The 144,179-nt window shown below is 42.2% G+C and overlaps 1 protein-coding gene and 1 pseudogene across 1 annotated transcript; one reads left to right on the forward strand and one right to left on the reverse strand.

The window, feature by feature from the left end:
- The first annotated feature begins 280 nt into the window (after positions 1-280).
- EFHB (EF-hand domain family member B) lies at positions 281-74,181 on the forward strand. The gene is made up of 13 exons (XM_075547173.1): positions 281-1,201; positions 19,592-19,654; positions 20,299-20,442; positions 21,214-21,394; positions 23,652-23,762; positions 28,746-28,875; positions 34,987-35,070; positions 35,649-35,716; positions 38,982-39,136; positions 55,386-55,593; positions 60,428-60,640; positions 61,823-62,004; positions 70,819-74,181. The coding sequence occupies exons 1-13, from the start codon at positions 281-283 to the stop codon at positions 70,990-70,992; spliced, it is 2,634 nt and encodes an 877-aa protein (XP_075403288.1). The 3' UTR covers positions 70,993-74,181.
- Positions 65,761-66,368, reverse strand: LOC142447253 (large ribosomal subunit protein eL14 pseudogene; annotated as a pseudogene).
- Positions 74,182-144,179: the final 69,998 nt, after the last annotated feature.

Genomic DNA, 144,179 nt, shown 5'->3' on the forward strand with positions numbered 1-144,179 from the left:
CTGAAAATATAGCATCTGGCCCACGACCCTAAAGAAAATGTTTCCACTCAGTCCCGTTCTGAGGTTGACTGGGTAAATCCCTGGAATGAAGGATGGATCAGACTATTATACTAGGAAGGGGCAGGGTGTGTGAGGATGGGGTGGGGGCGAGAGATCCCGCCAAGCTAGGATTGCGCGTCAAGCCCCGCCCCCGTTTCCTAGGTAACCGGGTAAACAGTCCTCCGCGTCCTTTTCCTGTAATTCCAGGTGTTCAGTAGCCAAGGGCAGGGTCCCGGTGGGGATGTGCTCTTTTCCGAAAGTCGGTTCCCCTACGGGAATGGGGCTTACCGGAGAATCGGGAACTTCCCTGGAGCCAGGAGAAGCTTTCCCGTTAGAAATGAACGCCTGTGCAGGAGAGGTGTCTGCGGGGCAGTCTCTTAGCACCGGGGTCGCACTCACCGATCAAGAAAAAGATGACTCACAAGTGCTAGTGGGGACGAAATCTCCCAAGGAGTTTAGGGCTGGAGTAGAATTTGGAAAACAAGATTCCCGATGGAGAGAGAGCCCCGCGGTTAATAATAAGGATGAGAGGCCGATGGGGCCGCAAGACATCACCTCTCCTTTGAGGAAAGGGCTTGAAATGGGATTAGGAAAACCGAATGTTTGGGGGTCGGAGTTTAAGACTCCCACCGAGTGGGGTAATTTAGAAGTGAACAAGGCTTGCGCCTTTCCGGAAACAAAACCTTCTCTGGGAATGCTGCCAGGAAGAATGGGCTTGGAAAAGGAGCGTCTTCTGGCAAGGTCTTCCCGGGGCTGGGTGAAACAGCAGCCCCTGGGCCTGGAGTGTGGACACCCACAGGCTTTAGAGCACCCGAGAGGGCCTTCGCGCTGGGATCCTGATGGGGTAGAAGCTTCTGTGGGAAAGCAGCCTGCTTTGGGCCCCGAACCTAGACAGGACCTGGAGAAAGACTCCGCCTGTCTTAGGGTTCAACCCAGCCCAGAGATGACAAATCCAGTGGAGATGGACATCGGGCTTCCCCAATTAGAGGAGCCACCTCCCCAAATGTGCTTAGGGACAGAACCCCTTGGATGCCAGTTTTCCCAACAACCTGAAGTGAAAAAGGAAGAGGCCGAAAACATTGAACCTGAAGTGGAACCTGCACATCACATCAGACCCATATACTCTGGAAAATTTTTTGATCGAACACCTCACTGCCTAAGTGTAAGTTTTGTTTTGTTTGTTTGCAGTAGTTTCTTCGGGAACTCTGTGTAGTCCTGTGCTTATTGGGATGCGAAGATGCTTAGACTTGTTTGGACTTGTGGAGTGACATTGCAAAGATGTCACTGGATTCTGACATCCCTTGGCCCAATGGACTCTTCCCTTATTTGATCGCCTGCAGTTCTCTAAATGTCAACTTCATTTTCTGTGCAAACCAGAGATTCTTCTTGATTTCTCCTGACAATCATTTCCTTCCTCAATTTTTATTTTCTTAACTCTTACCAAGATGCACGTTATGTCCTAACATTCTTGTAATGAATGAAAGACATCTTTTTAGTCATTATCCATTCGTGGAGTTATTCATTCCTCCAACCAAGATATGTGGCGGCCAATGGGCTAGGTACAAGGCAACGTGAAATGAATAGCACATGATCCCTCTCTTCTAGGTTTAGATGTTCACTCTAGCGAGGGAGACAGACAACTATACAGATGTCTAAATGAATCCCACGTGACTGTGGTCCTTTCTATGAGTGCACACTAAGCACAGAGCTCTGTGGAAAGGCTGGACAATAATGCCTGGAGGGGATGGGCAGGCTTTCCAGAGGAAGTAGTAGTTGAACTAGTGTTAAGGGTCTCAGGGTGTTTCCGCTGGAAAGAGGAAAGGAGAGTATCTTAGACTGAGAAAGACATAAAGAACACGATGAAAGCTTCTTGTGTTTGGCAGGTAAAAGCAATTCTGTGTAATTAGCGTGGTCTTGAAGACAAGTCACATCCCTCTACCGCAGAATTGATTTGGACTCATAGCAACTTCATAGAACAGACGAGAATGGCCCCATAGTGTTTCTGGCTCTGTAAATCTTTACAGAAACATTCAACCACATCTTTCTGCGATTAAGTTAGAACCACAGACCTTTCATCAGTGCCTTAAGCACTGCACCACCAGGACTTCTTGAAAGAGAAAGGGAGAAAGTACGGGGAAGATATGTAAAGGTTCCTAATGCAGGGATGTGGTAGCTACATAATTTCATGTCAACTTGATAAATAGGTTAGAGGAGTGGAGTCTAGCCTGTCAATCAGGTCACAGCCTGATTGATGCCTCCTTGTGGGCATGGCCTTCTCATAAGGATTCTGGGATTTTTCCTCTCTTCCTCACTGGAGGCAGGACACTCTCTCTGCTCCCACTGGCCTGTGACAAGCCACATGGAGCCAAGGTGATGGCATCCAGGACCTTTGAGCTGGAGGAGCCACGCCAGTGCTGAGATGCGCCTGAAGAGGAATTTATGAGCTAAAATGGGACTTATGGGCTACTATCAGTTTATGGTCTTGATCTGGACTGGACTGGGATCTTTTCTCAATATAAAATTGCTCTTTGATATATAGCTCTCTCTTACACAATATGAGTGTCTCTGACTTTGTTTCTCTAGTCAACCCTTCTAACACAGGGATAAAGCCTTTTAGTTACAGAATTTGTGGTAGGTCTTAATGAAGGTAGAAATAAACCAAATTTGGCTTTTGCAAAGATAATTTTAGTATCAGTAGTAATGATGACTGGTAGAGTATTTCAGCACAAGTGAGAAAGCAGAAGGTTATTTCCAAATGATGACGGCCAGAAAGGAACGTAGAACAAGAAAGAATGGAGGGAAGAGTTCAAGATATTTTGTGGTTGTGTTTACTGTGAGCTGGGTGAAAATTCAGAGAGCAAATTATTGTTTCATTCAACAATTCATAAACGTGTGTGTGTGTGTGTGTATGAGAGAGAGAGAGAGAGAGAGAGAGAGAGACATTGACGGCTAATTCCACAATGTGATTGCATAAGTCTTTCTTATCCCTTTCTGCATCTGAGCTTTATTGCTAGGCAAAGTCTGCTCCCTCTTCTATGTTGATTCTTTGAGAGTCTAGTTTTGAGAACATTTTAGAAGATGAAATTGACAAGAATTATCATCTACATGTGGGTCCATTGGGTGGGTAAAAGGGAAGTTGATGAGTTTCTCAGAGTTTTCCAGGTTGATTTCTTTGTGTTTGGTGGCAAATGATCATGCTGTCATGCAGAGTTTATGATAGTTGTAGGACATCGGTTGAGAAAACCAGAGAGATAGTTGGTGATTTGAGATTGAAGTGTCAGGGGGAAAGGCCAGCCCCTAACACATCATCACTGGTCCTGTAGGTGCAATTGTACAGCGATAATAAGTAAAGATTATAGTAAAGTTACAGAGAGCATGAGAGATAGAAGAGAGATTGAAATAATGGAGTCAGACACATTTCATTGTAGCATGCTCACCTGTGCTTCACTTGGTGGTCCATGTGGAGCGAGAGAGATGTATTGCTAACCAGGGCTTTTATATTATCTGGGGACGTGCAAATCCCCTAATTACAGGTGAAGACATACATCACAGGAAAGGATTATGCTATAGGTAATACAGTAATGGGAGGGGGTGTGTGATTTAGGGGATCCACTTAATAGGAAGGGGAGATAATAGGGGTACACATGGGACAACATGGGGAGATCCTAGATTCAGATTGGCAGCCTAACTTTGGATGTCACTGAGCCAGTTTGACCTGTTCTCTGGCTCACTATAGAAACCCACCCTGCTGGACCAAACTGATGGTCGCAAGCCTTTAGGGAGAAGTAGCCCATTGTCCTTAATAGTAGGGGTGGGTCCTATTTGTGGTGGGACCAGACAGTAGCCTGGTAACTGACTGCCTTTAGGGAGGTAACTTGACAATCATTTACCATTAGTTGCGAGTAGTGCCCTAAGTCCAACATATGTTTGGGGGAGACGACTTGGGAGAAATCTTTGTTTCCCACATTGAAGCACCTTTTATTGGGACTTGGAGTCATGAGTGAGAGTGGGTGAAGAAAGTCTAAGCAAGAATTCAGGGAAACATGGACATTTATTCAGCTTTATCAATTTTTAAATCACTTGTCTTAGAGAAGATAATGAGTTCTTGAGATCGTAGACCATATCTTACTTATTGTGTACATTTATGTCATATCATAATACCCACCGTATAGAAACTATTCAGCAAATCTGTATTTGACAAGTGGAAGGAAGTAGGGATGATTAAATGGGAGAAAGAACAATGAAAGGAGAAAGAGTTGAATCTGAGAGGGTGCTATTAAGGAACAGAAAGGAAGCAACCTTAAGACATGCTGGTGGAGGGGCGCGGGGGTGGGAGGGGAAAAAGAGCTGATAGCAAGGGCTCAAGTAAAATGAAAATGTTTTGGAAATGTTGATGGCAACATATGTACAAGCGTGCTTAAGACACTGAGATTCAAGAATAAAACTCAGCTGCAGCAGCCTTAGGGATCCTGCAGAATTTGGTCTGGGCCTGAAGGATTTTGTTTGCCTGGAGATTCGGGGTGTTCTTTCACCCATTTTATTTTCTGGTTCCCGTATTGGATTTCCCCAGGCATGTGGTCACTGACTTCTCACTTGACCACCCTTGTTTCCTGTTTCTGTATTAGTTCTGTACTCTAGTAGTTCTGGACTCTGACCTGCTTTCACACACTTGCAAAGCCCAGCTTTCGGTTCCCCTCATCAGAGATTCTAAAAACGTGCTGCGTCCTACCACTCACGCCCTCCTTTTAAAATGGAATTGGCCTGGAAAGGGAGCCTCAGAAATGGCCAGCAGTTTTGGACCTTGAGGAAATTAGTCACATTATTTAAATTCCATAGCAGCAGAAGAATTGAGATTATCATATGCTGAAGAATGAATGGGAAATTATTGTTGGAGAGCTATTGCAATTTTTTCCCCTTAGAAGTATGACAATGAAGAGATGAGAGAGAAGATTCTATTTTATTTATGTAGTGTACCATTAAGGAATTTGAGATAACATAAAAAACAATGACTAAAGAAAATTGAGAAAAAAACCAATCTAAAAGAAAACAAATGTTAGAAATTGAAACAATTTTTAAATGGGTCAAAAGCTAGCTCAAATGATAAAGTGTTACATTTTAACCTAACTACATCTGCCATGATCAACTTTACGATGCTCTGGATCTGATAACATCCCTGAACTATATTCAGCGGGAATTCACCAGAGGCTTAATCCATGTGGGGATCTTGCAGTTAGATTTTGGTCTTTCATAGCCTTCTACAAACTGTGTTCACAATTTAATCTCTAATAGGATTTCCTCCTTTGGATTTTTATTACTTACAGTCCTTGGTTCACACAGGCTGGTGTGCTTCTTCCGTGTGGACTTAGCTGACACCTCACTTAGATGGCTGCTTGTTTGAAGAAAAGCCTTTAAGACCCCAGTCACTCTTCTTCCTGATAGTCAGGCACCATCAGATCTCTTTAGCACACTTTTCTATAGCACCTATAGCTTCAATGATCTCTTCAGGAAGGTGAGTATCCTATAGGGCCATATCATACGAACTAACTGTTCTTAGATTGGAACTAGAATTATGTATGTTTGAGTCCCAAATCTTTTCAATTTTCTTCTCTCTCTTTCACACACACGTAACAAAAAATGGAATTTCTTTTTCAAAGCTGTGTATTAAATTTATTTATTTTACAAACCAACCTTATCCCCTTCAAAGTACTCTCCATTACACGTAATATATTTGTCAAATCTGTGATTCCATGCTTGGAAACATTTTCAAACTCATCTGTTTGGATGGTTGACATTACTTCCTTCATTTTTTTCTTCACCTCTTCTACATCTTCAAATCACTGTCCTTTCACATCCCTCTCATTTGTGGAAAAGAAAAGAAGTCTCATGGAGTGAGGTAAGGTGCATGGAGCAAGAGTGGGTGGCATGCTGTTTTTCGCCAAAAACTGGTGCACTGAGGTGGCTGTGGTCGCAGGTGCACTGTCATGGTGGCAAAAATAGTCCCCTTGTCTGCCACAAATCAGACGTTTTTTGTTGCAGACTGTTAATGCAATCTTTTCAGAACCTCTAAATAGGTTTGATTAATAGTCTGACCTGGTGGAATGAACTCCAAATGCACTATGAGTTGACATTTTCATCCATTTGGGAAGTTGACCAATGTCCAGAATGAGGTTTGTCATCAATTGACATTTCACCTTTTTAGAAATGAGAAAACCACTCGTACGAGTTTTTCCCATAGTGCTGTCCTTGTAAACTCTGTTTAACATCACATCAGTTTCTGCGGCATTTTTTTCTGAGCAGGAAACAAAATTTCACTTCTGCACACTGTTCTCTTAAATTGGCCATCACAAAAATGAGGTTTGAGTTAAACTGCTTTTATGAAAAAAAAATACACTGAGACCAGAGAGAACCTTCCCAGGTGACACCACTGGGTGCACTAACTCAGAGCCAGTTGTTGATGCTCACCTAGCAGATAAAATCCATACTACAAAAGCTCTTCTCCACCATCACAATTCTGTTTTTCTTTTTTGGTATCCCTGTGTATAGGATAACACACACACACACACACACACACACACACACACACACACACTCAATCACACATGGTTCACCATTATCATTTTATGATAGAGAACATTATAAATGATCCTCCAGGGCCATAGGATGATTCTACTGGTAATGTCATAAACTTAGCCAAATGATGCAGAATTTATAGTACTGTCAAGAAAAGGAAATTATGCATGTATAGGCCAGTTTTTCAGACTGCAATACAGGAGTTGTTTACTTACACAGATTAAATGCTAACATAACTGGAGGTTATGTACATGAGCAATGGGGGTTAAGCATAGGCCAAAAGTTCCAATGACAATCATGCATAGAGGCAGAACCAGGGCTACCAGACTACTACATGGCAAGACCTCTTTAATGTGTTGAAAACAAGGGTGTCACTTTGTGGACGAAGTTGCACCTGACACAAGCCATGGTATTTTTAATTACCTCATATACATGTGGAAGTTGGACATTGAAGAAGAAAGACTTGATGCATTTTAATTATGCCGTTGGCTAAGACTACTGAATGTCCCAGAGGAACAAACAACTTGGTCTTGGAAGAAGTATAGCCACAATGCTCTTTGGAAGCGAAGATGGCAAGACTTTGTCTCATGTACTTTGGAGATGTTTTCAGGAGAAACTAGTCCCTGGAGAATGATATCATGGCAGTAAAGAAGAGCAAGGTCTTTCATAAGATGAATTGATAGGGGGAAACAATTACAGGGATCTACATGTAGCCCCCTCCCTGGGGGACAGACAACAGAAAAGTGGGTGAAGGGAGATGTTGGACAGTGCAAGATATGACAAAATAATAATTTATAAATTATCAAGGGTTCATGAGGGAGGGGGGAGCAGGGAGGGAGGTGAAAAATGAGGAGCTGATGCCAGGGGCTTACATGAAGAGCAAACGTTTGAGAATGATAAGGGCAATGAATGTACAAATGTGCTTTACACAATTGATGTATGTATGGATTGTGATAAAAGTTGTATGAGCCCTCAATAAAATGATTTTTTAAAAAAGATGAATTGATAGAGTGGCTGCCACAATAAGCTCAAACATAACAATTGTGGAGATGGCTTAGGGCTCTGGAGTGTTGTGTTCTGTTTTACATAGGGTCAGACCAGACTGGACAGTCCCTGACAACAACAATAAATGATTATCAATATCACAATTATTAATAAATAAAACAAAACTATGATTAATGATTAATATCAGTGAACACTTATTAGTATTTGGCAAGTAAAACTGTGCTGAAGATAATTTAAAAATTGCTGCAGCAGCACATAGAGAGCTCTCAGAAATCCCAGTCAGATTCAGAAGAGGACATGGAAGGAAGGTTATCATTGCTGATACTGAGTGGATCTTAGCTGAAAACAGAAAACACCAGACGATGCTTACTTGTGTTTTGTTGAATATGCAAACCCATTTGACTGCATGGATCATAACAAACTATGGAAGACATGGCAAAGAATGGGAAATCTGGAACGCTTCACCGTACTAACAAGGAATGGTACATACCCAAAAGGCAGTTGTTTGAACAGAACAAGAGAATAACGAATGGTTTAAAATTTGAAAATGTGTGTGTCAGAGTTGTATTCTTTCACATACTTATTTAATCTGTGTGTTAGTCAAATAACGTGAGAGGCTGGACTCCAAGAAGAAGAATGTGGGATCAAGATCGGAGGAAGACTCATAAGCAATGTGCAGATGCTACAACCTTGCTTGCTTAAAGCCAGAAGGACTTGAAGCATTTACTGAGGAAGATCAAAGACCACTGTCTTTTTATAAATTACAAACTCCATGTAAAGAAGAACCGAAATTCTCACAATGGACCAATAAACAGCATCATGGTTAAGTGGAGAAAGGATAGACGTTTCCCAGGCTTTCATTGTACTTGGATCCACAGTCAATGTTCATGGAAGCAGCAGTCTAGAAACAAAACAATATATTGGCTTAGACAAATCTGCAAAAGACCTCTTTAAAGTGTTGAAGAAGCAAGTCGTCACTTTGAGGACTAAGGAGCTCCTGACCCAAACCAGTGTGATTTTAATCACCTCATATACACGTAGAAGTGGTCGATGAATAAAGAAGACTGGACAAGAATATATGCATTTGAATTAGGAGTTCGTGAAGAGTATTGATTATACTTGGAAGTGTCAGAAGACCAAATAAATCTGTCTGGGGAAAAAATTCAGCCAGAATGCAACTTAGAAGGAAGGATGGTGAAACGTTGCCTCATGATTTGAAGATGTTATTGAATGGGACAAGTCCCCGGTACTCATAGTGACCCTATAGGACAGATTAGAACGGTCTCTGTGGGTTTCTGAGTCTGTAAGTCTTTTGGGGAGTAGAAAGCTTCGTCTTTTGCTTACTGAGCAACTGGTGGTTTCGAACTGTTGACCTTGTGATTAGCAGCCCATCTCATAACTCATTGCCCTACCAGGGTTCCTATGGCTATCAACTTGATGGCGGCAAGTTTGGAGAACTTTTTGTCCCTGGAAAAGGACATCATGCTTGGTAAAGTAGAGGGTCATCAAAAAGTGGAAGACACTCAATGCGATTTCTTTAAACAGTGACTGTCGTAATGGGTGTAAGCCTAACCACCGTTGTGAAGTTGGTGGAGGATCGAGCATGGTTCTATTCTGATGTACACTTGGCGGCTATGAGTTGAAAGGCACTTGAAGGGACTCACCAACAATTTCATAACCCTACCATAATGCCTATCAGAACCTTTCTGTATCCACAATAATGAATATTTAGTGGCTGCTTCTTATACCAATGGCACTATTCTTGGAACTTTGAAGATCTTAATTAATGTATTCTCATAACTAGCCTTTCAGGCAGATGCTATGAATAAACCTGGTTTTGATGATGAGTAAATTGAGATGAATGAGACAATTTGGCCAAGGCCACACGGCTAGGAGATAGTTGTACCAGGATGTGATGTTACACCTTTTGACGCTCATTTGAGCTCGTATCTATACTGCATTTCAGGTGACACTTTTCTCCAAATGCATTTGTACACAATTGCTGTATCAACCATAACATTCTTTTGCCTTGATTTTTCACTTCTTAAGTAAGCATTGCAGTGTTATTACAATGACATAACAAATTTTTGTTGACAAAAATAACATTCTTTTATCACATATGTGACTGTTAACTAACTCACTCCTATTTGGGGTATTTAAATTGTTTTCTGGTTTTTCAATAACATTAATGTGCCGTTGGCACCTTTATGCTTTTGAATTTTTACATATATTGGAATAGCTCATTAGGCTAGCTTCAGTAGAAGCCAAAGTATGAGTCTTCTTCTGGTTCTTGTGGCCAAATCCCTAGAAATTCTTCTGATAAATTAAGAAAGATTGATAACAATTTGTTAACCATGGTTTTAATTTTCTTCTCTTACTTGAATTATAATGAGATTTGAAATTGCTCCTTATGCTTTTCTTAATTGTTTTCTCTGTATCTGGTTAGTTTGCTGAACTCATCTTAATTATTTATGATTTGTCTCTATTTTAGGAGACAAGTATGTTGACTTTTTCACCCTCTCTTTAATATAGAAGGCTCTTTTCCATTTCCTATCTAACTACATTAACTAGGAAGATTAAGACAGTATTGAAATTACAGTCTCATAGATGACTTTTATGGAAATGATTGTAGTGTTCCACATCAAGTGTGATTTTTGCTGAAGATTTCTGATATATCACGTTAAGGATCATCTCCATCCCGTTACCCATTTACAAGATGTTTTCCAAAAATCAAGATAGATCTTGATTTTCCGGCATTTATTTAGACAGCGCCCTTCCTCAAATTATAATAGTTGATTTCTAATAACCAAGAAAGGTGGGGTTTTCTACTCCCATAAAGCGTTACACTCTTAGGAAAGCCACAGGGCAGTTCTACCCTGTGCTACAGGGTCACTGTGAGCCGGCATCGACTCGATGGCAGTCAGAGTCTTATTTATATCCCTGAGCTAAGTTTTATTTGATTGTCATAAACTATTTATATTTCAAAACGAAAACCCAAACTCACTGCCACCAGTTCCACTCTGACTCATAGCAGAACCACAGAACAGGGTAGAACTGCCCCTGCGGGTTTCAGAGATGGTCACTCTTTACAGAAGTAGAAATCCTAGGTTGTCTTTCTCCTGCATGATGGCTGGTGGTTCAAACTGCTGCCCTTGCCGGGAACAGCCCAACACTAACCTTGCAATACATATACTCCTAGATTTGATTGCCCAGTATTTTATGTGTCTGATGATCCTCTGTTAGACTATAGTTTTCCTTTTTGTGCTTTTTCTGAGTTCATGTAAGGATAATGTTAGTATGCATCATGAGGCCTTCCAACTTAAACCAGTTTAGATATTTTTTTTTCAGTTTAGATATTATATGTACTATTTCTTCATTTTTGTGTGCTCAAACCAGTTTAGCTATTATATGTACTATTTCTTTCTTTCTTTCTTTTTGTTGTAGTTAGTTCAAGGATCGTTTGTTGGCCCTTAGAAGTGTTTTCCAGTCCAGTCTGTTGGGGCACCACGCCCTGGCCCCAAAGTCCACTTTCAGCATTCCCTGGGAACCCTGCCACTCCATTCCCTTGCTGTTCCACTGTACTCCCCCAGTGCTTTGCCTCGGTGTGGTGGGATCAGGTCAGGTGCAATTCCCACACTGTGTCTCCGGTGCTGTCCCCTGTATCGCCCTTAGTCACTGAGGGGCATCATGTCTCATAGTGGGGCAGGTCATGTGGTTCTCTCTGTGGACTGGTCTGTACTATTTCTTGTAGGCTTGGTAGAACTCACAGGCAGCAAGGGGAAGAGGTCCCCCACCCAAAGATGGTATGGTCAAGAAGAAAATGCCCCAGATGCTTCCAGGCTCAGAGGAAGGAAGGAAGTGGATTTCCACACAGTTTCAAGCTTAGTTTTGAGTGTAGATGGAAATCCATAAGGTGAATAGCTTGCAAAGATCAGTCCCTACTGAAGACAAAGTCTTCGTACCAGAGGGCCTGTATGAAAGTGGGCAAGCTTATCCCAACGTGTGCTCAGTAGGCAGGGGAAGGTAGGCGGCAGGAGAGAGGTGGGCAGTGCCACCAGGAAGGGAGGGTGTGCTTGTGTGTGTGGCACTGTCAGATGGGGTAACATCAAAATGACCCCAGGCTGCAGCAGGCTAAAGATGATGTAGTGGGAGGGGCCGCCAAGGCGGTGGGGTCCCTAGGGTTGATGTCACCCATCATCCAGTGTGGAAGTCGTCACGCTCCAGTCAGACTGTAGACTGGGGGCTGTGCTGCCCACTAAGCGGCCGAGGGGAGAGGTGGTTTCTGCTTTGAGAAATGGGAAGAGGTGGAAGGGACACTTCCAAGCTGCTCCACACATTTGGGCCCAAAGCAGGGAGCAGTCCAGGCCCCACCTATGGAAGCGAAGTGAGTTGTGACATCACTGAGTGGCATGCACCCCAGTGAGGGCCTTGAGGGCAGGGAGGAAATATCTCATGTGGTCTGAAGTTGCTGCCCAAAGGTGATGCTGCGTGAATCGTGAAGGTCTGTTCTGATGTGCTGTGAGACCCCACGAGGCGAGTCCTTGCAGTAAAGCTGTCACTGACTAAGCAGAACAGTTACCTTGATTCGTGGAGAATCCTCTAAGAACCAGAAGTATTTGATGACAGGTTTTCTCTGCGTGGGGGCCTCTTAGCCATGGACGTGGCTCTGGGAAGCAATCAGGTAGATAGAAAAAGCTCCACGGTGGCGATTCCCCCAGGTTATCGTCCGGCAATCATTTGATTTGCCTCAATCTCTATGGTGGAAACTGTGGTTAATAGGAAAAACCAATGGAACAATTTAAACTGTACTGGTAAACGGCATTGAGGGCGGGAGAAGAAAGATGAAGGAGAAAGAAAAGTTCAAAGTTAAAAAGTAGCTTGTCTACAAGGACTGGAAATAGTAAAATGAAATGATGGGGCACCTACTTTCAAGATACGTAGAACATTTAGAGCCGCGGTTCTCAACCTGTAGGTCGGGACCCCATTGCCAGTGGTCTTAGGAACCGAGACACGGCTCCTCCGTCTCCAGGCGGGTCTGCCCACATGCAGATCCGCCCACTTACAAGTACCCTGTGGGAAGACTGTGACCATGCTACACCATGCTTCAAGACAAAAGTTCATTTATTTGTAATTAGAAATAAATATTTCACAAGATATAATTACATATTGTTTTTGTGATTAATCACTGTGCTTTAATTATGTTCAATTTGTAACAATGAAAATACATCCTGCTTATCAGATATTTATACTATGATTCATAACAATAGCAAAATTACAGTTATGAAGTAGCAACGAAAATAACTTTATGGTTGGGGGGGGTCGCCACAACATGAGAAACTGTATTAAAGGGTCGTGGCATTAGGAAGGTTCAGAACCACTGGTTTAGAGATTTGAGGCAAATACACATGGGCTTTATAAGGCGCTAAATGCCATGCAAAGTGTGTCTGATAAGAGATTCGTCCCACGCTCTTCGACACTGAGAGGATGGTAGGCATTTGGGGAATGGGCAGATGGAAAGGGGTCACGCATGTGTAGATCCTATGAGACTTTTCTGGTACTGGTACTGGAGAAAAAGGTGCCCAATTCTTAGAAGTGGATTCAATTTTCATGATGAATTCAGGGTCTTTGGGGCAGGAAAGAATTGACAACATCTTGCCTAACACTTTCTTGGAGATAGTCCAAAGTAGTGCTATCTATGGGTGCAATAGGGTAATGGAGATCAAGACCCACTCTGGCCACTAATCCCTGGGACTATTATGATGTGAGCCCTCATGGAATCTGGAGAGTAGAAGGTAACATGGTGAGGACCTGTCCTGGATCTCTATTTGTGTCGTTGGCCGGTGTCATCCTGTCAGTTCTGACTCATGTACAACAGAACACAGTCCTGCTCAATCCTGTACCAGCTTCACAATTGTTCCCAGGCTTGAACACATGGTTGCAGCTCCTGGTCAGTCTGTTTCATCGAAGACCTCCCTTTTTTCATTGCCACGTGGTCTTTGGCTTCTGCTTTTGTGGGCCAGGAAGTCCATCTGCAAATCTGCCTTACAGTCTCATAACCTCGGTGCTGCTGCTTGGCTCTGCCTCATGGTTTCATTGTGTCAGCAGCTTGTGGGGGCATGGTAGGGCCTTGCTGTCTACGCCACTGTGGCTCGTCTTCCTTCATGGTCTCAGGAAGTCTCTCTTCCTGCCTCTGAGATGGCTCTCTTATACACTAAGGAATGGCAATGAAAAGGACCAATCCCCTCTACTAGTGTTTCACAGACCCAATTTGCATAAGTCCACCCCATCATTTGGTAGGAGTTAGAGAGATATGGAGAGAACAATCATATGAAGAAATTTCACGTTACCACACTTACCTATTGTTGGTAAGAATGAAACCTGATGCAGCCAATATGGAAATCAATTTGGCATCGCCTCAAAAGCCTAGACAGACATATGGCCCAGCAATTCCACTCAGAAACCTATACCCCAAAGACTTGAAATCAAGGACTCAAACAATACCAATGTTCATTGTAGCATTATTCCCCCAAACAAACAGGTGGACAAATGCATGTGTACATAGATGAACCAGTCAGTAAATGTAAGGAAATTTTAGCTTTCTTTTTTTTTTTTGCCCTAATCATTTTTTTCTCTTTTCTTCTTTTACATTTTATTAGGGACTCATACAACTCTTACCACAATCCATACATATACATACATCAATTGTATAAAGCACATCCATACATTCCCTGCCCCAATCATTCTCAAGGCATTTGCTCTCCACTTAAGCCCCTTGCATCAGGTCCTCTTTTTTTTCCCCCTCCCTCCCCATTCCCCCCTCCCTCATGTGCCCTTGGTAATTTATACATCGTTATTTTGTCATATCTTGCCCTATCCGGAGTCTCCCTTCCCCCCTTCTCTGCTGTCCCTCTCCCAGGGAAGAGGTCACATGTGGATCCTTGTAATCAGTTCCCCCTTTCCAACCCACTCACCCTCCACTCTCCCAGCATCGTCCCTTCCACCCTTAATTTTAGCTTTCTTATGAAGATGAACAAATGAGGAAAATAAGATTATTCTTATTAGTTGTTTGTTTTTAAATGTTTGCGTGTGTGTGTGTGTGCATGAAATCCAGGATAGGTCAATCTATAGAGACAGTAACTGGATTAATGATTCCTTGAGGGTCTGGTAGGGGAGGTCAGGGGGCATGGGGAGCTAATAACGATGAGTACAAGCTTGAAGAAAATGTTCTAAAATGGGTTGTGGTGATGATTGTACACATCTTCTTGATGTGACTGACCTATTGAATTGTGTGTTATCTGAACTATATACCAATACAACTGTTGAGGAAAAAATTCATGGGAAAAACCTGCTATTTACAAATGACATCTCCTATTATCAATTTGTGATTTGGGGTTTGTTTCTCAAAATTCCTTCAATAAATATTTACTGATTAACTCCCCCTACCCAAAATGTGATATATCCATACAGTGGAATATATTCAACCATGAAGTGAAATGAGGTTCTGCTAATAATTCTCTATCATAATTGAAGACAGGATACTTGTAAGAAAATGTTTACAATGGTACTGTTAACAACAGCCAAGAGATGGAAACAACCTGAGTGTCCATCCACAAATGAATAAACAAAATGTTTACTATACGTACAGTGGGATGTTACTCAGTCACAAAAGGTATCAAGTTCTGATTTATCCTGTGACATGGATGAACCTGGAAAACATTATCCTAATGGAAATAATCAAGACATAAAAGGATCCTATTGCATAACTACATTTACCTGAAATATCTACAGTAAGCCAATTCAAATGAGAGGTTACCTAATGCTGGAGGAAGGGGGGGAACAGGGAATCACTGCTTAACGGTTATGTTTGTGTTTGGTCTCTGTTTGGGTAGTTGAGAAAAGAAATAAGTTATGGTGATGGTTGCACAGTATTTTGGATGTAATTAACACCAGTGAATTGTACATGTTAATACAGTGTATTTATCATTATTTAAGATAAAAGCAATCACCCGAAAATAATGAAACCAGAACAAAGCTCATGTAAAGGCAGTGATTAACGTTAGGAAAAACAATGCACTTGTTGTACAACTATTTGGCTATGCAGTGAAAAATCCCTAATTACAATAATGTAACAAAATTAGCTTTATTAAAAATTGTGATGCAACTCTAGGCAGAGGATGTCGTGTGAGAGCCAGAGCAGTTTCTAGCACAATAGGGAGTTAGTAGGTAATACCTCCACTAATTAATAAAGAACTTCATGAGCGTTGTGTGATAACATGAAGCTAAGTGTTAGAAGAGCTATCTGGAAGAGTAGAAGGCAGTTGCCTGTAGAAAGCAGGAGAGTTGTGGCGGCAGGTGCTGCGGGAGCAGGGAAAGCGGATTTTCATCAAAACCAGCTAGCCTGTAAACCCAAAGCACAGACAACGTGGAGAACAAGTCAACCAATACTTTAAAAAGTAAAAAAAAAAATTGATAAGCAGCATTCTTTCTTTTAAAAATGTTGCATCAGGATCTTGTTGCTCTGTGTCATGTTTGACTTGAACTTGGAGGAACGTAGGCTTGTTCTTCTAGGTGAGGGCTGCTAAAATTAAGACTCTGCTTGTGAACCACAAACCAGGCAGGGAGGAGTCTTGGCTGCAGGAGCCACCAAGAAGTGAATGTGTGGGCCTAGGAGAGCACAGCCTTTTGGTTTCATTTTCCCCTTTCTCTGTTTGAGACTTTCTTTCTCTTTGATCTTGCCTAAGGAGAATTCTTCTTGGTTGATTCCTCATGTCACCGACCCCTGGACAAAAGAAAGTCTCAGGGAAGACCACGCTCCCTTTCCTAGTTTATGGAGATTACGACCATGGCTCAAGGCCAACTTTCACACACTTTCACAAGTCAGGTGAGGTGGGTTCACAAGGTAGAACTCGGAGTGGCCCCTCCTGCTGCTTTTAAACTCTTCAACCTTGTTCTTCGTTTCTGGCACTCGTTATGCTTCCTCCCTTCTATTTGATACTCTTTATAGACCTTTTGATAATGACGTCTTGCTTTCTTTAGAGTACTGAAGCTATACCTAGTCAAACACTATGAAGAAGAACAGTCCCAAGAAGGAAATGAAAGTCACTTATAATCTCATCACTCAAAATGATTAAAAATCAACAATTTCTCTGTGTGGATACTGCATACACATATGAGCCTGTGTGTTTTTATGAGATGAAGTTGTGTCTTTGCTTAAATCATATTAGATCGTGGCAATTTTCTATCCCATTTTAAACAACTTGTGCACATTTAAAAAATGTTTTTAATGTTTTAATATTGTTAAGTGATTTCACAATAGAACATCATTTGAAGATACCGTAATGTATCTATCCATTCCCCTATTGTTACACATTTAGGTTGTGCTAAATTTTCAACAGCTACATACATAAAATGAAATTTAATTTGTTTCTTCTAGGACTACCTGGGGGGGGGGGGGCGGATCTGATGGATTTTGAACAGGCTTGAAGGATATGTTTGGGATAAATGGAGTCAAAGTACAGGTTGTGCAGGATCAGGCATATTCACATTGTGGAGGCTCTCGAGTCTTGATGAACAAACATCGTTGGGAGTCACTGAAATAAAAACGAAGATCCATGAAACTGCCAACAGTGGAGTGTGACAGCGTGGACCACCACATTCAGACACAACAGAAAACACGCACCGTGGTTGCCATTTCTGTGTCCCCAGTGGAAATGGGCAAAAGCAGAGAAACCTCATCACTACTGATGTACAATCCAACCATTTTTTTAATGAGGGTAGTTCTAAGAGGCATCCCAAGGACATTACTGTCTAATAGGATTTTGTAATGATGGAAATTTAGAATTTCCATTGTCAAGCATTAGGGACTAGAAGCAGGCCAGGGATAAGTAAAAGGATTGACTAGGCTATCAATCATTACCTAGATATCGATCCATTCTTTCGTCTAAATCTCTAATCATCCATCACCCTGATGGCAACTACCTGAGTTTCCCCAGGATCGGCAGCCTTTTGAAGTCACTTTTTCATTGAAATATTTAGAAGCATAGTTTGAGTTCTTATACAACAGATAATAAGAGCCTTTCTTTTCTTTGGTTTTATTGGCACATAATCCACATGATACAATTTAATCATTAACAAGTGTCTTAATGTTCTTTTGATATCTCTGAGAACTCTAAAAGTTTCCAAGTGAATTAAAAAAAAAAATCACATGTATCTCCCCTCCCGTCTCTCCAACCTGCTTTCTCCCAAGATGAAAGGCAGCTCTTTCTGTTCACTCACGGCCCTTTGCTAGTGTGTCTAATTGAGTTGACTCAAGGCTTAGCCGTGGGCCCCTTGGACTCCAGGATCTTGCCCTCATCCTGTAGTCTTGAGCTGCAATTTTTAGTCCTCCTTTGCCAGTCTATCCCACCAGAAAGTTCACATTTTCTCCCTCTGTTAGCAGAACAATTCAGTTCTCTTTCTGATCATTGTGCACTCTGGTTATCTATTGTGGGTTGATCTCCCCTGAAAAGTGGAAATTTTCATCCATTTAACAGAATAAACAGTTTACCCACCCATTCAGATCATGCAAATATGATTGGTATAAATGCAGATTATGTATAACATCAGTTTGATTTTTGTTCATCTATTCCCCCCATGTTTCTAATCTATTGACCACCTGGTTCACATTACTCTATCGTCTCTTCTAGGGACTTAGAACCCTATTTATGTGAAGTTTCTTTCTCTCTGTCCCCCAAGTAAAAACTTTCCTAAAAATTACCCAAACAAACTCACTGCCGTTAAGTAGATTCCAACTCATAGTGATCCCATGTGTCAGGTAAAACTACCCCTGTGTGTGTGGGGGGGTGGGCGGGGGGGAATAGAAAACAAAAAAAACGATCCCTGGGAGATTCTGAGATGATGACCCTCTACAGGAGTAGAAAGCCTTATCTTTTCTGCACGGGGCCTGCTGGTTCCAAACTGCTAAAACTGGCAGTTAGCAGCCCAGCACATGAAGCCATCAGAGATCCATGTGAGAGTTGGACGTTGCAAAGAGAAGACTGAAAAGCAATCGGTGCATTTGAGTTATGGTGCTGGAGAAGAACATTGAAAGTACCGTGGGCTGTCAAAAGAACAAACAAACCTATCTTGGAAGTTGGACAGCCAGAATGCTCCTGAGAGGCAAGGGTAGTGAGTCTTCCTCTCCCGGACTGTAGACGAATTCTCACGCGAGACCAGTCCCTGGAGAAGGATATCATGTTTGGGAACGAAGAGGGCAGCACCGTCTTCCCAATCGTTCCTGTGCCTGAGCCCACAGTTGCAGCCACTGTGTCAGTCCATCTCCTCGCGGCCCGCCCTTTTTCATCACCCTCCCACTTTACCAAAAAGTGATGTCTTTTTAGGGAGTGGCCTCTCAGCACTCTGTCCAATGTATCTGAGACAGCCTTGCCATCCTTGCCTCTGAAGCACTCCATCCGTACGACTTTCAATACAGATCCGTCTGTCCTTTGAGCAGCCCACGGGTCTTTCGACATTCTTCCCCACACCTCAATTCAAATTCACCGATTCTTCTTTGGTCTTCCTTATTCAGTGTCCAACTTTCACAGACACGTGAGAGAGGTGAAAATACTCTGGCTTGGGTCAGCAGTCCCTTCATCCTCAAAGTCTCATGCTTGCTCGTCAATCCTCTAAAGAGGTCTTGTGCAGCAGAGTTCCCTAATGCAATTCATCCTCTGATCACTTGACTGCTACTTCCAGGAGTATTGATTGTGAGTCCACCAAGGCAAAGGACTTCAACCTTTTCTCCATTTGTCATGATGTCACCTCTTGGTTCTAGTATGAGGTTTGCGGTCTTCTTTACATTGAGTCATAATTCATACTGAAGGTTCTTTAAATTAGCAAATGTGATTTGTAGGGTTAGAAGGATAGGCCAAGTTTTTAAAAGTATCTATTCTTAAAAATACTCCAACACCATCCTAATAATGATTGCTCTTTATTTTAGGCAGGGAAAGTTTTACCGATTGGAAATAGAGTTGCAAGTTGTTTGACTGAAAAACTTCCCCGGGTAAGCATTTTCAACATGCATTTGTGCTTATTACTATGATTTTTATTCTAGATAAGACAACCCTCAGTTTTTCTTATAAAAGTTGTATAAATATTTAACGTGGTCAATTTTGATTTAGTGTATTTTGAGACCTTCTATTGCTTTTGCTTTTGTTTAAGGGAGTTACAATTCCAACCTTAATATCTCCCAGTTTTATGTAAACTATCCTGTTTTTTAAATACAGCCTTTAAAATATACAGTTAGTTTCCATAAGTACATTTTAGGAAACTGTTTTATTGGGAGCTATAGTAGCCAGGGCACTTTCTACAGACATTGAATTAAGGGTATTGATTGACTGGCATGGATCAGTCTGACTGACAACCACCCTTTAGGAGAGAATAGAACTGCTCCTGTGGGTCTTCGAGGCTGTACAGCTTTCCAGGTACAGAATGCCCGTAACAGACACTGCGTGGCTGTTGGTTTTAAAGTACCAAGCTCATGGTCTCCTGGGCAACACTCTGCCCCCAGAACCAAGGTGGCTATGAGTTGGAGTTGACTTGATGGTAGTGAGTATCCGTAAGCTTTTAAAATATTTTAAGAATTGTACTTTATCTAAATCAGATGGATCGAAATAAGATTCTGACTATTTTCTTGCCTCATTGTAGCTCATGACACCACCCGAAGTAAAAAAGTTTTTGAACTTCAGATACGCACCTGCTGGAGCAGAAAGAGTATTTTATGGCAGAGCCAATGATCCCCAAATTGCTCCTAATTTAACACATGGCATAAAATCAAAACATTCAATGCAGGTAACTGGTTTTCCTTTTACTTACCACCCCTGTACATGAATCTACCGAGGTGAAAAGACCCAAATGAGATATTGGTGAGATTCATCCTTCCTGTCTTTCCTTTTACTAGTCTTTGCTCAGTCTGTCCCCAAAGTATCAATCTTGAGCAGTGCAATGAAAAAACAATACAACAGGGAATGGCACAGACAGTGTAGAGAAGCCAGTGGTGTTAGCTCTAAACTACATATTCTTTCTGTTAGTTAATAAGCACCCAGTTGCATTCCATTTCCATACAGCTTGAGAGATACGGTCAGGCTGTGTTTGACAATAACGATCACACTCTGTGCTGGAGACTCACTCTTGCCTATCAACACACTAGAGTGTGGCTATCGAGACCTAGATGGCAAGGAGGTAGATTCGGCATGTTCCCGATTCGTTTAGTATGTGTGCTGCCGAAGCAAGCCCTACATTCCCCGTTCTAATGGTAGGAAAAAGCCAGGTATTTGGAGTGAACTGGTGTCATTCCCAATCATCTGGAATATTTCGTTCAGTGATCCATGGGTTGCTGCCCCTAAACTATGAATCCTGTTGAAAACACATGTTAAGGTCAGTGGATGTGTGAGCAGCTCAGCACCCATTCTGACAATCCATTTGGAGATGGGAAAAATGAATAATAATGACTAAATGTTTTCCCACAATCATGTATTCTTTCTCCTCCATGAATGACTGAGGTTATGGTTTCCAAATTTATAATTTTTCATGGATATGCTTCTTTCCCCCCGATTTCTTTAGGCAAGGATGTTGATCAATCCACCGCCAATTACCACATTTCAACAGAAATTGAAAGATAAGAAAGAAGCTGTGTACTTAAGCAATCGACGAGCACCATTGGGAAAATCTCATGACCAAGCACCCGGATTACCAAAAGGGATGGATATAATCAACACGACCTTTGGAACCTCAGTCATTAGAGGTAGCCAAAATATAAGTGGTGCTGAGGGGGAGGTAAAAAGAATTTTGGAAAATAGGATAAAATATTCTGCTCATACAATGCTTGGAAAGTTATGTAGACAACTGTAAATAATGATTCTTGAATAAACGTTAGGATCACAGCAAGACAGTCCCTTTTAGATTCAGAATCCTTAGCATTTGCGTGTGTCAAGGAAGTAACACCTCTGACTGTAGAGCAGGGATTAATTACGTACAGGAGAGCTCGTGTAAAGACCGAGAGACTGGGGAAAGTGGCCCCGGGGCAACTGCGAAGACTCCGGCTTCTTTTTGGTCATCCAGTTGTGTGTTGTACTTCTGCTAATGCTTCTTCTGCGTTCCTAACTTTCAATTGCATACAGTATACCACGGACAAATAAACTTGATGAACGCCGCGCAGCATACTCCCTCTACAAAGGTCCATAACACTTGGATGGTATGCAAACAGCAGGGACTCTTATGGCAGCATCCACTGCAATCTGGAAGGACAGTAGAGCCGAAGTTGCAACAAAGGACCGTCTATAACAAGACAGCTTGCAGGCTATTCTTGTTCCCTAAGGGTACAGCCTCCTCCCGTGTTGTTAGCTCCCTTCTCCACATCAACCTGGCATCGCTCTTGTACCATCCTTCCAAGTCTCTCCCCGTCTTCCTCCACGGAGGAAGAACCACAAGCCAAATTTTCTTGACCACAGGAGAACCAAAAGCCATGTTTTCTTGACCTTGAAAAGAAATTAAATCATTGCTTTGCCTTTTCACATATATTAAACTTCTGTACCAGGAAACTTAACTTTTTAAAAAATAAGTAGGTGGACTAGGTTCTTTTCCTTAACATTTACTCTGGGGATAGTGTGCCACTCCCATAAAATGCAGAATCTGCAGTTGTGCCTTATTGCATCTGACCTAAATTGGCATGAATTTAAGACATCTGAGAGATGCTAACATTTGAAACATCAGAAAATGTATTTTACAATAAAGTATCTTTTCCATAGGAAGACTAAGCAATCTTATTTATGTAAATTGTTAGTAGATATGACATGGTAATTACAGCCATCATATTATAATTGTTATCTAGGATCAGTTTGTTTTAAAATGGAAAGTACTTCCTAGGTGTACTTTTAGATATATACTAGAAAGAATGCTTCAGACTCTGTGGGTGTTTATTAGTAAGAGTAGTGGATTAATATTCCAAAAAAGAACGGCTTTTGTAAGCTTACTTTACATAGGATTGTTTTCTGGTATTCTTGACTTTGTTCACAGGCCTCTGCCTTTGGGAGAAAGGCTGAATGGAAGGAAAATGATGTTAATCTATGGTGTTAGGTGCCAATTGTGCTGACAGAAAGAGAAGAATCAAACTGTAAAGGATGGTACATTTAAATATTATGCAAAACAATGAAAACGAAATAATTCACATACTAAAAACTGGGTACCACCAGTTATGGGACAGTTAAGCTGTTGCACAACCATTTGATGATTCTGGGTTAGGAACCAGTAGAATGAAGAATTTCTTCCCGATTCCAAAGATTCCCCTAATATCTTTGACTACATTGAGGATGGAGAAGTTCAGATTAAGACAGTCTCAAGGCATGTGGTCCAATATAGAACTGGCAATGTTTGCCCCATGACTGGTCCTTGGAGCATTTGGGTTTCCCTAACTGATTTGTGATTCAAGCCTGCTTGGGTCATCTTTAGAAATTTGGAGGAAATGAGAACCAAATTTGCTCAGAGAGTCTCAGGATCAAGAGTAAGTGGGCTCACAAAGGTGGCAGAACCTGCCGAGGTGATGTGACACAGATCCCCGTCAGTGTTCAGAATGCTGGAGAGAGAGGGGGTCCGGTGGAAGTCTCTAGCACAGTGTCACAAGGCACTGTCCTAGCTTTTTAGACGAGTTCCATTTATGTTGGCTTCAAGATCTCCTACGGCAGTGGTTCTCAACCTTCCTCATGCCACGACCCTTTAAGACAGTGCCTCATGTTTTGATGACCACCCCCAACCATAAAATTATTTTTGTTGCTACTTCATAACTGTATTTTTGCTACTAGTATGAATCAGGTGACCTCTGTGAAAGGGTTGTTTGACCCCCAAAGGGGTCACGACCCACAGGTTAAGAGCTGCTGTCCTAGGGCATCAGCCTGGTTTGGGCAGTCAGCACACTCTACTCGTCATTTATTCTAGTCCATTTAAATACATTATAAATCAATGGAAGGTACCTGCAACCTGTTAACTTTCATGAATTCTTCCGCCAGAATTATCTGCTAAGGATGTGGTGAATCCACCAAAATCTTATAAAGAAGTATTAAACGAAGGAAAAGAAGGCCACGAGCTGTATGTTGTCTCGCACAACGATTATTATGTGGGTAAGTGTCCTCCAGTGTGAACTACTCACCGCTCACTGCCTTGAGTCCAGGTCGGTTTTAGATCTGGAACACCGTACACGTATTGCATGGTGTGATGTGGCGAGTCCGAGAGACGACATTCACATCCTACCTGGTCTATTGACTAGCTTTCAGACCTCAGGCAATTTCTTTACCTGGTTGTCACCTCTTCTAATTTCTTACCTGGGAAAGATACGGTACTGGGAATCCCTGAGGAGTGCAAATGGTTAAAGCGTCCAGTTGTGAACCAAAAGGATGGATGTTCAAGCCCCACCTAAAGGCACCTCAGAAGACAGAAATGGTGACCCGTTTCCACCCGCAAATCAACCATTGAAGATTGTATAGAGCGGCATTCTACTCTCACACACATAGGTTAGCTAGGAGGTGGAGTTGACTCGACAACCCATAAGACTGTTATGAAGATTAAATGTGTGCATGCAGAATGCTTAGCACGGTGCCTAGAGCTCCGGAAACATCAGCTATTATTACTATTAAATGATCTTGTTTAATAGTAAGATATTACTAGAATTATTCCATACTCCCTAGCATTGAGTTGATTTTGACTCATAGTGGCCTTCTAGCATCACGAACAAACATTAGATGTGTACTGAAAACCACTCTCTGCCCTTGAGTTCATTCTGATCTATAGTGATACCGTAGGGCAGGGCAGAACTGCCCCTGTGGGTCTCAGGGCTTTACATCTGTACTGGAATAGACAGCCTCATTTCCTCCCTCTTGGAATGGCTGGTGGATTTAAACCACTGACCCTGTGATTAGCAGTTCAGTGTGTAGCCCGTGATACCACCAAGGCATAAACCAAGTGCCATCAAGTTGATGCGGACTCAGTGTGTCCCTGTAGGATAGAGTAGATCTGTCCCTGCAGGTTTTCAAGACTCTAAAAATTGTTATGGGAGTAGAAAGCCACATCTTTTCTCCTCAGAGTGGCTGGTGCTTTTGAACTGCTGACTTTGTGGTCAACAGCCCAACTCATAACCCACTATACCACCAGGGCTCCTTTGGACACTCTAGTGCTGTAAAATAAAACTTCATCGCTGATTCGTTGACGATAGTAGAGCCTTGATGATATCATAGACTGCCGACCGTGAGGCTGGTGGATGTCCTGACAATGACTAAGGGAGACCACAGAAGGGAAGACCGCATTTGAATTACGATTTTGGTGAAGGTATGCATGGCACTGTGGGCTACCAGAAGAATGAACAAATCTGTCTTGGAAGAAGTACAGCCAGAATGCTCCTTGGACGCGATGTGGTAAGGGTTAAGCTCGTGTACTTTGGCACATGTTTCTCGGAGAGATGAGTCCCTGCCCAAGAACACCGTGTTTGGTAAGGTAGAGGATGGGTGAAAACAGAGAAAGATTGTCAAGCAGGTGGAAACGGTGGCTGCAGTCGTGAGCTGAAGGACAACTACTGAGAGTAAGCCATAGGACCAGTCCGTGTGTTTTTCTATTGTACACAAGGTTGCTATGAGTTGGAACTGCCTCAATCGCACTTAACAACAAAAGTAGCAGCAGCAGCAGCACCCACCACCGCCAATACCACTAACTACCACAACATGTATACGGATGATTCATGAACTTCGTCTTTATTGTCTGGAAACAAGGCTTACTGCAGTGCAATGCCCCCCCCCTCTCTTTTGCTTTAAACTGTGGTAAAATATGCATAACACAATATTTGCCAATTCAACATTTTTCCTGTGCAATTTAGTGATAACTTTTGGCTACATTAATGTTATCTCCTCTCTGATTTGTTTCTTCTACAGTCCCCTCACAGCACACTCCCTCTTTCTGATCACAGCAAGGGCTCCGCTCTTACCCCCACTGCTTCAGCTCTGGGAATCTGCCAGCAGTCTCTGCTGATGGCAAGTCCTGAGATCCTCTCCACCCTCCCTCACATTCAACTGGCTGCTGCCTGCGCTCACTCCGATGACGCCTTCTGGTTCGCTACCTTGACTTCTTTCCTTAGCTCTACCCCTCCGCAATGCCTTCCTACCCGTTCCCGTCTCTCCCTTAATTTCATCCTCCCTCCCTTCGTTCCTCCCTCTTTTTCTTGCGAAAATATTTCATATGTGTTTTTTTTAAATAGCTGCTGGTGTTCAGCTTATCCAAATACTTAATTATTTTTAAAGACTCTCTATCAATAGATGGTTGATACTTAATATCCACTTTAAGGGAGAAAGATGAGGTTGGCTGCTACCTTAAAAAGCTGCAGTCTCAGCAGCCATTTACAGGGATGCTGTGAATTAGATTTACCTCCATGGCGGTGGGGTTGGCTTTATATGCATTTAACGATCTGAGGAAAACTATTATAGATTTTTTTTTCATTTGCCAGAAGAGCTCTCGTGGGTCGCACATAGCTGACATTACCTTGTAGGGCTGATTTTTAGAGAAGTTTCCACGCTTCTTGGAAAGTCATAGGATCTCCTCTTTTGATTATCGTGCTTATTTTCTTTTCATAATGAAAGTGCTTTTAATATTGTAAAACATATGTCATTGTTAAAACTATAAATACCATCAAACTTTACAGAAAAATCCTTGAAATGTCATGAGTCAAAGAGAACGACAGTTGGTTTATTGGTGACCAACTTTCTAATCCCCATTCATTACACCATGTGTCTCCAAAGAAATGGGATCGTAGTTTCCATGCTTGGGGGGAAATACATGATATACTACATTTTAAATCATTTGACAGCCAAGAGCCTGGTGTACAGTGGCAATGCTGTTAACTGACAGGCTGGCTGCGTCACATGAGTTCTCACCCCTTGGGACTTGGCTAAACTCAATGCCATCAAGTCAGTTATGCCTCACAATGACCCGAGAGGGCAGAGTAGACTTGCCTCCCACGGGTTTCCGAGGCAGTAAACCTTTACTGGAGCAGAAAGCCTCATTTCTTCCCTGTGGAGCAGCTAGTGGTTTTAACTGCTGACCTCAAGGTTAGGGGCTCAGCACACAATCCTATAAGCTAAACGGGCTCTTTACACAGGACAGGATAAAAAGGACCATAGGGTGGCCTATCAAATCTCTCATCTGTGAAGCTGCTGGTGAGCTCAGGCGATTGACGGACCCCCATGAACACCCCTCCCCTCTGCCCCACCTTATGGTGAGCAGCCAAGCATTCACCACGGCAACCCCAACACTCCTCCATGAAGGTTACAGCTTGGAAATCCTATAGGGATTTCTATAGGTCCCGTGAGTGGAAGGGACTTGACAGCAATGGGTGGGATTGCTGAAAACTATATGTCAGCCCTTCATTGAATAGCAATTAACTATAGATTTATAACATCTTGAAAAGCCACATCATTTACATCACGACTGAAGTAATATTTTTATAATGTTTTAGAAAATAGTAATAATAATCATTAAAATGTAATATTTTTATACATTAAAAGCTATATGGAAATCTATGTGAAGGAAATCTGCCATGGTTTCAAATTTAGATGTGCGTGCCTGTCTGTGTTTTGCTCCACATTATATTTATGTCTTTTCCATCGTCAGTGTTTTTAAGGAGTCCTGGTGGCATGAAGGTTAACTACTTGACAGCTAATGAAAAAGTTGGCAGTTCAAACCCACCCACCAACTCTGCAGGAGTAAGACCTGGCAATTTTCATTATTCACATTTTCAACCTGCAGAACCCTATGGGGCAGTTCTACTCTGTCACTTCGGGTTACAGTGAGTTGAAATTGAATCAAAATAGCCTAACACACACACACACACACACACACACACACACACTCTCTCTCTCTCTCTCTCACACACACACACACACACACACACACACTGCCATTTTCATCAGTAATTATATCATGTTTTCCATGGCTATAAGTGGCATCTATCTATCTATCTATCTATCTATCTATCTATCTATCTATCTATCTATCTATCTATCTATCTCTGTGAATGTGATCTGCTATCTCCTTAGGATACATTCCAAGCTTTCTAAATTTCTCAGCTTAAATTCACTCAGTTGGCATTTTCACCTTAAAGTCAAACTGTCGTTTGAACATCCGCTGCCTCCCAGTCGCATTTGACTCACAGGGACCCCCCAGGACAGAACAGGACGGCTGGAGGGTTTGCTCCTCTGTCATTTTTATGACTGTAGGTCTCTCCATGGAGCTGCTGGGGGGTCCAGACTTCCCAGTTAGCCGGGCAGCACCACCATGACTCACAAGGTGAACAATAGTTTTCATTTCCCCACACCCTCGTCATTGCACTTTGCCAATCTTACCGGTCCTTGCAGAGCTGATTGGTAACGTATGATTCATTATTGTTTTGATCTAGCTTTAAATTACTAGTGAGGCTGACTTGCTTTTCTCCATTTATTATTCTCTCAGCTATCTCTAGTCACCATCTTCTCTTTTATCCAGAAATGGGAAACACTACAGCATGACTCCAAAACAAACAAAAATAATCAAACAAGCAAAACAACAACAAACAAACAACCTCAGTCAGAATCAGAGCTTTAATGTAAAGACCTCGCTGTTAGGCCTTCCACCCTAAAGACTCCCTTTGAATGTTTCTGATAGGAATAAGTGATTAGATTAAAATATGAAGGTGGCCGCCTGCTAATGGCATCACCAAATCCCTCATGAGAGCAGTTCAAAGCCCCAGCCTCTCACCTGAGCACAGTGGCAAGGACTGCTCCTCTTCCTATCATCAGGATTTCTGGAGTTGCGGCCCCTGCTTTTTCTCGTTCTCATGCAGTTCTTCGATAGCCTTTCCCTACCTTCTTTCCAAAGTGCATCATGAGGAACTCTTCTGTGAAGGATCCTGGCGATTCCCAGCTCAGCCGGCTTTGCCCTCCCTGGCCAAAGCTGTGGGGATCGTGGCCCTGCGACAATGGCTTTCTTTATCAGACTCAGACTGTCAGCGTCCACAGTTGCACAATGTGCTTCGGGCAAGATACAATTGTTTGTGTTCCTTAACTCAGAAGTCTTCCTTTTATTCACAGGAGAAGCAAAGAACAGAAAATATAATCCATCGAGTTTCCATCGGTTTAATTTGTATGGAGTTCCAACACCACATTTTAATGATGGGCGACACATGGCGAAAACCTTATACTGGCTCCACGAGCTACAAATGTAAGTTTAATTCTAGGGTGGACACGTGTTCGCTATTTCACCGATGGACTACAAGAAAAGCTCATTTAAAAAAAATTCAACTTTAAAAGAGATAGTACATTGACTTGTTCCAAATATAAAATAGATAGAAAGAAACAAGCAGTGAAATGTCATCCCTACCCCTCCATCCTGTTTTTACTCAATCCCCTTGGAGATTATTATGAGTTGTGTGTGTGTGTGTGTGTAATTCTAAACCTACATCGTGTCTTCATACATAAATACAAAGGCAAAGAGAAATGGCTTTATTTTTAAGTCTCTGGCATCAACTCTTCTCATACATGTTAAAGAAAATGGGCTTTCAGATCTCCACAAAGACCATTACATTTACCTAACATTTATTATTGCGTTATATTTAATAGATAATTAAGCATTCTTTAAACTGTGACTACGACCCAACTTCCCTGGAAATTTCCCTGAATATAATTAAATGCAGGAAAATGTCTAGGGTAGCAAGGTAGTGGTCACAGTTTGTAGATGCTCAATTAATTATTAAATGAAATGGATTATTAAATGCTAGGCATGGAAAGCTAGAATTTATGACACATCACACAGGGTATTATGGCTAGAGGGGCATATTAATTGACCGTATCTCAGACTTTTGTGGACTTGTTTGAATTTTCTTAAACTTGACTTGTACGTGAAAAATTGATGGTGTGTTCCTCAGTAGAGCCCTGGCTTATATTGGCTGATGATACTGAGATTCTTCCTCATCTCTTCCCATAGACATGGGCAGTTTGATTCCTGAGTATTTCATCTGGCACAATCAACATGTGGAGTTGTCCTTCATATTGTTTTTAAAAAAAAACAAAAACGTGTTTGCAATGAAGAAGCCATTGGTCTTGCAAAATCTATTGCTCAGTCTTTTTTGTCATAAAGACCATATTTTCCAATTATTGTTCATTGTTAGTCTCAAACTTTTGCATTTCAATTACCCATAATTATTAATGCATCTTGATTGCATGCTTGATCAATTTCAGACAGAAATTGATAGAAATCTTCAATTTCTTCTTGACTAGCTTTAGTGGTTAGTGTGTAAATTTGAATAATAATTTTTATTAACTGGACTTCCTTATAAGTGGATAAATAGTATCTTTCCACTGACAACATTGTATTTCAAGATAGATCTTGAAATGTCTTTCTGATGAGGAATGGGACACCGATTCTCTTGAGTCTGTCATTCCCAGCAGAGTAAACCAGATGCTTGTCTGATGCAAACTGGTCAATATCAGTCCATTTCTACTCATTCTAATATATCAATCTTTATGTGTTCCACTTTATTTTTGAGGGCTTCTAATTTCCCTAGATTCATTTTCATACACTCCACATTCCAGTTATTAATGGATATTTGTAGCTCTTTGTGTTAGTTAGGGTTCTCTAGAGAAACCAAATCAGGACACTTAAGAGAGAGATGCATATATGGAGAGAGATAAATTTATACAACACGCAGGAATATAACAGCACAGAGGGCTCAGTTCAACTCACTTCCATGGAGCAGTTAATAGACAGGAAGTCCTTCAACTGCTGAGTCCAAGGTCAAGGAAGTAGACAGCTGAGTCTGCCCTTGAGCAATGCAGGCAGAGTCCGCCCACAGGCAGTAAACAGCAGGGCGGGTCACCAATAGTTAGCAGCTCAGGAGCTTAGTGAAGCAGGCGGGGATGGGATATCATGTGATATCGAACTCAAGCAATGCAAGATGACCGGAGCCACCAGCCTCAAGCTCAAGCGATGTACACACAAGCAGTGTGGCAAAGCAGGTCTCGAAGGAACCTCAAACTCTAGCGACAGGATCCACAGATTGACTTGTCCCAAAGGTGGTGTAACTCACAAATTGAGATGGAGAACTAGCTAAAGAAGCCCCATACTGGTCCAATCACCAGAGAGCAAGAGAGCGAGAGGTGGGCCTTGTCGAACCATTTATCTCTTTGCCCTCCAATCAAACTGCCACCTGATTAATCCCACATATTCCTATTGGCGCAATAAACCTACATATCACACTCTTTCTTCTCACTTTGCTTCTTGCCCTGTGATCAAACAGAAGCCCTGGAAGCTTTACTGCACATCATACGGTTAAGCCTACTTTGAGGAGGCAAATCTGCGCCAGTTGTATTTTAATTGCCTTCCAACCTTAGAAGCAGCTTTGATGGTGTTGTGCTTATGTATTGGGCTGCTGACTACAAGGTCAGCAGTTTGAAACCATCAGGCACTCCACAGAGAAAGGCTTTCTACTTCACTAGTTTCAGTCTTGGAAACCCACAGGGGCAGTCAGAACTGACTCAAGGGCAGTGTTTGGTTTATCAGGGGAGTTAGCAGCCCCAGCGTCGTGGTTACATGTTGAGCTGTGATCTGCAACAGCAGCAGTTCAGAAACCACCCGCTGCTCTGCAGGAGAAAGACGGGGGTTCTACTCCTGTAAAGAGTTACAGCCTGGGAAACCCACAGGGGCAGCTCTAACCTGTTCTATAGGGTCACTATGAGTCAGCATTGACTGAATGGCAGTGAGTGAGTGAGTGAGTGGTTAGGAGAGTTATTAGATTACCAAAATTCAGGATCAGAAAGCAATAAGGATATAGTCATTGTCCCACAAAAACACCTCTCTTCAACCAGCAGCCAAAACTCTTTCTGGTCCTGTGGTTCTTTGGTCTCTGTCGTCCTGGACCAAGAAGCCTGACTGTCTCACAGTACCATAGTTTCGCTTTCACAGTCCCTATTGCCTCTGGTCTCGGCTTCTGCCGCTTCAGACAGGGGTCTGGAACATGCTCTTCTGATGATCCTGGGCTTTCTATCTCTGCCCCGGCTTCAAAAGGCTCATCCTTAGAGCCAGAGGTGGGTGGGATAGTAACTGGAACTGAACAATCCTCTCTATTCGTGTTATACAAGTTCAATTTGTATTGTCTTGCCCAATCATTTGGTGGGAATGACAGAGACATAGATAGAGGAGTCATATTAAGACATTTCACTCCACCATAGTTAGACATTAGACTGCCAGCCATAATAAGTTAAGTAACTCAGTCCCACCAGCCACTCAGAAAGAGAAAGAAGTTGTCTGCTGAAGTAAAGATTTACAGTTTCAAAAACCCTATTTAGGGTAATGGTGAGTTGGAACAGGAGCCCTGGTGGGACTACTCATTGGGCTTCTCACTGCAAGGTCAACAGTTCGAAACCACCATCTACTCCGCAGGGGATAGATGAGAGTTTTTACTATTATAGAACTTATAGTCTCAGAAATCCAAAGGGCAGTTCTCCTTTGGCCTATAAGGTTGTTATGAATGGAAATCAGTTTGATGAGAGTGAGTTTGCTTTGGATGAATAGGAATTGCCTCAATGGTGGTAGAGTTGGACTTCATTCTTCAGTGATTTGTACTATAAACTTGGCGTCAAACATGTTTCCATTTAGCCAGAGCAATTTTATTCGCATTCATTTAAAGTAAATTTAGGGTTTGCTCAACTTTTAAGAAGTATATTTCCTCTGCAAAACAGTATCATCTTTAGTACCTGCTGGTTGTAATAATCAGTTTGAATTTGCTGACAATGTTTATTCATGTGTGTTCTTGTCTGACTGTGCACGTGCGTGTGCCTGAGTGAGCCTATGTGTATGTACGAGTGAGTAAATGGGCCCACCGGTACATGAGAATTTTATTCTCAGTTGATGTTGCAGTTATCCCTATGTTGACATACATGGCTACCTGCAGACATGCCCTTATTCTCTCAGGAGCATAATCCAGCCTCTTTCAGATGAAAAATGGGCTGCTCTTTGATTCACAGTATTTACCGCTCTCATCCCTGTGTGTTCCTTAATTATGTCTCCTGGGACCGACTGTGGACTCTGTTTGTTCACATGATGGCCAGTGACCTGCCATTACTTTCTTCTAACTTTACTTTTGTTCTTTTCTTTCTTATCTGACACAAGGTGCTGGTGGTGGAATGAAGAAATAAAAGATGAACTACTTTATTCTTAATCTTTTGTCTCTCCACAGAGTGGCACTCTTCTGCTGGAATCTATTCAACTGGATCATATTTTTATACTACGTTTAAATACTTTGAAAAGCAAATGATATTTAAGAATTTAATGCCATTGTTTTTATTCTTAGCCAAATAGTAGATCATTTACTAATTCGAATGTTATTAAATAGTAGTGTGGTGATGTGACTGTTTTAAAAAAGAAGTTTTATTCATTTAATCATAATAGCGGAAGTAACAAAATTATACTACAGAAAATTGATAAAATAAGATCACCCAGAAGCCTGTCATTATAATTCAACCATTAAAATAATTTCTACTGTGATTTTATAGGTATATATTTGTAGAGCTTTAGTAAGAGTGTAATATTATTTGATAGCCTCTCCTCTCCCTTAGCCTAATTGCATATTTTATGTAATCTTCATAAACATAATTAAAATGCAAGTAGAATATAACGAACGTTTGAGCTAATCTAATTCAGCTACCACTTGTAGACCTTTAGCATCGCAGCCTCACCTTTGACTCACTTAGTTCAGTATTCAAAGGTCCCAGGTGGGTCAAAAATATGAACTCACGAAAAAAAAAACCCACAAAGCTTTGTCTTTTGTATCTATCCAGGACCTACTATTTCGATCCCCTCCCGAGTGGTGAGCAGTGGTAACTGGCGCCGTCTAGTTCTTTTGGTCGTAGGGTGTGGAGGCTGTGATTCGTGTGGTTCATTAGTTCTTTGGACTGATTGTTTCCTTGCATTTTTGATTTTCCTCACGCTTCTTTGTTCTGGACAGAGAACAATGGCTGCCTCCTAGTCAGCTGCTCAACAACTCTTAAGACAGCCGTCACCTCTCACCAACGTAGAACGTGGCCTTTCTGCACCACGTGATGCCGGCTACCCTTGGTGTCCCCTGAAGCTGGCGTCCTGAGTCCTCTAAGCAGTAACTCATTTCCTCTGAGTGTTTTGCTAGGGCTACACATGTTTTCACAACATAGATGAATACCCCTGGAGAAATCACCTATGCCAAATTTCTCTCTATATTTGTGGGGATAGTCTCATTATACCCCTATTCAACATGCGTGTTTTATCTATGTATGATAGTTTTAGAGTACTGCTATTACTGTTAATGTGGGATTGTGTATGTAATAATAATATGTTTCTTTTTGCCTTTAACTGGCGTGCTCCTCCAGGGCCTTCCTTTTCCTTGGCCATGAGACCCCCTGCGACTTTTATACATAAACACTCCCGCAGTTTGAATGTGGATTGGCTCCTTATGATTGGTATCCACAAGTGGATAAAAACACTTTTATGCCTTGTGTTTCATACTGCCGAGTTATTTCCAAACTGATGGTGAAAATTTGCACTAGCGACCTACAAGTCTGACCATACTTTTGGCCCATATTCGGTATCTTACTCATGTCTCCGGGAGCCCGGGTGGCATAGTGGTTATGTGTTGGGCTGCTAACCACAGGGCCTGCAGTTCAAAACCACCAGCCATGCCCTGGGAGAAAGGGGAAGCTTTGTACTCCTGTGAAGAGTTATTGTCTCAGCAACATACAGGAGGGGTTTTACCCTGCCTATGGGTCGCTGTGAGTTGGAATCGACTTGATGGTGGTGGGCTGCCTCTGTCTCCATCACCATATGTATGCCTCTCTGTATATATGTCCCAATGGGCTTGTTCAAAATTGGCATTTTATTATTGTATGTTTACTACCAAATAGTATCATACTTCCTTCATGTGTTTGCTTACTTGATGTGAGATATCTGTTTTATATCCTTTGGCTACTTATCTTTTTGGTGTTTAATTTTCTTTTTAACTTTTAGGAGTTCAGGTGTTTAATTTTTAGGAGTTATAATAAATATCAATAGTAACACTTTTTCCTCATTTATTGTAATATTTGAAAATCTGATCCCCTTATTCTTTAATCAAAGTTATTTTTAAAACAGAAGATAAATGATAGAGGCAGGAATACACAGCATTTTCTTTTCAGCATATTCTTTCTGTTGGCATTGGATTTGTTCTTTGGTATCAGTATGTTCTTCGCAAATTCCTCGGTACAGGTAAAGTTGGCAGCCAAAATGCATTAGGCAGTAGACGTGCCTGACAATTTTCTAATTTTGCAGGAAAAAAGGAGCTAGAGTTGTGTCCAAGAGAGTTGACGACTTCAAGGAAAAGTTCCAACATAAAGTAGGAAGCGTTTTAGACCCGTAAGTTGATTGACTTCAAATTCATAGTCTTTGCATTGAAGGTAAAAAAAGTGCTCTTGTGATAAATGTTGGTTGGTCTTCTATTTGTTTCTGTTCGTTAAAAAAAACAAACATCCTTTTGTTTTCAGTCCTACTTGGTTAACCCCAATAGAGATTAGTGTTTCAGGAAAATTCGAGTCCTCCGAGTTGGAGGACATTGGGAGAAAAGGGAAAGTGAATGTTTTTCTGAGCTTTAATTTTATGTTCTCACTGTTAAATCTCTTTCTGGACACACACACACACACCCTATCCATCATTCTTTGGTAGTTCTATTTTGAATGTGTTCTTATAAATAAAATGACAACAACAACAACAACAACAACAACAAAACCCTTTTAAAATCTGGGCGACTCAAAGGCCATGAAAGCATGGAGCCGTTGTGAATGCAAGTGAAAGATCAGACTGATCTGTTGGCGAACTCGTGTTTGAGCTTCATGGTTCGTTTATAGGAAAGAACATAGACTACTGGGGATATATGGCTAACATTGTAACTTCTATGATTGAATATATTTAACTAAAGTGCTTGTTTTACTCGATAGCATTGCAGAAACCATGAATGTCCCCCCAGACCACACATTTGGAGCATGTGTCTGTCCTGAGGAGTACGGTAAATATCCAAGTTTTCTCCTTTGAAAAAACAAGCCTGCAGTTACGTTCACCATCTCCTTCTCCTGAGGCTTCTAATTTTAAAGACTTAAATTTTGCATGAACAATAATGAGAAAAATGAAGCACAAGCAGGAGAGTTCCTATTGTATTTGAAATAGGTAGAGTTTTAAGTCCTTGGACTGAATACCTTAATATGTATTAATAGCTTTTGCATGCTGTATAGAACATAAATATTGTCCATAGTGAGGTGAGGTTGTTTTCGACCGCTTCCAAATAGTAGAAGGCCCTTGGATCTCAAAGTGTGGGTCACAGACTGGCAGTAGAGATGTTCTCCAAAGAGCTTGTTATACACGCTAAAATATCAGGGTCCCCCAGGTCTACTGAGTCAGAAGCTGCAGTTTAACAAGATTCCCAAATGAGTTGAATGCACATGAAATTTGTGAAAGCATTACACTGGGTAATCACATAATTAAGAAGCATCTTCTTTCCACTAGCCACTCACTCACTCACCCACTCACTCACTCACTCACTCACTCACTCACTCACTCAATCAGGGGGCAGAAGGCACAGGAATTTTCTTTTTATGTGTAAGCATTTTAAACAGACGTGCAAATGGGACCTGGAGATGAGGGAGGGGTGAATTATGTTATCAGCGATTTTCAGAAATATGATCTCCAGGCTCCATTCACAGGAAGGGATGGATGGGAACTTATTAAAAATACAATTTCTTGGAACTTATGTCCAGGTGTCTGAGCGCGCAGATTCTTCTCTACACGAATGCATATAAAAACCACTACTGCAATGATTTTAAGTTTAAGTCTACTCCCTGGCAAATGAAATTATAACTAATTGAGTTTAATGTTTTGGACCATTAATCAACCCATCAGAAAATTACATTTGGTTCTATTTTTATCTGGACTGCGTAACTTTAATAAATGCCTTTCGGGGTAAGTGTGTGTGTATGTGTGGGTGGTGGGGTACACTGTCTTGCTAATAATTGGACATTTCTCAGATTTTTTCATAAATATGTATAACATGAATTGGTGAATCCAGGGCACAGTTTGCCACTTGGACAATTTGACAAGATTGGCCAATTTCTTAAACGTTATCAACACTCTCTTCCTATAGTGCATATGAAGTAGTCTTGCAAAATAAAAAGGATGGACAATCATACTTTCAAAAGTATATGAGACCCAGCCTCAGAGCTACTGTGAGCATCCTGGGCACCCACAGTGAAATCTACTTGACTTCCTGTGACTGTTGTGTCCCTAGCAGCATACATTCTGTGCAAAGCTGCAGGGCCTGCCAGCTCCCAGGGCCACACTGCTTTCTCTGCTGGGCCTGGATTTCTTCCTTTCCAAAGGGAGTAGTGAGTGGGCTGTGCGTTGGGCTGCAAACCAAGGTCAGCAGCTCAAACTCAGCGACCACTTCTAAAGAGCAATGGGACGCTTTAAGCTCCTGAAGAGATTGCAGCCTTGGAAACTCAAAGGGGGCAGGTCTATTCTGTCCTGTAAGGTGGTCCCGAGTCAGAATAGACTCAATGGCAGTGGCTGTTGTGCACAGAGATTGCCTCATCATAGGGTCGACCGCAGCTCTTGTCTGTGCTACGGAATGTCTGTGCCCAGCTCCCCAGATGCACCAAGGCAGAGGAGAAGCGAAGGAGAATCTAGGGCCGGGGAGCAGCGATGCTTCAGGGTTGCTGCCGATAGGCAGAGTGTCTGTGAGCAATCTGTTCACCTTTATCACTTGCCATGATGGGGCCTAAATTATAAGCTTCATTCTTAAGGCTACAGCTTGCACTACTGATCTACCTCTTTTGAAATGACTCTTGAGTAATCACAAGTGATAGGAGATCAGCTTCACAAGTATTCTTTCTAGGCCAAGGCAGAAGGCAGCACTGACAGTAAAGCCTAGTGTAGTGGTTCTCAACCTGTGGGTCGAGACCTCTTTGGGGATCAAATGACCCTTCACAGGGGTCGCCTGATTTATAACAGTAGCACAATTACAGTTATGAAGTAGCAATGAAAATAATTGTATGGTTGGTGGGGGGTGGATCACCACAACATGAGGCACTGTCTTAAAGGGTCGCGGCGTGAGGAAGGTTGAGAACCACTGGCCTAGTGGAATGTGGCAAGAAAACTAAAGATAAAAACCATCACCCATTCAAATGGTGGTTTTTGGATATTCAGGGAGATGACAGACCTCTGTGGGTGGTGGGAAAGAATCTCAATCAAAAGCCAAGAATCTCTATTGCCCAGAATAGTGTTTCTCTCCATAGGGTTTATATACTAGGAAGAGGTGTGGAGGAAGGTAGAAGCCACTTATTTTGTTAAAAAAAAAAAATCCTTAGTTGCTAGAATTTCCATTCCCATAGTCTTGTGTCTTCTAACTTCAGGAATGTGTCTTGATCGTTGATCCTGATGCAGCGTGGGTGGTAACAGAGAACGGGGCGGGCCTGGGCAATGTGGTACTGCAGACCGAGTGCTGACCGAAAACTCATGAAAGGAAGGAGTAGGGACACTGAGGGTCATTTTCATAAGGGCTCCCCGTTGTTGTTAGTGCCATAGAGTTGGTTCAGACTCATGGCGACCCCGTGAACCTACAACAAAACGGCATACCGCACAGTGTCCGCCAGCTCACACTTGGTAGGTTTGAGCCCATTGTGGGATACTGAGTCAATGCGTCCCGTGGAGGATCTTGCTCTTTTTGACTGCCCCTCTACTTTGCAGCGCCAGTTATCTCTCTCCAGGGGCTGGTTTCTCCTGAAAACTTGTCCGAAGTCCATGAACTTCACTGTCCTTGCCTCGAAGGAGCATTCTGGGTGCACTTCTTTCTTCCCAGAGCGCTCCCAGAGGGTCAACCAATGCTGAGTCACCCGGAGTGGTCCCATCATGGAATCGGTGTCAGCCTTCAGGTCCTCTGCATTATGGATAAATGTCGCCTGTGAGGCGATCAGACAAAGCCCCCACAAGTGTCGGAACTAACCAGGCAACTGGGGGGGAACTGGGCTCCAGATGGCCCCACAAAACGCTTATTTTCTGATAATTTTTTTTCTTGTCTAGGCAAGTGACCTGAAGTTGAGGTTAATTTCTATTAAAGTGTGTGTGTGTGTTTTATTGTACACAAGGATTTTCTGTTCTGTCTCTACATAGATATGAGTTCTTTCTGCATTCACAGAGATTAACAGGTCTCATTATTTCAGGAAGGAAATAAGACTGACTTTAAATCCTAGTAATAGACTTTTTCCCCCCTCCCTTTTGGATAGGAGCTGGTGATCTCATCCATAATAGACTTCCGGGTGAATATCTTCGAGGCAAGGATAGACAGCGAGCCATGATTGCAGCCGTTCGACATCACCTAAAGAACGTTAACTGCCAACAGTTTGACACCTTGCTGGCAGCCTTCAGGCACTACGACAAGGCTAGTATCAGAGTAGAGCTTTGGGGTATATACTGATGTCATTGTGGATTCCAGAAGTTTAGTATAAATCAGGGCCGGGGAATACCAGCCCCCACTTCCCAGGCTTTGTAAAGAAAGTTTTGGGGCACCCCACCCCACCCATCCATTTTATGGACCACCCACCACTGCAGTTACACTGCAAAGGTAGAGTGGAGGAGCTGCAAAGCACACTGTAATGGCCTGCAAAGTGGGAACCGTGACTGTGTGGCTCTGGATAGAAACAGTTTGCTGACCTTGGGCGTAGTTCAGTCGTTCTTGACGCTGTGCTTCTTGTACCGGCCTCAGCATCTTTGGGGAACTTGGTAGAAATGCTGTTTCTAAGGTCCACCCAAACCCAATCCTGCCCTCCTGATCAATTCTGACTTATCAATTCAAACCAATGTGTGACTGAATCGAATTGCTCTGTAGTGTGTCTTGGCGATAGTCTTTACAGAAGCAAGGCCCAGGCCTTCCTTCCCGGGGGACTTCTGGGCAGTGTTGGATGACTCAGTAAGCAAGGTCAATGTGGGCTTCCTTGTGTTTACTTACTAATCTGTATCGAACAGTTGCACATATTTCTACCACATCAAAGATTCTGCCCCGTGTGACATTGTTCAATGCTGAATTTTAAGCACATGTCTGGGCTTACACAGTTTATTGAGTGACCAGCCCCTTCTTCTGGGTGGGGTCAAACTCCCAATTCTTAGGCAACAGCTGGTTGAAAACTGCGCACAGCGCCCTGACCTACTGAATGTACTGAATTTGGATGACTAGGGTGGGGCCCACCAACAGTGTTTCTCCAGTCTCACCGTGATTCGGATGTATTCTCAAGCTTGAGAACCACTTTTGTAGACTTGCTGAGTGTGCGAGGAACAAGCAGAAAGCACCGCGAAAGCTTGGGGAAGGCGCCGGGTGCTACACCTATCTCTGAACCCGTACACTTGGTACCTTTGACATAGGTCCGGGGAGCAGGATGTGGTCTCAATTTTGAGAGAATGTTTTTATCTGATTTTCAAGCAACTCTAAATTTTATCTTTTGCTGAATTCACTTTGTTCTAGGTCTGTATAATGACCTCCAATTACGGTATTTTGAGTCAGCATAGGGTTATTTTTAACAAAGTTGCACTGCCTTGAGCTTCCATTGAGGAACACTGTAAACAATTGCTCGGTGAAATGTATATTTTTTTGGTCAATGTGCTGTGTTGTGGTGGTGGTGGTTTGTCATGTGAACTCTTTTATTCCAATACCCAGTTTTAAAAAAAATCATTTTACTGGGGGTTCATACAGCTCTTATCACAATCCATATATCCATCCCTTATGTCAATCACATTTGTACATTTGTTGCCATCATCATTCTCAAAACATTTGCTTTCTACTTGAGCCCTTGGTATCAGCTCCTTATTTTCCCCTCCCTCCCTGCTCCCCGCTCCCTCATTAACCCATGATCAATTTATAAATTATTATTATTTTGTCATATCTTACACTGTCCACCAATACTTAGTCTAATTGAAGGAAATAACTTTCATCTTCCCAGTATCTGCAACTCCTGGACAGTACACATTTTGTACCAACTATCCATACAATTTTACTGTGGCGTCAAAGTCAATTCTACAAACACACCCAATTTGTGAACATGACCTTAGAGCGCACACTTTACGTCTTCTTTTTATTCCAGGTTCCATTGCTTCCCTCGCCCCCCACCCTTGTTTTCTTTTTGTCATGATTTCTTCCCTTTTTTTTTTACCGTGTTTAGTTGTACCTACACTTCTAGGCCTCAGAATCCAGTTAGCGTGCGTCTCGTATAAACAAGCACAGTGTGACGGTGCCGTTATGTCGCAATTGCGGTCTGAGGGCAGAAAAGGGAGGGTGACTTCAGTCGCCTTCCAAAAGAAGAGACACAGTATTTCTGCTTCCCTTCCAAGGAGAATGGTTTTAGAAAAGTTACCCTCTCTGCTTTTTATTGAAACAGGACACATTTGATCACGCGTTGGCTAATTCACGTTACGCCCAATCAGTTTGTTTGTTCATTGGTTAGAGAGGCCTGTGCGCTGATGAATCAGAAGCAGTTTAACGATCTCATTAAATTTGTGCTAATTGTATAGGGACAAGTACACAAAAGCTAATATTCAACCACAGTACATTTCTTATGAAGTTATGCTTGAAGAAAGAGTTATGTATCCAATTTGCAAGTTTTTATGTAAAAACTGTGTCTGACTAGTTCTTCAAAGCAACCAGTTGCTGTGTTGATATAGATAATTTCAAAATGTTTTCTTTAAATGAAAAAATATAAGCTAAAATAAGCACACTTAAAATTTAACTCAAATCTAGGTACCTTGAAAAGATAATGGGGGGATTTACCTAGTAATGACGTAAATAAGGGAACCTAACACAATACACTTTACTGTGCTTTTAACACCTCTTCATTTTTAAATGCTATTATGGGCAAAACGATCATCTTAATAGCTGATGATTATCTTAGTAAACCACCAGGCAAATTCTTTATGATAAAATTAAATTAAGCAGGGAGGAAATTACTGAGACTTATTTCATGCTGATATGACTTTTAAATAGCGAACCTTGAATTATAACGCAGGGCTTGATGTCTTTATGAGCTTTTTCCCCCCGAGGGTAGTAAGATGTAGGCCTTCCTGGTATCGCTGTGTGATACTTTTAATCGTTGGATGCCCAGATTCAATGGACAAAACCAGAAGCCCAATATGGTTTTCCCAAATGAATCTCTTGGCTTTTGAGTAAATTAATTATATATGTTTAGGAGACAAATGGCCCCCAAATTTGAAATATAGTTTATGGAGACATATTTATCAAGACAAGACAAAAACAAAGACAGTTCATCCAAATGAGAGAGACAACCAGCAGGAGACCATAATGTCACCCAAGGATTTACAGAGAAGCCACCCTTTGGAGGAATTTCCTTTGGAGGAAATTGCCTCCAAAGCCTGATGGACAGCCGATCAGGACATCACAGATGCAAGTGGGACTAGGGGAGCAGGAGTGTCACCATGATTGGGACAGGTATATTCTGCTAGACCGAAGCGTTAACAAGATTGGTTCAGGGCCCTCTGACCAAGGCGCCCAGGATGTGACTCATGATGATGAGACCCCAGGACCCCATTTTTCCTGAAGGAGACATCCAGGCAAGTCGCTGAGGGCTGAGGTGGCCCTCCCTGGACCGGCTAGGGGAGTGTTAGTAATCCACTTTCTAATGCACACTGCTTGAGGACCAGACTATTCACATTGATGGTTAAGGGTTAGAAATAATTCAGTGGAGGCTTAATCGACATGGAGACTCAAAAATGGATTTTAGGCTTTCACTGTAACCATAGTTTTTTTTTTTTGGCAAAATAGACATTTACTGAGCACTTATTAAACATGAAACACTAAGTCTGATAATGGACAGACCTTCTTCTTAGGGAATTTGTAGTCTAGAGGAGAGTCGACCATAAAGCAGAGCAGCAGAAGCACGCAGCAGCTGATTCAAGAGAGACTTGGCAATTTTTCCAGAACCTTTAAGCCATTTAACATCACAATGGATGTTTAGAAGTGGCCATGGTAGGAGTATTTACAACAGGTAAATGTTTCCCCCCTCATCCAGGAGAATGCCAGTTGTTAAACATTTACAACACACCATTGGACTAGAGTGAGAATCAAGTGATGTGACAGATTCAGCGTTAGCCACCGACTTGGGCTCTTCTCCATCATAGGCTATGTAATTCCTGATGAATGCGCCTAGCAACGCACACAGCTGATGATTGTCTCTTTTAATTAATTTTCTAATTAAACATGTGTAAAACTCAGTAATCCCTACTTGCTAAAGGATTGCTTTTGTTGCCAATATGTACACATTGCTAACTAAAAAACAGGATAATCTCTTAAAATAAATTTTGCATCATTTAAGTCTGTGAGGCTAAGCAAGGCCAAGAACTAGGCAGCCGCCTGAGATTCTTCACCTTGCACGCAAACTAAAGGTTACCCACCAGCAGTTTTATGAACGCTAGCAGTAGGCACAAGACAGTTGTTGAACGAAAAAGGTGTGTGGTAACAGCAGTACCCAGAACATCAGCATTGGCTCCAGTCCCCCCAGTTTCAGTCATCACGGATGACATGATGAGAGCTGCTTGCCGATGTGTATGCAGTCCCTTCTGGTACAGGAATGGAAACCCTGAGTTTAGGGGTCCTGAATCTTTTATAATAGACAGCAAGGTGTGTGAGTTGATCTTTATTATACTTGAATATATAGTAGATAAACCTGTTCATTGCTCACACAGAGACATCATTTCTCTCAAAACTTTTTACTGTATAAACATCCTGGAGGAGAGCATCCAGAATGAAGTGTCTTATTAAAACCCCCAAAAGCCTAAAATAAAAACAACAGCCAAACCCATTGACCTCAAGTTGCTCCTGACTCATCATGACCCTAGCTAGGGTTTTAGAGTCTGTAAATCCTAGTGGGAGTGAGCGACAGGCTCAGCTTTCTCCCAAGGAGAGGCTAGTGGGCTGAGATTACCAGTCTGCAATTAGCAGCCCAGTGCCTAACCCACGGTGCCACCCAGGCACTTTTCTTTGACAGACATAGGAAGTATGAGAGACTGTTAGTCTGGGTGGACTAGAGAAACAAATTCCTAGAGAGCCTCATATGTGTATAAGAAAGAACATTATATACAAGGACAATTGAATATTGAGAAAATGCCCCAGCCCAGTCCAGATCAAGTCCATAATTCTGATATGAGTCCATGTGTCCGATACCAAGCTATAAAGTTTTCTTCAGAGTCATGAAACTCATACAATGACACCAAACTCAGGAAGATCATAGGCCAGTGAGTGGGAAGTCTTGTGGATCCAGTGGTATTGTAAGCTTCTCAGCACTGGCAGGAGTTTCCATGTGGCTCCCTTAACTCCAGGGCTCGAACATAGCTCCATATGTCTTGTCAGCAAGCATGTCTCCCAGGGAGTGAGTATGTGTCCTGCCTCCAGCGAGCTATTTTTCTTAACACCTCCAAATGAGATCATCAAACTGTAACCTGATTGACAGGCTAAACTCCACCCCTTCACTCTTAAAGTCGCAAATTGACAACAGATTATATAACTACCACAGAGATCCTTGAAAAATTGTTTCTGAAAAATATTCACTCCTTGTTTTTATACCATTTTGGCATTTAACAAACTTCTTGCTTTCAAGTATTTTGGGTATATATTTAGGACTGAAATTGTTGGGTCATAAGGTCAGGGTCACCTATGGTGAACAGGTTTTAGTGGCGCTAAGTAGTAAGAACAGACTAGGAAAAAGGAATAGGCAGTTCTTTTCTGGGGGATTAGCCACTGAAAACCTTGTGAGTAACAATTGAGCATCATTGTCTGATATATTGCTGGAAGATGAGCCCCGCAGGCTGGAAGGCACTAAAAATGGTAAGGTTCAGCCTTACAACCAAATGGGTCCTAAGGAGTGGTTGTGTAATTGAAAGGTAAATTAAAGAAATATCAGGCAAGGCATGTAAGAGAGAGAGAGAGAGAGAGAGAGAGAGAGAGAGAGAGAGAGAGAGAGAGAGAGAGACAGGCTTGTATAAGCATTGGGCATGCAACACATACATAACAGGAAAGGCAAGTACTAGAGGCATGCATGTAACAGGAAGGGGAGGTATTAGAAGCATACACGTGATAGGAAGGGGAGGTACTAGAGACATACTTATGACAGGAAGGCACATACTTATCAGATTGGGCAGGTTCTAGATTTAAGATGATGGCTTAACCTTGGTCATCCCCGAGCTGACTTAACCTTAGATGTCCCTAAGCTCTCCTGCAGGGGGACGATCTATGATCCATTTCAGAAGGGAGTTGGCTGCATCTAGGCTGGGACAGACGATAGACCCGTGGAGATTGATAGCCTCTGGCGTAGAGTAAGCGGCAAGTGCCTCCTTGTAAGAAGCATCATTAAGAGTAGCACTATCACGGGGGACATGGTGGGGAATAACTTTTAGTTAGGGGCATGTGACTAGGATTCATTTCCAACACGCGAATGTGAAGGCTTTCCGCCACCTCAGCCTCCTGACTCTTTAATGATGAGCTTAGGGAATTTGTCCACATGCATTATCTTCTTGGATCTCAGTTTCCCACACAAGAGTACTGCAAAGGAAAGCCTACTTTCTCACAGGACAGTAGACCTTATTGACATGCTGATGGGCCATGATTCAAAATGAGAAGATGCAGCTGCAACATTCAGTAATCATTGGAATGCAGACGGTGTAGGGTAGGGATCTAGGAAAATTGGACAAAACGAAATCAACACATCAATCTTGATAATCCCCTGGCCATTTTGAATTGAATGATTATTATGCCAGAATGACCAATTCAAGGAATGGCATTGCATTATTTGTCAAAAGCACAGTTCAAGATCTATTTTGTGAAGTACAATGCTGTCATTGATAGCATAACATCTACATGCCTATGAGGAAGTCCAGTTAATACAACTGTTAGGTAGCTAGTTTAGGGGCAGGGGATTGTCCCTCCCATGCCTGTAGAGACCCCCATAGAGGGGATAGAAAGAAATCAGGTAACTATTAGACACCTATGAAGGCCCCAAACTGAGCATGCTCAAACTCAAGCCCCCAAATCAAGTGGGAGGTACACCTGGGCGGGCCAAACTAGGCCCAGGCTCATGACATCACCAAGGTAGGCCTACCTCAGCCAATGGGGTCAACCAATGCCATCAACTACGTCTTCCCCCAGGCAGCGGGTAGGCTAGAGTGAAGGCAGAGAGCACGCCCTGGGATGCGCTCTTACCCTGCTGGTCAGGAGCACATGCGCTTGCTTGCCCCAGGCCTACTCGGTGCCCACAGCCTTTTGGTCCACATGCTCGCAGCCTCTAGGATTCTTGGGCTTCTGGTCTTGAGGGGGTCACCCCCGACCCTCCAAGATACACATGCATGGGTGCTCTTTTCCATGTGGTTGTTCAGGCCCAGCTGTGAACCCTTTGAGACTGTAAGACCTGAAACGTGTCCTGTCCTTCTTAAAAACCCACTTGGATTACAAAATGGCTTCGGCGTGAATTCTGTCATCGTGTGAAGCCAAGAACTGAGGCGTTACCGACTCCAGAAACCCAACACAACGACTATTAAATTAATGGAGCAGCCAATGAAGCCAGTGATGAAGAAATGTACTAATTCTACTTCAGTCTGAAATTGATCACACATGCAATACCGATCCATTGGTAATAACTTGGAATGCAAAAGTTGGGATCAAAGAAGAGGTATCAGTAGTTGGAAAATATGACTTCAGTGGTGAGACGAAAGCTGGTGATGGCAGGATAGCATTTTGCAAGACCAATGACTTCTTCATGGCAAACACCTTTATTTAGCAGCATACCTAGCTACTATACACAGTTCTGTCGCTAGATGGACTACATAGGAATCAAAATTGACCATATCTGTGGGATGCGATAAAGGAGCCCTGATGGTACAGTGGTTAGAGTTGGTCTGAGAGCCACAAGGTCAAAACCACCCGCACTTCTGAGGGAGCAAGATGGGGCTTTCCATTTTCTGAGAACATAACTGTAAAGAGGTACGGTCTCATAAACTCACAGGGGCAGTTCTACCCACAGGGCTGCTATGAGTTCTATAGGTCATCATCAGTCAGCATCTGCTCACTGGCAGTGAGTGTGTTTGTTTTGGTGGGAAGAGACAGGAGCCCTGACGGTGCTGCTGAGAAAGTCCTGGACTGCTAACTACAAAGTTGGCAGTTCAAACCCATCGATGATTCTTTGAGAGGAAGCCGATGCTATCCTGCGTCCATGAAGACTTATAGACTTAGAAATAGCAATTGACTCAGTGGAAGTGGCGTTTTGCTTGCTTGTTGTCGTGGTGGGTTAATCGTTTAATCATTATACAGTGCTCTTTCTTGTCTTTTATAATGGCTTTTGACTTAAAATCTATTTTATCAGGTAGTATCACTGCCACTCTTGCTCTCTTTTGGCCGCTTGCTTTTGGTTAAGGGTTATGTCTCTTGTAGGTACCATATATATGGGTAATACATTTTAGAAAAAATCATTCTGCCACTCTCTGGTGCGTTGAAATTCTTTGCAATTCATTGTGATTATTACTAAGTAGGAATTTACTGTTGTCGTTTGTTCTGCTTTATGGGTGTGTGGTGTGTAATCATTTATTTGTTCTGCTTCGTTTTCTTTCTGGACGGAGTTCTTTTTTTAATTTTCTTTTCCTTCACTGTTGACTTTGTATTTGCTGAACCTCTTTCTGGTTTTTTCCCACTTTATGAAGCAGATCTGTGAACTTTCTTTGTGGTTATCGTCCTATGTTTTTAAAGTCTGTTCTGTCTTGCTGCTATCTTGACTTCCTTTCCATGTGGAAGTTATATAACTACACACGATTCCTTCTTTTTGTTTTGAAATTGTTGTCTTTTATAGATCGAAGCCTCTGATCCCTGTTTTCAGTCATTTAACTTTGTTTTATTTTTGAGAATTCTTTATCTTGGTTAGTATTCTGATGCAGTCCCATGTCCTAGCCTCTGGTTCCTGTCTGACATTGTTGGTCCAAAGGCTTTCCTTTAATATTTCTTGTCTGGTTGGTTCAATTTTTACAAATTGCTTTCATTTCTCTTTATCTAGGTATTCCCTAGTTTTCTCGTCTTATTTGAAAGACCATTTTGCTGAATGCATAAGCTTGGTAGGCAGTTAATTTAGTTCAGGACTTTGTAGATGCCAAATAATTGCCTGAATGGTTTCTGGTGAAAAATCAGAATTTAGTCTTACTGGTTCTTCTTTGTGTGTGATATTTTGTTTTTCATGAGCTTCTCTCAGAATTTTTCTTTGTCTTTGATTTTGTAAAGTTTGATTAGGATGTGATGGTGACTTTTGTGATTAATTCTCTATGGGGTTCATTGAGTTTTTTGGGTGGTTAACCTTTTTTTTGTGATATTAAGGAAATTTTCTGTCAATAGACCTACAATTCTCTCCATGCTTAAAATTTTTTTCTCCTTCCACTGTATAATTCTAATGATGCATAAACTATTCCTCTTGTTAGGGCCCTACATAACTCCTTGACTGCCTTCATTTTTCTTCTTTTTTATTTCTTTACTGTTCCTCAGACAAATTAGTATGAAGAGATTTGGCCTTTATTTTGCAAAGGATATCTTCTATTAATTCACTTCTACTTGTATGTCCTTCTACTGAATATTTTATTTTTGATATTTTATTGTTAATCTAGATTTCTGGTTTGTTTTTTTTTGCATTGTTTCTGTCTGCTTACGTTGTAATTTTATTCTTTTTTTATTTTTCTGAATTCTAGAGTTTTGTCTGTTGTCCTTAATCTCTTTGAAAATCCTGCATCCTTATATACATCTTCATTTTTTTTCGCATGGGAGGGTCAAGTATTATTTCTTCAAACTTTTCTGACCTTTTGTTTTGCTCACTGTCTGAGCTATGGAATCCTGTGTCTTCAAGTGGTATGTTATGTTTTGCTGTCTGCAGGGACAGTGAATTATTTATTTTGACGCTTCTAGCCAAGATTTCTAACTCCCACCAAACAACTTTTTCTTGCACGGGACTGGTAAGAAGGTGGAGGAAGACACTGATAAGATTCACCTGTGAGTGAGTGTGAGCAGGATTCCCTATTGCGGCATCCTACTGCATAGACAATGAGCCTTCTGTGAAGCATGTGGGGAGATCTTATTATTGGCAAGAGTCCTGAGTGGACTAGAGCCTCTGGACTCAAGATCCTGCAGAGTGAACCTCCTGGATCTAGAAGACAGCTATAACATCAGAGAAGCAGCAGCAGGACCGGAAGCCAGAGCATGAATCAGAGTGATGGACTTACCAACTCATGAAACAAGTCAAGCTGAGTGCTTTTGTGCAGGAGGCTGACTTGCAGAGTGGAGTGCCTCTGGGCACTTACTTGGGGGGATGTTGGGCTGGTTGACCCACAGAAATGGAGCTAAGAACTTGGGGCCTGAGGCTTACTGGAGTGGGGTTCCTTGAGCAGTTAACTCAGGGACCTCCATTTGCTGATGTGCAGAGCTTGAGCGGAATGCTTTTGGGTTGAGGATTATGTCAAAGTAGTATGTCCTTTGAGCACTTACTAGAACTAAAAGAACTTTATAACGTGTTCTGATAAACAACTCAACTCTGAGCATCTCTCACTGGCATTACAATTTGTTAACTTCCTTAATAGGTCCTTTAATCGAACGTGGGGAGAGTGGAACTGAGTGAAGACCCAAAGCCCATCTGTAGACAATTGGACATCCCCTGACAGAAGGGTCACAAGGAAGGGGCGAGCCAGCCAGGAAGCAGTATAGCAACAACGAAGCCCACCACATTGCTCTAGTGCTTTAATGCTCCCCCCTGCCCCCAATCATGATCCCCATTCTACCTTACTAATCCGGCCAGACCAGAGCTTGTATACTGGTACAGATAAGAGTTGGAAACACAGGGAATCCAAGACAGATAAACCTTTCAGGAACAATAATGGGAGTAGTGATACCATGATAGTAAGGGGAAGGTGGTGGGAGAAAGGGGGAACTGATCACAATGATCAACATATAACCTCACTCCCATAGGGGACTGTGGCAGTTACATAATCTCCTTTCAATGTGTGAAGGGGTGGAGTCTAGCCTGTCAATCAAGTTGCAGCTTGATGGCCTCATTCAGAGGTGAAAAGGAGAAAACTTGCTCACTGGAGGCCAGATACAGTCTCTGCTACACCTTCCTGTTGACAAGATACTTGGAGCTGCACTGACAGAACCATAGCCCTGGAGCTGGAGGAGCCACATGGAGACCCATGGCAATGCTGAGATGCTCCCACCCCGACTGGATCCACAGGACTTTCCATCCACTGGCTTATGATCTTCCTCCATTCAGTGTCATTGCATGTGTTCTGCGAGTCTGAAGAGGAATTAACAGCGTGGTATTGGACATAAGGGCTAATATTGGATTTAAGGACTTGAGCTAGACTGGGCTGGGATGTTTTCTTAATATACAATTACTCTTTGATATAAAGCTCTCTCTTACACATATATGAGTGTCACTGGATTTGTTTCTCTAGTCAGCCTGAACTAACACAGGGCGAACAACAGAAATATGGGTGAAGGGAGACAGTGGTTAGCGTAAGATATGAAAATAATAGGAATTTATAAAATATCAAGAGTTTATCAGGGAGGGAGGAGGAGGGAAGAAAAAAAATGAGCTGATCCCAAGGGCTCAAGCAGAAAGAAAAATATTTTGAAAAGGATGATGGAAACATATGCACAAATGTGCTTGATACAAGTGATGTATGGAGTATGATAAGAGGTGCAAAAGCCCCCCAATAAAATGATTTATTATAAGAAAAATAAACCCTTTAATCATGAAATTTGTCTGTGAGTTTGGTGTCACCATTGCAATCAATGGATATTAGAACCCAGAGAGGTAAAATCGAGAACATTAATCGAGACAACATACTGTCTACAAAGCATTAAGATGTTGATTTGTTTAAGTGCAGACAGCCGGCAGGAACTATTTGGGTGTGTGATATGTTGTCCTGCTGTAGCCGAGTGGATGTCAGAGGAGGGCACTAGGCTGTCATGCTCATCTTTGGCAGAGGTATACCTGGCACTTGCCAAGATATAAGTGCCTTTGCAGGTGAGGTGATGTGTCTGTTTGGCTTGCCATCTAGGAGTAGGTGCAGGGAGGGGGTGTCCTCGGGACTGGATGTGCACACTACTAATTACTCAGCAATTGGGTTAAGGGTACATGAATCACTAGTCTCTGACTGGGTGGCACAGGAACCCACACCACTGGTTGTTGGGTGGGCAGGCAGTGCAGGGATGGTCAGCGTGCGTGGGTATGAGCCTCCAGTCTCAGGTCCACCAGTGTCAGGGTGCACCGAGGATCCCTGGTGGGTGTGGCTGGGGTGGGCACGAGCCTCTGCTTACAGGGCTTTGGGTGCAACGATGCACACATTGGGTAATAGGGGTGAGGTCTTGCCTCTAGTCAGAGGAAAGCAGGATGGAGGAGAGAGAAAGCGTGCTCCCCCTCTCTGATGTGGGCTCTGGGGTTCTTTCTGCTGAGTGCCTACGGCAATCAGGACCCTGCGCAAGGAGGAAAGGGCATTGTCTAGAGTCCAAACATGCCCGTCACCCCCCCCCGCCCCAAGATCCTCCACTACATCAGCATCACCCATCCACTACTGGTAAGTGCTCCTGTCCTGCTTTTCCGGCTTTTTCCCTGCTCTACTGTAACCTGGGGCACCTACCTTCTTGCACTCTCACCCCGTCGATCTAGTTCATGTTCTGTTCACTTTACCTCACTCTGGGTTTGTGTGCACAGTATCTCTGTGGTCCATCGGTGATTCTGTGAAGTTCCTTCCTTGACCACCCTGTCTGGGAATGCTTCTTGCTTGTCTCAAAGCGACCACAGCGCACCGGGCAGTCTCGTAGGGCACCTACAGTCCACACGTCGCTTTGTTGGCTGCTTTCATTTGGTTTCTTTTCCTCTTGGATGTTTGGTCAAATTCCCCATTCTTCGGGTTGCTGCTCCAGCTGCCCAGATTATCATCTGTCTCTATTTCACTTGGTTTCCTGCTTCTTTGCTGCAGGGGCATGGCATGATGTGGGATAAGCTGCTATTTTGGGCTGTCCCCCGGGTCAATTTTTGGCAGAAGTGATGCGGCTGTGGAATCTGCATCAGAGATGTAGTATCCTCTGTGGTCTGTCCAGACTCCTGGGTAGGCTGTCTTGTCTGTTATGATGGTGGGTCCCGGTTACAGTGGTAGCAATATAGATGATTTTAGTTCCATTAGCAGCTGCCTTCAGTTTTTCTAGTAAGAACATGGAACCTTACCCTGGGCATATACTGAATAACCTAATGATTCAATCATCAGCCGTGACATGTTTCCATAGTTTGTGAACACTCAGAGGAGTGTTCTTATGCTGCTACTGTCTCGTTTTCAAATGAAAACCAAACAACTAGAGAAGGGACAACAGCTCCAGTCTGTAAAGATATAACAAGGCTCATCAAGGGGAATATTAGCCAGTGGCATGAGAAAGCCCATTGAGTGAAGTGACCATGTCTGTTTTAGGTCTTTCATAGCTTGTGCTGAGGTTTAACAGCTACAGCAACCCAGTGAAGGTCATTAAGTTTCATCAGTGAACCAGGAATTTACAGGAGCCTCTGTGAATTGAGCGGGCACCCCTCAAGCCAGTGACTTTGCCTCTGTGCCACCCCTGCCCATGTAAAGTAAAGCTGAGCTGTCACTGGGGATCAAGCTGCCTGCGTGCTTGAATATTACATTTCCACTTTATAAAGGAAGCTCTTCTGGCTCTTTTCCTCCCATTTGCCTCGGGGTCAAGTTGATCCTCTCCAGGATGGTTATCTGGTTAGGTAGTCACAAGGCATTCATGGGTCAGGCATTCAATTTCAGCAAGAGTTTAGTAACAAGCCAAGAGCATGTTTTACAAAAGGTATGTACTTGGTAACCGTGCAAGGAGTCCAAATTTACAAAGTTCACCTCCAGGTGGAGCTTGTCTCTCACAGAGATTCAAAAGCATGATTCATTCCTAGGTCAAAAAGGTCGTTTAGGCGGTGATGCCCCAAAGGTACTAGCAAATCTCTCCACATGGCTCTTCCAGATGGGACGATTCCTCATTGCACTTATACGCACACCAATTCTAGACATGTCACGTGTCAATACCAATGACCTTTCAGCAGTGTAAGCCCAAATAGCAGTATATTGTTAGCTTTCCTTCCTTCCTTTGAACGTGGTCCAAACCCTAGCTCCATCTATACATGTCCCCATGAAAGGAATGAGCAGACGATGACTTTGGCATCCCCTGTCCAACAAAGCCATGAACGTGAGTCTCTCACCCTTCCTTGGATAGGTGCGTGTGGCTTTGGGGACAAGAGAAATGTCTAGCACATGATTCGGGTTCTTTTAAAGCAGCTGAGGACCAATAGTATAAGCGAGGAATCGAGAGTACAGACGGAAACATGGCTCAGCCCCAGTAAGGAACACTTCCTTCAAGTCTGAGCTGTCTGGTAGCTGAGTGCCAAGCAACCGAACCAGCCAGCAATATTTCCAGCCTACATAAAGACCTGTGATGGGCCAGCAACACTATCATTATTAATGTAATCTATTTAGGGTTGTGGGGGGTGGGTGGGGTGGGGGAGACCTAGATTTAGCAACTCTAGCCCACAGCGATATTCTGCTGAACCAGTGAGGTGTCTGGGTGACCGGGCTGGTCAGCAGAAGCTCTCACTCAGGAACCCACCTTCATCCCGGGCATTTGCTGCTCCGTTGCCAACACACTTGTCCAAATTTTCACCTGGTTTCAAGGGTTAGAGATGTGTTTCAGGGCACAGGTCGACTGCATCTAAAGTCCTTTGGGACCATTTCATTTCTTAGTTTCCAAGGGGGCGCCTTCATTCGCACTGAAAATCCAAATCTTGGCAGCCAGATACCAATATGAACGAGTCAAGGATTTGTACTTGGTTTCCCCCGTGGGTTTATCTATCTCAGAGGAATTCCTGGGAGAGGGCCAGCGCTTCCTTATCGCAACCAGAATCCACTGCAACAAAATAAAGTAGCAGTCAGGTTTCTTTTGCTGTCACTTGCAAATAGATTTGATTCTGGCTTAATAGAGTATACGAGCCCTGGTGGCATAATGGTTCAGTGTTGGACTGCTCACTGCAAGGTCAGCAGTGCAAAACCACCAGCCGCTCTGCAGGAGAAAGACAGTCCTTTCTACTCCCTTAAAGAGTTACAGTCTAGGAAACTCACAGAGGACATTCTACCGTGTCCTCTAGGGTCGCTATGAGTTGGAATGTCTCCACAACAGTGAGTAAAGTAACATGAGGACTACAGAGCCACTGGGGGGCTGCAAATAGGTAATGTGCTCAGCTGATGACCACAAGGTTGGAGTGTTGAGTCCATCGAGAGGTGCCCTGGAAGAAAGGCCCGGTGACCTGCATGTGAAAAACCAGCCATGGAAAACTTTATGGATCAAAAGGGGCGAAATTGCAGAACAGATTTTTAAAATACTCATGCGCTCCTGACTTCCCGGGGCTGTCGGGGCTGGACCAATCCCGGAAGTACTACTGAAGTGATCTTTGAAGTTTACACCGAATTTGCACCAAGAAATCTTCTTTAAAAGCTGAACAACTTTACTAGCTTGACTAGTAACGAGCTTCTATCTTAAGAATTGTGGTCTTTGAGGGTCACACGACCGACAGCAACTTGCAGTATTCTGTAGGAGGCCTGGCGGGTAGTGAGTGTAGGTTACTGGAGGAAGAATAACTGAAGCATAACTTGAGGAGAGGGGGTGGGAATGATGGTACATAGAATTTCCTTAGTTGCAGTTGTAGAAACGGTTGACTTGATGTATGTTCCCCTGCATATATTCTCACCACCACCACCACCACCGTAAAACACATTTAAACAGAAAATTAAACCTTCTGGGGCACAGGTCTACTCTGAGACACAGGGGTGGGGGCAGGGGGTTATCTTGAGTCCACAACAAGTACAGGAGGGCTGACCAGTACCAGGTCCAATCAGGCACTATGTGCCTGGGCTTATGCACCCTGCCTCTTCTTCCATGGCAACCAGCCAACGTTTCTGCCCAGATCGCCTCTCTTTAAGGTCACTATCTGATTGTGGTCTGAAAGGGGGCAGTCCCTTTTTCCCTCCTTCTCAGGATGAACCTGCACCGTAATGGTTAGCGTGGGGCCTGAGCACCTAATAGGAGAGCAAACACGTTTCACCTAAAGGGGGCACGAGCATTCACAACCACAGGGGCAAGTTCCTTCAGGCAGCTAGCTGTCTTTACATTTGGGCTTCGGTACCGTTTTTTTCAGTGCCACCCCTGCTCAGAATTTGCTTGTTCACCCCAGATGTTCTGTAAATGACATGTAATGTCATTTATGTAATGACATGTCTAATGTAATGACATGTCTAAAGGGTGGGGGCGGGGGAACTAATTATGAAGAATGATCAATATGCCTGAGCCACAGCCTATATGAATAGGGATTTGGGATTACTATTCTTGTATTGTCCACACAAGGAAGGCCAATCTCACTTAATATTTCACTTCTCTGATCTGAAAATTGAGGCAAATTCTTTGAATGTATGTAGTTGGGCTTTTAAAATTTTTCTTTCTTCCTTAACTACATGATAGCTGTTGCATACTCTGCTCTTCGAGACGAATGCTCGTTTCATCTGTTTTGCTTCATGTCTAACAGAAGGGCGATGGGATGATCGACAAAGCTGAGCTGCAGGAAGCTTGTGACCAGGCCAACCTGCATTTGGACGACAGGCTCTTGAACCAGCTATTTGACTACTGTGATGTGGACCAAGACGGCATGATTGACTACCTAGAATTTGCAAATTTTCTTAATTGGAAAGACAGAATGCCTCTTATGGAGTATGAAGGGAGAGTCATTATTAAAGGTATGTGAGCTTTGAAGATTTGCTGAATTCTCAAGACTAGCATTGCCATTTTGTTCAGAGTTCAACTTTTTTCATGTAAGCAAGAAAAAAATGTATAAACATACATATGTATGTCTGTATAGTTCTCCTTGATTAATGATACTGGAAAATAATATGCAAAGATAAAGACTATACTGTTTTTACTTTTCTTAGAAAATATGAATGATCAGATTTTCTCATATCAGATTCTATTTTACCATTGACTTTTCCTTGGGACAACAGTTAATAAAATTTGTACATGCTCATATTTTAAACATAGGTAACATAGGAAATAGATCATTTTTATTTGTCTTTCTGAAGTTTAGTTTTCAGGTTTTTATAGAATGAAGAGATAGTTTTATTTATGTATTTTGAATAATATTTATATCAATATATCTTACTCATTCCAATATATCCCTTCCCTTCCCATACAGTTCTGTGGTTCAATCCCTTCAGGTGGGGTCTATACAATCATCAATGCTGTCAATTCCTCCCCATCCCATATCCTTACTCCTATAAGTGTCTTTGAGAAGTCATCGATCTTGACTCTCCAATATACCAAGCAGTCTTAAATGAACAAATGAACATACCCAAGTCTAACATGACCAATGAGGTATATCACGTAAGGACCATAATAGAAAGGGGAGGAATTCTTAAAGAGCTAGAGGACAGTGATGTGGTTCATCAGTGCCACACCCCAGCCTGGATTCATCCTCCATCCCATGAGGTCCTACTAAGAGGGACTGTCCACTTGTCTTGCTGGTGGACTTTGAGTCGCTACTACATCTAGTTCCCTTCCTATCAATTTGGATGCATGTTCTTTGAATGTGTTGATTCCTCTTCCAATTAACATCTCATGATCACACAGGCTGGTGTGTTTCTTCCATGTGTGCTTTCTTGCTTCCCTCCAGATGGCCACTTGTTTAACTCCAAGCCTTTAAGACCCTAGATGCTATAGCTTTTGATAGCCAGGCACCATCAACTTTTAAAGAGATAGTTTTAACATTTTTGTACACATCATTTTCAGTTCCTGTTTGCTGATGTATTAGGATTAACTAAACGGTTTCCACTACTCTTTAAATTTTAGGTTGTTTCCAGATATGTTTAAAGTAATGTGGGTAATGCTGTCATTCTCTAAAAAAAAAGTTTCTATTTTTACCTCATTTCTTATGAATGCTATTTTTGTACAAGACGTGCTTCTTTCTCTTTCATTTTGCTTTTCTATATGGTTATATCAATTTGCTACTTTAGCAGCCCAGACTGTGAAAGGCTTCACTCTAACCCTACCACAAATGACAAGTAAGAAGTTCAAGCATTCTTGCTAATTTAGCTGGATAGCAAGATACCCCACGTTTGTTTTAATTTCCATATCTAGATTTTTATAGAGGATTACCTTTTTCAGAAATTGGCTTACATTTTAAGACTTCCTCTGAGAACATCTGTCTTATAAAAAGTGAGGATACTTCTACTTTGTCTTTTCCCCTGAGTCATGTCTTGCGGTAATGCCAAGTCTGTTGGTGACATCAACCTTATCTACAGTTTGTAGCGTGTCCTTTCTCGTCTACCCACTGGCGACGCAGCGGGCTCTTTATCGAATGTAGCTACTCATACAAAATCACGTTATCCTCACCTCCTCTGACATTAAAAAAAAAAAGAAAGAGCAGGGTATCCCCTTCTTGCACAGGGCACGAGAGAGAGGAGGGACGCATAAGTCCATTTTCAAACCAGATCGTTCTCCATGTTCTTCCTGGCTGTGGGGTCCAGCCTCAGCAACCAGTTCCCTTGGCATCCGGGGATCTTCCTCTTCTCCTAAGACTTTAGAAGCCAGAAACTCTTGGCCAATGGATCAGAATAGGCCCACGGAAGTTTTGCCTGAAGTTATCTTTGATCAAGTTCTATTTAACTCTCTCCTTCGAGAGTTGGGGGTGGGGTGTACAAACGCTGAAATAGTAATTTTATTTGTCAAAAAAATCATTTTACTGGGGGCTCATACAGCTCTTATCACAATACATACATGTATCCATTGTGTCAAGCACATTTGTACATTTGTTGCCATCATTTTCAAAACAGTTTCTCTCCACTTGAGCCCTTGGTATAAACTCCTCCTCCCCCCTCCTCCCCCACAAACCCCTGATAATTTATAAAATCTTATTTTATTCATGTCTTATACTGACTTATGTCTCCCTTCACCCACTTTTCTGCTGTCCACCCCCCAGGGAGGGGTTATATGTAGATCATTGTGATCAGTTCCCCCTTTCTCCCCCCACCTTCCCCCACCCTCCTGGCTTTGCCACTTCCATCATTTGTCCTGAGGGGCCTATCTGTCCTGGATTCCCTGTGTTTCTAGCTCTTATCTGTCCCCATGTACACGCTCTGGCCCAGTGGGACCTGCAAGGTAGAATTAGGATCTTGATAGTGGTGAGGAGGAAGCATTAAAGGACCAGAGGATAATTGTGTGTTTCATCAGTGCTATACTGCACTGACTGGCTCATCATTTCCTCGTGACCCTTCTGTAAGGGGGTGTCCAATTGTCTACAGATGGGCTTTGGGTTTCCACTCTGCACGCCCCCTTATTCACATTAATATGATTTTTTGTTCTGGGTCTTTGATGCCTGATCCCATCGACATCTCATGATCACACAGGCTGATGTGCTTCTTCCATGTGGACTTTGTTGCTTCTCAGTTAGATAGCTGCTTGCTTGTCTTCAAGCCTTTAAACCCAGATGTTATATCTTTTGATAGCCAGGCACCATTAGCTTTTTTCACCACATTTGCTATGCACCCATTTTGTCTTCAGTGATCATATCAGGATCATAAGCTTCATGCAATACCAGGTTATTAAAAAAAAGTGTTCTTGCATTGAGGGTTTACTTGAGTAGAGGTCCAATGTCCATCTGCTACCTTGATACTTAGCATATAAATATATGTACACAGGTCTATTTCCCTATAATTATATATGAATATATTTATATAGGTACATGCCTGTATAAATGCCCTTTGCCTCCTAGATTTTTCCTCTATTTCCTTTGTCCCTCTATCATGTTAGGCTTTCATCCAGTTTCAGTTATTCCTCTTGGTTACATTGCCCTTGATCAAGCCCCACCAGGCATCCTACGCCCTCCTCACCATTGACTTTAGAGTGCTTGTTGTGCTGAGATAGTTATTTTCAAACAATTTTCTGAGGAATGGGTTTTCATATTTTGTATATATATATATTTGTTCTGGGTTTTGGGGAGGAAAATTAGAGGATCTGGATGGCACATTGGGACCGCTCACTTTGGTGGCAGTGATTGATAGGAGCTGACGGGGGTGCGTCCCATAGAGAGACACATCTTTTCTGGTGTGCACTTCTCTGATCCTGGTAAGGAGCCCTGTGGCACCAGCCACTTGGCAGAAAGAGTAGGCTCTCTACTTCCTTAGCAATTTACAGTCTTGGAAACCCACCGAAGCAGTTTCACCCTGTTCTCAAAGGTCCGAATCCACTCAGAGGCAGTGCGCTTGGCTTGGTTTTGACACTAGCACTGCTCGCCGTTGGCAACCCTTTCTTGGAGTTCCTCAGCACCAGGGCTTCCATCTAATTCAAAAGGATCCCATCGAGCTAACGAAAACTAGGGCAGCATATGCGTTGCATAGCCGTCAACTATCTTTCACCCCAAATTCTGACTGTCATAGGAAATAGGCCAGGGGTAGCCAGCTCATAGATGGTGACCAACTGTGCCAGGGCACACATTCAAAGAAAGCACTGCAGTCACCTGCCATCTTTGGGTGGGACACACTGCTTCCTTCTTATTTGGGACGAAATCGAACATGCAAGAGATTTCGTTGCCATGCAACACGGCCTGCCCTGGTTTCCCTTGGCTGCTGCTGAATCTTCTCAAACTGATTCTAAACCAGTCCGAAGTGCCCGAGTTCTTCTAGAGCTTAAAATACCACATCGCCATCTAGCGGTATCGATGGAGTTGCCACTCTCTTGCAGTGTCAGGAAGTTGCTCTTAAATCGAGGGGTTGATTCAACAGAATCAATCTGCCAATAAAGGACAGAATCTTTCCATTTCAGTTCCACCCCATGGTTTTCTTTCAGATGCCGAAGTGTAAGGGGCCAGTGGTAGACTCAATCCCTGTGTTCCCCATGAGTTCTCGTTGCCTCTTGAGGCATGGCAACACCACCTTGGGGTGTGCACCGAATTCAGCCACAACTTCAAATATGCCGTCTCCTATTTCTCCCCCGGGCATCATCCTAGGACCAACTCCAAGTTTCCTATAGTTCACCAGTCTAATTAAAAATAAAGAACGAAGGAAGGAAGGAAACGTCCCTCCTTAGATGCTACATTTTACATTTTGGCTTCATCCTGGAGTCAGGGAAGTAAGAGTGGCAACACACATTCGGTCATGTTCATATTTCCTGGAATGTGAATTTAATTTAAGTTGCTCTTCTACAGAGATGTACTGGCATCAACAACTTGTTTTCCACTAGCAAAAAACCCCAAACTCACTGTCATCGAGTCACTGATGACCGATAGTGATATTTATAGGGACAGGGTAAAAGTGCCCCCGTGAATTTCTGAAACTGTAACTTTACGAAGATACAGACTCACCTTTCTCATGGGGATCAGCTATTGGTTTTGAACCACTGGCCTTGTGGTTATCAGCCCAACATGTAACCACTACACCAAGAGGGCTCCTTTATCCAACAAGTCTAATGGGGATAGAATTTAGGGACAAGAAGAGATGCGATCAGAAAACTGATCTTGTCATAAAGCAGCAAGTATCAACTGGTCATTTCCTTTTTTCTTTCCCCCTACCTACTGGCTTAAAGGCAGAAAACAAGATTGTACAAACCTTACTGAGGCGAATGTTCCAGAATCGGAACCAACTCTCCTGATAAAGCCTGAAGACATTGTATTCAAAGAACCAGGGAGCTCAGAAAAGACATTTCGAACACTTCAGAGACCAAACGATAAGGTTTCTAATGATTATAAGCTGTCTTCTTCTGAGATCAATGCAGTCGTGGGAGCTGCTTCCTCGGCTTGTGAGTATGCCACCTTGCTTGTGACGTTCTAAAGGGAGTAGTGAAAAAAAACCAGAATGCCCTTTCCCTGCCCTTGCATTTGCCCTAAATCTTACCCCCATTAGATGAAGTTCCCAACGTTCTAACCTGGCATTCATTTCCATATTCCAACAACTTAGAGGATCTCAAAAAACACTAGCTGAATGGAGGGACTGTTAACAAAGACCCAAATAAAACGAATTCTCGAAATACTAAGAAAACGGAAACCATCTGTAGATCAGAAAACTGGATGGCGTACTACATTCATTCAGTCTTCACACAGTTGCTTAATAGTATTTGAAGAGCCCTTCCCAAACCATTCTTTACAGCTTTCTTTCCCTTATCTCCATGTCAAGTATGGTGGATCTTGGTGATTTAGAAAGACTTTGTTGTTGCTGTTGATAGAACGCCCACCTTAAAGTAACAGCTTAACGGTCACCTTTCAGCACTGGGCTATTAAAAAAGCAAAACAAACCCCAAACAAAAAAATCCCATCTAAGACCAAAGGATCAACAGCTGTTTAAAGCATACATGAGAAGGTTAGTGGGCTTAGTGGGGGAGCTTGGGGATTAAGTTAATGGAAGTCAAGCAATTACAGCAGAAAAAGCGAGAACATTGACGTGTGAAAAATGTGATTGCAGTGCCTAGAAATTATGCAATGGGAGTAGGCTTTGCTCTATTCCCACTAAGCAACTAATAAGCGATTCCTAGGACCAAGGACGCAATTAAAGATTCACATATTTACATAGATTTTAATAGACATGTTACACATTTGGATGTAGTGAGGCGTTGCTGGTCTCTCTTAGGACCAGTGCTGCCCAATAGAAATGCGATGGAGGTCACAAGTGTTTTTAAGATTTCTAGTAGTCATTCAAGCAGATTACAGTAACACGTGAAATCACTTTTAGTAACATCTATTTATTGCAGTATATGAAAACTATCATTTCGATATGTACACAATATAAAACTGTTAGAGATACATGCTTTACCTTCTTCTTATTTGTTTGAAGTCTTCAAAATCCACTGTACACTTTTCACGCACAGTTCATTGCGACTCAGACGAGTCACTCGTGTAGTACTCAGTAGCCACCGGTACCTGGTGGGGAATTGCATTGTACACTTCCGTTTTAGAAGACTTGTTTTCTTTCCTTATTGATGACAAAGGTTATCCCACCTGTGGTGTTCCAACCATTCGGTCTGATATTCCTGTCCCCCGAATCCGTCGCATCAGTGACAGAGCTAATTATGGGGAAGACGGCAATGCTTATTCATTACTATATCCTACCATCTTCAGCCAGAAAGGAGTGTTTGAAAGAGACTTCTTCAAGAGCCGATCAAGAGAAGAGGTATGGCATGTTATTATTTCAAAAGGGTTGAAAGACATGTTAATGTCTCATAAACATGCAAAGATGGAAATGCTTATGCATCCATGTTGACAATTTTAGGCTTTTCAAAACTTGAATTTTTAGATTACGAAAATGATTTAGACCATTAAAATATAGGATTCTTAGAGGAATACTGTTCAACTTGACTGTGATACTTGGGCACAACTCTTGAAGTAGAATTTGGTCTATGATGAAGTAAATTTCATGTTATATACTAACTGTGCCCTATGCATAGAAAGAAAAATGTGTTCCTATTTTATTAGTTATTTAGAGAAACAGAACCAAGAATCTATATATGAGGAAATGTCAAGAATACCTTTGGTGTTTTTTCTTTGCCTTATACTGTTAGGTAGGACCTCCAGTACAATGTTAAATAGCAGTGGGGACAAGGGACATCCTTGTCTAGACCCCTTTTTTAGAATAATTTATCTCATCTTTTCTCCATTGACTACCACATTGGCGGTTGTTTTGTCATATACAGCTTGTATCATATTGAGGAATTTTCATTCTATTACTATCTTCTTGAGTGTCTTAAATAGGAATTGGTGTTGGATGTTGTCAAATGGTTTTTCTGCATCTATCGATATTATCATGTGATTCTTATAATTTTTCATTTCAATGTAGTGAATAATACTAATGGTCTTTCGTATGTTGAACCATCCCTGCATCCCTGGTATGAATCTCACTCGGTCATGGTGAATTATTTGTTTTATATACTTTTGTATTTTGTTGGCTAGTAATTTGCATTGATGTTCATTATGGAAATTGGTCTGTAGTGCTCAATTCTTATGGGATCCTTGCTCGGTTTATGTATCAGAATTATAGTAGCTTCAAAGAAAGAATTTTGGAGTTTGCCATCTTTTTCTATGTTCTGGAAGAGTTTGTGTAGGATTAGTGTTAGTTCTTCCCTGAATGCTTGATAGAATTCTCCTATAAAGCCATCTGGTCCAGAGGATTTTTTTTGTTGGTAATCCCTTGATTACCTTGTCTATTTCTTCTATTGATATGGGTTTGTTGAGATTCTTGACATCATCAGGGACAGCCTAGGGAGGGATTGTTTTTCCAAGAATTTTTCCATGTATTCCAAGTTTTTGAATTCTTTGGAGTATAGTCTGTTATAGTACTGTGTAATTATCCTTTTGATTTCACTAGGGTGTTGTAATGTCCCCTCTTTCATCCCTCATCCTTGGTATTGATATTTGTTTCTTCCTTTCTTTGGTTAAGTTTGCCAGGTCTGTCGATTCTGTTTATCCTTTTGAAGAACCAACTTTTAGCAGCATTACGTTTTTCCATAGTTTTCTTATTTTCCCTCTCCTGAATCTCAGCCCTAATTTTTATTATTTCTTTTCTTTTGCTATTAGTTGGATTGTCTTGTTCACTCTGCTCTATTGCTGTCAATTTTGTGCCAGAATATCAATCATAAGTGTGCATACATTGCTATGAAACTTCCTCTGATAACTGCCTTTGCCGTGCCCCATACATTTTGGTATATCATGTTCTCATTCTTGTTGGTTTCTAGAAATTTCCTAATTTCATCTCTGATATGGGCCAGTACACACACCTTAAGCAATAGAGAACTATTCATCATCCAATTGTTTGCTCCTGTTTTCTTCATCTTCCTTTTGTTGATTTCCAGTCTTATGACACAGAGGCCAGAGGGCAAAGTCTGTATGATATCAATGTGTTTAAATTTATGCAGATTCGACTTATGCCTTAGCATGTGGTCTATCTTCAAATATGTGCTGTGTGGGCTTGAAAAGAATATGAATTAAATTTTGTATTTGGGTGGAAAGCTCTGTAGCTATCTATCAGGTTAAATAGTCGAACTGCAGTGCTTAGATCTTTAGTCTCCTTGTTGCATTTCTTTCCCAGTGATCTATCTATCTCAGAGAGCAGTGTATTGAAGTAACCTACTATAATTGTTGAGGCTGTGATTTCTTTTTTCACCTTTTGAAGTATTTTATTGACATATTCCACTGAATGCTTGTTTGGTGAGTAAATGTTTAGAATGCTTAGTGGTTCTTGGTCTATGGTTGCCTTGAGCATTATATAGTGTCCCTCCTTATCTCTGTTTATGGTTTGCACTTTTAGATTAAGTTTATCCAAGATTAGGATTTCAACTCCTGCTTTTATGAATTGCTATTTGCTTGGTATGTTTTTCTTTTTACATTTTATTAGGGGCTCATACAACTCTTATCACAATCCATACATATACATACATCAATTGTATAAAGTACATCTGTACATTCTTTGCCCTAATCATTTTCAGAACATTTGCTCTCCACTTAAGCCCTTTGCATCAGGTCCTCTTTTTCCCCCCTCCTCCCCACTCCCCCTTCCCTCATGAACCCTTGTAATTTATAGATTGTTATTTTGTCATATCTTGTCCTATCCGGAGTCTCCCCCACCCCCTCTTCTGTCTGTCTCCCAGGGAGGTCACATGTGGATCCTTGTAATCAGTTCCCCCTTTCCAACCCACTCACCCTCTACTCTCCCAGTATCGCCCCTCACACCCCTGGTCCTGAAGGTATCATCCACCCTGGATTCCCTGTGCCTCCAGCTCCCATATGCACCAGTGTACAACCTCTGTCCTATCCAGTCCTGCAAGGTAGAATTCAGATCATCGTAGTTGGGGGGGAAGGAAGCATCCAGGGTCTGGGGGAAAGCTGTGTTCTTCATCGGTACTACATCATACCCTGACTGACCCATCTCCTCTCCTAAACCCCTCTATGAGGGGATCTCTAGTGGCTGACAAATGGGCTTTGGGTCTCCACTCTGCACTTCCCCCTTCATTCACTATGATATATATATTTGCATGATGCCTTATACCTGATCCCTTTGGCACCTCGTGATCGCACAGGCTGGTGTGCTTCCTCCATGTGGGCTTTATTGCTTCTGAGCTAGATGGCTGCTTGTTCATCTTAAAGCCTTTAAGAACCCAGACACTATTTCTTTTGATAGCCGGGCACCATCAGATTTCTTTGCCACATTTGCTTATGCACCCGTTTGTCCTCGGCAATCGTATGATGGAGGTGTGCAGCCAATTATATGATTTTTTTGTTCTTTGATGCCGGATAACTGATCCCTTCAGGACCACGTGATCACACAGGCTGGTGTTTTCTTCCATGTGGGCTTTGTTGCTTCTGAGCTAGATGGCCGCTTGTTTATCTTCAAGCCTTTAAGACCCCAGACACTATCTCTTTTGATAGCCGGGTACCATCAGCTTTCTTCACATTTACTTGTTCACCCGCTTTGGCTTCAGCGGGAGGGTGAGCATCATAGAGTTCCAATTTAATAGAAGAAAGTATTCATGCATTGAGGGAGTGCTTGAGTAGAGGCCCAAGGTCCTTCCGCCACATTAATACTAAACCTATAAATATAGACACATAGATCTATTTCCCCATCCTCATTATATATATATATATATATATATATATATATATTTGCATGTACATGTCTTTGTCTAGACCTGTATAAATGCCCTTTGACTCCTAGCTCTTTCCTCCATCTTCCTTGACTTTCCTCCTGCCCTATTATGCTTGGTATGTTTTTCTCCAGCCTTTTATTCTCAGCCTATTTTTGTCTGTAATCTTAAAATGTGTCTGCTGTAGGCAGTGGATCAAGGGGTTGTGTTTTCTAAGCCAATCTGTTAGTCTCTCTCTCTCTTTTTTTTCCAGCTTGGTCAATAGAAACTTTATTACTTTCTATAGCAGTGCATTATGCTTTCTTGCCAGTTGCCTTCGGGGCAGGTGTTTTCTGGGCTGGAGCTCTCTGAGCTTTTGGAGGCCCGGCCTTCTGACCTGCAGCTTTCTCTCTCTTGGTGGGAGCCTTTTCCCTGGCGGTGGAGACAATCTCCTTCTTAGCTGGAACCTTCGCAGCAGCTGCTCCCTTCACAGCACTTGATTTTTTGGGGAGAAGCATTCAGGAGAGCCGCCCTTTGAAGCTTCTTAACTTCATATTTTATTAGTCTGTTCTTCATTTTCTTTGCCTTCATGACTTTAAAACAATCAAAATCTGTCATCTTGGCTTTCTTTTCCCTGGCTTCAATCTTTTTGGCTCAGCTTGTGCTGCCCATTTTGTATTGATATCTGCCTTCTGCCAGACTTGTCGGACATACTTCTGTCGAGCACTGTGTGGGAACCTGAGGATGAAGTCAGTGAGCTGTATGCATTTGAAAGGCATGGCCTGCCTCCTTACTTGAGTGCAAGGGCCACCAAAGCCAGGTTCTGGTCACACATCTGTACAATCATGACCATTTTCCTGGCATGAGGTCCAAAGTAATTGTAGGCCACTCGGCCAACCTCCACGAAGCACTTGAACACCATTGTGGCGGCATTTGGCGAGAAGGATATTCAGGGTTATTACATCTATCTGTGGACTGTGATGTCATTTTATCCCTTTTGTGTTGAATGGTTTCCAACATCCATTTCTTTCAGGTGTTTTGTGCATATGTATGTTTGTGGTTCATTCTTGCCTTCTTTTCATCATTAAGCCAGTGTTATCTTGGGGGCTGTTTTCCCTTTAATGGTCTCTGGGTGGAGTTGTTCTGTGTGACAGTCTCTTGTATGTGCTTGGTGAGTGTTGTTGTTCTGCTCATACTGGGTTTGCAAGGATTTTTTGTAGTGCTGGTTGCTTTTTAACATATTCTTTGAGATTTTCCTTGTCCGGGAAGACTTTTACTTCTCCATCAATTTTGATAGATAATTTGTAAATTCCTATTTTTTCCCCTAGTTGCTCTCATAATTTTCTCCTTTTCTCATAGTTGGATAGTTTAACAGCTATATGTCTTGGTGACTTCTTCTTGGGATTCAATCTAGCTGGCCTTCTTTTGGCCTCCTGGATAGTTGCCTGGTTTTCATTCATTAAGCTAGGGAGGGGAAGTTTTCCTCCAAGCATTCCATCACTATTTTGGATGTTGATTTCCTTGATATGCATTCCTCTGTTAATCCAATAATTCTGATGTTGTTCCTTCTCATAGCATCAAACATAGCTCTGAGTTTTTCTTTAGCTTCTCTAATGGACTTGTTAGACTTTTTCTCACGTTTATTAATTTCTGCTTGTGAGTCCTCTAGGTCACTGGTGCAGTTCTCTGTCTTCTCCATTCACTGGGCAAAGTCTGTGAGTTGCAATTAGATTTTGTTATCTCTCCCTTTAGTTCTTATATTTCCCTTTGGTGCATGGCCTTTATCTCCTCTATCACTTCATCTTTTTTTCTGTGATGCTTCCCTCATGACCTGTATGACTCTAAACAGCATTCTGAAGATGGCTTTCTGTGGGAGGTCAACGTCTGTCTTTTCTATTACTGCTGTTAGGTCCAGGTGGTCCTCTGGCATTGGATTTTTGTTTCTGTTTTCTTGTTGAAACTGTGGAAGCAGCTTGCTGGTTTTTGGTCAATTTATTGCAACTAGGTATCATTTTCCCGGGTGTCTTAGAGCCCTGGGCTCTCTCTCTTTGGGAGGTGGGTGTTGGTGCTTCTGTAGGCTGCCTTTAGCCAACTGCCTTGAGGGACTGTGTTTCACCATTGTCCTACTGAGGTTTCCCTCTCGCCTTGGCCTATGGTTTGTGTTCCAGTCACCTTCAGGTCTCCTTAGGGGTTGTTTGCAGCTGTGCACGCTGTGGTCTGATGGAAAGTGTTGGCCCCAGTGCAGGGGAGTGTATTTAGGGGATGGGTTGGGGATTGGGTGATCTGTTTCTGGCTAGGGGCACTTCCCTCAGGTAGGCAGGTAGGAGGGAGGCCGCACCTGGTGTGCAGATGCACTGCTTGGAGACCAAAGGGTGGGACAGAGTGAGCAGGGAGAAGGGAGACTGTAGTGAGCAAGCCCCAAAGGTTTGGGTCCCTATGCCACAGCTGCAGAAACTTCTGCCAGACTTGTGTCCGATGCCTGGCAGGCCCAGAGCTTCGCAGAGGATGGGGATCTCTGTGTGGGAGGGGGGTGGGGGGAGCTGGCTGGCAGGTCTGTGAGGAGTGCCCAGATGGGGCACTAAACTCTGGGGGGCGGGGCTGGCTGGAAGATCTGCGTGGAGCACCGAGGCATGGCAGAAGCCTCCACTGTCCACCTGGCTGCCCTGTGGCACAGGTCAAGGCAGAGCGGGTGCCCTGAGCACCAAAAAGAGACCCTGGGTGTCTGCAGGGAATGTGGGTGATGGGGTGGGAGTTAGCTTCTGGTTCAGAGAAGTGCTCTGAGTTGTCTCGGGAATCAACAGACAGACTTGATACCCTTACTCGGCCCCCAAATATCCCCACTCACCAATCTTCACAGAGCTCCTGGCATGAGCTACCTATCTGGTCACCATCTTAACCAAGCCTCTTTCAGCATATTTTAATGCAGTTTTTGTGGTAAAATTAGGTGCCTTGGCTGATATTCGGGTTGGCTTATACTTGAGTATATTGGTAAATCAGTTTTCCAGTGGATAATTCATACGCATTTTGTGTTGTCACTCTGAACTTAGGCCTTGGGCAACTGCTGTCCTTTTGATCTCCAGTGGCTGATTTGAGAGTCACTCTCTAGTGTGCTGATTCACCAGTCTTTTGTTTGGCTGAAAACCGAGCCACAGAAATGGGTCCACTTCCAGGCTTGAAGAGTGACTGATGGCTGTCATCTCAGGAATTATAACCATCTCTACCTAACCAGCTCTAAACCAAAAAGCTAAACTCACTGCCATTGAGTTGATCCTGACTCATAGCAACTCTGTAGGACAGGGTAGGACAGGGTAGGACAGGGTAGATCTACCCCTGTGGGTCGCCAAATACTGGAGCTCTTTACAGGATGAAAACGCCTTGTCTGAACAGCTGAAGGCTTTGAATAGCTGGCCTTACAGTTAGCAGCCAACACATAACCACTACACCATCAGGGCTCCTCATTTTGCCTAGTCTTTAAAAAAAAAAAATGCTGTTTCTGACTGCAGGCTGCTGACATTTCTCCTGTTCTGAATTTGCCTACACTGCAAACTTCCTGGGAGAAAGACAAAGTCCTCTGCTCCCATAAAAAGTTCATCTCTGAAACCCCCAGGGGAAGTTCTACTCTGTCCAATAGGGGCGCTGTAGTCAGCATCAATTCCATGGATGACTTTCTACAAGGAGACACACTTTCTAAGGGAGCTATTGTGTTGAGGATCTGTTTAATGCCACCACACACACACACACACACACACACAACACACACACACACACACTCTCTCTCTCTCTTTCTTTGTGCCTTTCTTACTGTCTAGCCATTATTTTCCTTTCCCACATTTCTTCTTCTTTTAAAAATAATTTTATTTGGGCTCTTAAAACTCTTATCAAATCCATACATACAGCCATTGCATCAAGCACTTCTATACGCATCATCATTTTCAAAACATGTTCTTTCTACTTGAGCCCTTGATATCAACTATTTCCCCCATCCCACACCTTCCCTCTCTCATGAACCCTTGATAATTTATAAATTATTTATTTATTTTTATGTCTTGCACTGACTGCTGTCTCCTGTCACTCACTTGTCTGTTGTTTGTCCCCCTGGAAGGGGGCTATATATAGATTATTGTGATCGGTTTCCCCTTTCTCCCTCCGCCTTCCCCTTCCCTCCAGGTATTGCTACTCTTAACATTGGTCCTGAGGGGTTTATCTGTCCTGGATTCCCTGTGTTGCCAGCTCTTATCTGTACCAGTGTACATGCTCTGGTCTAGCTGGATTTGTAAGGTAGAATTGGGGTCATGAAATTGGGGGTTGGGGCAGGCGGAGAGGAAGAATTAAAGAACTAGAGGCAAGTTTTATGTTTTGTTGGTGCTATAATGCACCCTAACTGGCTCGTCTCTTCCTTGTGACCCTTCTGTAAGAGGATGTCCAATTTTCTACAGATGGGCTTTGGGTCTCCACTGTACTCCACCCTCATTCACATTGATATGACTCTTTGTTCTGGGTTTTTGATGCCTGATACCTGATCCCATAGACACTTCCTATCACACAGGCCGGTGTATATATTTGCTGTGGGCTTTATTGCTTCTCCCACATTTCTTTGTGTCTGTGTGCTTCACAGTAAATGCTTTCATCCTGTAAATTTAGGGTAATTTTTTGTTGGTTTACTTTATATCATTTATCACTCTTTCTAAATTTTCTTCCTATTATTTGTTTGTACCTTTCTACCAGACCCCCTCCTTGCCAGGGCATAAGAATAGTCACTGCTCCATTGCTATTAATAGTCATGACTGCAGAGAGATGGTTATTAAATCTCACTGGCTTCCCGTGTGCTCTGTTGTTCATACTTTCCTGTGTACATAGTTTGCACCTAGTTAAGTTATGGTGAAGTTTACAACAACTCACTCAGTTCAATCCATTTTGTACACACTCTTCTTTTAAAGAGGAGAAAACCACTATTCAAGGGCCTAAGTGACACCTGTGATCATCATGACAATGAGTGACAGACCTGAAACCTTCAATCATGAATATTTTTACTCCTTCTTTTTGAATTTTGCTGTGTCTCTTAAACTCAAGATTCCTGGATTTGGAAATAATTTTATGTATTGGCTAGGGTAATTGGAAATCCCTCATTCACATTAAAAACACAAATCACCCCTGTTCATATTAGCATATTAGCAGGACATGAACACAGGGGATGGGTAACATGATAATATCTAAAATATTTTTGTATATTTGAGTTTTATCTGCTCATTATCTACACACACACCTTAAACTTTTTGTGTGTGATAAATATACAGGGTTTGAGGTTTTATATTTTTAAATACAAATTAAAAAATATACAAATCTTGGTCTAACCAAAAAAATTTCTCCCCTAGATTGCACAGATATTATGTAACATTGGTGTCAAGCTTTCTAATGAAGAATTTGAAAATGTATGGAATCTTGCATCCCAAAAACACCGCAGTGGAGAAGTTTGTGTAGAGAGCATCAGGAATGTTCTAGATGAACTTCAGCACGCAGACCGGGTCACATGTAAGAGAACCATGTGATGCTTCTGGAGTTCATTCATTTAAACAAAAGAACTGCTACATCTATGTACCTACTATTTATCTAACATATTCAAGCTTATCTTGGTTTTAGGTATTATAATGGTTTAAGCACTGTGGTAGGACCAGTATGCCTGCATGTGCTGCTAATAAATTAGATTATTTTATGTTATTGTCTTCTGTAAAGCATGCAAACACTGAAGCCCTTGGACAGTTAACCACAATCTGACCACAGGCACAGGCAGAGGCAGTATCATTTAGTAGGCCTAAGAATTCTGTGCATTTTAGTTGGCTGCCTGAAACTCAGAGTCTGATTTGTGATCCTCATGCCTTTACCGTCACTGTTTCCTTTTCTCTCTGACATTACATTTAGAAGGTTTTTCAGTTCCTATTAGCATCTGAGGACAACAAATTAATCAGAAGAAGCAGAAGTTAGAGAAGCAAGATCTTGACTTTGATCATTTGAATAAGCATTAATTTTTAATATATTCCTATGCGCAAAAATATGTTGTCCTGGTGTATCTGAAGAGGACAAAGTGGACCCATACCATTAACTGCAGTTTTAGCAGGTTAGTCATAGCAATCATCCTTTCCCTTTAACTTGGGTTATTTGACATACAGAGTTGATGCCCTGTGTAGGATGGGATGGGGATGGTGTTAGGTGGTCTGTGTGATCTGAGGACAGCATATTCTTTCCATAACTAAATCCACTGGGTATTGGTGTAGGTTGGATCCATGACTTTAGTAGTATTACCTGAAAGATCATTAACGTGTGTTCTATTAATATTTCTGTGATAGACTTTGACCAGCTTATTGTCTGTTTGTATGAAAAAAAATGCTGTTGGGTTTACATATTGCAGTTATACCAGCATGCAATACTTAAAGAGAGAGAAAGAGAGAGTCAAAGATTAAAAAAGGTGGATTGACCCAATCGCTGAAAGAAATAATTTTATAATATATATGCTATATAAAGTGACTATGTGGAAATTTTAACTTTTTATTCTAAAATAATTGCTTACAGATTGTTTAACAGTAGTCCAAAAAGTTATACAGTGGTTGGCTGGAGGCCCATGAAAAACCCCAGTGACTCAGTAGTTACCACTTCTCTGCTAACTGAAAAGTTTAAACCCATAAGCTGTTCTCTGGGGAAACAATGTGGAAATTTGCTTCCATAAAGATGTGTACTTATTAGGTGTTAGTTGCTTTTGACTCATAGGAACCCTCTTTGCAACACAACAAAACAGTGTCAGGTCCTACGCCATCTTCACAAATGCTCCTGTATTTGAGCTCATTATTGCAGTCACTGGGTCAATCTACTTCATTGAGGGATATATTGGTTTTTGCTGACCCTCCTCTATGCCAAGCATGATGTCTTTCTCCAGGGATTGGTCCAATCCGACAACTTGTCCAAAATAAGTGAGATTAAACTCTTTCCACCTTCGCATTTCAGAAGCATTCTGGCTGCACTTCATCAAAGACAGATTTGTTTGTTCTTCTGGCAGTCCATAATATAATCAATATTATGATTCGAAGGTATCAATTATTCTTTAGTCTTCCCTCTTTGTTGCTCAGCTTATATATGCATTTGAGGAGCTTGAAAATACCATTGCTCCAGGGAACTAGTGGAGAGGTTTGAGGGGCTAGCCCCAATCCCAACTACATGGACACCTGCCTCTCCCCCCAGAAGAATTTATTTTAGAGGACAGCACTGAAGCTGCAGCTCAGGGCGAGAGACTTGTCTGATCAGAGCACACAGGAGCAAATGAAGGGGGAGAAAAAGACAGTAGAGCACATCCTGGCCCATCAAGTCTTGACAATGATATTCCTACTCAGAGCAGCCAATCCACAGAGCAGACCATATGGCTGGCCCCACCATGAGACACGGCATCCCTCACTGACCCATAGCCCTACAGGGGTCAACACTGGATTTATGCCTGATCTTATCCCACCACACCGAGACAAAACACTAAGGGCATGCAACAGAACAGCAAGGGGAACAGAGAAACAAAGTTCCCAGGGAATAAAAAAAATAGACTTTGGGGCCAGGGCTTGTTACCCCATCAGACTTGACCGGAAAATGCTCCTAAAGGCCAACAAACAGTCCTTGAACTAACTACAGCTTTTCTTTGTTGTTGTTGTTGCTTTTTGTTTTGTTTTGTCATTGGCTTTTTGTTTTCTTTTGCTGCTTGGTTTTTCTCTGTCTTGTTTTTGTGCATGTTCTTATCTCTGCAGGTCTGTCTAAATAAGATAGTCTGGATGAACACTCTGGAGGAGAAAACAACGGGACTGACAGTTCCAGGGGGACATAGGAGAGGGAGAGGAGGGTGGAAGGAAGTGGTGTTAACAAACCCAGGGACAAGGGAACAACAAGTGAGTCAAATCGGTGGTGAGGAGGGTGTAGGAGGCCTGGTGGGGCATGATCAAGAGTAATGTAACCAAGAAGAATTACTGAAACCCAAATGAAGGCTGAGCATGATAGTGGGACAAGAGGAAAGTAAAAGAACATAGAGGAAAGAACTAGGAGGCAAAAGGCATTTATAAAGGTCTAAATAAAGGCATGTACATATGTAAATATATTTCTATATGAGGATGGGGAAATAGATCTCTGTGAATATATGTATAGGTTTAGTATTAAGATAGCAGATGGACATTGGGCATCCACTCAAGTACTTCCTCAATGCAAGAATACTTTGTTCTATTAAACTGGCATTCCATGATGCTCACCTTCCTGACACAATCGCTGAAGACAAAGCAGGTGCATAAGCAAATGTGGTGAAGAAAGCTGATGGAGCCCGGCTATCAAAAGATATAGCATCTGGGGTCTTAAAGACTTGAAGGTAAACAAGCTGCTATATAGCTCAGAAGCAACAAAACCCACATGGAAGAAGCACACCAGCCTGTGTGATCATGAGATGTCGATGGGATCAGTCATGAGGCATCAAAGAACAAAAAATCCTATCATTGTGAATGATGGGGAGTGCAGAGTGGGGACCCAAAGCCCATCTGTAGGTAACTGGACATTACCTTACAGAATGGTCGCTGGGAGAATATGAGCCAGTTATGGTGCAGTGTAGCAATGATGAAACTTACAACTTCCCTCTAGTTCCTAAATACTTCCTCCCCTGGCCCTCCTCCCCCACTATCATGATCCCAATTCTACCTTACAAATCTGGCTAGACCAGAGGTTGTACACTGGACTGGAAACACAGGGATTCCTGGACAGATGATCCCTTCAGGACCAGCAGTGAGAGTGGTGATACCAGGAGGGTGGAGGGAGTGTGGGGTGGAAAGGGGGAACCATTTACAGGGATCTACATATAACCTCCTCCCTGGGGGATGGAGAACAGAAAAGTGGGTGAAGGGAGACATCGGACAGTGTAAGATATGACAAAATGATAATTTATAAATTATCAAGGGTTCATGAGGGAGCGGGGAGAGGGGAGGAGGGAAATGAAGAGCTGATGCAAGTGGCTTACGTGGAGAGCAAATGTTTTGAGAATGATGAGAGTAGCAAATGTACAAAGTCTTTACACAACTGATGTACGTACGGATTGTGTTAAGAGTTGTATCAGCCCCAAATAAAATTATTTTAAAAAAATGATGATGGCAACAAATATACAAATATGCGTGACACAATGGTAGTTGGGTGAATGGATTGTGATAAGAGCTGTATGAGTCCCCAATAAAATGATTTTAAAAACAAAAAAGAAAATACCGTTTCTCTGTTCAGGGTTGCCTTCATTTTCAGTGTGATAGCTTTGATTTTTAACACTTTAAAGAGGTCTTTTGTGGCATATTTGCCCAATGTAATATGTTGCTTGGTTTCTTGACTGTGGCTTCCATGGACATGGTGGAGCCAAGTAAAATGAAATCCTTGACGACTCCAATCTCTTCTCCATTTATGATGCTGCTCCTTACTGACCCACCCACTAGGGCTTTTGTTTTCTGTAAGTTTAGGTGTCGTTCATATTGAAAGCTGTATTTTTCACTCTTTATCAGTAAGTAGCACTTCAAATCCTCTTGGCTTCCTACAAGTAAGTTGCATCATCTGCATATCTTAGGTGGCTAATGAGTATCCCTCAGGTCTTGCCGCTGCATTCTCAAATAGTCCAGGCTCTCAGTTTATTTGCTCAGCATACAGACTGAATACACATGGCAAAAGGACACAACCCTGACACACACCTCTCCTGATTTTATACCAGGCAGAATTCCAACAGTTCCCTCCTGGTCTATGGACAGGTTCTGCATGAACATGATGGAGTGTTCAGGAATTCCTATAATCCAAAGTTTATTATGATCTACATATTTGAATGCCCTTGCATAATCAATAAACACAGATAAACAACTTTCTGGTATTTTCTGCTTTTAGCTAGGATTCATTTGATATCAGTCATCATATCCCTTGTTCCACGCATGAGGGTGCCCCCCCGAAAACCAGGCAGTTTTTCAGAACTATGTATTTAATTTTTATTTTTTTACAAAACAACCTTATCACCTCCAAAGGACTCTCCATTACTCTTAATATATTTGTCAAATCTGCGATTCATTCTTGGAAACATTTTTCAACCTTGTCTCTTTGGATGGCTGACAGCATCTCCCTTGTATTTTTCTTTACCTCTTTTATATAATTAAATCACTGTCCTTTCGTGTCCCTCTTCATTCGCAGAAATGAAAAGAAGTCACATGCAGTGAGGTCAGGTGAGTAAGGTGCATGGAGCAAGAGAGCCATGCTGTTTTTTGTTGTTTTTTTTTTTAAATAAAAAACTGGTGCACCGAGATGACTGTGTGAACAGGTGCATTGTTGTGGTGGTAAAAACAGTTCCCCATCTGCCACAAATCAGGCCTTTTTTATTGCACACTGTTATGCTATCTTTTCAGAACTTCTAAATAGAAGGCTTGATTAACAGTCTGACCTTGTGGAATTAACTCTAAATGCACTACAAGTCGACACTCTCATCCATTCGGGAAGTTGAAGGATGCCCAGACTGGGGTTTGTCATTAATTTATATTTCACCTTTTTTGAAACAAGAAAAATACACTTGAGTTTTCCCCTAGCACTGTCCTTGTTAACTGTGTTCAACATCACAACCATTTCTGCAGCATTTTTACCAAGCAAAATTTCACAGCCACATGCTCTTTTCTTATATTGGCTATCACAAAAAATGAGGGTCTAGCAAAACTCCTTTCACGAAAATTCACTGTGACCAGAGAGAACCTTCCCAGGCTGTGCCGCTGGGTGCACTAACTCAGAGCGAATTACTTGATGTTTCCCTAGCAGGGGGAAATGGGTATTAGGAAAGTTCTGCCCAGCAGAGTTTTTTTTCTTCCTTTTTTTGTGGTTCTTCCTGATATTCTTCAGAAGCCAGCTTGAATTTCTAGCAAGTCCCTATTGAAGCACTCCAACAATTATTGTTAAATGACAGTAGGCAAAATTTTGCCTGCTTTTGATGTTCATGTTTGATAACTTCGTCATGCTGTTGGATCGCCTTTCCCTGGAATGAGAATCAGTATGAAAGTGTTCTAGTCACTGGCCAGGGAGCTCTCTCTTAAACCAGGGATGCCTCTCCCAGCCTCCCTGTGGAGGCAGTTACTAACATTTTACAGCACACAAATGAGTGTATCTATCCACTTACCTACTGATCCACGTGGTTGTTTGCACATTTGATTTCTTGACTGCTGCTTCCACAAGCATTGATTATGGATTAAAGCAAGATGACAACTTCAGTCTTCTCTGTTTATCACAATGCTAGCTCCTGGGCTAGTTGTGAGGATGCTGGTTTTCTTTATATTGAGTAACAATTCAGACTGATGGCTGCAGTCATTGATGTCCATCAGCAAGTGCTTCAAGCCCTTTGTACTTTCAGCAAACAACATGCATCATCTGCATATTGTTAATTAACCATCTTCCATTTTGAAGCCACTTCTATTTTTTTCTCAACAGTTTTTTTGGCACATAATTTACTTATCATGGAATTCAATAGTTCAATCATATCAGGAAGAACTGTACAATCATTACCACATCAATTTTAGAACCCCCACCCCACCTGCATGGTTAAATAGCCTTTAAAATGATTCCTAATCAGTTCTTCCTCCCCTCTCTGACCTTCATTGTTTACTCTTGAGATCACCTCACCCTATCTCCCACGCCACCCCTATATCCCATTCCCCACAAGCCCTTATATAAGGTATTATCACTAGGCATCCACTCCTCCTGTGCTCCACAAACTGGGAAACCCAACAGAAACAATACAACACACAATAGAAATAAGGTGGTAAGGATAAAATCATAAAAGTATAAAGGCAAAAATACAAATCCTGGGTAAGAAGAAAAAACTCCACCAACATTCAAAATGCCAGGGAAGAAATTTCTTCCTCTTCCCTCTTCATATAGCCAGCTTCCCAGGCTATTTGCTCCATAAAGACTGCAGTGTAGAAAGCCCTTTGGGGGAGTTCTCCTTTGTCATGGAGCACCTGTAAGTCGAAAAATAATCTTAAAGGCACCGAACAATAACCGTTTGGTCAAATGTGTTAGGACATTTTAACTTCAATTTTTTCTGTTTGATGAAAGTTACTTTTATTTCTTGTTCCAAGTTCTGTTCAGATATTTTTGTCTAACGTTGTACATAAAGGATTCTTCAGTGGGGACATATGATAGCGTTCAGACACGCCAATAATAAAATGTCAACATGGAGACAATCCAGATTTGAGGATAAAATCCCCGTCGACAAAGGAACCTGGTGACCCATTGGTTAAGTATTCCACTGCAGATCGCAAGGTGAGTGGTTTGAAGCCTACCGATGCTCATGTGGAAGAAACGATTCATCAGTCGGCTCGTGTAAATATTAACCTGCTGCCATCAGGTCAACTCCAGCCCAGAGCCCAGGAATCTGAAGATGCCGTTCTCATCTGAACAACTTGCTTTCCACAAGTTGGAGGGGACTTAATGGCACACAAATTCAAAGGGAGAAGATAATGCCCAATCCGGTCACCTTCCAAGTGGAAAATCTAAGGAATTCAAGACTGAAATCCAATTCTAGTGTGCAGTGAATTAACAACACAAAGTCATCGACTCCCCGTTCTGTTACTGCTTCGTTTCAGCCGAGGGGTTTGAAGACCAGGGGGAACAGATGGTCCCTTTGCTTCCCGGATGACTTCCATTTCAGGAGTTCCTAAGAGAGCTCATGGCATCCACCGGATGTAGGAAAGAAGCCAATGCTCATCTCATCCTCAAGAGCAACTATCCCCGTGAAAACGGTGTTTCTAGAATCAGTACCTACTTTTGCCAAAAGCCATAGCAGAGACTCCGTGGATTTGAGTGAAAGTAGCTGCAAAAAAAAAGTTCAGTTCAACCTTCTCAGGATGACGGTCAGCGCACCAATTTCCAGAGTTCATGACTTATCAACGGCAACTCTTTTGGGGAGAAATGAGGTACATCTTGGCACTTTAGGTTTATATCTGGCGAGAAAAGCCCCCATATACTAACTGTCTTTTAGAGAGTGGCATTTGAGGTATTCATTTCTTTCCTGCAAAGTTTTAAACTCAGGAGCAGCAGCCTCGCCACCACATTTTATTGTGACGCGTCTTTCCTTCCAAGGCAGTCCAGGAAGACGCAGACCCATTTTCCCTTGACATTGCGTAGGCTCTCCCTCACAGCCCAAAGTCAATATGCTCTTCGGGTGCCTTCCTGTGTGTCCCGAGGGGCTGTTCCATTGGACGCTCCTGGGATGATTTAGGCTTCAGATTTTCAACCTCCTGCAACGCTTTCTGTCCCCTCTGAGCACAATCATCTAGGTGGCGCAGCGGTTCCATAGGAGGCTGCTAATGGAAGAAAGGTCACTCGTTGAAACCCCAGCTGCTCTCTGGGAGCAAAGGTGGAGCCATCTGTCGCTAAAGACGAGTTAAGGAAGCCCTGTGGGGCAGTTCTATTGTGCCTGAATCGGTGGGCTGACACACCACAACTGCCGTGTCAGAGTAAGACCTGGGTGACGCCAATAGTAAAGTGCTCAACTGCTGACAGACAGATTGGTGACTCACAGCCACCCAGAGCGGCCACAGCATACAGGGCTGCTTCTGAAAGGGCACTGCATTGAAAATGTTGACGGCAAACTGTTAGAATGCTTAGTCATTAAGCAAGCATGTATGTTGTTGAATATTCACAGCAAGACACACACCGCTTCTGCACGTACCCTTTTGTAATATTGAGAGTATACTTTTCAAATTGTGCAATCGTTCTCAGCCTCCTTTACTGTTATTCTCCCCCTAGCATAAATCCACTGTGCACTAAGGGACCTAGCTCATCTTTTGAGCGCTGCTGTTATCAGTTCGATCCCAGAAAGCTTTTTAAAAAGCCGTGCTCAAGGCGTACGTTTTTAACTAGTTAAGCTGCATCACTGTTTTGCTTAAGAAGAGCTCAGGAGATATTTTCAGTTTAAGGGTTAAAGATGCTTTAAGGGCAATAGTTTCAGGTTTTCATCCAACCTCATGACTTCAGAAAATGTAGAGTCCTTAACATGTGAAATTGTGTCCTGCAGTTTCCCCTTTGATCACGATTTTTCTATAAAAAACCAAACCAAACCATCCCGTGTTTCTGGGCTCAAGCCAAAGGCAGCAGTGGCTCACGGAGACAACGAGCCGTACGTTCTACGTGCTTCCTCCTCCAGTTCCTGACAGCCCTCCCTTCCTTTGCGACTCCAGGCTAATAGAGACCAATTGTGCCACGGATGGTCACTTAGACGTTTTCAAGACCTCAAGCCCATCCAACGTCCTAGGACGTAGACTAGAAACCCTGAACATATCTGCATCAGTTTTTGTGCCAACCTGGCCGATAAACACATGTGCGATCAATTGAAGGGCGGAGGGATAAGTGGTTCAGTGAGCCTCGCCTTTCTAGTTCTAGAGTCTCTAGCTTTCTGATGGCTGCACCAGGGTGGAGCTGCCTTAACAATTCCCTGCTTCAGCTTGCAAGGCTCACTTCCTGCAAGACATCCCCGAGGAGAAGGCACATAGACCTACCCTGATGCAGTCGTAGGTGCTGGAGAAGCCGTGTGGAGGCCCCTGCCAGCACTGAGATGCTTACATGTTCACTGACTCCGCTTTCCTCCTACAGTCACCATCATGGTGTCTGTTTTGTGAGAATGAGGAGGACTTTGTGGATTAGTGTTGGATATATGGGTTAATGGTTTAATGTTGGACTTGTGGGCTTGGGCAGCACTGGGTTGGGATGTTTTCTTGATGCATACTTAACCTTTATATAAAACTCTCTCTTATACATGAGTTTCTGTGGATTTATTTCTCTAAAGTACCCAGCCTAATACAATATCTTTAGGCCAATTAATTGGAAGATGTCCCATGAAATCATAATCCCAAACTTCTAAAACAAGGAACCAAATTCCATGTGGTGCTTGGTTGTACTCATTCAGAAGTAGCCTCAGCAACCACACTTTTTTTCTGTCACTGTACGTATATCTACCACACACATTTGGCCAGGTCAGCTTTTTATAGTTGTACACCGTATTGGCAGCAATTACAGTAACCGGCTGTGCCTTTGCTTAGTGATTTAGATCCATTCTTCAAAGCCCTCTGGTGCTACCTAAGTCTAAGACACGGGCCATTTATCATTCAGGAAATTTGTCATTTGGGGAAAGAAACAAACTTACCAAGTTGTAGCCTTGTTATTTATAAATTGGAATCAAACATGGCTTCCTTAGCAACCTGTAGGATTTTTGATGATTATGGAAACGGTGGCCGTGCGAGGGCCTAGCATAGTAAATGAGAAGGTCTCGTTTGTGTTTATCGTGTTCGTTCATTTGTGAGAACTACTTTGTTTTCCACCTAGTAACACAATCATTATATTGTCATTACTCCCCCCACACCCTTGGAGTTGCTCTCATTGCCAAGGTTCTTCTTGTCACTGGGTGTCCGTGGTGGACTCGGGCAGATCCGACAACTCCCATGGGCTCGCATCGCTTAGGTAGTGGAATACGTATGAATACGTATGAATATCTATCACAGCTTGTCTGCCACTTGTTCTATGCTTTGAGCACAGCTAAGTTTTTCTCCTTTTTCCTTAGCATGCATGCACAAATTGGGGAAAATTGACATTACACCATGTTTGGACTTCCAAATCGATGGGGTACATCCATCCCAGTATTGCTTTTTCGCTCCTCTTAAGAGATTGTGCCTCTTCGATTTATTTTCTTCTAGGGATTATTTTTAGATGTTGTGATAAGTGGTATCACTCTTGAAGCTAGGTTTATTGAAGTATAACTTGCATATGGTAAAAGTCACCCCTTTTTAATATGAAATTCTATGGGCATGGACCAATATAGTAGCCATCACCACAAACAAAATATAGAATTACTCTACCCCTCTCCAAAATTCTCTCATGCCACTTTGCAGTCAGTACCTCTCCTCCTACCACTAACTTAACCCTTGCTACTATTAATCCCATTTTTGATCTGAAAATTCTCCTCTTTCTTAGTGTCCTAAGAGGAGCCCTTGTGACTTAGTGGTTATGCATTGGGCTGCAATCTTCATGATCAGCAGTTCGAAACTACAAGCCACCCCATGGCTTTGTGAAGAGAAAGGTTGCCTTTCAACTCCCAGAAGCAGTTACGGTCTCAGAAACCCCGAGGGGTCACTCCGAGGCGTCATTGGCTTGCTGGCAGTGAGTTTGAGTTTGGAGTGTCATAAAGATGGATTCATGAAATAACTAGTCCTTTGAGACTCTAATTTTTCACTTAGCCTAATACTACTGAGATTCATTCATATTACTATATTTTATTGCTGAGTCGTATTCCGCTACTATTAGTAACCATATAGCAATTAAGAACCGTTCAGCTGTTAATAATTGTTGGCAATTTTGAATAAAGTCACTGTAAGCATTGCTATGTGGGCATTATGTAAACATGCTTAATTTCTCTTCGAAAAATGCCTATGGGGAAATCCTTCAACTTTCGCTGTTTCTGTTCCGACATATATATGTTCTAGATAGCCTTTGAGGTATAGCAATGATGGCAAGACCTCAGCTTACCTACTTTGGGTGTTTCATCAGGACAGACCAGTCCCTGGAAGAGGACACCATGGTTGGGAAAGCAGCAGGCAGCGACAAAGGGCAGGCCCTGAAGGAGGCGGTTGACCCGGTGACTGCACCAGTGGGCTCAGGCACAGGGACAGTTGGCAGGAGGGTGCAGGCCCGGGCAGAGCTTGGTTCTGTGTGCCGAGCGTCGCTGGGGGCCGGAACCCACTGGGCACCTCCTGGCAACAGCCACAGCTCAAGGTTTATTTTTACTTATTTTCCTAAATGAGACCCTAGGTGAAAATAATTTGATTTTCCTCTGAATTCTCTTAGACAGACACTTTGTGTTTTGAATAATTCTACAATCCTATGTTTGCCTCCATTATTTTACTTGCAATGTAATTATCTGATGGACATCATATTTAAAACATCTCTGCTCCTACCTTGCCTGATATAGAGTGGTGACTCAATAAGTATTTACAGAATTGATGAATATTATGCTTTCTGAATTTAACGGTGTATTAAAATGCAACCAATCACACTGTGTTAAATGAAATAAGAATGAAATGAAGATCGAACCATTAATGCCAAATCTGACTACGCTATCTGCTAGCTGCGTAAAACTGTAGCTTAAAAAAACAACAACGTGTCTCCGTTTCCTTTCCTTTTTACATCTCTTCTTTGGAATCGGGGATTAGATCTTGGATCATTCCTAGAAAAGACATGTCTGGAGCACGCAGTCAAGTGAAGAAGGTGTTGTGAGGAAAAGGGGGACAAACATCCACTCTCAATGCCACGGGGTCATCAATGAAACCTGCGAACTGATCATCAAGTTTGACACTGTTAATGCCAGTGGCAGCCTTGGCAAGAGTACGTTTGGTGTCAGCGGTGAAACGAGTTCACCAGTGGAGACAGGAAATACAGAAACCCCCTGAAGAGCTTTTCTATAAAGGGGCCAGAGAAGTGAGACCTTTTAAAAATATGAGAGATATTGCAGAGTGTTTGGTGTTCACGGGGATTACACAGCAGAGATCAGCAGCTCAGTGATCCATGAGCGAAAGAGCAAAGAACCTGAGAAGGGGAAGAGGCCAGCGCAGGTATGCAGGGTTTTCCCTGCCGCAGTTGTTGACTGGAGCAGCAGGAAGGGTGCTTGTGCATAGGAAAAGGGTCACTAGCGGAGAGTGGAGATGGGAAACATACATTGTGGAGGGATCGAATGCTATGATTATAAACTTACAATGTGACTGAGGTTTAGTTTTGCATTTTCTCCAATTATTTGTCTCTGTGTGTATCCGTCTGGCTATGGACCTGGAATAAGTAGAGATTCGGGATTTAGCTAGGCTTGTCCTTTCATCGGATGGCTAGAGGGACAGTGAGTTGAGCCTACGCAGGAAAAACATTTGAGGGCTGTGCTGGGAAAATGAAGCTGGCCAATGAGGAAGTGCCAAGAAGAACATGGCAGTGATAGCTTATTGGGTCCACGCGCTGGGCCCCCATGGTTGGCCATAGAATTGTGGAGATGCTAGAAAAATAGCATTTTAGTGAAATTTTGGAGGTGGCAGAATTGTTGGTAGCAATAAGGTTTAGGAGGTGACTACAGGACTCATTGGCCGAAGCCATCGAGAATGGGGCCATTGAGGAGAGAATCCGAGGAATGGGAAGTCAAGAGTTGAATCATGAGATGATCACCTGTATAGACATGAACATTTGAAAAAAAGATGACATGAAGGTAGCCAGGGACATGACATTGCTGGGGAACTTTCTCAGAATTGGAACTCACCTGCCTTTACAAATGAGCGAGCCATTTTCTTGATGTAGAGTTCTAAAGGTACAGATACAATTTTCAATGGCTCTGCTACTTCTGAGGATGTAGCCAGGGACACTCAAACTACCTATCTCCTTGCAAGGATGATGGAAGCAGCATACCATCATTTTTAGAAAAATGTACACCCACATTTTTTTTGTTTTACAGCTAAGATTTTATTTTGTAGGCTTGCTTGTGCATAGAAGACACGATGCATGTAGAAGTTTGTATCTAATGGCAGCTAGTGTATAATGGGAAAAGGTGGGAAACTCTTATAAGTTCATCAGCAGAGGATAGTTGCAAGTTATAGTGCAGCTACACATGTAACTAGAATCCCTGGCAGGTGCAAACAGCTGATGGATTTGGCTGCTGACCAAGAGTAGACCCCCAGGCAGTGGCACTGTCGTGGAAGGCTTGGAGAGATCCTTGTGAAACCCCCCTGGAGCTCATTTCTTCTCCAACACGCACAGGGGCACCTGAGTTGGAATTCCACCAATGTGGGAATTGACCAGGCAGTAACTGCTTTGCTTATGCAATGGAATTCTATATATGGAGTTTCTTTGTGCAATTTCTTAAAATTACCCAGAGAGTAAATAAAATAAGCTAGGTATAAGCTGGCATTTTATACTCCATGTTTGTGCAAGAAGGAATAGTGCTTTTCATAGACATCGAAAGCCTTTGGCAGAACACGCATAAAAGTCATGGCTTTCAGGAGTCCAATTTGTGAATGAAGGGTGGGTTGGGAAAAAGAAATTTCTATGTAAATTTTGGTTTATTCTTTTTGTTTCTTTGTTTGTTTTAAACCATGTGAAACTATTACCTACTCAAAAGTTAAACTAGAAAAGGGGGGAAAAGGTAGTCATTCAAGCATGCTGTATCATTAGCTATATTTTAATTCATAAAAATATACTTTTGATCCTAAGATACTTCTCAACCCACTTTCCATACACAGATCTCTCTAGATGAAATGAACATTACAGTATTATCTAGCTCCAAATTTCTAAATTAATCCATCATATTGGTTTCTATATATGCTCATCTTTTCATCCATCCATCCATCTATCCATCCATCCATCCATCCATCCATCCATCCATCCATCCATCCATCCATCCATCCATCCATCCACCTACACATGTGTGATTCAACTTTTGTGCTTAACTTAAATATTCTTTGGGAAGAATGCTGAGGCAAAGAACGCATTTTCCTATTTTCAACAGTAGGGGGAACCCTAGCATTTCCAAAGTTTCCAATAATCTGAGAGAACTGCACAGGGTAACTGTAGCTCCCTCAATGAAACTTCTAGTTTTGTGTTGTTTTTAAAGCACGGGGAGCTGGGGACAAGATAGTGTTTACCGTCGTACTTTTCAGAATCGAGGTTGATCAGCGCCATTTTTTTTTAATTTAGAGGTAGTAATTAGGCTGGAAAGGAACATTTAAAATAGTAAGCTAATTTGGATCATGAAGTGTCATCCTTTCAATGAACAAGCACAGCAGTACCATGTGAAATGTTCAGGTGAGATATAAATAAATATCCAAATATATCACCATGTTCTCACCTAAAGCGTGTTTTTATAGGATTCAAGGTAGTCTAATGAATACCAAAATATATTAAACTCTTAACAACTTTTAAAAAGACACCGTTTCTAGTCCAGGCAAATACACTTAATATATTTATTCACAGCCTAGCTAACAGATGTCAAAACTTGTTGGGAATACTCATTATGTGGACCAATAAAGGCTACTTTTATTATATGTGTATGTAGCCATTTAAGAAAATCTCATTGTATTTTGACTTGAAGAGACGAGTTAGTTAGAGGTTAAAACCCTAATCATAAACCAACAACAGGGATAGACTGGAAGGACATTTCTTCTATTATGAAGCACTTACAATAATAACCTTGTAAAAAATAATGGGATCTATTTGAAGCTCATTTATTTCTCAGCTAAGTGGCAATTTCCCATCACTCAAATTACTAATACTTCCTCCTGAAACCCCAGGGATAATACAATTCATGTGTATTCATTAAAAAAAAAATAAACCAACCTGGTTAAAATAAGCAGGTGATTCTGTTTTAATAATATCTGTCCTGCCAGCAATAAGCCTTTCTCAGTTGCAAATAAATTTTATCAACAAACAGATTTTCTTGAAAGCACACGGGGTCTTTTATCATTCCCAAATTAGCCAATTAGCATGATTCTATTGGAAGAGCTAATTAAAAAGTGCATTTAGATTAAGAAATGTTTCCTAGGAGGAATCTGGGGTTTATAGTCCTTATTCCACCTGCAATTACTCTGTCTGTGCTTTCACTCCTAGAGGTGAACACGCCTTACACGTGGGCAAAGGAAAAGCTTTTGCATGCTCACCTAAAGTGAGACGAAGCACACACTGTGAACAAAACATGTATGAGAAATGGGAACTAAAAGATAATGGGATTTCCCCATGAAGTTTTTGAAGCCCCCTTGTTTATCAATACTTTGAAGTGATCATTTATATATTTAAAAACATAGTCCTAATACTGACTGACTCTAAAGTGTAAAACAGAACTTAGCTTAAGACTAGGAATACTGTCTGGGTCCAGAGATCCAGCCTGTAGTTGTGATTGAGAGAGGAAAAAAATTAGTCAAAATACTAGAGCGATTCCATGATGAATAAATCAGTATATTATTAATATATAATAACTAATAAAACATAAATATAACATAAGATTTAGTTTGTAAAAAATCCAAATGTAACAGCCCTCTCACTTGCAGTAAAAATTCCTTAGAAGCGTAATTAGTAGGGATGTTCTAACCCTGGAAGGAGGCAAGCAAGGCCATTCAGATGAAATGGGGCAAGAAACCTCAGAGGATGGTGGTCTGATGGCCCCTGGAAAAGTACAGGTATCAATGGAAAACTCTCCTTTGTAACACTGTTTGGAGCCCTGTAATAATTGCAAAACATGCTAATTATATACCGGCATCATTGCAAAACCTGTTTTTTTGTCACATAGTTTAAGGTAGATAGCTTGCTTAATTTTCACTGAGTTGTGTAGCCGTTTGGAGGTAGCAAATCCTTCTGCTTCACACTTGCAGAAATGAACTTGAGAGTACCTCAACTCAACCTGGTCTGTCTTTGGCTGACTTAGTGACAGGCAATTCCAGACCTTTGTTCTAAGCACCAGTTGGTCCTACTGGAAATATTTTCACAGAACACTTGGTGGATTGCTAATGTCATCAACTATTGTCTAAATATGTCCTATCAAAAGGACTGAATTCTTGAGATAGAAGGACTTTACTACAGGAAGGGATAGATGTAAGGGTTGAAAGGGTAGGAGATAAAGAGACCATTTATACTGGATATATTCTAAGTTAGTGCCTTTTAAATCTAATGTGCATATAAATCTCCTGGGGATCCTGTGAAAATGCAAGTTTGGGTGCAGAGGTCCAGGGGTGGTATTGGAATTCTATGTGCCGAAAGCTTCCCGGCTGCTGCCTAGCTCTCACAGTTTGAGTTTCAAGGCTCTCAGATTTCTGACAATGTGTGACTATTCTCCATGTAAATCCACTCACAATTTCCTACTCTCTTGGTCCATATGGGTCTTTTGCTATTTTAATTCTTTCTCCTTTTTTCTCTCTCATTTCTCTCTTTTTTCCTCAGTAGTACTTCCCTTTAAAAAATCAACATATTTTAGAAGAACTTTGTGTTTACCAAAAAAGAGCAAAGATAGTATCCTACACCCCATTTCTACTTTATTACCAGTAACTTGTGACATTTATGATCCATTACTGCCAGTAACTTGTTACACTTGTCTTAGTTGTCTTGTGCTGCTGTAACAGAAATACCACGAGTGGATCTAACAAGCAGGAATTTATTTGTTCACAGGTTAGAAATCAAGAAGTCCAAGTTCAGGGCACCAGCTACAGAGGAAGACTTTCTCTTTCTGTCAGCTCTGTGGGCAGGTCCTTGTCATCAATCTTGTCCTGGGTCTTGGAATTTCTCAGCACAAGGACCCCTGTGTTTCCTTCTTGGTTGTAGTAGGCTCCTCTGAATGTGCTTGCTGGTTTAATTTCATTCATACCCCAGAAGAGATTGACTCAACATGTAACCTAATTCTGTAGTTTGTATCGTTTCTCCTTATCATAACTGCTGCTAATCCTGCTCCTTTAATAATATAGAGATTAGGATATATAACAATAGGATCATTACATCAGATCACACAATGGAGGATACCTGCACAGCACTGAGAATCATGGCCCAGACCAGCAGACACATATTTTCAGGAAGCATTGTTTATTCCATGGGAACCCTGGTGGTGTAGTGGTTACATGTCAGATTGTTAACCTCAAAGTCAGTAGTTCCAAATCACCAGCTAGGTGCTGTTCTTGTAAAAGAAGGGTATGAGTTACAGTCTCACCTGAACTCTGTCAAATAAACTATCCAAAAGATGAAAAAAGAAATCACAGATTCAGCAATCATAGTAGGGGACTTTAATGCATCACTATGAGAGAAAGGTATATCACTGGGAAAGAAGCTCAGCAAGGAGGCTACAGAGCTAAATGCTATACTTAGGTAACTGGACCTGATATACATTTATAGAACCTTCCACATAAATTTTAAAAAATCACATTCTTTTCATGGAAGAGGAGATCAAGAAGGCAGTACCCTTTACAATAGCTAAGAAGAAAAAGAAATATCTAGGGATATATATTTTAAAAAACCCAAAGGATTTATACAAGTAAAACTACAGGAAACCAAAAGCGACCTTTACAAATGGAAGAATATCCCATGCTCGTGGATTGGAAGACTCAATATAGTAAAAATTTCAATTTTATCCGAGGCACTGTCTAAGTTTAACACTATCCCAATCCAAATACCAACAACCTTCTTCAAAGAATTGGAAAAACTGACCACCAATTTCATATGGAGAAGGAAGAAGCCCAGAATTAGCAGAGAACTCCTCAAGAAGGACAAAGTTGGAGGCCTCATTTTACTTGACTTTAATGCCTACTACACAGCCACAGTGGTCAAAACAGTGTGGTGCTGGTATAATGACATATACTCAGACCAATGGAAAAGAACAGAAAACCTAGAAATGAAACCATCAGCATATAGACAACTGATCTTCAACAAGGGCCCCAAAAGCATCAAGTGGGAGGCAGATGCTCTCTTTAACAAGGGGTGCTGGAAGCAATGGATAAATCCTACAGAAAACATGAAACAAAATGTGTACCTCACCCCATGCAACAGAACAAAGTCAAGGTGGATCACAGACCTAGAGGCAAAACCCCAAACTATCAGGACCATCAATGAAGGAATTGGAACAAACCTAAGAACCTTGGCTCAGGGATTACCATAGGGTAACTGCAACAGGGAAGGGTACATGCACAGGTGAATAAGAAATCAAGTGGGATATACTAAGGATAAAACACCTGTGTGCTTCAAAAGACCACCAAGAAGGTAACAAGAGAACCCACAGACTAGGAGAGGAGTTTTAGTAATGACACAACAAAGGGCTTATTAGTAAAATCTACAATATACGGTCTTGACTGCAAAAAGAGGAACACTGTTAACCCCCTGAGGAAGTGGGCAAAAGACCTGAACAGATGTTTCACTGGGGAGGAGACTCGAATGGTCAATAAACGTAAGAGAAAATGCTCCTGATCATTAGCCATCAGAGAAATGCAAATTAAAACAATCATGAGATACTAACACCCTTGCAGAGAGTCAAAATCAGAAAATCAGAGAACAATAAATATTGGAGGGGATGTGATGAGATAGGAACTCTCCTCCACTGCTGGTGTTCATATAGATACCACAGCTTCTGTGGGAAGTGGTATGGTGATATTTAAAGCAGATGGAAATTGAGTTACCCTATGATCCAGCTATCCCTCTATTGAGCATATACCCAGAAGAGGTAAGAAATAGATCACAACCAGTCATCTGCACTCCAAAGTTTATTGCAGCACAATTGCAAAGAATTGGAAACTACCTAAATGTCCATCGATAGATGAGTAGATTAGTAAACTCTGGCACATACACACAATGGAGTACTACACATCACTAAAAAACACTGATGATCTCACAGTAAGCGCGTCATCTCATGGGCAGAGTTAGAAGAAATTATGCTAAATGAAGTTAGCCAATTACAAAAGGACAAGTACAACATGAATCCCTTCAGGTAAGTATAATCAACACAGTAGGTATAGAAGAAATGACACTTTTCTCACACTGTACAGGTTGAGATACAGGCAGTCAGGAAAAGGTCAGACCAAATCCAAGGAGGTACATGTTATTCCAATGCAAAGAAGGGGAAAGGGGAGAAGAGAGAGGAAGAAAAGGGGGGAATAAAAAGGGAGATGGTGGCACAGGGGGTGTAGGGCACTAAGCCACCCAGGGGAAGTGTACTGTTTATGTTTCCACCGAATTGGGAGTGTGCATGCAGAACCCACCACAGTGCACCAAACCTTGAGAGCAACTTACCCACATGGAGAAATGCCTGAAAAGACTGGGCTAGAGGGCCAGCCCCAATCAGAGCCATACTGACCTCCCTCCCTAGAAACATGTGCTACAGCGAACAACACTAACCGACAGGTTGGGGAGAGGGGCTGGCATGCCACGCCCACACAGAAACAAAGCAAGAAGGATAAAGAGAAAGGAATAGTTTAGACCCTATATTGACACCCCATGCCTGGAGGATAACTTCCCTGCACAGAGCTGCGAAGGCACAGAGAGGACTACAGGGCCAACAGCAGCTTGAGACATGATGTCCCTTCACTGGATCTTATTGAGACCGAGGACAATATTGGGGACACATGGCAGATCAGCAACAGGAGCAAAGCAAGCTCCTAAAGAGTCCCCAAAATTATACTTCAGGCTAGGAGGGACACTCCTGGAATTCCCCTAGGACCAGTGAGAAGACAGCCATAAAGGACAGTGGACCAACCTGGAATTATGTGTTGTTGTTTTTTTTCTTTCTTTGTCCTTTTTTTCCCCTCTCAATCTTTTTTTCTTTTTTTCCTTTTTGTTCAGTTACTGTTAATCTGGGTTGCCTACCTATATAACACATGTATGGGAAACAGGCTTGAGGAAAAAGCAATGGGACCAATGGACCTAGAGGGACTGGGGGGAGAAGGAGGTGGGGGAAGAGAGCTGTGAGCAAACAACACCACATATGGGGTAACAACTAGGGAATTAAAATCAACAAGGATGACGTACAGATCCTGGGGGTATTGGAGCAACAGTCATCTAGCTGAGAGGAATTCCTAAGAGGCAGAAGTAGAGTGAGCATGATGGTGGGACAGCAGGAAGGTAAAAGGAAACAGAGGAAAGATCTAGGAAGCAAAGCTATGGATAGAGGTATAAGCATATATATATATATATATATATATATACACATTAGCTCATAAAAGTAGAAGTATTGGAGACTTCTGGCAAGATGGTGACCGAGTCACATATACCTCAGGGACTCCGCAGCAAACAGCGCAGGAGAGTCACTATGAGGGAAATCCCACACTGCTGGGTTGCAGGAGGAACATCATAAAGATAAGTAGGTACAGATCCACTAGGTTTTGAGGGGCTAGGGGCTTTTGGCTTATCACAGGGGAGGCTAGGTGTGTTGGTCTGGGTATATTAGAGAAACAAATCCACATAAACTCATGTATAAGAGAGAGTTTTATATAAAGGGTAAGTGCACATCAAGAAAACATCCCAACCTAGTGCTACTCAAGCCCACAAGTCCAACATTAACCCATATGTCTGACCCCAATCCACAAAGCCCTCCTCCATATCATGAAACACACACAATGACGCCAACTGCAGGAGGAAAGCCAATCAGTGAGTGTGGCATCTTAGCACTGACAGGGGGCTCCACATGGCTGCTCCAGCACCCAGGACTGCATTGGGGTAGGTTCATGCAGCTTCTCTTCAGGGGATGTCTTGCAGGAAGTGAGCTTTGCCAGCTGAAGCAGGGAACTGGCTAAGGCAGCTGCACCCTGGTCCGACCATCAGAAAGCAAGTGACCCGCGAACTAGAAAGGTAAGGCTCACTGAGGCGTTTATCTTTCTGCCTTTCAATTAACCCCACATGAGTTTATGGGCCAGGTTGGCACAATAAACTTTAACTACCTCACTAGGGTTTAACCTCATCCCAATCATTGTCTTGGCCAGAGCCTGGATCCTTTGGAGCTGGCCCGAGAGATTTATCTCAACAAAGCCACAGCTTGCTGCTGCGTCGGGGCAGGGTTTAAACCCTTCCAGTGCCACGGTCAGGGAGCAGGGCTCTGCTATATTGTTACTTTTGTTTCTCTCTGTTCTCTCTTTTCCCCACAGTCGCAGTGGACTCAGTTTTCTTCTTCATTTTTTGGGTCTTTTTCTCTTCCCCTTTCATGCCACTGCTGACCTCCAGACCATTCCCCTTAGCTAGGACATGTACACCTGCCCTTAACCACCTGGGGGAGTGCCACCCTATGCAGCATAACATGAAGTTGGGGAAAGCCCACCCACCTTCCTCCAGGGAAATCCCACCCACCCACTTGCCCTCTGCAGTGCCTATATCTCGCCCACCTTCCTCCTGATGAAATCCCATCCATCTTCCTCTGGGGGAAATTCTGCCCACCCACCCGCTGCAGTGTTTAGTATGCACTTGGGAAAACCCCACCTGCCTTCTTCTGCGGGAAGTCCCGCCAGTGTGGCTTGGGGAGCTCTTACCTATCCTCTGTGGTCCCAAGTAACTGAGAAAACTTCCTCCCACCTGCTGTAGTGCCTCCCACGGCCTAAAGCAGCTCAGCCAACACTCTCCAGCACTCCACACTGCTGCGGGAACCTCTTCCCAACCTCTGTGGTGATATAACTGACCAGGGCAATTCTGCCCACCTTTTTCAGTGCTCTACACCAAAGCGGGCATAGCCACCTGCTTTCTGTGGCACTCCCGTTGCAGCAGGTACCGCCGAACACCCTCTGCGGCACCCCAAGCTAACATGGGCCATACCATCATGGCTTCTTGTGAGATCACCCGGTGCAGCACCAACCTCAGGGGTCCACAACCACCCAACCAGCATCCCCTGAGAGAATCATTCAACTTCCCCTCCAAATAACAGAATACTGGTTGACAAGGGAAAGAATGAAGGCACAGGAGGATAAAGCAGTAGACCAATCACATAATGCAATTAGCTGTGGGGAGTTTGAAGAAGCATTCCTATGAGTCTCCCAGAGTGAGCCCCATGCTCTTTGACTCTCTGGAAAATGGCACCAGGATCCTCTAAAACAACACAACACAAACAGCAATCAGCCCCAATGACCTCAATGAAAAAACAAGATAAATAAAAGGTAATGTCAGAAGATGTCCTGAACCTAACAACATGCATAGACAAAGCAGACATTGATCTGCCACAGAAAGAATTTTTCAGAATGCTGTTGGAGTCATATAGGATATGAGGGAAACAATACAGAGAAAGGATCAAATTATAAAGGAGTTAAAGACCATACACCAAAGGGAAATACAAGAGCTTAGGGACAAGATAACAAAAACCAGTAGCATATTAAGAGACCTTGCCAACTAACTGGAGGAGGCAGAGAACCGCATCAGCGATCTACAGGACAGCCAAGCAGACTTTAACAAACGTGAACAAAAGTTTAATAAGATCATCAGAGAAGCTTAAGAAAACCTAATAGCTACGTCTGATGCTATGAATAGGAACAACATCAGAATAATTGGATTACCAGAGGAAGATACAACAAAGAAGTCAAAGGCAAAAATGGTGAGAGAATTCTTGGAGGAAAACTTCCCCAGCTTAATGTATGGAAACCAGGCAACCATTCAGGCACCAGAAAGAACACCAGCTAGACTGAATCCCAAGAAGTCACCAAGGCACAAAATAGTTAAACTATCCAACTTTGAGGAAAAGGAGAAAATCATGAGAGCAGCTAGGGGAAAAACAAGCAATCACTTATAAAGGTTCCCAAATAAGAATATGCTCTGTATCATTGGACACTATGAAGAAGAGGAGAAAGTGGAGTAACATATTCCAAAACTTGAAGGAAAACAATTCAAACCCAAGAATACTCTATCCAGCCAAAGTATCTACCAAAAGAGATCAAGTAAGAGTCTTCCTGGACAAGGAAAACCTCAAAGAATACGTTAAAAGAAACCCAGCCCTACAAAAGAGCCTTGCCGCCTCAGTATGGGCAGAAAAACTGCACTCACTGAGCACAAATAAGAGAGCACCACATAGACCAACCCCACTAAGAAGGCAACAAAGAGAAAACAGCACCCAAGATAGCATTGTGTGTATGTGTGTGTAAAGAGTTACCGTCTCAGAAATCTGAAGGGGCAGTTCTACCCTGTCCTATATGGTCGCTGTGAGTCTGCACACTCTTGAGGGCAGCGAGATTTTGCATGCCTCAGTGATTCTGTGGTTTCAGTTACAGACCGTCACAATAAAAACAAATATCACAGTAAAGTGAGCCATGTTAACTTTTTGGCATCCCTGTGTACTTAAAGTTATTTACACCAGTCTATCCAGTGTGTGACATCATTATGGAAAAGCTCGAAATGCTGTGAGAAATATCACTGTGTGACACGAAGTGAGCAGGTGCTGTTGTGCCAGCGGTGAATCAACTTGCTCGATGCACAGTCCCCCGTTGGTGAAAAAAGCAAAGTGTGAAAGCGCAGTAAAGTCCACGAAAGCAGCTGTGCCTGTCACCCACGGATGTCCCCCAGAGAGCGCAGGGTGAATGGGACATGGCAGTGATTGTACGGTGCCGAAGCCCGACAAACCTGCCACCAGCAACCATTCCCTCCGGGTCATGGGTCCACTGGGAGAAAATGACAGGGAATTGATTTTCCACTCTCAAGATCCCCGTGCTGCCCCCTAGACACTCCCCCTTTTGCTTGAAGCCCTGAAAGCCACGGATACTTTTACTGTCTCTATAGCTTTGGCTCTTCTAGAATGTCATATAAGGGATGATAGAAAGTAGGTAGCCTTTTCAGACAGATTTATTTAGCAATTTCAGACTCATCCCTGGCTTTTTTGGTGTGGCTTGCTAGCTCATTTCCCTTTATCATGGGACAGCATTCCAGTTTATGGATCTACCACAGCGTATCTATTCACTCATGGAAGGGCATGTTGATTGCTCCCAGTTTGGGGTGACCATGAATAAAACCACCATAAACATTCACGTGCAGGTTTTGGTGTGGATGTAAGTTTTCAAATCCATTGGAGAAATGTTTAGAAATCTGCCTGCTGATTATAAAGTAACTCTAGGATGTTTAGTACTATTTGCAGTCAAATTGCCTCCCAAAGTGGCTGGACCATTTCCTTTCCCACTATCAATAAACAATAGTTTTACTGATGCACAGTCTCATCCATGATTGATATGGTCAGTTTTTTGTTTGTTTGTATGGTTTTTATTCATTATAATAGGTAGCGTAGTTTTGTAGGCATTGGATTAACTGTAAGGTCAGTAGTTCAAACCCTGCTCCTTTGGGAGAAAGATAAGGCTCTCTCATAAAGAGTTACATCTTCAGAAACCCAATAACCACTTTGAAGCTCTCCTACAGGGTCACTAGAATTTGGAAGGGATTCGTTGGCAATGGCTTTGGTTTTTGGTTTAATAGGTGTTAGGTTGTGTTACTTATAATTACCTGATGACACATGATGTTGACTATTCTTTCATATACTTATTTTCTATCTGTATATCTTCTTAGGTAGGGTGCATGGTCAGATCTTTTGTCCCTTTAAAAATTGGATTGGAACAGCTGTTTCCTTAATGGAGGAGGGACTAAAGGACCCATTGATGTGGCAAGTAACCTTCTCTCTGTCTGTAGACTCTGAGTAAACAATCTCTTTTGATATATCAAAGCCACAAGAGGGCTCTCTCTCTCTGAGATTGTGATCTATAAAGACTATTTAAGTTTGTGTTGTTGGTGTTCATTCATTTATTTTTATCACATGGTGATTGCCTTTCAGAAAGTAAAACTAACACAGAGCTTAGCAGATCCGAGAGATGAGAGTGAGAGGGAGGGAGTGGGGGAGATAAGTAGATAGATAGATAGACAGACAGATAGATGGATATTTAGTGATAATATTTGAGCACCTGGATCTAACTATGTCTACATTTACAATTTCATGAATCAGTTCATTTTATTTCTGGTTTAGTTTGTTTGAATTGGTTTTTTGGTACTTCTAACTAAAAGGACTTTTGTCTATTTCAAACTTTTCAGACCAAAAAGCACTCAAAGAGATAAAAGTGGAAATAAGTTGGCCAAATGAAGCAGATGGTTATACCCGGGGCCTCAAAGGAACCATGCCTTTTGTGATCATGCTATGAATAAACACACCAAAAACCTAATCTAGGGCCAGCCAGTTGACCTTCACTTATCGAGACTCCACTTAAGACTTCTAAGTCTAAAAATTTTATAGGAACGGAGAACTCCATTTCCCCTCTTTGGAGTAGCTAGGCAGTTTGAACTGCCAGACTACTGGTTAGCAGCCAAACACTTACTCCACTGCTCTACCAGAGATGAATTCTAGGTTTGGCCTTATAACTGCCTGAAAAGTGTCTGTATTTTGGGACTTATGTACCCTCTTGGGAAGCTCTCTGCTAGCACTGAGCTGCTGAATGAAAGTCCAGGCTACTCTGCTGGAGAGTGAGGCCATGCAGTAAGTGCTTAGAGAATAGGATATGACATGGAGACAGAAACACCAGCTACTCCATGGAAACCCCTAGCAAAGAGATCTAGTACATACATTGGGAGCTGAAACATTACTCTGTGGAGCTCAGTCAACTCATGGAATCATGGGAAATAATAAGTTGCAGTTGTTTCCACCAACTAAGTTTGGGGTAAAATTTAGGTAGCAAAAGAGAAATGAAATAAGTATTAGTATACCCAGTCAGAGTAGCTTTTAAACAGTTGCCCAAGACAGAATGTCAATGATATTCATATATTTATTCATTCATTAATCCATTCAATATAGCAATTAATGAATGTCTACTTTGTGCTGGTCAATAAAAAACTGTAAAGGACTTAGGAAATAAGCTGTAAATAGCAGAAATATGTGCATAATCACTAGGTAAATAAAGAGCTTCACTTTAGAATGTGCTGTTTATCTCTTTCAGGAGATTTAAAAATGGTTTGACCTGTGAACGAAATAGCTTCTGACTAATCAAAACTGACAACTAAATTTTTCTAGTATATAAAGGAAACTAGAAGCTATGATTCAAAGCCATATACTCTCCGGGTATATAATTAACTACATTTATGGCCAGATAAGGCATTTGAAGGCACAAATGAAATATATTTTCATGACAGTGAGAAACCCAGTCATCATTTTCTGTTTTAAACCCATTCCTTCACTGGAGATAATGTGCTTTTTCTTTTGCTTCATATTTTACGTCCATCACCTTATTGATATAGAAATCCCGAGGGCAAGTATAAACCACCTCAAGCTTTGGTTCTCCCATTTATTAAAGGGGGAAATTGTGGCACACATATATCTCAGGTTCCACGCCATAAGTAAATAATAAAGAATCATTACTAACTTACATGATTTCTGGATCGTCTCCTTTGTGTTCCGAGCGCTGTAACTCTGCCTTCGTGCGTTCTTTTGATGCCTTTCTGAATATTCACCTTAAAAGTGAAAAAACAAACAAACAACCCAGCGAATCAGACTCTTCACGCTCTGCTTTACCAAATTAAAGATTTTGAGGCATAATGCTGAGCTTGAGAAAAATGTTAAATCGTTTTTATACCCTTAAGCATGAACTTATTTCACGATAACTTTAGGAGCCGGTGCAGCATCTGAATAGGCTTAGTTTTGTGATGGAATGAGAGAGACAGGGAAAAGAACTGGCTCATCATTTCCTTTTGGGAAGAAATGTTTGAACATATAGGACTGACGAAGAAGAGAACGCTGTTCTTTACTGACGCTCAGGCCCTGGCCCTGCTTCGACACTGAACGAAGGAAAGTGCAGTCCCAGGGATTGCCTCGGTGGGTCTTCTTGCAGATGTGTCCTTCTCTAGTTTTTATGACTTAGTAGGACATGCTGGCGTTAACCTTTACAGTGTACAAAAGAACCATTTCTCCCACCTATGAGAAATTAAAATTTCTCTTCCTCACTGAAGTTATATAAATTTTAATATTAAGGGACTCAAATCATACCTCCTGGGGTCTTAATGAATAACATTCTTTTTATTGATCATTTTCTTTTCACTTCCTTGCCTTGTCACCTCTCCTCTCCAGTCCTCGCCTCCTCTTCCAATAACCAATTTATTTAAAAACAAAGTTTTGACTGAAATTTTACAGCATTTGTAGAAGCAAGGCCTGTTTTAGGTCCTTGACAAATATAAACTCCTCATTTAATTCTCATCTCTGCCTTTTGAAGTAGATACTTAGATCATCTTTGTGACAGACATGGAAACAAAGGCACATAGCAATTTATCCATTTATTGGAGATGAGATAGGTAGGACCTGGCAGAGCTATCTGCAAACCCAGGCAGTGGACAGGGGTGTCTGTGAAGTTAACTATTGGACCATGCTTTTTCTCCTTTGTCTTTTCAGAATAAAAACCAGTACTTCCATCCTTGTTTTCCTCATACTCAACAGAAAACTACATTTCATACTGAGCTCCAGAACAGACACACACTCATATAAATGATGCTAAGGTTTCATGAAACAGTGTTGCCCCTTGCTTTGTGTAATGCAGAGAGTCCTGGTGGCATAAGGGGTTACTGGTTGGGCTGCTAACTGGAAAGCCAGCAGAGAGAAAGTACCAGCAGCGAAAGAAAGACTACGCTTTCTACTCCCACAGTGTAGGAAACCCCTGGGGTGGATGGAATCCACAATTCATACACATTTTGTTTCATATCATTGACTGCAATCCCGACAATGTAATATCACTTCCTCCCTGTGTTTCCCATTTCCACATCTCCTCCTATCTTGCTCACGGGAACTCGGGTTGCAGAGTGGCTATGAATTGCAATGCTAATTGCAAGGTCAGCAGTTTGAAATCACCAGCTGCTCTGTAGAAGAAAGGTGAGGTTTGCTACTCCCTAACAGTTATAGTCTCGGAAGACCCACCGGGGACAGTTCTACCCTGTCCTGAAGGGTCACTGTAAGTCGGCATGACCTCCATGGTAGTGAATGGGATCTATTTTACTCAGTAGTGCTTTCTGAAGTTCGCATTGTTCACCTTATAAACCTGCCTATTGTTTGGTTGAAAGCTGAAACATGGGGGTGACTTCAGTTCCAGACTTGGTGGGTGACTAAGGACCATCGTTGCAGGGGTTCCACCAGTCTCTGTCAGACCAGTAAGTCTTGTCTTTTTTTTTTTTAATGATTTTGAGCTTTGTTCCATACTTTCTACCCACTCTATGCAGGACCCTCTATTGTGATTCCTTTTCAGAACTCTCAGAAGTGAACTTGGGCACCATCTAGTTCTTCTGGTCTCAGAGTGTTGGGGAGTGAGATTTATGTGGTCCATGAGTCCAAAGGAACTGTCTTTAATTCTCTTCACTCTTTTTTGATCTGACAGGAGATGGTTGCTCAAAACCTTTTAAGACTCCAGTAGCAGGGAATAACAAGTGATCCAAATTGGTGGTGAGGTGGGTGTGGGAGGCCTGGTAGGGCATGATCAAGGGTAATGTAACAAAGAGGAATTACTGAAACCCAGGTGGGGACTGAGCATGATAGTGGGACAGGAGGAAAGTCAAGGGAAATAGGGGAAAGAGCTGGGAGGCAAAGGGCATCTATAGAGGTCTAGATAAAGACATGTACATTTGCAAATATATTCATGTATGAGGATGGGGAAATAGATCTATGTGCCTATATTTATAGGTTTAGTATTAAGGTAGCAGAAGCACACTGGGCCTCCACTCAAGTACTCCCTCAACGCAAGAATACTTTTTTCTATTAAATTGACATTCTATGATGCTCACCTTCCCGATACAACTGCTGAAGACAAAGCAGGTGAATAAGCAAATGTGGCGAAGAAAGCAGATGGTGCCCGGCTATCAAAAGATATAGCGTCTGGGGTCTTAAAGGCTTGAAGGTAAACAAGTGGCCATCTAGCTCAGAAGCAACAAAGCCCACATGAAGAAGCACACCAGCCCGTGTGATCACCAGGTGTCAAAGGGATCAGGTATCAGGCATCATCAGAGCAAAAACCTTTATCATAGTGAATGTGGGGAGGGGGAGTGCAGAGTGGAGACCCAAAACCCATTTGTCGGCCACTGGAGATCCCCTTGTAGAGGGGTCTAGGGGAGGAGACGTGTGAGTCAAGGTGTAATGTAGCAATGATGAAAAATACAACTTTCCTCTAGTTCCTAAATGCTTCTCGGTCGCCTTCCCCCCCCCCCCCCCCATCATGATCCGAATTCTACCTTGCAAGTCTGGCTAGATCAGAGGATGTACCCTGGTACAGATAGTAACTGGAAACCCAGGGAATTCAGGGCAGATGATCCCTCCAGGACCAGTGGTGTGAGTGGCGATACTGGGAGGTTAGAGGGAGAGTGGGTTGGAAAGAGGGAACTGATTACAAGGATCTACATGTGCCCTTCTCCCTGGGGGACAGACAGCAGAAAAGTGGGTGAAGGGAGACGTTGGACAGGGCAAGCTATGACAAAATAATTTATAAATTACCAAGGGCTCATGAAGGAGGGGGAATGGGGGAGGGAGAGGAAAAAATGAGGAGCTGATGCCAGGGGCTTAAGTGGAGAGCAAATATTTTGAGAATGATGAGGGCAGTGAATGTACAGATGTGCGTTGCACAATGGATGTATGTATGGATTGTGATAAGAGTTGTATGAGTTCCTAATAAAGCGATTTTTAAAAAAAGACTCCAGTAGCTATCAGCAGAAGTAAAATGTGGAACATGGTCTTTGCAGACCACATTATGCCAGTTGGCCTGGACAACCCTTTTGACTATGGTCCTAAGCCTCCCTGCCCAGTAACTCATTCCCTCCAGGGGTTTGTCGTTGTTAGTTGCCATCAGGTTGATTCCAATCCCTAGTTATCGTATGGATAATAGAAGTGAACACTGCCCAGTCCCATACCGCCCTCACAATTGTTCCTATGCTTGATCCCATTATTGCAGATATGTGTCCATCCCAACATGGTGTCCTTCTCCTGGTCTCTCCTGACAACATCTCATCATCTTGGCTTCTAAGGGCCACTCTGGCCATACTTCTTCCAAGACAGATTTGTTTGCCAATTTAGCGGTCCTTGATACTCTCGATAATCTTCTCCAGCACCACAATTCAAATTCATCGATTCTTCTTTGGTCTTTTTTATCCAATGCCCAACTTTTACATGAATACAAGACAATGGAAAAATATCGTGGCTTGGGTCAGGTGCACCTTAGACCTCAAAATGACAGCCGTGCTTTTCAACACTCTAAAGAGGCCTTGTGCAGCAGATTGACTTAATGCAATATGTCTCTTGATCTCCTCACTGCTACTTCAGGAGCATTGATTATCAATCCAAGCAAGATGAAATCTTTGGTAACTCCATTCTTTTCTCCATTTTTCATGATATTACTATTGGTGCAGTTGTGAGAATTGTGGTCTTTACATTAAATCATAATCTATACTGAAGGCTGCACTCCTTGATGTGCATCAGCAAGTACTTCAAGTCCTTCTCACGTTCAGCAAGTGAGGTTGCTTCATCTGCATATCACAGGTTGTTAATACGCCTTCCTCTAATTTGATGTCACCTCCTTCATATAAGCCAGCTTCTCTGATTATTTGCTGAGCGCATCTACATTATGAGGTGCTTTTTGAATTCTTTGTTATTTTTAAATTAGTACCAGGGGCTATTCAATGACAACATTAAAAGAAGGTGGCTATACCCTAGGGGGATGATTGATAAGATTCTCTATCATAAATTAACAAATAGGTTTTGAAAGGGAGTCAAAGGCAGATAAACAAGCAAACAAACAAAAAACCCCCATAGATCCAGGAATGGGTTTTGGGCTCACACTAAATTCTAGCTCGTACTTAAGAACAATTAGTTCTTACATCATGGCCCTGCTTGATACTCGCTCTCAGAAAGGTGACACAGAAGATATGGGTGATAAAACCAAAATATGGTGAAGGAATTAGATGGTGCCCGACTCCCAGATAAAACAGCATTTGGGGTGTTAAAGGCTTGTTTTCAAACAAGGAGCCATGTAAGTGAGATGTCACCTAAATCTATATGAAAGTAGCACACCAATATCAGTCACTGAAGGTTTGCAAATCACACAATCTGAAGTCCAAGGAGGAAAGAAATAGTGTCAAAGCTTAAACTGTCAGACTCCGGAAGGCTATGGATGACAGTGGAAGCCCGAGATACATTTTGCGGAACTATGTAAAGAAGCCTTTGGTTATTTCCCTCTATCCATAAAAGAGGGGTGGCAGGAAAGTGGTTCCTAAACAGAGTGCATTGGAAGATGACTATAGAAAAGGATAAACCTGACTTGAACAGTTAAAACCTTGTCAGTTGTATGCCCCTCTGATGCATGTTAGACCTGGCCTGGTTTTCAATATTTTCTGTATTTTTGTTCGTTTGTTCATATTAGGCTTCATCTCAGATATGTTATGTCATATGGGGTCAGTCTCTTGAATTAATGTTATGTTTTTCTGTTTTTTAGTATCTTAAACCCAGGATTGATGAATCTATAGGGACAGCAAGTAGAACAAGGGTTTCTGGGGTACAGTAGTGATGATGGTGGTGGTGGGGTAATGGATGTAAAACGGAGTCTATGTCAAGGAGTCCAGGAAGGAAATAATGTCTTAAGCCTGTCGTAGCAACTGTACAATCCTGCTTGATGGGAATGAAATATGTATGTTATTTTTTTAAACTCCAGAACCAGTAACAGAGTAATTATTCCCAGAGGGTATGGGAAGAGAAGTGGGGGGGAGAGGAGGGGGGAGGGGTGCTGGTAGCAATGATGAATACTCATTATAGCAATGACTTGAGGGGAGCAAACAACAGAACTGTAAGTGAACTGTTATGTGGGTGATGTAAGGCACGGAAACCAATAGTAATTACAATATATAATACAAACATATAAAACATAACAACAAGGTTTCCTGGGGTGTAGGGCAGGGGAGGGAGGGGAGAAAGGGGAGCTGATATCAAAGAGTTCAAGAAGAAAGAAAATGTTTTGAAACTGATGGCAGCAGCAATTGTACAATTATGCTGGATCTAATTGAATTAGGAATAGTTACGTTTGTAAGAGCTCCCAATAAAATTGTAAAAAATTAACACCTTATCATGTGATTGAATTATGGAATGAAACAACATATGTATTAACTCCCAGTTTTAAAAAAAGAAAGAAAAGCAAAAAAGAGAAGATGGAAGGTCAATATAGAGTCTCTGTTCCAAAAATATTTGTTCTATATTCACCCATTTCTAGAGGAAGCATGTGAAGGAGAACCAATGGTGTTAAAGGAAAAGTCCAAGCGGTGCTGAAGGCATTAGCAAAAACAAACACACACACAAACAAACAAACAAACAAACAAACAAGGGTCAAGGCCCTGGTGGAATACCAACAGAAATATTTCAACAAAGCGATGCAGCCCTGGAAGTACTCACTCATATGTAACTAGAAAGTTGGAAAACATATTCCTGGCCAACTGACTGGAATGGATCCATATATTATGCCTATTTCAAAGAAAGACTACCCAACAAAAAGTGGAAGTCATCAAAAAATCAATATCATATACAAGCAAATTTGTTGCTGAAAGCAATTTAAAACCAGTTGTAGCAGTACACTGACAGAAAGCCTCCAGGAATGCAAGCCAGATTCAGGAGCCATTCCCTGTAGATTATCATTGCTGACATCTGATGGATCTTGGCTAAAAGCAGAACAAATCAGAGGATTTTACTTGTGTTTTATTGACTGTGCAAAGCATTTAACTGTGTGGATCATAAACAGCGATGGCTCCAATTGTGCAGAACGGGAATGTCAGAACACTTCATTGTGCTCACGTGGAGCCTGTACATAAACCAAGAGACAATTGTCCAATAGAACAAGGGGAAAGACACTGCATGGTTTCAAATGAAGAGTGGGGCATCAGAGTTGTATCATTTTACCAAACTTATTTAATCTGCATGCTGAGCAAATAATGTAAATGGCCTCATTAGCAACCTGATGCAGGTGACTCAACCTGCTGTTGAAAGGCAAGAGGACTTGGAGCACTTCCTGATGATGATCAAGGACAACTCCACAGTTGTAATCCATAATGAAAACCAAAGTCCTACCAACTGGACTAACAGAGACCATCATGATAAACTCATAAAATATTACAATTGTCAAGTGTTTTATTGTACTTGGATTCACCATCAATACTCCTGGAAGCAATAATCAAGGAACCCAATGATGTATGGAATGGGCAAACCTGCTGCCTGAGACCTATTTAAAGAGTTAAAAAGCAAAGGAGTCATATTTAGACAGGTCTAAAGTATGGTATTTTTCATCACCACTTATACATGTGAAAACTGGACAATGAATTTGGAAGACTGATGCATTTGAATTAGGGTGATGGTAAGGATCATTGAAAGCATTGTTGCCTACCAGAAGAACACACAACTCTGTCTTAGACGAAGTACAGTCAGAATGACTCTCAAAAGAGAGGATGACAAGACTTCTTATGTACTTTGGGCATGTTAGCAGAAGAGTCCAGTCTTTGAAGAAGGCTATCCTGCTTGATGCAGGGGAACGAGGCAGACTCCTGATGAGATGGATGGACACAATAGCTACATCGATGGGCTCAAAGAACCACTGTGAGGACGGCACAGGCCCAGGGCTAGGTTTTGTTCTGTTGCACACAGGGTTGCTACGAGTTGGAAGTAACTGATGGCAAATAACAACAATCCAACTATATCACATGCTTTATAATGGAATTAATACTAAATCTCCTTAATGGTTCTAGATGGTCAGGCTCAGAAAGAAGTCTAATAGTGGTGGTGACAGCATGAGTGTCAGCAGGTAACAGGAACCTTCGTGACCGTGTAGTCAAACATTGAAACATTGCCTTAATACATTGTATGTAGTGTACCTTTCTATGCATAAGACTTAAAAAAAAACACTTTCAAATACACAAAAAAACAATAAGAGTACTGCTACTGATGCTTTGATACACATTGCTAAGTAGCATGTGTTTATGAGAAGTTATTGTGTGCACATCATGCTGGTAGGAGTCAGGTGACTATGGCTGGCTCTTGCCACAGTGAGCTGGACAAGATCAATGAGCTAATGGTGCTGGCAGCACAGTATGGCTCAGGGCTCGTGGTGCTGCTGCATGCTGTGGCTATTGCCAGGTGGTGAACAAAGGGTCTGACCTGCATTGCATGACGGTGCACCCAAGTATCCCCACATGCCGACCTTCGACAGGGAAGAGGTACATCTGTCCTCAACACTGCCAATGGAGGTGTGACTCTAATTGGGTTGGAATTCTATTCTGCTGTGCCTGACTAGTTGCCTCCCCAGTTCTTGTCTTTTGGTTCATGTGGTGTCTGCAAGGTCTGGTGCTCAGTCAATGTGACTTTCCTTTCTCTTGCCTTATCAGTGTCACTCGAGAGTTCAGCCTGAGGGCAGTGAGTGAGAATTTGGAGGTCGAAACTGACAGATTCAGATCTCTACATTGTTCTTAATAGAAGCCTGGCACTCCTTCATTTAATGATCCAGGGACTATTATTGGGTGCTCTATGGGGCTTGCTTTGTAACTCCAGGTTACATAGCATAAATTGCACCTTTATAAATTGTACCTGCATAAATCGGACTTTTATAACCTGAGGACTTCCTGCAGGTTCCTATTGCATAACAGATGCCACAAACCTGGCTGTTTGAAAAAATCCCTAATCCTGTGTAGTCAAAGTTAAATTCAATGTTCTTGAGAAAAGTCTGGCCGGATCCCAAACTTTGCTGGAGAATTTTTCTAATCTTTCTTTGCTTTCTCGTTTAACTATCTATCTGTTGCCTCATGTGGGACTACATTGAAGGCTCTGCAGGGCCTGCTGGGGGGGAAGGGGCACCTCCTTTTCTGTCTCAAAGACGACGACGATGGGGACAATGGGGAGCAATTTGGCAGACCTTCAGTTTTCTAGGATTTGGTATCTCCCCTAGGCAGACTTTTTAAGGTCTGGTAAGGATGAAACAATTTTTTTTTAATGTTTGAATTTTTTTCCTTGTCTCTCTGTCTTGTTCTTAGAAACTAGGTTTCTGTTTCCTTGAGCTTGTTCTGAAGGTCACTGGTTTTCTAGTTCTTTTGCTGTATATTGAGAATACTGTGAGTCTGAAGTGGAGAAGGGAACATTGCATTTTTAAATGTTTTTAAAGGGATTTCGTGTTTTAAAAGGGTGTTAGCGGACTGTATCCTTAGGTGTAGGGAAAAGCACGCAGTGAGTGGGGTTTGTTTAATTTCTGAGACACGTGGGCCTGCCGCTTTTACCTAACATGGAAACCACCGCATTGCCACCCTTGGATCTGCCGTTACAAAAGGATCACGCTCACGACAGACTGCATGTGTGTCCTAATGTTGGGAACAAGGGCCCAAGATTGCCTGTTGTTGTTTCCAAGACAGAGACCAGATGGATTAGAGTAACTTCCACTTTTATTCCTAAGTATGAGACAGAAGGAAACAGTGGCAGGTGCACTGTTCCAAACTGCTTCAAAAATCCAGTGAAAACCAAGCAAGTGATGCCTTAAACCACGCCCCCACCCCAAGCCCCCAAGCCCAAACAGGCTTCACAGGAAGTAATCAGCAGGTTTTGCAATGAACAGGGGACCCTAAACAAGGTGACAGAAGAGGCAGATTCACAGGAAACCATTGATATCTTCATTTTCTCCAGCTAATCATCTCAGACCACCAACCCCTAAAATCCCAAGTTCCATTATTTAGCTAAATGATTTTGCTTCTTTCTGGAGTCAGAACATTCCTACTGATTAAGCTTCAATAGAATTGTTACTCTAACGGAGGGAACAAGTTACATTTTGGATTTTTAACAAAGTCAATCTTACATTATGTTGTATTTCTAGTATTTTTAATAGCAGTGTACTAACTTTTCACTCCCTCTACCATTGCCCCATTTTAGAAATTCCTTTTGATTTTAGAAACATTTTATTCAGGTTTTCTTTTTTTGTTTAAAAAAAAACTACATGATTTGAATAGGGCAGCCCTTCAAAAGAGTAAATGTTTTAATTGGTATAACAAGAACATTTAAAGCAAAAATGTTGGTAAAAATATAATTTTTGCCTACGGTTAATTAGATGAACCACATATGGATATGTTTTGTTTAGGAACTCAAATTAGATTTTTTAACATACGGATGCTTATGAATCAGCTATTCTAATATTATAAGAAATCAATGAAATTATACACATCTGTATATCAGCTTCTGGATCATGATCTCTAAATTATTTGCTGCTGTTAAATTGTTTACCATGGAAATTGTTGTTATTTACAATTTAATGTTTACAACAAAGGTTTGTTGCGATTGCATGTTCACATACCTCTAATTAAAGGGAAAATGGTATGTTCTGGTCTGCTCACCAGTATGCTCATTTTAAATTTGTTGAGTGTTATTATAAGGGTTATTCAACTAGAACCAATGATATGTTTGAAAACTTTTATGACATTAAAATGGTTTTGGTGGATTTCTTCAGAAGATGGAAAAGGAATAGTGAAGTTTTCCCAAATTGTTACCTTAGGTTCCTTGGGTTGATGATGCTTACCTCGGTTCTTTGCTTCGCGGAGCTGAAGGAATTCACGCAGCAGAAGCACTTTTGTCTCAAGTGAGTTTGTATGGAGGAAAGGGAAAGTTGCAGGTATTACAGTCTCAGAAAAGTACAAGCTAATTTCTGGAAAGCTGCCAGGCCGCGGGGGCGTTCATGGCTGAACGTGAAAAACCACGTGAAAAGAATACAGGATGGGAGCCCCAAACCCATGCTTGAGGAACCCTGAAATCCCAAGGGGGGGGGGAGTGGAGAGAGAGAGAGCGAGCGAGCGAGCTGAGCAGACGCTGGGTGGGCTTGCAGGCAGGCGCTGTGTGCACCTCCCTCCCATAACAGCAGGCACCTGAGCAAGAGCAGAGACCTTGCCTGTGTCCTCCGCCCTCTGTATTTAACCCCTCTGGCTGGGAGGCGTGGTTGAAGGTCTTGGCTGATCTTATTGGCTGCGTTTAAGTGCACCTGGATGACGTCATGCGCCGGTCGCTAAGGTGGGTGTGCCCAGGTGAACTTCCCACCTGGGCCCAAGGGCTTGTGTCTGAGCAAGCTCAGTATGGATTTTTCCATAGGTGTCTAATTCGTGTGCCTGATCTCTTTCCAAGCCCATTATTGTGGCACGGACCGCTAATTTTCATTTAGCGCAAGCATTAGGGAAGATAACCCTCTTTGTGCCTAATCTAGCTACCTAATATTACATATTTTTCTACAAAAATAGCAGTGAGCTGAAACTTTTTAGCACTGTGTTGTAAGATCTTTCCTTTTGTTTGACATTCCTTCCAACTTAAAAAAAGCATTTTATTGGGGGCTCTTACAGTTATTATAACAATCCATAAATTAATTATATCAAGCGAACTTGAACAGATGTTGCCCTCATTATTTTCAAAACATTATCTTTCTACGTGAGCCCTTGGAGCTCCTCTTTTCCCTCAGTCTCCCCTGTGGGATACAGGATTTCTCCCAAGCTGTCTCCCCCAAATATATGCCAGACAGCTGCTTGGGAATGACTGTCTTTGGGAGGTCATCAGAAATAGGTCAGGGGTTATTCTCCCTGAGAGCTATCAGCCATTTAGAGCAAGTAGTCACCACTGTTTATCCCACAACAAATAGGGCCCACTCCCTTCTGATAAGGATAATGGTTGGCTGTTTCCTTGTAGGAGACCCCAGAGAGGTCAAACCCGCCCAAGGATGATCAAGGTTAGGTCGCCATCTTGAATCTAGGGTCCACCCATCTTGTCACATGTATAACCCCAATCCCTCCCCTTCCTATTGCATGTATTTCCCTAGACCACCCCTTCCCATTACTGTATTGCCTATAGTACAGCCCCTTCCTGTGATGTATGTCCTCACGTGTAATTAGGGGGCTTGCACATCCCCAGAGAATATAAAAGGGACCGGAGCTACCATTAAACTCTCTCTCCCTCCACGTGGACCATCGAGTGGGGCTGAGGTGAGCATGCTACCATGAAACTTGTCTGACTGCCATTTATTTCAATACTTCTCTTATATCTCTCATGCTCTCTATAACTTTACTATGATCTTTACTTATTATCGCTGTACAATTGTGCCTACCGGACCCGTAATGATGTGTTAGGGGCTGGCTTCCCCTGACACTCCCCCATACTCATGAATCCTTAGTAAATTATGTATTATTATTTTTTCATATCTTATATCGTCTGCTATGTCCCATCACCCATATTTCTGTTATTCAGCCCCCCTTGGGGGTATGCATCCATTATAGCTATTAGTTTCCCCTTCCTCCCCTTCCCCACCAACCTTCCCTGTACCCTCATGGTATCACTACTCCCATTACTGTTTCTGAGGGGTTTGTTAATATGTCTTGGATTCTGTGTATCAAAAGCTCTTATCTGTATCATTGTACATATTCCATTCCAGCCAGATTTGTGAGGTAGAACTTGGGTCATGATAGTGGGGGAGGGAGCATCAAAGAGCTAGAGGATGGTTGTGTTTCATTGGTACTATATGGTACCTTTGGTGGATCGTCCCTCCCAGGTGACCCTTCTGTGAGGGAATGCCCAATTGTCTACAGATGGACTTTGGGTCACCACTCTGACTCTCTCTTTCATATTGATGTAATTGTGTTTTTGATCTTCTTATACTTGATCCCATCAACACCTCATGATCGCACAGGCTGGTGTGCTTCTTCCATGTGGACTTGGTTGCTTTCCTGCTAGATGGCTGCTTGTTTAACTTCAAGCCTTTAAGACCCCAGATGCTACATACATATATGTTAAATACATATATCAATGCCCCTATCATTATATGTTAGTATGTTTACATATGTACATGCCTGTATTTATACCTCTCTATATAGATTTTACCTCCTAGTTCTTTCCTCTGTTTCCTTTTACTATCCTCCTACCCTACTACCATGTTCACCCTTCATTCAGCCCTCAGAAGTTACTCTTGGCTACATTATAATTGATCAACCCCCACCAGCCATTCTATACTCTCCTCGCAGTTGATTTTAGCTTTCTAAAATCATTTTATTGGGGTCTCTTACAACTCTTTTTTTTCTTACAACTCTTACAACAACCCATACATCAATTGTACCTATTATATTTGTACATATGTTGCCATCATCATTTTCTAAATATTTACTTTCTTTTTGAGCCCTTAATATCAGCTCCTCTTCTCCCCCCACCCCATGGCCCCTTGATAAATTATAAATCATTATTGTCTTCATATCTTACTTACACCAACCTTTGTATTCACCCAAGCTTCTGATGTTCATCCCCCTTGGGGTGTGTGTGTTATGCATTGATCACTGTGATCGGTCCCCCCTTGTTCCCCTCCTCCCTACTACGTGCCCCTACATTCCTGATATTGCTACATCCATTTCTGTTCTGGAGGGGTTTGTCTGACCTAGATTGTGTGTGTCGTGAGCTCTTATCTGTACCAGTGTACATTCTCGCTCCAGCCAGAACTGAAAGGAAGGACTGGGTTCATGATAGTGGGGGGTGCGGAAGCCTCAAAGAACCATAGGAATATTGTGTATTTCATCGGTGCTCTTCTGTGCCCTGGGTGACTCACCCCTTCCTTGTGACTCTTCTGTCAGGGAATGTCCCATTGTCTATAGATAGGTTTGGGTCTCTGCTCTGACCCAATTTGTCCCAACAATACGTTTTTTGTTTTGGGTATTCTGGCGTCAGTTACCTGATTTCATTGACACCTTGTGATCGCTCAATCTGGTATGCATCTTCCCTGTCAGCCTGTTGCTTTCCTGCTAGATGGCCATGTGTTTAACTTCAAGCCTTTAAGACCCCAGACACTATTGCTTTTGGTAGCCAGGCACCATCAGCTTTCTTCACCACCTTTGCTTATGCACCCATTTTGTCTTCAGTGATCATGTCAGGAGGGTGAGCATCACAGAATGCCCGGTTGTTAGAACAAAATGTTCTTGAGTTGAGGGAGTCTCCATTGATTTTAGATCCCTTGTTGTTCCCTTGTCCCTTAGTTTGGTGGTTCCCTGCTTTCTTTCCCGCCTCCTCCTCTCCCTTGTCTCTCTGGAACCATTGGTCCCATTGTTTTCTCCTGGGGATTTTTTATACTGCTTATCTTGTACAGATAGACATAATAAATAAACAAACAAACAATGGAAGACTGGCCTATAAATAGTTCCAGGTCTATCTGCTGACTTTTAGAAATGACTTCCAACCAGGTCTGATGATAAGCCAAGTGCTGATGATAAGCCAATAGTCAGAAGTCTATTCTCAGGATTCCACAGGGAATTCATGACTTTGCTCGCCTTGCTTCTCAGTTGTGCTCCTTCATGATTTGCCCCATTGTGTGTGTATCTTCAGGTTTGTCCCTTGTAGCACTTTGGGGGCAGTGAGAGGATGTCGTGTCTCGTGTTGGGCCCTATGGTCCTCTTTCTGCATTGGCTTCTCTGAGCAGGAATGTCATCCTTCAGGCCTGGTGGGCTAGAATGAAGTTCTCTCTCTCCCTCTTTCCTTCTTAGATTGCTCCCATAGGGTGAGGACAGGCCAGTCACTTTCCCCAGCCTCTATCTTCAGTGCTGCCCTCTGTAATACATTCTTCTAGGGAGATGCTAAGATAGTTTGGCTTGGGGCTGGCCCTGCAGTCCTCTCTGTTAATGTACTGCTCCTTGCCAGAATGCTGTCCTCAAGGCTTGGTGCCCCACAATGGTGTCTGGTCTCTCTCTCCCTTTCCTGTGGAGATATAAACAATACCCTTCCCTGGTAGATTAATGCCATGCTCCCTCACTACCATGGTCTATTTAAATTTTTATTTTATTTTATCCCTCCTTTTTTTGGTAGGTTCACCTTTTATTTAACTTTGTTTTTAAATTGGATTGTGACTTTTTCACTTAAGACTTTAAAATATATATTTATGTAGACATTTTACTATGGCTTAGCCATGTCCATATCACACGTTGTCACCTACAGATGTGTTTTTGCTTGTGGACATGCTAAGACATTTGACTAAATATTTTTATCATAATGGACTTATAAGAAAGACTGAAGTTGGAGCCCACCAGACTAAATCAAGATTTCTAGAACTCTGAAAGATTACAGGGTTCAAAAATCAACAAAAATGGGCATTAGTCACTAACTACATGGGATGCCTATTTAAGTTGCTTATATGGGAAGATTGTCAATATTGGAATTTTAAGAGTATTCTCTGTGTATAAGTAACTACTGAAAAAAGATTTAATATCATTTGATCTATATTGAGGTCCGGTGAAAAGCTATTACATTAGAATATTGTGGAAATCTATCCATTGGGGTACCGGTCTCTTTAAACATTGGAAAGGGGCCCTGGTGCCTTAGGGAGTTAGTCAATGGACAGCTAACTGCCAGGTTAGCAATTCCGGACAACTAGCTGTTCTGTGGGAGAAAGATGAAACTTCCTGTCCCCTTGAAGATTTCCAGGTCTACTTTGCCTTATGTGGTTGCTGTGAGTCAGAATCAACTGGATGGCAGTGGCCAGAGGCCATTATGAATGAGATATGGGGTCAGTTTTCTCAGGCCATTAGCTTGGGGGCATATGGAGCCAAGGAAGTTTTATTTGGGGGGTTTTATATGAATTTACTAACCCTCACATGATCATCTGTGTTGCCACTTTTCCCAAATCCAGAAGTCATGCAGGAAGCGCAAGACATTAAGAAAATTATGAGAGGTCTGGCAACCCCATGATTGCTCTCTTTCATGGTTTGAGAAAGCAGTGTTCTGCCCACAAGAAAGATGTTTCATTGAATTATACCTTTTCATGATTAAACTCGTTCCTTATAGAGTAAGGGAGCTGAACCATTTCTTTAAATTTAAACCTGAAACACCTATTCTAGGCAGAAACAAGAATATTCCCAAATCGTCTAAAGTCTTTGGACTCTGGATTTTTATTACTTCCGAGGTTGCCTAATAATTGGCAACGTAGGTCTCTACCATACCTTTGCTACCTGTTGTTACTGTCCTTGCTTTTTTCTCCCTTGGATTTTATTTAATTAATTTTTTTAGCAATTAAAAAATTTTTATTGGGGGCTCATACAACTCTTATCACAATGCATATATACATCCATTGTCTCAAGCACATTTGTACATATGTTGCCGTCATCATTTTCTTTTTTAAAAACGTTTTATTAGGGACCACCATCTTTGCTTTTTGTGCCCTATCCTATCCTGCAGATTACTGTATAGACTCAAGTGTAAGCCAAGTTTTCAGCACAATTTTTAATGCAGTTTTTGTGGTAAAATCACGTGCCTTGGTGGATATTCAGGTCAGCTTATACTTGAGGATATGCAGTATGTTTGCTTTCAGTGAATATGTGCAAAAGTTTACAATGAGGCGAAATTGCAAGGCATAAACTCCTAGCTCTATCTTTCTCAGCTAAAGACCAACTCCCTGACTAAATGACCAGACTGGCTAACGTATTGAACGTGGAATTTGGACGCCTCCTGAATCACCCACCAATCAATTGCCTCTCTAAAGGTGACCCACCTGCGAGTGCTACCCCTGCTTGCGCTACTTCTTCCATATTGTAATCTACCAGTGTGTTAACTACCCATCTAGTTGCTTTTGCCTTTGAGTGGGACAGATGTTGAATCAAGAATGTTTCTGTTGGTCTGTCTTACTCCACGGAAAGTTCTGGTAATCTATGCAGTGTTGGATTTGGCCCAAGAATACCTGCTTTAAATTATTATTTAATCCTCCTTCCACTTCAAACTTTTGCAAGCTTTAACTTTATGCAATTAAGGTTAAATTACAGACCTTCCTTCAGTCACCCAACTACTTGTAGTATCCTGTTTTACTCTCACGTGGAGTCTCGTTGAATGGTTACTTAGGTGATACCCAGTTATTAAAACAATCTACTCACTTACTTCTCAGGGAAAATAGATGTTTTGTAGCAATGTCCCAAGCCTTCCCTTGAGATTTAGATGTGTGGGATTAAGAAAATGATGACAAATTAGTTGAAGCTGCAGCACAACACAATGTAAAACAAGTGTAAGAAGGAAATCCCTTAGTTCAACATTCAGGTTGGTGTTGGTCACGTTTGAGAGCTTTAATCCCTGTTTATGGTATGGCTGAATTGGGACAACCTTTGAAAAATGTATCAATCACCATGGGAGAAATAGCCAACGAGGCTACTGAAGCGAGGGGAACACAGCACAATTCTTAAAAACCTTTGGCCAAAGTGTCCCTAAAAGACAGTGTCTTTGGACTCTATTTTTACTAGTGCAGCAAAGGAGTCTGCTGCAGTCCACATGGCTTGCAGCACATGGATAAATCATGCAGGAAAGGTAGGCCAGGACGTACCCAGAACGAGGCAAGCAGTCACACAACTACACACCTACAGGCACTAGATTTATTTGAGTAGCTACCAGAGGAACAAGAGTAGGTTGGCTTTACAAGGGAGAGAGATGCTTTTGATCTGCATTCTACTCACAGGGTTCTCGGTCCCTGCTGCTTCACATGCAGGAGAGGACAGAGGATGGCGTGGACCAAGGCAATGAACATACGAGGTTCTGATCAGCACTACGAAATCTCCTGGTAAAGTGAGATGACATGGAATCTGGTGGAGAAGTAGCACCATGAATTCTAAGAGTTGGTTACGACCCCCGTCTTGAGTGCAGAGAAAGCCCAGGTAAATGATCTGTGTGCTAACTTCAACCTCTGATCGAGAGGCGGAAATGGATCAGTGCAAAAACCAGAAGACATTTGCTCCGCAGAAAGCTGCAGTCCCGTCTCTCTCCTATACCCAGAGTCCATCGGAAAGCCACCTGCAGTACGCTACACATCCATTTCTAACCACTGAACTACAAAGGTGACCAGGAAAGATAGAAATTAACACACACATCCACATGAATTCGAAAGCGTGCCTAAAAAGTGTCCTAAGAACTAGACCATGTAGGAAAAAGGACCTATCTTTCTGTGTCCTTTCATTTTAACCCGTTAGACAAACCAACCCCTCCTGACTTATTGAAATACAATCTACATGAAGAATTTTCAAGTGTGAACTAGGGGAGGGAGGAGAATGTTAAGTGATATAGGCGATTCATCTTGTATTGTTCTTGGCCACACATAACGTCGATGCAGTTTAAATCCATTCCTTATTCCTGTTTCGTCTCCTTGTTATGACTGAGAGTTTCCTGCTGGGCCACCTTTGATGTGACGGACACAGAATTCTATGAAACAACAGATCTAGTCGATCTTGAGGAAACCTAGATGGCTGATCATGAACAAGCTTATGCCTGTGAATGACTCCCAGCCTCAAGTTAAGCATCTCTTCACTGGAAAGGGCTGGTTCCCCTTAATGTACAGCAGTTTAGGAGAGATTTCCACTCATATAGGGAGGGTGATACGCTACACCCCATTGAAGCAGGAAGCAGCGACAGATTTAAAGAGCTTCTGATCCCATGATAAGTTTTGTGTATGAAGTCTCTCCGGGTGGAGGTGAGATGGGGTGAGGGAGTGAAGGTGGAGGTTTGGACATAGCATGTAAGTAACCTATGGCAACCTCTTACCTTAGAGACTACACTTCTCAGAGCCCCTTGTTACTCTAATGAGTGCTCCTAAGAATTTCAGGACATGCGGGGGTCTTTAAAAAAAGTTTGAACTTCCTGGTGGAGGCAGGGAAAACTGACCCTGGCCATTCTGGCTGGGTCACGATCCCCTCTTCCTTGGGGTTTCTTCATCGTGCATGGCTTTTGATGTGCATGGGTTAGAATCAGGAAAGGTGTGCGTCAAGGTCACGTCCTCTCACAATACTTGTTCAATATGCATGCTGAGCAAAGAATCAGAGAAGGCGACTTATATGAAGCAAAATGTGGCATCAGGATCGGAGGAAGGCTTAATAACAACCTGTGATGTGCAGATGACACAACGTTGCTTGCTGAAAGTGAGGAATGCTTGAAGCAGTTGCTGATGAAGATCAAGGATTGCATCCTTCAGTGTGGTTTACAACTCAATGTAAAGAAGCCCAAAATCCTCACAACTGGACCTATAGGTAACATCACAATATATGGAGAAATGGTTGAAGTTGTCAAGGACTTTGTCCTGCTTGGATCCACAATTAAGGGTCCTGGAAGCAGCAGTCAAGAGATAAAAAGACGAGTTGCCTTAGGTCAGTCTGCTGCACCAGGATTCCTTAAGGTATTGAAGAGCAAGGATGTTACTCTGAAGATGAAGGTGCTTCTGGCCCAAGCCATGATATTTTCCATTGCCTCCCCTGCATGTACAAGTTGGACGTTGAATAAGGAAGACTAAAGAAGAATCTGTGCATTTGAATTATAGTGCTGGAGAAGAATATTGACGGTGCCATGGACTGCTGAAAAGATAAACCCACGTGTTTTGGCAAAATGGCCACAGTGCTCCTTAAAGGTAAGGATGGTAAGACTTCCAACTTTCTTACTTTGGACATGCTGTCAGGAAAGACTGGTTCCTGGAGAAGGGCATTATACTGGGTTGAGCAGAAGCAAGCAAGAAGCAGCCCCCAAAGGATCAACCCCATGGTGGCAAGGATGGGCTTAGGCGTCGGAAGAATTGAGGATGGTTCAGGAACGTGCATGGTTTCATTCTATTGTGTGTGAGTCGCTAGGGGTTGAAAGAGATTTTCCAGCACCCAACAGCAGCAGCAACAAGAACTTCTAAATAAAATTCTCCGGTGATGCCTTACGCTTTTCAAAAGTAAATCTTTCTCTTGGTGATTCCAGTAACGCTGGTAGGCCGATCCAGCTTTTGCCACAATGCTTTTGACGTATGTTATAGGCTCTCATGCATAGTTCTTGAATGAATGCAAGTGTGACACAGTTGCCAAGAAAATAAAGAGTAATAGCTATTGTGGTAGACTATAGAAGACTCAAAGATATTTATGTCCTAATCCCTGGAATTTGGGAACGTTACCTTATATGGCAAAAGAGACTTTACAGAAAGGTCCTAAGTGTCATCAAACACATCCTCAAGGAGGGAAATCAGATTCCAAAATAGGAGAAGGCAATATGATGATTGAAATAGAGATGGGAATGATGTGTTTTAGAGGTGAAGAAAAAGGAGAGAAGCCCAGAAACAGGTAGCTGTTAGGAGCTAAAAAAGTAAGGAAATATATTCCTCTCTCAGAGCCTTCAGATAGAACTAGCTCTCTTGACACCTTGGCTTGAGCCCAAAGGAGCCGGGTGGTGAAGTGGATTAAGTGTTGGGCTGCCAATTGCAAGACTAGCAGTTGGAAATCCGCAGCTTCCCCACGGGGGAAAGCGGAAGCCTTTTATTCATATAAATATTTACAGTGTGGAACTCCACAGTGGGCAGTTCGAACTCTATTCTATGGGACTGCTATGAGTTGGAATAGACTAGATGTCAGTAAGTTTGGTTTTGAGTTTGGAAGTCTCAAAATGTAAGGCAAGCCATTTGTGTTGCTTCAGCCCCTAAACTGGTGGTGTATGAGAGTCTACCATTTGAGGCACTTGTCAAAATCAATGGTCCAGCTTGGAAATGGAGCTGTACTCTCATCCAAGTCTAGCTTTTAATTTGCAATCCATGTTGAATTTCAAAGTTGCCTTTTCTAATAGCAGTTTTTCTTCTTCTTCTCTGCTCAGCCATGTAGCCTAAAGGAAACAGGATTCTTTGTGATGCGGGACATTTGCAGCCTGTCCCCAGAAGGAGACACCTTTGTGGTCCAACAGATGTGGGATGTGGATAGTCTTTACCTGCAGGGTTTGAAGGGTCTGGAATCCCAGTTTCATTTTAAAAACTCCTTTACAACGGACTTCTAGGAAAAGACACGCTTGAGAAAGCAGTTTTAATAGCCTGTGATTGTCTTTCAAACCTTTTGTAGTCATCTGAAAAGCACATATGTCTGCAATTCTGTACCCTTAACCAGGCAAGTAAACCCACAAATGTTGTGTCCACTAATTACTATAGACCCCTTGCTTTGGCCATCCTGCCTTTGAATTTTTCAAAGTAAGCCGATCAGAATATTCTGTTGCTAGTTTATGATCTAACAATATGAATATTGCCTGGGTCCCTGTAACTCCAAGGAGAGCCCCTCTGCTTTTATTTTAATAACGTACATGGTTTTACCTCCTTGACAGTGGTAATTTGTTACAGTGGCAATAGGCAAATAATACACCCATAAATTTAAAAATATATATCAACACCTGAAAATCAAAGTGCAAAGTTACCCTCACAATGCCAACAATTCAGCAAACAATGTAAGAAGAGAAAATAAATCGTAAGAGAAAAACCCAAGTATTTATAAATATAGATGAATGAATATTGTAAAAACACAGTTGAGTGAACGACGGCTCACTCAGAACATTGTTGAGGATGAGGATGCTCACAAAGCATTTCTTTGAAAAATCAGGCATGCCAAGGCCTGCGTAGCCACTTGGCAAGAGGAGCTTTACACACACACACCACAAGGAGAGCAGAAGAGGCCTTTAAGAAATTCACACTGGAGAGCAAATGCTTTGAGAATGATTGGGGCAGGGAATGTGCGGATGTGCTTTATACAATTGATGTATGTATATGTATGGATTGTGATAAGAGTTGTATGAGCTCCTAATAAAATGTAAAAAAAAGAAAAGGGAAAAAAAAGAAAATGATTAGGGCAAAGAATGTACAGATGTGCTTTATACAATTGATGTATGTATATGTATGGATTGTGATAAGAGTTGTATGAGCCCCTAATAAAATGTTTAAAAAAAGAAAGAAATTCACACTGGATTTGGAGACCTCAGTATGTCCTATCAATGTGAGGATTTTCTAATTTGTCAATATCATTGGGTAAACGCTCAGTAACTAGTAATTTATCAAGCTGCACAGGAATGAAAGCGAATAAGATTGCACATGACTTTCCAAGAAAACATAAGAAAGAACTAAAATGTTTTGAACCATTTTAGGCTCTAAGCAGACCTAATAGTGGATCATATAGGGTTTCATACAGTGTATGAGAAATCCTGGGAAGGAGGATAGCTATGATTACTTTAAGTGTTAGAGGAGTCATGTGGAGGGCTCAATTTCTTCCTTGGAAAGTTTTGGTCAATTACTATCTGGGTGAGGGGGTCGCTAACACTTGAACGTGTCCTGAGGAGTGACTTTGGGATTGTGGAAAATATTAAAGACAGACAGACAGGCGGTGGGGCACAGGCGTCCCCAACTCATGTCAGGACTGAGAGAGAGAATGTATTTTCCAATGGGTTTATATAATGGGTCTTATAGATCTTTTATAAGGCATGCACAGCATACAGTTGACATGTTACAAAGTTGATGATCTCACAAACGAATAATATAATAGACAAGCAATGAAGTGAGTTGTCATCTTGACCCGGTGCTAGTTGACCTTGAACCCCCCTAAGCCCTCCCCAGGGGTTTGCAACATTGATGATGGGTTGACTATAGAGTCTGATTACTCTTATCTACAGACAACCTCCAGCCACAGATGCTTAATGATTCATTTTATATGGTAGCTCCTTTATGGAATTTCCTTTATGGGGGATTTTTGGAGGAACTGCGTTCAGTCATGAAAATTTATATTAAGTTTTATCATGAGAATTTATATTAAGTTTTATTTATATCTCATGAACGTCAGAGTCTTCCCCCACCAGAGTCAGTTTTCTGGACCCGTAATTATAAGCACAGAGGATTGAGCTGCATTACATTCTCATCCAGTCCCCATAGTTTACCACAAATTAATTTTTGTTGCTCTTTCATTTCTCTGAGGTGGTTTGCTGTATGGAACAAAAATCTCGAAATAAAATCAAGGTGCAGAGGAATGGGTGTTGAAAACTATTTTCACAGCCAGGAGGCTCAGCATTCCTTTTTCTTTCCCGACTATTCTATGAAGTTGGACCATGGACTATGAAATCCTTATAGAGGTTTTCATTCACCCTACCTGTGTTGATTAAATCTTCGTGTCCATGGGAATAATTGTGGATGAAAATGAATTAGATTCTTCTTTTTAATTTATTTTAAGGAATTATATTCTTGATTGATCTGTTCTGGGAGAGTAGTTTGCATCAAAGCTGGGGAACACCATTTATCTTCATTAGTGAGATAAATTGTAAACGTGGGAGAGGATGACAAGACAGACTGAAGGGGGGCTGTTTCCAACTCTTTCAGCGGCTTTGAAGGTGGACTAACCACTCCAAGTTGACTTGGGTGGTTAAAAATCACTGGGTGAAAACGCCCAAAGGGCATCACACCTGTGTTTAGTCTTATGCATTTCTGGTGTAGTGACATCTGCACTTGGATACTTAATGGAATCTGTGGTAATTAGATTTCATGTCAACTTGAATTTTTATGAAAGAGAGGGGGTGAAATTTAACTTGTCAATCAGGTTATAGCCAGATGATATCTCCTGGGAGGTACAGCCCTTTTATAAAAGAGGCACTGGATCAAGGTGTGAATGCAACATTCCGGCATGGAGTAGGGGACCAGTGGAGAGGTCTGGGAGACTGGCCCCAGTACCAAATATTAAGTGGATACCTGACCCTGCCCCCAGAAGAATTTGTTTCAAAGGACAACATTGAATCTGCAGCTTTGGGAGAGGGTCATATCTGATCAGAGTACACGGGAGGAGATGAAGGGGGAGTAGGAGAGAGTGGAGCACATCCTGGCCCACCAGGCCTTGAGGACGATGACCCAATTAGAGCAGCCAGTCCACAGAGAGGACCACATGGCCAGCCCCACTATGAGATATGACATCCCTCACTGACCCATGTCCCTGCAGGGGACAGCACTGGAGACACAGTGTGGGAATTGCACCTGACCTGACCCCACCACACCAAGGCAAAGCACTTGGGGAGTGCAGCAGAAGAGCAAGGGAATGGAGCGGCAAGGTCCCCAGGGAATGATGAACGTGGGCTTTGGGGCCAGGGCGTGGTACCCCAACATAATGGACTGGAAAACACTCCTAAAGGCCAACAAATGATCCTTGAACTAACCACAAGCTTTTCTTTCTTGATGTGTTTTGTTCTTTGTCAGTGTTTTGTTGTATATTGTTGCTTGGTTTTGCTCTATCTTGTTTTTGTGCATGTTATTACCTCTGCAGGTCTGTTTAAATAAGATAGGCTGGTTGAACACTCTGGAGGAAAAATAATGGGACTGACAGTTCCAGGGGGACATGGGATAGGGGGAGGTGGGGGTAAGGAAGGGGTGTTAACAAACCCAGGGCCAAGGGAACAACAAGGGATCCAAATTGGTGGTGAGGTGGGTGTGGCAGGCCTGGTAGGGGATGATCAAGGGTAAGGCAACGAAAAGGTATAGCTGAAGCCCAGGTGGGGACGGAGCATGATAGTGGGACAGGAGGAAAGTCAAGGGAAATAGAGGAAAGAGCTAGGAGGCAAAGAGCATTTATAGAGGTCTAGACAAAGACATGTCCATATGCAAATATATATATGAGGATGGGAAAATAGATCTATGTGCCTATAACTTATCAAGGGTTCATGAGGGAGGAAGGGTGGGGGAGGGAGGGGGAAAATGAGTTGATACCAAGGGCTCAAGTAGAAAGAAAATACTTTGAAAATGATGATGGCAATATATATACAAATGTGCTTGCCACAATTGATGAATGTGTGGATTGTGAGAAGAAATGAAAGAGCCTCCAATAAAAGTTTTAATAATAATTTAAAGAGTTGGTTCTTCAAAAAGATTAACAGAATTAACAAACCGTTGGCAAACCTAACAAAATATAGGAAATAGCAGATGTTAATATCCAGGTTGAGTGATGAAACAGGCAATTGCAACTGATCCCAATTAAATTAAAAGATTAATTACACAGTAATGTGAAGGACTATACTCCAAGGAATACAACTTGAAGACATGGAAAATATCTTGGAAGACAAACTCTCCTTAGTCTATGTCATATAGACATCAAGAACTTGAACAGACCCATAACAAAAGAAGAAATAGAGAAGGTTATCAAGGAACTGCCAACTAAGAGAAGCCCGGGCCCAGATGGCTTCACAGGAGAATTCTACCAAGCATTCGGGGAAGAGCTGACTCCCAATTCTGCACAAGCTCTTCCAGAACATAGAAAATGATGGTAAACTCCCAAACACATTCTATGAAGCTAGTGTAACACTGATACTAAAATGGGTCAAGGATCCAACAAGAATAGAAAATTACAGCCTGATACCTCTAATGACTATAGATGCAAATATCTTTAACAAAATCTTGGCCAATAGAATACAAAAGTACATACAAAGAATAACTCATCATGACCAAGTGGATTTCATACCAGGGATGCAGAGATGGTTCAACATTTGAAAATCTGTCAACATTATCGACTGCATTGAAAAGAAAAAGGACAAGAACCACATGATAATATCAATAGATTCAGAAAAAGCATTTAACGACATTCAATACCCATTCCCAATTAAAACAGTCAACAAGATAGGACTGTAAGGAAATTACCTCAATATAATTAAAGCTATATATGAAAATCCAACAGCCAGTGTTACAATCAATAGAGACACATGAAAATATTCCCACTGAAAAAGGGAATCAGACAAGGATACCCTTGTCCTCACACTTATTCAATATCATCCTGGAGGTCTTAGCTAATAATATATGGCAACAGAAGGATATCAAAGGTATTTGTCTGGGGAAAGAAGAAATGAAATTGTTATTTGTAGAGGGTATGATTTTATATAGTGAGAACCCCCAAAGGCTCCGCAATAGCAGTGCTGTGTGCAATAGAGGAATATGGTCGTGTGGCAGGTTACAAGATCAACAAGCAGAAGTGGATTGCTATACACAACTGATGGAATTAGAGAAAAAGAGACCAAGATCCAAAATAGCCAAGCATAAATTGAAATATATAGGGATATACCTAAACAGAAAACCTAAAAGAGCTGTACGAGGAAAACTACAAAACATTATTACAAGAAACCAAAAGGGATCTTCACAAATGGAAAAAACATCCATGCTCATGAATTGGTAGACTCAATATTGTAAAGATGTCAATCCTATCTAAGGCACTATATAGGTTCAATGCAATCCCGATACAAATACCAGCATCATTCTTCAAAGAAACTGAAAAACTGACCATCAACTTCACATGGAAAGGTAAGAACCCAGAATTGGCAAAGAACTCCTCAAGAATAAACACAGTGATGCATATGTCATTAAAAAAAAGAGAGATGCAAATAGCACCTGTGTGGAAAGACATCGCCCCCAACCCCCATATGCCTTTAGGGCCTACAGAGGGTTGGGAGAAACTAAAAGATGGCAATGGTGGAATAGGGCACAAATCCACCCAAGGGAAGGATATTGTTTATGTCTCCGCAGGAAAGGGAGAGAAAGAATAGATCTCACTTCAGTGCGCCATGCCTTGAGAGCAATGTTCCTGCTTGGAGCAGCTTGATCATGGAAAGGACTGGAGGGCTGGCCTCAGCTCAAGACATGACATCCCTTCCCTAGATGACAGTGCTACAGAGGGCAGTGCTGAAGATACAGTGTGGCTGGCTTGACCTGTCCATTTTGGGGCAAACTAAGAGGGGAGTGCAACAGATCAGCAAAGGGAGCAAAGCCACAAAGTGCCTGAGGAAGCTCATTTGTAGACTTCTGACTCGGCACCTCATCTGAACTGGTTGAAGGATATTCACAGGGGGCCACACGGAAAGTCAAAAGGTGTAACAGGGTGGGGAGTGGAGCACTAAACCATTCCATCCTTGACTGCAAGAAGAGCAATGGGGTCTTGTAGAAGGCATACCCCTTGGAGATGAATGTTGAAGATTAAAAGATGGAAGGGATAATAGGTAAGGAGGTCTTGGGAATGGGGTCCCTGAAAGAAAAGGGGATTGGACCAATGAATTATAACCAGGATTGCTCGCTATTAACAGAGGGATACTCATCAATTCTGGGCCAGGGCAACAGGTAGACTTGGAACTACTTACATGGTCTCTCTTTTTTCTCTTTGGTGTCTGTCTATATAAGATAGACAGGGTAAGCAATCCCAAGGAGATAGGGAAGGTAGGTAAGGGGGATTGAAAGGGGAGGGGGCAAAGGGAATCGGAAGAGTAGGAGGCACGGGGAGGGGAGTGAGGAGCCAATCAAGACAGGGGCAAGGGAATAACAAGGGATATAAAATTGACAGAGGGAAGGGTATTGCATTCCAGATCGTGTTTGATCAATTGAAATGTACTTGAGAGGAATGACTGACAGGTGAGCAATAGGTAAACATAATAGTGGGGCAAGAGGAAAGAAAAAAGGAAAAGAGGAAAGAAGTAGAAAGTAATAATCATACACATACATGAGGAAACAAATCACTTTGAATACAATTATTCTTTTTTTTTAAGGTTGTACCACTTAAAATTTTTTTTGATATGTCCTGAATTCCAAAGAGCCCTGGTGTGTAGTGGTTATGTGTAGGGTTGTGATTAGTATGGTTGGCAGTCTGAAACCACCAGAAGCAACATGGGAGAAATACTGGGCTTTCTACTCCCATAAACAGTTATAGTCTCAGAAACCCCAATTCTTGCTCCACCCTCCCACCTGTTGTATATAGCAAAGGCTATAGAGTCTCCAAGAGTCCAAATCTAGGCAGTGGAAATGATTTGGTTTGGGGGTTGGCTATATATTCAGTTGCATTGGGTAAATCTGCACAAGACCTCTTTAGAGTATTGAAACCAAAGATGTTACTTTGAGGACTAATGTGCCGTGACTCAAACCATGGTATTTTTCCATTGCCTCATATGCATGTGAAATTTGGACACTGGATAAGAAGACCAAAGAAGAATCGATACAGTTGAATGGTGGTGCTGGAGAAGAATATTGAAAGCGCCACGGACTGCAAAAGGACCAACCAATCTGTTTTCGAAGAAGTATGGCCAGAGTGCTCCTTAGAGGCAAAGATGGTGAGACATTTTCTTATATACCTTGGACATGTCTGGAAATGCCAAATTCCTCGTGTTGGAGATGGACCACATGCTTGGCAAAGCTGAGGGGCAGCAAAAGAAAGAAGATGCTCCAGGAGATGGACTGACACACGGATCAGGAACAGGAGCAGTTGTGAGGATGGTGCAAGACCTGGACCTGGCAGGGTTTCCTCTGTTGTGTCTAAGGCCAGCATGGTTGCAGTGGACTGGACGGCACCTAACAACGACAACACAATCAGGAGTCCTGGGGTGGTGCAAATAGTGAATACACTGGGCTGTAAAAGGTTGGAGGTTCAAGTCTACTTAGCAAGCTCGAGCGTGTGTGTCATTCCCATCCTCCACCTCCTCCTATGGACATTTTAAAATGGCACGTCTGACATTTACCCTGTGCAACTTTCATGCATGACTCTCCCTACATTTAACAAATATCAGCTGTCTTTTACCGGCTGAATTGTGGACCCCCAAATAATATGGATGCTAACCCTCCAGGATGTGATCCCATTTGTGGGCAGGTTTTTTTTTTTTTTGCAGTATTAATGTGGTCAGCTCATTGTAGAGTGCGTCTTAAGTGTCACCAATTCGGAGGCATTAAGGGCAGAGTAGACACGAAGAGGAGAAGCAGGCATACACCAAGGAGGACAGAAGCACATGAGGACTGCTGAGGAAGGCAAGGTGTTCAGAAACTGAGCCCAGGATGTTCCCCAGAGCCCACAGGGAGCCTTCAAACTCTGTCTTTCTTAACAGTGGTAAAGACATTTCTATTTGTTAAAGCCATGCATTTGTGGTGTTTCTGTTACAGCAGCATTAGGAGATGGAGATACTGCCTAAAATACGTTCAGGAAGTCAGCAGGGCATAAGGAAATAATCTCACTATTTCAAGTCACCTTCTATGGAATAAGGAAATAATTTCATTATTTCAAGTCACCTCCTAGGGATTAAGGTGTGGTGTGTACTGCATGAACCAGGGACATTTATGTCATCTTTGTGCTGTCAGATGTCAAGGCTGACAACATCTGATGTGAGATGGAGAGGTCCAGGAGAAGGGAGGGTCAGATAAATTGATAGGAGCTTTGACAGCTTGGCATATTCTTCAAACCAATTTACAAGGCTGTTTTAATTACTTTGGCATCTCTGCTTGGGACCCTCTCCAAGTTCCTCACATTAAAAAGTCTTCTCACCAGCACAATAAAAAATTATCAATGATTAAAATGTCATAAGCCTCCCAGCACTCTGCGGCACTCATAATATGGATGGACTTAATGGTTTTTATAACTGAGATGACAAGCTGATTCTCTGGTTGTCACAGTTCACATCTCTTAAAAACACTGGATACGTCTTTCAGGTCAATGTAGCAAGTTCATATTACGACTACTGAATGAATTAAATTAGATTAAAGACTTATGGAGAACTAAAAGAGGCGTTGTGTCAGAATTTGGTACACTATTAGTTGGCACTGGGAAGCATATATAAAAAAGAGTAGACATCCATGCATGTAGAAGTTTGCAACCACATCTAGAGTTAAACAAGATTATCGAGATCCAAGGAGTGTAAGTGAATATAAATACATGCACACAGACATTCAAGTTCACACACATTTACAGATCTTCCTGTAATACAACATAGCTGTATTAGAACTGCCGCTTGAAGGGAGTCTGAGGACAGATACAAATGGGATATGTAGTGCCCTTGAAGAAGTAGAGATAAAATATAGCAGAAATGGAGAGATTTCCAGAATTGGGGGGCACAGCTAAGTGAAAACACGGCTAGGCTAACTCATGGGCGATGGAGACAGCAGGAGGAAGCCAGCCTGCTGCTCTTTGTTTTAGCTTCGGGGAACTCTTTCCACTTGGGCATGAAACTGCGCTCCTAAACGACTCGTTTTACTTAGTTATTGTTGTTAGCTTTCCCTCCCCTTTAAAAATGTTTTTCTGTACATGAAGTCCAGGATAGGCAAATCTATAGCGACAGTAACTGGATTAATGGGTCCTTGGGAGTATAAAAGGGGAGGTTGAGGGGAAACGGGGAGTGAATAATGGTGAGTACAAGAATGCAGAAAATGTTCTAAAATTGACTGTGGTGATGATTGTACAACTCTGATTGATATGACTAGACTAATGTATAGTTTGTGAATTATCCGCCAATAAAACTGTTAAAAAGGGGGAAAATACCACGGGGGTCAGGGGTGACACACTTGTATTAACTGAAAGATTGGTATTCAGATCTCTCTAGAGGTATTCAGAAGACCTGGAAATCTACTTCAAAAAATTGAGCCATGGAAACCCTGATGGACCCCGGCTCTACTCTGGTAAACACAGGCCCACCATGAGTTGGAATAGACTCCATGACAACTGTTTCAAGACTCAGACAGATAAGATCTGGGCAGGGGATGAGCGATAGAGATAAGGGGATGAGGAAGGACCTGGAGCATCAGCCATGTGTGACTGTATTGTAAATCTAAACCAAGTGTCTTCAGATAATGCCTCCTTTATTACTTACAACTCCCTGGGCCAGGAGGCTCAGTAGCGGTGGCCCCACCTGCAGCTGACCGAGCTGTGTCAATCTGGGGGTGTAGGGAGGTTGTCAGGTGTAAAATGGTCTTGTTCACGTATTGTGGGTTCTGGTCCTGCCCATGGACCCAGAGGTTTCAGTTCTCCACTTGGCCTCCCTCCTCACAGTCTCTTCCCATAAGGACATCCTAGACTCCTTGGCGGCTCAGTGTAGCAAGAAAACAAAAGTGAACGGTCAGGGCCTAAACCTGAACTGGAACAGAATTTTGCTGCTTTCCATTGGCCAAGGCAAGTCTCGAGGCCCACCCAGATTTAAGGAGAACAGCAGACTCTACTTCTTTTGAGAAGAAATGGCATGGGGTGTGAGAAAGTGCAGATACCGATCTTTGCAGGCAATCTCCCATAGTGGGCTGCTCAAATTAGTACTACAATGTGTAACGAATGCCTGGTGTCTTTGCCATTTGTTAGGGATCTCTTATGGATTGAATCATGTTCCCCCCCCCCCAAATACATGTGAGTATTCTCATTCTGATTTTAAATCATGCAGTAATGACCTTGCACTGTTTGTACAACTGCCTCTTGTCCATGTACAGGTTCTGAATGAGCACAATGTAGTGTTCTGGGATTCCCATTTATCTCAAGGCTATCCATAATTTGTCATGGTCCACAAAGTTGAATGCCTTAGCATAATCAATAAAACACAAGAAAACTTCTTTCTGATATTCTCTGTTTTCAGCCAAGATCCATCTGATATCAGCAATAATATCTGGTATTCTTTATTCTCTTCTGAATCTGGGCTGAGTCTCTGACCATTACCTGTCAATGTACTCCTGCAATCCTTGTTGGAGGATCTTCAGCAAAATTTGACTGCACAAATGTTAATGATATTGCTCTATAATTTGAGCATTCTTTTAGGTCTAACTTCTACATGGAAATGGCAAAGGTTTGTTAATTTATCAAGAAGTCCATCAGAATTACAAGGTTAAGTATAAAAGTGGGTCAAGTATATGTTGCCCCAGGAATTCACTGACTCCTGATGTGACCTCAGAATCTAACAGTAGCAACTGTCTTTATGGGAGCAGATAATCAAGTCTTTCTTTTGAAGAGTTGGTGAGTGTGTTCAAACCATCAACCTTTTACTTAGCAGCTGAGAGTTTAATGGTTCTACCAACCAGGGCTCCTCTTGTGAGAAAATAATGAGACGTTATTAATAATTGTGTCAGGATAACAGAGGTAAGCCAGGTATCTCCCAGGCAACTTTGTCACAGAAACTGCTCATTGAGGTAAAGACGTAGCAGTAGCAAACACTTTCAATGAGAATTTTGTAGACTTTATTATATTAAATATGCTATACATGAAGTTCCTCACAAAATAGGCGAGGTAGCTCACAAAAGGAAATTATAATTCAGAATAATTGGTAGATAACGAGGCCACTTCAAAAGTTCATGAAAACATAAAATGAAAAGATAATGGATTTTTTTACATGACTGTTTTGAAGTGCTCTATATTTTCTGTCGGCTACACCCTGCCTCTCTGCTATTCTGACATGTTTTGTGGCAAATTTTCCCAATGAGATTTTTATTTTTTTAAAACTTACAAGGGAATGATTCAAATCTACTTGAAAGGACCTTGCCTCCAACTGCTTCTCTAGCTCCCCTTTCAAATTCAGTACTACTAAACCTGCAATTCCAGGAAAGAATAATTGTGAGCAAGACTGGAGGTATTATTAATGTTATCAGTCTAGTCCAGTGACAATAGCATTTTTATACATTTTTATGGTAATGAAGTAACAATGCTACACAATTTGAACCCATTCAGAACCACTTAAAATTTGGTTGCTTAAAAAAAAAAGTCAAGAATAAGGGGTCATGGGGTTGTATGGTGGTGGAGGGAGGGGATAACGGGGAGCTGATATTAAGGAATTCAGGAAGAAAGAAAATGCTTTGAAACAGATTGTGGTGGCAATTGTACAATACTGCTCGATGTGATTGAACTATGGAATGGTAGGCTATCTGTAAGAGCTCCCAATAAAATGGTTTTGGAAAAAAAAATTAGGGCCCTTATATTAATTGAGAATGGTTTTTCTCTGAGAAGTCTGTTGGGAGTGATAGGATCCTGTAAGTCTGTACCAGAGATGCAGATATGGCAAAGAAATAGAAGATGTTGAAATTGAATATAAACATCAAAGGATTGATATTTCATGTTTATGATAATTGATCATAATGTTTATGATATTAAATGTTAGTCTGTATCTCTCTTGACTATCATATGAGTATACCATATATACTCGTGTATAAGGTGAGTTTTATATACTCGTGTATAAGGTGAGTTTTTCAGCTTATAAATGCATCATATAAATACAAGTACCTCCGCCATATGTCACATCTTTTCCTTGAAGTTTTCTACTTTGTTAAGTTAACAATGCTGTGTTGGATGTTATTGTAAGCATAAAGACATGCACAGGTTTTACATGTATAAACTCATTTAGTTTATTGCAGCACAGTGCAAGGTACACAAGGAAGATCGCCTGACAGTCATTGAGAACTGGCGAGACAGCAGAATTAAACAATTCCAATTCTAGGTCAATTGATAGCGTTCCAATATTTAGACTTCAGGTTTTTACCTCTTACGGGTAATCTCCAGAGAAAGGCTTGACCCCAGCTGGAACTTAGCAGAGGACTCTCATGGCCCATGTCGAAGGTTGGCAGGGTTATATGGCATTTCCCTTCAGTATCTCAATCTCCAGAGAGATTTATACTCTAGAAGGAGGCTCTGTGTCTTCCTTCTCTTAATGAAAAAGCAGAAATTTAGGGTTTATAGATGAAATTCTCCCCTTGGCTTCGCACCATAAGGGTCACCGTGACATCAGAGATTAGTATATTATGTTTCCTCATGAGACATTTTTTCTTAATATATTTATTAAAATAAGAAAGACTGTTGGTCCTGTGTTCAAATATCATTGTGCTTATGTGTTCACTTCCTGTGGTAGTCTGGGTTGATGAGAGAAACAAATCCAGTGACCCTCATATAAAAGAGAGCTTTAGATCATGAAGTAATTATATATCAAGAAAGTGTACCTGTCCAGTCCAATTCAAGTGCATAAGTCTGATATCAGTCCATATTCCCTCTTCCGACTCAGGCCGCCAAAGGCAATGATGCAGAGTGCAGGGAGCTCACAGGCCAGGGTGTGCAGCCACATGGGTCTGAGTCAGTGGGAACGGGGCAGGGCTCTGGCAGCTCTCCAGGTCAGCAAGCAGGAAGAGCTAGGCCAGTGATTCTCAACCTTCTTCATGCCGCGACCCTCTCCTACAGTTCCTCATGCTGTGGTGACCCCCAACAATAAAATTATTTTCATGGCTACTTCATCACTGTCATTTTGCTACTGTGATTAATTGGGCGACCCCTGGGAAGAGTCATTCGACCCCCCAAAGGGTCGCAACCCACAGGTTGAGAACCGCTGGTCTGGGCAGAAAGAGAAGGGGAGGTTCCCTTCTGGGCCTCCCAATGAGAAGGCCAGGCCCACAAGGGGGCACCATTAGGCTGTGACCTGACTGACAGGTTGAATCCCACCCCTACATTTTTATAGTTGATGTGAAATTATGGAACTACCACACTTCCACAAAATATAACTGTTGTAAGGAATGCTTCGCAAACACAAAGCCTATGCTGTTCTTTGTAATCCAGCGGGCTGTGGAAAAACCAATGTGCTTGCAGAAGCTGCCTCATGAAATATGCCAATGATAGTTGTATGAACCCCCAATAAAATGATTTAAAAAAAAAGAAATATGCCAATGACATATTTTTCAGTGTGTGAACTGTGTATCAGCAGGGATGGGATGTATCATTTTTTACTTGGATTTTGGAGATAATTGGATTTGATAATTTATACTAAGATTTTTTCACCCTTTATAATCACATATCATTTTTATGAAAAATAGAAAATAAAAACTGATTATTAGTGATGGGCATCTTCTCTAACTCCTTTTAAATCGTGGTGCCTTTAAATATTTTGTTCATATTATCTAAAGCACAATGATGTAACAGCGATAAAATGGCTCATGTCTCCAATCCCCTTAAATAGTTTGGCCTATAAACATATGTATTTAATTATTAAATCCACAGTAAATTCTTTTTTTCCTTTTATGTTTTTTAATCATTTTATTGGAGGCTCATACAACTCTTATCACAATCCATATATATATCAATTGTGTAAAGCACATTCATTGCCCTCATCATTCTCAAAACATTTGCTCTCCATTCAAGCCCTTGGCATCAGCTCATTTCCCCCTCTCCCTGCCTATTCTCCCCTCCCTCATAAAACCTTGATAATTTATAAATTATTATTTTGTCATATCTTACACTGTTCAACATCTCCCTTCACCCACTTTTCTGCTGTCCATACCCCCAGGGAGGAGGTTATATGTAGATCCCTGTAATTGGTTCCCCCTTTCCATCCCACCCTCCCGCCATAGCCACAGTAAATTCTAATGGATATTTGGTCTAGTTTTCTCATGGAGGTTTGGAATTACGTTATCAGAGTTGCTTTAGGTAACTCCCTTAGAAAATGATTGTATTAATTAGTATACAGTCAAAACTCTTAAAGAAGCCCCAAAATATAATGGCTTAAAGAAGGATCCAGTTTATTTTCATCTCACACAAAGTCTTGACGTAAAATGGCATCCAGGTAGAATCACCTGCCCGGTGCTCCTGTTGCTGTATCAGAAAATTAAGATGTAAGGAGGCCAATATTGGGAGGCTGGGTGCTAAAAATAGATTTAGTGTACTAAGTTCTAGTTCAGACCTCCCCCTGCGATTTTTATATAGGGAATGTTTTGAGAACTCCCGAAACACTCGAAATTTACTGGCTCTTCCGGTGGCTCCACTAATCCCTCACCAGGTCTGCCACCCCTTCCTATGCCCAAGATCTGAGACCTGCAGTGTGCAGTAATTTCCCCAGGCTGCTGTCTAAAGGTGGTCTGATCCTAGGCTCGTGGAGAGCCTCTGAGAACTATCCACAGACCTCACACCGGAGTTCCCCTCTGCTATCCACCCTGCTCCTGCATTCTCAGGCTTTGCATCCTCCCTCCCCAGTCAGGAATGGAGTGACTACATTGGACACCCCCTTTTCCTCTCTCCCCAGCTCCACACGCACCAACATGGGGAATGATAGATAATTAGACACCAATTTGCAGCAATTGAATAGCGCCTGGGATATTTACCTGTGACAGCCAGCAGAGCTGTGCAGGAGAGAGCTGGGAGTGACACAGGAGTGCAGCCAGGGGAGAATTCAGATTCAGTTGGCCCCAAACCCGCTTGGCTAATCTTGTCCTCCTTCCCTGGGGGATAGTGAGACACAGCCAGGATACCAGGGCACCCCATAAACCCATTATAACAAGAAAAAAATTAAATGCTTACAATTCCAGCCTGTGTTATTTGTGTAACTTTGAATGTAAGCCGCCAGAGACCTGATCCTGGTCCATTAGCATAATATTAACATAACAAGACAAGAAGAACTCTAATCCCCAGAGCACAGCCCCCAATAAAATGATTTTTTAAAAAAGTCTTGAGGTGAGCCAATCAGGCTTGATGGCAGCTCAGCTGCACACAATCTTTTTTTTATAAAAACATTTTATTAGGGGCTCATACAACTCTTATCACAATCCATACATATACATACATCAATTGTATAAAGCACATCTGTACATTCTTTGCCCTAATCCTTTTCTTTTTTTACATTTTATTAGGGGTTCATACAACTCTTGTCACAATGCATACATATACATACATCAATTGTATAAAGCACATCCGCACATTCCCTGCCCCAATCATTCTCAAAGCATTTGCTCTCTACTTAAGCCCTTTGCATCAGGTCCTCTTTTTTTCCCCCTCCCTCCCCGCTCCCCCCTCCCTCATGTGCCCTTGGTAATTTACAGATTGTTATTTTGTCATATCTTGCCCTATCCGGAGTCTCCCTTCCCCTCCTTCTCTGCCGTCCATCTCCCAGGGAGGAGGTCACATGTGGATCCTTGTAATCAGTTCCCCCTTTCCAACCCACTCACCCTCCACTCTCCCAGCATCGCCCCTCACACCCTTGGTCCTGAAGGTATCATCCACCCTGGATTCCCTGTGCCTCTGTTAGGTTTCTCTCTCCGGCCTAAATCTCAGCCTCGGTCCTTGGCTCCGCGCGAGAAAGATTTCACGCCGAAGCCGGGCAAGTGATCCAAGTGAACTTAATGAGAGTTCAAAGAAGCATCAGGTTTTACGCGGCACCCATAGGATTCCTTTGACCATGCGGCCTGGCAGAGACTGCCCCAGGTCACGCAAGGATCTCTCCCCTCCCACGAAGCCGACCAGACCACCCAAGCAAGCCAAGACCAAGAGAGCCTCTCCCTTCCGGTCCCTGCCTTTTCAAGGGCTCCCGGGGGAGGTGTGGTGAACGACCCCAGGTCGATCCCATTGGCTGAATTGCAGTAACCTGGCCCAGGTGGACTGCTCCAGGTGTAACGCCCATCTCCACCCACTGGCGGGGAAAATCCAGCTTTGTCCTTTGCTGGTTCTCCTGGGCATGCGTAAATGAACTTCCCAATTACCTAGGCTAAGCTACATAACACCTCCAGCCCCCATAAGCACCAGTGTACAACCTCTGCCCTATCCAGTCCTGCAAGGTAGAATTCGGATCATGGTAGTTGGGGGGAGGAAGCATCCAGGATCTGGGGGAAAGCTGTGTTCTTCATCGGAACTACCTCGCACCCTGACTGACCCATCTCCTCTCCTAAACCCCTCTATGAGGAGATCTCCAGTGGCCGACACTTGAGCCTTGGGTCTCCACTCTGCTCTTCCCCCTTCATTCAATATGGTATATATATATGTGTGTGTGTATATATACATACACATATACACACACATACACATATATACATATACACACATATATATCTTTTTTTTTTTTGCATGATGCCTTATACCTGGTCCCTTTGGCACCTCGTGATCGCACTGGCTGGTGTGCTTCTTCCATGTGGGCTTTTTTGCTTCTGAGCTAGATGGCCACTTGCTTACCTTCAAGCCTTTAAGACCCCAAATGCTATATCTTTTGGTAGCCGGGCATCATCAGCTTTCTTCGCCACATTTGCTTATGCACCCATTTGTCTTCAGCCATCCTATCATGGAGGTGGCTGCACACAATCTTCCAGAATTCTGACTTTTTGTTCATTTGCTCCACAGTTTTGGACCTTGTCTTTATCTGCACTGCCAACCTGAATCTTAGGCACACCAGTAGGGGAAAAGTGGACGTGCAGGGCAAACAATGTTCTCTTAACTAAGTACATGGCTTCCTACCAGATTCCAATGGTGATAAGTCAGATGGAAATCCTGTAGAAATTCAATAGAAGTTTAAGAGAACAGAATTTTGCTAGACTATTAGCAGTCTCTCCTACTAATGGAGGGGAGCCTTGCTGAGGGCAGTGATGAAGCGCTTGACTGCTAACTGTAAAGTTGGTGGTTTGAGTCCACCTAGAAGCTCTGCAGGAGAAATGCTTTGGGAGGCGATCCCCCAAAGGATTACAACCTAGGGGGTATCAGTTTTCCTCTGTTCTCGAGGATTGTGATTTCAGTGAGGGGCGGGCACTGTCAGGAGTCTCTGGTGGCATATTGGTTTACCACTGGGCAGCTAATGAGAAGGTCAGCAGTTCGAATCCACTAGGATTTATATCCTCAGAAACTCACAGGGGGGCAGTTCTGCTCTGTCCTAAAGGGTCACTTTGAATTGGAATGGACTCAATGGCAGTGAGTGTGATTGCTGTTGTTTTGGATTGAATTGCAATGAATCAGAACCGGCTCCCTGCTGATGGATTTGACTGCTAATGGAAGGAGCCCTTTGTGGCAGGGTAACTATGTGGGAAAGTTGGCATTTTGAAAACATCAGTCACTCCATGGGAGAAAGATGTGACAATCAGCTCATGGAAAGATTAAAATCTTGGAAACTATATAGGGCTCTTCAGCTTCGCCTGTAGGGTCACATGAGTTGGAATGGACTTGATGAGAGACACAACAATAACACATTTACTAATGCTAATGGAGATGATAAGACAGATGATGAGTCTTTGGGGTGAGTTCTTGAGATGCAGTCAATTACTTAACATGGCCCTTCTAGCCAAAATTCCTTTGATTACATCCCCTTTTGCAATGTATAGTTAATTATAACTTCTGTGCCCATGCCTTCAAGGAACCCTTGTGGCATAGCGGGCAATGTGTTGAGTTACTGACCACAAAGTCAGAAGTTCAAAACTACCAGCAGTGGTTCGGAAGGAACTTTCCACTCCTATAAATTGTTACTCTCTCAGAAACCCATAGGGGCAGCTCTATCCTGTCCTCTGAGTTGTCATCAGTTTGATGACAGAGCCCCCTCGCCCGTCACGCACCGCACATTCATGGGGAGCCTGGTGCTAAACCATTCGTAGACGACTTGCTTCTGGGTTGGGGTTTCGTATGCAGCAGAGGAGGTCTCTCGCTGCCATCTATTGAAAGTCAGCCCTCGACACAAGGGTTTGTAAGAGAAATAAAAAAAGGAACAAATTCGATGACAGTGAGTTTGATTTGGAATTTGGATGCCTGTGGCTATAATCTTATTACAGAGTGAGTGTTCTATTAGGATGAAGGTGGAATGGACCTTTGTCTCCAGTGTACTTGAAGGTGCAACTTCAATCACCACTCTCTGTTTTTCCTGGGTGTATGGTCAACTGAAAGCAAAAACCACACCTTCATCAAAGCCTTCTTTTTTATGACCTCTGTTTTCCTGCCTGCATTGGCAGAAGCAGAAAGGCTGGCATTTTGCTTGACTCTGCCTCATCTACGGACTGGTGTTGATGTCCACCACTTAACCTGGTTCACCAGCTTTCCAGCTGCATTTTGAATTTAGGATGTTGTTGCACTCACAAACATGTGAGCCATTTCCTTAAAGTTGTGTGAGTTCTGTGAGACACTGTAGCACATTGCGGTACCCAGGGGCATGTGGGAACAGACTAAGGGGAAGAGTGAGAGAAATAGGGAGCAGTATAACATCTTGGAAATGTTGGGCACGTGGACATCTTTAATTTCTAGCTTTTGGAGATTATTCTAGTATTAATTCTTCAAAAACAAATTATTGCCACAGTTCTTGAAAATCTTAAGTATCAGTTCATCATAATAAATGACAATATAGCCAAGCTTCTCTGATGAGACTGCACTTTAATTTCCTAAGAAGAATTTGTTTAGTTAGTTCTGACAAAAATCCACCTCACTTGCAATTTGGAGTATCTATACAGCTGAATTTCCATCTCTTTTTAGAGATCCAGTATGTCCCTGTTGCCCAGAAGTCTTGTCATTTGGCTATGAATTCCAAAGCACAAACACAACATGTAGATTTCTTGAGCCATTCAGCCTGGATGGAAAGTTTATTTAATAAAAATGTATCAAGTGTTGTTCATTGAAAATCAACCTTTGACAGCAGCTACTCTCAAATATTTTCATCTGGTCATTCTTATTTTATTCAAGTGTTATTGTAAGTGTTCATAAATGTGAGTCTATAGAATCGAGTACTTTTGGGACCCCTGGTGCTTCTAAAGTGATAGTTATATTATATTACTGACTGTTATATTTGTCATAACTGAAAACACTAGCTTGAAGATGGAAAAGTAGGAAATATTGACTATTTAGTTAGCCTGGCAACTCAGTCTAAAGAGAAATTTTACTATCTCAATTCTTCCTCATTCCTTTACACTGCCTTTCCTCCCAATCTAATTCAGGGCTCTCCCCGCACCCCTCCCCAGAGTTCCCCCCAAATCCAAGCTAGGCGTGTGGAATGCTATGTATAAATTTCTATGTATTGTATTGTTTAGAGTAGGTTTAGTATTAAGGAAACAGATAGACAGTGGGCCCCTACTCAAGTACTCCCTCAATACAAGAACACTTTGTTCTAACAATTTGGCAGTCTGAGATGCTCACCTTCCTGGCACAATCACTGAAGACAATGGGTGCACAAGCAAATGTGGTGAAGAAAGCTGATGATTTCCGGCTACCAAAAGATATAGCATCAGGGGTCTTAAAGATTTGAAGATAAATAGGTGTCCATTTAGCTGAGAAACAACAAAGACCACATGGAAGAAGCAAACCAACACGATCATTGATCACAAAGCAGGTACATAGATAAATGCAGTGAAGAAAGCTGATGGTGCCCAGCTGTCAAAAGATATAGAATCTGAGGTCCTATAGGTTGGAAGATAAACTAGGAGCCATCTAACTGAGAAACAACAAAGCCTACATGGAAGAGAAGCACACCAGCCTGTGAGATCACAGAAGTAGAAAAAATCAGGGATCAGGCATCAAAGAAAAAAAAAATGTGAATGAGGGGAAGTGCAGAGTGGGGAATCAGGGCCCATCTGTGGGAAATTGGTCACCCCCTTGCAGAAGGGCCGCTGGGAGGAGACGAGCCAGTCAGGGTGCAGTGTAGCAACGAAAAAACACACTTTTCCTCTCGCTCTCGAATGTTTCCTACCCCCCACTATCATGATCCCAATTCTACCTTACAAATCTGGCTGGACTGGAGGATGTACACTGGTAGAGATAGGAACTGGAAACACAGGGAATTGAGGACAGATGAACCCCTCAGGACTAGTGATGAGAGTGGCGATACCAGGAGGGTGGAGGGAAGGTGAGTGAGAAAGGGGGAACAGATTACAAGGATCTACATATAACCTCCTCCCTGGGGGGTGGACAGCGGAGAAGTAGGTGATGAGAGACATTGGATGGTATAAGATATGACAAAATAATAATAATTTATAAATTATCAAGGGTTCATGGGGGAGAGGGGAAGAGGGGAGGGAAGGGGAAAATGAGGAGCTGATACCAAGGACTCAAGTAAAAAGCAAATATTTTGAGAATGATGATGACAACGTATGTACAAATGTGCTTGACACAATGGATGGATGTACAGATTGTGATAAGAATTGTATGAGTCCTCAATAAAATGATTTTTTTAAACAAGAGTGAACTATTGTTATATAGAACAACAGGGATGATTCTGAAAAATAGCTTGCTGGTGAAAGAAGCTATTTTATGTATATACTGTATAATCCAATTTCCATTAAATTCTAGAAAAGGAAAATCTTACACATAAGAGTTTGGGAAGCTAACTGCCTAAGAACTTTTGATACTCTTTGCCAGCACCCAAATTCAAATGCATTGATTCTTCTTCTGTTTTCTTCAGTCAACTGCACATGCGTAAGGGGTGACTGACAATACCGTGGCTTGGGTCAGGCACACCTTCCTCCTTGTCTTCAACACTTTAAAGTGATTTTGTGCAGCAGATTACCCAATGAAATGTTTCCATTGATCCTGTGACTGCTGGGTCCATGAACATTAATTGTTGGTCCAAGCAAGATAAAATCTTTGACAACTTCAATCTTTTCCCCATTTATCATCGTGTTAGTCTGGGTAGACTAGAGAAGCAAATCAACGGACACACATATGTATATAAGAAAGATTTTTTAAAAAAAGAGAAAGATTTATATACAAGAGCAATTGAACACTGAGAAAACATCCCAGCCCAGTCTTGACCAAGTCTATAAGTCTGATATTAGCCCATATGTCGGATACCACTCTATAAATTTCTCTTCAGACTCATGAAATACATTCAATGACACCAAATTGAGAAGATCACAGGCTAATGGGTAGAAAGTCTTTGGATCCAGTGGCATTGGAAACATCTCAGCACTGGCAGGGGTCTCTGCATCAGGGTGGGTCCATGTGTCTTGTCAGCTGCTCTGTCTCCCCGGGAGTGTTAGAGAGAGAAGTGTCTCCCCACTCCAAGGAGGAAGTACTGGATTTCCCAGAATTCTCAGGAGGCCATGCCCACACAGAGGTCTCATTGGTTATTTCCAGTTTGACAGGTGAGACTCCACCCCGACACACTTAATTCTCAAGTTAACACCAGATTAGATGACTAGCACAATCATCTATTGTCTATTGCCCCGGATGTAAAAATTTTTGTTTTGTAATTGAGTTGCAATCCATACTGACGGCTCCAAATCTTCCTTATTTTCAGTAGGAAGGTTGTATCACTGGCATAAAGCAGGTTGTTACTAAGTCTTCCTCCAATCCTGGTGCCCCATTTTTCTTCATGTAGTTCAGCTTCTTGTCATATTTGCTCAACATAAAGATTGAATAAATAGGGTGAAAGGATACAGCCCTGATAAACCCCCTATAAAGTCTTGTATACAGCTGCATAGGGAACTTAATCCACATTAGTAGTTGTCTCCTTTAATATGCTAGGAATAACTAGAGGAAAGGAAATGCATAATATTTATCTTTGTCATTCTTTTGTGTAATATAGAGGTTGGCATAAGTCACTCTTGATGAAGCACATGATTAGATTTTTAAAATAAATGGATGTATTTCTTTTCAAGATTAATTAAAGAGTTTCTCTATCAGAAACTCAAAGAAAAATTGGTATTCTCATATTTACTTACTCCTGTCCTTGATGCTATATTGTCTCTCGTCTTATTGTGCCTGTGTTTTCATTGTTAGAAATCCCAATTCTTTTTAAAAAGTAAAGAGCTAAAAACAAAAGCCCCAAATCCCCCTGAAGAACACCAGGAGGCTAGGTTTGAAAGAATACCTTTAGGAGCCTTTGAGACAAGGAGACAAAAGACTGTTCTATGGAACAAAGAACTCAATTGCCATTTTTTTTTTTTGTCTGTGGCTTCTGAAAATTGCCCTTGGAATTTTCCCCAAATCAAGGTGTCTGTATTTCTGAAACAAGCAGGTCACACTTGCAGTTCTTAGGTGCCCTTGAGTCAGCAATTCATAGCTGCTTTAAGTACAACGGAATATGTACGAGAGAATGGAACAGTGCCCAGTCTTGCCCACCCTCACAAGAGTTGTTATGTTTAGGCTCATGGTGACAGCCACCCAGTCGCTCCATCTTTTGGAAGGACTGCCTCTTTTTCATGGACATGACTTTACTAAGCATGATGTCCTTTTCCAGAGATTTCTCTCTCCTGATAACATTTCTAAAGTGTGTTAGACCAAGTCTTACCATCTCAGCTTCTAAGAAGACAGATTTTACAAATGTGTGGGTGTGTGTTTTTAAAACAATCATCTTATTGGGGACTCATAGCTTTTATCACATTCTATACATCAGTTGTATCCAGCATATTTGTATATATGTTGTCATCATCATTTCCAAAACATTTTCTAATGGAGGCCTTTGTATAAGCTCCTCCTTTCCCTCTTCCACCCCCATTTTCCTACCCTCATGAATCCTTGATCAATTATTTATTGTTATTATTTTATAGCTTATATTGTCTGTTGTCTTCCTCCACCCACATTTCTGTTATTCGTCCCCTTCAGGGTATGTGTGTATGTGTCTGTAGTGTGTGTGAGTGTGTGTGTTATATCCAACCTTGTGATGGGTTCCCCTTCTCCCCTTTCTCCTTCCCGACCCTACTCTGGTGTCTCTTCAAATTGTGTAAAGCTTTCACCTTTTACAAAGGTGTTTGTGTCAGTTTTTTGGAGGGGTTCGTTCTTGCTTCACAAAGCCGAACGAATTCACATGACAGAAGCACGTTTGTAAATCCAAGTGACTTTTATGAAGGAAAGTTTCGGGTATTAGTTTCCAAAAGCACGCGCTATTTCTGGCGAGGGTACCAGGTGGGATTCCACCCTCCGCTTGCAGAGCACACAGGAACGAGAGAAGGGTCTTTGGCCTGCTTTCATCCCTTCCCAGCCCCATTGGCTGGGGAGGCGCGGCTGAGGGCATTGGGCGACCTTATTGGCTGAGTGAGGTGCACCTAGGTGATATCATACTGCTGGTGCCCAGGTGTTTTTGCATAGGTGTCTGATGGGTGCCTGATTTTTATGCACCCCTGGATGGTGGCCGTGCCTGCCCAATTTTCACTATGCAGGCATTTGGGGTAGAAAACCCTCTTTGATCCCTAATGTAGCCATCTGTCACTTGTTCATCAGTCCATGGTACTTTCAACATTCTCCATCAATGCTGTAATTCAAGTGCATAGATTCTTCTTGGCCTTTCTTATTCTTTGTCCAGTGTTCACCTGTAGATGAAAATACCACAGCTTTCTTCAGGCACATGTCAGTCCTCAAAGCCACATTTTTACTCTTTAAAGAGCAAAATTTAGAGGCCCTTTGCAGCAGATTTGACCAATGCAGGATGTCCTTTCATTTCTTGACACCTGTTTCCACGATCATTGACTGAGAGTCCTAGTAAAATAAAATCCTTGACAACTTCCATTTTTTCTCTTTGCCATGATATTGCCTATTAATTCAGTCATAAGGATTTTTAAAAAAATTAATAAATCATTTTATTGGGGGCTCTTGCTCTTAGAACAAAGTTATAAGAGCTATAAGAATTTTTTGTTCTCTATTTTGCATTGCAGTCCCCACTGAAGGCTGTAGTCTGATCTCCATCAGTGCTTGGGATCAAGCCTCAAAGAGGTAGAAGCTCCCCAATCCTAGAGGTTGATAGACTGATAAAAAAAAACTGCCCTGGAGCCAACCTGAGAGATATCAGTTTATTTGCATTAGAGGATAGTAGTACTATTTTCAGAGGCTGGAAAGGATTTTCTAGGTGGGGGTTGTAAAGGCTCTTATACAGGTTAAATAATTTTGAGTAGATTACTGAAATGATTTGAAAGTCATTGTTAGGTTATCGTTGTGATAAGGGGGAAGGGGAAAACATTCACAATGCCTCAGGCAGTGCTCTGCCCTGGATATTTTGGGAGAGAGAGTTCTCAGGTAGGCTCAGGGACACATGTGGAATGCCTCCCAGCTGGAGTGAGGTCATTTTGGAGTGTTACCTGGTGTCCCAGCAACCAGCAAGTGCTTCTTGTGTTTTTGGCTTTCGATGAATAAGATTGTGTCATAAGCACGTGGCATTTTGCTAATAAGACAAGCACCAATGTCAGGTTCTTCTTCAGAAAGTCTAGGTTCCCAGGTTATTACAGCCAGAAGGTCCCACAGGGGCGAGGATGACTAGACTCTGTCTCATGTCCTTTGAGAGCATCACGCTATCAAGAACGATCATTTTCTGGAAAAGGCTGTCATGCTGGGTAACGTAGAGGCTCAGTGAAAAAGAACTCATTCCACGAGATGGAGTAAAGTACCACGATGCTCCAATAACGGCTCAGCCCTAACCACTGTGAGTCTGGTCTAGCAGCAGGCAGTGTTTCATTCTGCTGCACTTGGCCAGCCTGACCTGAGAGCACCTCCCAACAGCACAGTTAGCTAAATAACTATGGTGAAAGGATATAACTCTGATGCACACGTTCCTGATTTCAAGCAATTCAGCATTCCTTTGTTCTTCTCTAATTAGTGCCTCTTGGTTTATGTACGGAAAGACCAAGGGTTCCAAGTTATTAATTTAATTATGTAATGAGTTCAAGTTTTTGAAAGTCTATGCCTAGAATCTTACTGCACATGTATTCACCCAAGCCAAACGTGTGTCTCTTCCTCATTCCCGATCATTCTGTATTCTCCTCCTTAAGTAATTTTCCCCTTTACATCACCTGTTCTTAAGAAATACAGTTTTGCTTAAAGAATACATAAGATGGTATGCAAACTTGGATTGGACAGGAGAAGAATGGGGAGACTGTGAGGGAAGGGTATTGTGTTAATTTGGGTTGACTAGAGAAACAAATTTAACGACACTCATATGTATGTAAGAGAGAACTTTAGGTTAAAGAGCAATCATACATTAAGAAAACATCCCAAACAAGTCCAGATCAAGTCCATAAGTCCAATATTAGCCCATATGTCCAATACCAGCCTGTAAATTCCTCTTCAAATCATGCGACACATGCAATGATGCGGAATGTAGGATGATCACAGGCCAGTAGGTGAAAAGTCTTGTGGATCCAGTGGTGATATAAACATCTCAGTGCTGACGTGGGTCTCCACGTGGCTACTCCAGCCCCAGGGCTCTAGCGTAGCTCCATGTATCTTGTCATCAGGAATAAGAAGCAGAGAGTGTGTGTGTCCGGCCTCCAGTCAGCTATTTATATCTGTCACGCCTCCAAATGAAGTCATCAAGCTGTGACCCGATTGACAGGCTAGACTCCACCCCTTCCCAAGTTGACAGGGGATTATGTAACTGCCACTGGTATGGTACAAGTAACGAAGAAGCTACTTCAAGTTCTCATCTCTTTCGATAAGGACTGACTGGAGCTTTATAGAAGTCACTCACATGGCTATCGGTAGAACTGTCCTTAGAGATCAGCTTGCTTTCACCTGGGACAACTTGAAAGTCTTCTTATGATCTCAGTCACTTCTTATACCTTACGTCTTAGTTCAAATATTGGCAAATTAGAGCCTGTGCACCAAATCCAGTCATCTGTTTTTACATGACTTACAAGTTGTGTTCTTTTTATATTTTCAAATGATTTGACCAAAAGGTGAACAAACTGTATGTCATGATACATGAAAATTATTGAAATTCAAATGGTAGTGTCATGAATACAGTTTTATTGAAACAGAGCCTCGTATATTCTTTTGCATGTTATCCCCAGCTGTTTTCATGCAATGTAGTTGTGAAAAAGATTATAAAGCCAACCAACCCTAAAATACTTGCTGTAGGTCTGCATAGAAAAAAAATTCACTAAGCCTGGGCTAGTGCTTTGTTCTGTTCTTGTGTTTTCATATAATTTTTCCCAAGATAACCTGGATATATAAACTCATCTTTCCATTAAAAAGATCAACTCCATCAAATTTTTATGACTGAGAATTTTTACATAAGAAGGGACCATGGCGCACCCTGTACATTCTTGTCGTTCTC

Source organism: Tenrec ecaudatus, chromosome 4 (assembly GCF_050624435.1).
Source record: "Tenrec ecaudatus isolate mTenEca1 chromosome 4, mTenEca1.hap1, whole genome shotgun sequence".
Lineage (NCBI taxonomy): Eukaryota > Metazoa > Chordata > Mammalia > Afrosoricida > Tenrecidae > Tenrec > Tenrec ecaudatus.

Coding starts and splice junctions, on each gene's coding strand:
- EFHB (XM_075547173.1), top strand. CDS start 281: ATGTGCTCTTTTCCGAAAGTCGGTTCCCCTACGGGAATGGGGCTTACC. Junction 19,655..20,298: donor TGACTGAAAAACTTCCCCGG/GTAAGCATTTTC, acceptor GCCTCATTGTAG/CTCATGACACCACCCGAAGT. Junction 62,005..70,818: donor AGAGCCGATCAAGAGAAGAG/GTATGGCATGTT, acceptor TTTCTCCCCTAG/ATTGCACAGATATTATGTAA.